We start from the raw sequence: 125728 nt of genomic DNA, 5'->3' as shown, positions 1-125728 counted from the left end.
TATGCTTGAGTGAACACAATGCAACCACTACACTGTTCAATAGCCTTATTGTGATGTGGCGGGAGTTTTAAAAACACGAGCCCTGAACAAAATATGATGCACGCGCATAGTAGTGCCAGGCAAAAACAATGGCAATATGGGATTAGGCTGGAATGTCGGCTGTTTATAGTCATAATAGCGCTATTCTGAATCCGATTCTGACACAGATCAAAGCCACCGTAATACAATATGGGAGATATGGTACCAGTTTCAAATAGTTCGAAACGATACAGGTCTCATTTGTACCATCATCAATGTCATGTGTAATTACAGTGACAAATTTGAGCTCAAGGAGTTATATAACACTGCTCCACTTCACTGAATAACAGTATCGCGGAACCCTGACGGTCTGTTTACAGTGGCCATATACGGAAAGATTATACTGCAATATCCATCGATTTCGAAGGATATCTATTCCGTATAAAATGTGCGGCAATTACCGGTTTTTGTATCTTTATAGTGGCGATCAATACCGTATAATATAGACTGCACAACTTATAAGTTCCCCCTAATACTTTTTGAAATGAATCGAAAATTATTCAACGAAATGTAAAATTGTAAAAAGATATGAGTAACCTTATTTGTTTTACAAATCTGGACCAATTTGTAGTGTCACACATGATTGCGTTCGTTCACAATGGTTCATTATGTAAAAAAATAGGCAGTTTTAAAAGTTGCACCTGAGTCCATAGGAGTCAAATTTCAAACAATACAGTATGTCAGGCCTGTTCATGAGTTTGTAATGGAAATAAAACTTAACGTCTAAGAATAGAAATGTGTCCTCCTACACTGTTAACAAGTGCATTACAACATCAGCGCATGCTGTCTACGAAAGTCCGGATCCGTTGCTGGTTTCAGCCAGATTTACTATTGATATCTTCTGACCAACAGACGTGACACGTCAACGAGGTGCTCTCGGCTGATTTTTTACTTCTCCTGTCACCTGAAATTTTGTTTTCAATTTTCGAATTGCATTAGGCACAACTCCCATACGACGAGCAATATTTCTTTCACTGGTACATTAATATACAGCAAACATATTGCTCGACCGCGAAGGAAATCGGACAAATGTGGCATGATTAAAATGTGACTTTTCTTAAGTGATGAACTGGCGATGTATGGTCTTTTCTCACTGCAGTACATATCCTGCCTAATTCAGCCATTTATCATTTAAAAAGAAAAGATTTAAACAACTGCTTTGCTTTTGAAAACCAATGCAAAGATTGAGTTTTTCTTTAAAGGTGAACCTCATTGAAAATAAAGTTATATATCAATGAAAAGCTTATGATATCAGGATATTAAAAATAATTTTTTCCGATTTTTTTGATGGCCAATAAAGCTGAAAAATTAAAAAAATGAATGAATTTTTGGTCTTTTTTTTTTTTTTTTAAAAGCACCCAAATCAATCGTCTTTGACCTTGAGAATGCTCGTGACGTAAGCTCAGGGTTCGCAGTCACGTGATCCTACTCGGAAACATGTAAACAAGACTTGCTTCCTGTACTTTGCAAGCTGCCCGGCAAGTCTGATTTTCACAATAAAGCTTGAAATGAGAAGAATCTTCAAGTTGCTGATTCCTTCTATATATATTAGAAATAATAGAATTATTGTCAACACGAAAATGTTCCGTAAATTTTTGTCAAAATCAGTCATAACTGGCTGGGTATAACTGGGTAATTGAGTTTGAATTTCGCGCTGGGATCAATTCCATGCGCAAATGATTGCTGCTACCGTATACCGTTCATGTCATGGACTGAATAAACATGATCGAATAACAAATTAAACAACTTGTTTGTGACATTCCCTATTCTTGATTCATTTTAAAAATATCTGATTTTTAAAAATATCGTCTTGTAGTAATCAAAAAATTAATTAAAATACCGCCGATTTCATCAAATCCAGCCCATAAAGGTTTTCATATTATAGCGCATTGCGGTAATACATTCTCCCGGTACATTCTTTCCACACAATCACGATTGAAAGAAACAGATAGGCCCTACTTTATTATAAAATAAATACAATAAGGCTTAGTAGACCGTTATTTGATGGAATTCTGAAATCTGAATAAAATTAAAATATTGTCACTTGTGTCACGATTCTTTTAATGATACTACCATCAGTGTACTGAAAAAGTGAAACATTCATGTTTTATGGATTACCGAACACGATGCGTAAATTGCTGCTTTTATGCTGAAGAAATTACAGGCAGCCGCGCCGATCAAGGTGGGCAAACACAGCGACTCGCTTCCCCGGCTCGCTTCGTCTCTCCGGTAGCACAAGTTCAAGTTGCGCCGTGTTTCAGCAGATTTGATCAATCGTTCCCTTATATTTGGAACATCTACAGGAATAAATTTTGCTGATGAAGTAGCAATAAGTTGGAAATATCAGAATGTGAATATCAAATCGGTCATTTTGTCTGCAAGTACAGTACGTACAGTCGCGGATACGGAACACTCGGCGACTGAGTGACTTCACCCCGCCCCGTATGTATCTACGAGTTCGCCTATCATACATGACCGGTTGTAAAGTTAAGAAATAATTAAAAAATCCCGTACATGTACTTTATTCTATTCCTTCATTTTCTCATTGTGATAAGTTCATCTCAACTTGGTGTGACGATCTGAACTGGTAGCACTAGCAGTTATTTTTTGCAATCTGTTTTCATTCCGGTTCTTCGGCGAATCTTTACTGTAATATTCCCTGCATATCGTGGATGGCTTGGCCTATCCCAAATCACCCCATTTTTTAATCCACACACTTTATTCAGGAACTTCATTCTTGATTTGATCATGATGTTTCCTTCATGTTATTCTTATTTTATTGAAGATATTTTTCATGTAAAGTAAGTTGGCAATGACTGAGTTCGTGCATTGGCCCAATGCATGCCACAGTAATGCATGGACATTGTGTTTACAATCAAACCCGGAAGTAACTATGTGTCCCCGTGTTGACGTCATCATCGAAAGCGCCCAATTTGAACGATTTCGTTTTGTAATTTAGGGGGGGTGCCAATATCCAATCTTTGCATGGAGATTATGTCTATCCTGGTGCGTTAGGCAAATAAAAAATATTCTTTTCTGCTTCCTGGCATCATAAGCTTTCCATTGATATATAACTTTATTTTCAATGAGGTTCACCTTTAACAAACACATGAATATTCCTGGCCTACTGTATTGTATGAGAGTTGATTCTTATGGACTCAGATGCAACTTTTAACACTGTTAAAAACGGTCTTTTCTTTTACATAATAACCCATTGTGACTGAACGCAATGATGTGTGACGCTATAATTTGGTCCACATGTGTAAAACAAATAAGGCTACCGATACCTTTTTACATGGTTGTATTTCGTCAAGTATTTTTCGATTTATTCTAAAAAGTATGTAGGGGGAACTTATAAGTTGTGCACTCTATATGTACTTATACGCTTAATACCGGATAATCTGGTTCACTATATAAAACACGCTCATTGAGCGTGTTTATAGTGGCTGTATAGACCTTTTTCCCTCTTTCCCATCATGCACTATTCCAGGGGGGTATGAGTGTCGCAAAATACATCATCTCCCCGGGGGAGTTCAGAGTTATGTTCATTACATTCTGGAATACGGACATTTCGGCTGGTGCCTTCATCACAAATAAGGAATCCCCGATCATCACGATAATGGCGCGCGATCACTAATACCTTTCGGGGGCAAAAAACAACATTTCTATGCCTTATGGACATGGTGTCGTCGCCAAAAAAAGGTTCCTGTTATTGAAACCTAACTTTGTATACATTTTATAGACCTAATGGTGAAAAACTGATGACGGACACGCAGTGATATTTTACCGGCGTCCGTTTCACTTTTTTTTTGAAGTTGAAAATAAAACGAAAACAAAATCTCTTACACAGATGTTCTGCATCGCTCCGTAACTGCATCACTCGTGTATTCAATAATTGAATAATTAGTAACATCGATGGCCTTTACGATAATCCGCATATATGGAATCAGTATGCCCATATTAAGACAAAATAATTGCAAAGGCCTGGTAAAGACCATCGGATGCACACGATCTATGAGGTTGATGAACTACGTCATACCCCCCTGGAATAGTGCATTGGTGGATAGAGGGAAAAAGGTCAATAGGAAAGATTATACTGCAATAACAACAGATTTCCCAGTACTTAAACGCTAATATACGCTAAATACCTGATATTCCGGCTCACTATAAACACGCTCATTGGGTATCAGATTAGGCACAATTTACACAATACGCCTTTAAGGGTAGACGAGGTATTGTTGGTAGAAGCAACCTAAAAATCGATTTTCATTATCTAGATCAATATATTATTGAAAAATAACACCTTTATGTTTTGCAAAAGTTCATTCTACAAATCTTATACAAAAGTGTTGTTGTTTCAGCCCTCTTTGCAACGTAACTCAAGAACCGCAGCACGTATAAAAGTATATCTGTGATATTTTAATTCTTCTACACACTCGCTATGAATTGAGCAATACAGTTTTTGCCAAAGCTCACTATCATTCGTAAGATGCTGTGAACTACCAAATCACAACAGTTTAACTAATTTCCTTAAGGGTCGGTTTCTCGAGAATGACGCCATTTAGGGTCCAATTTGGAGGTGTGTGTACGCGGATGGGTAGCACTTATGTGTGAGAGAGACCCCCGGGTTTTGTGTATCCACAAACTCTTTCAGAGCAACCGATATGTTTTATCTTTTAAACTTACTATATGTACAAATCTGGCAAGACTGAATATTATATTGTAAAATTGTTTGATAAAATATGACACTATTTTGTAGACATTGAAAACCAATGATACATGATAGATACAATATACAAGATATTTTATTTTCCCATAATTCACATGAAATCACACAAGTATAAATTTTAAAAAACAAAGGCAATATCAAACAAACAAATTATGGAGGGGATGACCAGAAGGCCAGTAAGGCCAGAGGAAGTCACCCCCTTTAACAAAGAAATGATACCATCAAAAGAAGTAAAAACAAAACAAAGCATAACAAACGAGAAACACAATGCTCAAGAATTAATCATATTTTGAGATCAAGTCACGTTTATATATTTTACGGAAATGTTTCAATGAATTTGCCGTTTTTATTGAGTTCGGCAATGAATTTCATAATATTGGACCAGCAGTACGAATGGCATGGTCAGTAAATGTTTTGTTGTTCTTCATTAAGTTGAATTTACCTGCGTTTCTCGTTTCATAGTGCAGTTACGTCCACGGCAAATTCACCGTGACCTTTCCAGCCATAAACCCGCTTATTGAAGATTAAACCGATATATGCAGTACTAAACCATTATATTGTCCAATGCAAATTTATTACCACCTGATAATATTAATCCAATGAGCGACCGAATTGTCCGCTACGGACGACTAATCCAATCGATAATGACGCTATTGACATGTACGAGCGGAGCTCCACTGACCGAGTTTTGGGGGTATTTTTCACTGGTTTGCAGCTGTTTGCTGTGATTTACTCATCAAGGCGGACCACCGTTATTATAAGGACTATGCCAATTATTTAAAGATTGACATGTAGAGAATAAGCCATACTTGATTGACAGAAAGTATTAAATTTGTACCTATGACGGTTTTATGACACCAATATTCCAAATACGACCAAGCCATGGCTGCCCGGTGAAGCAAAATGTGCATTGGAATAACACGGCGAGTTTGGATAGATGGTAGGATTTCTTTTTTTTTAAATGTATGTTCCCCCGTTATTAAAGCTTGTACCGGGTTGAAGATGCAGATATTTGGAAAAGTACTAAAATCATAGCTTTTATACTTTTTGATATATGATGCTAACTAGTTCATCCCCTATAGCTACAACACAGCGCTACCAGTAGGGTTCAATTGCCTATTGTGAGTGCCCCTGTGTTGTGTGCATACATGTAGTTAACAATAACTGCATGATGTGGTAATTATGAATATTGGAACGTAGTGTAAAGAAGTCATCAAATACGCCCGGTAATTCATTATTACTGTACTTGTACATAAATACCCCCAATTCAAGTTTGTAGGTGTCTGCAAGAGTTAAAATATTGTATTTGGCAAATACAATACGAAGTTGAAAATGTATTACATATACATTGGCAAATACAATGGCGAAGTTGAAAATGTATTATGTATATAGGCCGTCACCACATGGTCATTTCATAAGCTAGTACAAAATTGCGCTGCCAAGTGCTTGGTCGTCTCCTGTTGAACCCTCATAATTCAGCTGCAAGTTTGCCAAATCCAAAACCTGTGAAATAAGCCAGGAATAAGAATTTTAACACTTAAGATAAATTATTCAATTCTACTTGCAAAAAAGACACCAATAAGTGAAGTTGATCAGACTGGGAATCGAAACCGGTACCCCGGCATTCCAAAAACTATTTATTACCACTAGACTACCGACTGATGAGCTGGATCATGGACAGATTGCGGTATAAAGCTTTAAGGAATAAATCGCATTAAGTTATCTTTATTCTAGAAACACCGATTTTGACTTCATATTGAATTGTGAAGACCACCCATATGAGATCATTAGGTTATACCATGTATGTAGCGGTGAAGAGCATTGGGCTATTCCACATCAATCCACACACCCCCTATTGAAGACATGCTTTAATATCCACACAAGGGGTGTATATTTCATGGAGTCACCCATTCAGTTAATATGCCACAGCGGAAGATTAAGCCACCGAATGAAACTCCAGATGTGAAAAGTTGTGGTCTAAACTTGCCATTTAGTCCTACTATGTAGCCTATTGTAAGGTGAAATAGGTGGCCTAGGGGGAAATCAGACCATAATTGTAAGACTATTAAACCATGTGCTCAAGGTGACAATTTATAGTCTTCATGTTATCCTCTTGACATCTTCCTGGGAAACAATAAATAGCAATATGTGGCTTTAACGTCACGTCTTCTATAGGGGCAAATGAATTCAAACTGGAATAGCCATTCCATGTCATTATGAAAAACTATTTTCATCACAAATGTCCACATACATAAATGATATAACAGCCTGTAAACAAATGTAATTGCGCATTTTCAACTAGTAGTCTTGGGCACAGACTGCATGTTGGTATCGTCAATTGACGTGGTTTCGGTTTCTTATGCAATGGCTTTCTGGAATTACCGAAATGTTCCACTAATCAGAGGATATATCCTTACCGTTGTTCGCTATGGGTTTGTATCATATCTCTGTTTGGTCATTGGGGAGAAATAAAAGCAGCACTGACATGCCAGGAGAAGACTAAGTATAGCCACCAGGCCAGCCACTGCGATAGCACCTATTTCTCCTGCAGAAAGGGTCCCATCTGAAAACAAGAAAGCATCATCCATTTCAATTCTTATTATTGGTAAATCAAAATGAGACTTCAAAGCATTTTTTAAACAAAACGTCTTTTAATTTGCAACTTAAACCTTGCTCAGTGATGTTCAAATCCATCTACACTAATACTAATTTATAATTTGAATAATTTAATTGCATATTTAATTACTTATTCATAACCTCATGAATATGCATGATGCGTGTGATCCAATCATATTTTATTATTTGTGAAAACGCGAACGCAGTTTGGAGTCATTAATATCTCACAATTGACCTCAAAGTGCGTATCACACGCTTATAAAAGACCTCCGCGTGTGACGTATTTGTTGACAGCACATTGCTACATGCATTTGCTCAGTTAATTGGGGCCCGAACATGGATAATATTTGGCGAATCTTGACAGCGGTAAATACAAAATGGCGATCGCCTTCAGAAAACAAAAACAAACGATAGCGAAACCCAAATACACACAAAATGTACTCAAATAAGGGTCCTTTCACAAAAATAACATTAGCCATGTCTCCAATTTGAAACAGATATTCTTTGAATGATCGAGTCATACATGTAGTCAGTATTTTGTTTACATAGTCTGCGCTGAGCAGCACGTATGCGATATTCGCGCATATACACGTACACAAGCATGACCTGGCAATATCTCACACCTGATACACAACCATTTGTAAAAATTGTTATTGTACACAACCATTTGTTATTGTACAAATGTATCTTTCAATCATACTTCGGGCAGGGGTTCACTTTCAAAGGAATTTCCTCAATCAGTATCAGCATAGATCATCTAAAATGGTATCAGTATAATATAATCACGCTGATCTTTTTTTTTTTTATTTTTACTGATATTGTGGTAAAAACACCAGAACACATTATTGCATGTTCGTGCATTTATAAAAAATAATACCACTACCAGCAACCATCATAAAAAATAGGAATAAAAAACACAGAAACATAAAAAAAAATAGCACGCTGTAAATTAATTATTATCTTCAGAAGACGGTCATGATTTAATATAGGGGGGTGTCATAGAATTTTTACACCAAAATATGGGATCGTATTTTTGTAATTGATATACACAGAAAGGGGGCTCGTACAAATTTTCCACACAACAGAGTGAGAGGGTACAATAATTTCAGTCCACAATAGGGGGTTCAAAATAATTGACATCGATATTCACGACCATCCAAAGAAAATGCGAGCAACAACATGAACAACAACAACAGAACAACAACAACAACAACATTATTGCGTGCTATCTGTTTTATAGAGGTTATTGTGTGAAATCGGAGGGGTTTGTTTTGGGCCCGGGGGGTGGGCAGTGACGGTATGTGCCTGTCAATAGGCCCTCTCTCATGTCTCTACAATTTAAATTGTAATTTGCATTTTTAATGAAACATGGTTTAATATTGTCATGATGGTAGATAGTAGATTATACTCTGCAGTGCATGTATAGTTAAAACGTCAGTCAAATATCAATTTTGTATTGGCAGAAATAAGCCTGAACAATTTAGCATGACTGAGTTAATTTTAAAAGTAATTTGCTTGGTTACCTTTATATTTTCCACAATGACTTTGTTTTAGTCCTAGCCTACATGCCTGGTTTAAATTTGAAGTTATTTATATTTGAAAATGTTACATGGAATATTGAGGAGCATGATAGCTCGTGATTGATTGGAGATATCATCGAGATCTTTTGTCATGGTCAGTCAGTGGCAGTGACATACACTCATACAGTCATGTTTTCGACATGACTTGAACTTGAAGCTTGAACTTTACATGACTTACCTTTTGCACTTGCAGCTTCATGATCCCGTTCATGATGCATGATCATGATGATGTGAATGATGAAAATACATAGAAACTTCGCATTGATGATATACATGTACTTACCGTGAAGATATCAATTAATTGAATATTCCACTGGCCATCTCAAGTTATGTGCACATGTTTACTTGCAGTAATAATCCGAGGTTAGAAACATTCGAACTCAAACATCAACATTGCAAAGTATGTTTACATTCCAAGTATAAATCATAATTTCCTGTGTGTTGACCTTAGCATGTAAATACTGTATTCCATGCACGTGTGCATGATTAAAACTTCGTATTTTTCTCCACAAAATAGTGATCAGACACTTGTATATATCCATCCCAGAGTCTCTCAGCATGGTCAGTAATTCTTATAATGATATTCCATTGATATTCCATTAGCATGATTACAAAGAAGAGTGAAAAAATGGTTACATCAGCTCAATTTTTACACAAACCCCAGCACAAACTTCTGTCAACGACATGCGATCCACTGATCCCCTCCAACCAGTTAAATTGGCCCCTGAACATGAATTTCAAATCATGAATAATTATGCAAATTTTAACCAGCTCTTGCAACACATCGTCAAATCCCGTGTTCTAATTGGTCAAAGGTTGTTGTTGAGCTGATGACGTACAATTCCAAGGGAAATTCCCAAAGGCTGATCCATTTTGTAAGGGGGTGATTTAAATACAAAGGAGTGATGTTTAACTTTTTTATTTATTTTATATCGCATAAATCGTAATATTTGACTTTTTTTCTTACAAATACGGTAATGAATGACAATAATAACTTTGTGCTATCTGTTTATAGGTTATTGTGTGAAAAATCGTCAGGGGTTTGTTTTGGGCCTCGATATTTTTCCTCGGGGGCTGACGCCCCCTCGGAAAAATATCTCGGCCCAAAACAAACCCCTCCGATTTCACACAATAACCTATAAACAGATAGCACGCAGTTATTATTGTCTAAATAATGTATATCTATATTAGTTTGTGAATATTGAGCGCGCTATTTATTGCAAAAGCAGACAATGGTGGTCGGTTGTAAAACATGACTTCAAATGCGGCAACAGCCAATTATGCAAGAGAGCCGAGATGCGTTTTTGTTCATTTTTTGCCCCGTTACAGAAAATATATTTCTCTGTGCTCGGGCTCCATCTTGTAACGCGAACATGTCAACCATAATACATGTAGTTTGATCAGCCCACAATAGGCGGGATATGTTAGGCTTTTACCACTACGCCCGCCAAAAAGTAGACCCACGTTAAGAGTGCTGTTAGCCCGGCTATTACCTGCCTGGTCTCAATTTTGTGTGTTAAAGCAAGTAGACAAAGTATAGGACTTAATAATTCGTGATGCTTCTAGCGATATGTCACAAGAAAATACTTTGATATTAATCCGCGATGTTATAAGGCCCGCTGATTTTGAGCTAATAAAAGTTTAAACCAACCGTTGTAAATACGCGAAGTGTATATTATAACATATCGTAGTCACACACGAAAAGTAGTGAAAAGAAAGTAATCTTGCGCCTTTTAGCTCCAGTTACACCGATTAATGGATTCTCAGCAAACCTGAGTGAGGGCGTCACAGACTAATATTTTTTTTTTTTTTTCCATGGAGGGCGTCTCGTATCGTTACCAAATTATATATGCTAAACAAAGCAGGCAAGCACATTGAGGCAAGTAGTTTGCCAGTATTCATACAACTATAACGAGGCTATGGCGTATCGTATTATTAACAGATTATTTTGTTAGAATTATTGTCAGAACACGGAGATAAAAATAGCATTGAAATAGAAATAGATGGATCAAGGACCAATGCGAATTATAGAAACAGTTCAAACAATAAAATAACTACACCTTTATCTTGACACTTCCTCATTTGCTCGCCCTATTCCTTTTTAAAGGAATGTTTATTCCAAGATGGCGCACATCTACTGCCAATTATTCGGACCCTTTCCAGCAAAAATACAGCTTATTTAGCCAAAGTCAACATGGGGTCATCGCAGATAATATTTTCCTAGCATATTGAGCTAACTCCTCAGCTACTTGGTTTTTCACAATATGATAGTAATGGAAAGAAATGACCAAATGTTCGACGTTTTTCGCCATTTTTTTTAAACGATGACATAAACATGCATCACTTCTTCCACAGGTAATACACTCCTACACAGGGCATGCCATCACATGTATCGCGCATTGGCTGTGTGACAGACCGCATTTGCGCAAACGTGTGGCTTATTCTATAGTATGTTATTACTTGAGAATCCTTGATGTTCTCATTAACCAAACACCGGTGCCATAAATGCAAGCAATGGTCAATGGTCAATGGTTTACCTCTAGTATTTGGATTGTCATACACGTCACAAATTTGTCCAGAATAACCAATAGCACATCTGAAAGATTCACACAGTTAGTAATCATTCATTAATACTTGCGCACTTGGTTTACGACACAGGATGTATTAAGCTGAATTGATACTCAGTCGCTTTTGCTGTTTTCCGAAATCTCACGAGTGCTCAGTGTTTACTTTCGTTTTCAGAGCATCAAGCCGATCAAATATACGAATCACCAAGGCAAAAATGATGTCGCTTTTGAAAGTTGAAGAAATCTCAACTTTCGAGTGATATCGTTCTTGACACGTTAATGCATCAACCAATCATTTCGTATCAACTGGATCTATTATTTTGCTAATTAATTTACCTTACTCGATTATTAACTTTCGTTGATGAATTAATTCAAAACATAATAATTATTGACAGCAATGGATGCTCTAAAAATGTATTTTGTGGTATTTAGAATATTTTACTTGTCGTCTGCAATCGTCTGCAGCCGTGATGAGTATAAATGCAAAAGCTGCGAGCGATATATAAATTCAGCTATATTATAGGGGCAAGGAATCCAATTACTTCACTGAAATTTTAGTGATTCAAGAGAGTGGTTCATTGTCTTATCATAAATAACGTACCGCTTGTCTTGAGTCACGGAAATTCCAGTGTAGTAATTGAATATATGAATACAAAAGCCACCTAAGTCCATACTTTGGCCAAATTGAGTTAAGCATGGGAAATTGTTGCTATACATAGGCCTGTCATATGCATGAAAGAACAACTCAAATTCATTCTCTGTGTCTATTGGGCATGTGAAAAATAGCATGTATGAAAGAATCACCCAATTCCATGATTTGAGTCTTGTAACACATTGATTGAAATCCAGTATGTATAAAAGTCCACTTGTAACACATTCATTGCTAGAGAATGACTTTTGAACAAAAAATGGGTTTAATAAAGGAAAGTGTGTGGTTTATATTACATGGCAGAATGCTTATCAACATTATACATACCTGTGTGCTTTATTTTGTATTATCTTACTAGTGGTAATCTCATTCTAACATTGTTGTCTTTGTATATGATTCAAACAACCACCTAAGTCCAAAATTTAAAATGAACCCCACGACGTCCCTGAAATGCTAATCATCATACCTAATACAGGTTAATCCACTCATTTGCACGTAAAACTTACCATATTGACCAGGTAAATCTAACTGAAGGAATTAAAATGATACACGGGTTTTTCTCTCAAAAAACTTCGCATGGACTTAGGTGGCTTTTGTATTCATGTATTCAATTGGATTCCTTGCCCCTATAATATACGTAACTTTTGTTACCAGTGTGTTATCATTTTTTGAGAAAAATGCAAAAATAGTCACAGATTTATCAAGGGGTGTAGTACCACCTTAACATTTTATCTTCTATTTCAGCCAAATAGATGTTAGTTTAAGGAGTCGGTCACCCACCTTCGCACGGTATTTTTGTGGGGCCTGAAAGCGCATCAGACATACAAAATTGGGTTCTGAATACGAGGAATATCCTTCTGATATCAAATAATTTTGAATTTTGAAATTCGCGATATAATACACAGTTTATGGCAAAATTTTAAAATTGATCTTTATAAATCTAAAGTTATGTACTTAAAGTGTATGTGGCTGGGAGGAAAAGTCGTCCATCATATGAAAAATTTGACCATTCGTATTGAATATATCCCAATATCTTCAATACGAAAGGTCAAAAATTTCAAATAATGGACGGCTTTTCATCCCAGCTACCAATTTACTTCGAGGATTATTAACTATCAACAAATATAATTTTTAATTATTTGTTAATAAATTTGATATTTCTCGTATTCAGAATGCAACTTGATGTGTCTGATGTGCTCTAAGATCCCATAAAAATACTGTGCAAACGTCGCTATCGGAGCCCTTAAAATAAATCATTTGGTTAAACTGTAGCATACCCCAAAATAAGTAAGACTGTCAATTTTGACAACTAAATACATAATAACTAACTTTTATAGGAACTTCATGACTGCAAGTGTGGTTATCTTTGACGTTGATATAAGACCACATGAAGACCCGGCCTAAATTAACAACAACCTGTTTCTGTGTCAACGTAATTTGACAGGCAAGTTGTGAAATAAAAATATGACCTGTCCTATATGGACACGGGGAACAACCTGTTTTTGTGTCTACCTAATTCACAGGTAGAATACTACAAGGTGGTGAACTCAAAATGTGAAGTGAAAATACAAGCTTTCAATAAGGCAGAGGTACCGTAATGGCTAACTCAATTAAATCTATAGAGGAGCAATTACGGTAATAGTACACAAATATATGTCGGTTCTTCAACGGAAATTGAAACTAGAGACGATGTCCAAGTTTGGGAGACATTTTTTGACACTATATTGGGAAACTGTTCAAAGTCCAGTTTTACAAACGAAAGGGAGAACTTTTTCACAAAATGTAATTATACTTACACGCAGGAATATCCAGAGGTTGTTGAAGCAACACAGACACCACCATTGAGACAATAATCAAGAGGACAACCATCATCTATTAGAAATGGTGTAAATTATTAGGTTATTAATGAAGACTGCACAAAAAGTAACGCAGCTGCTATAGATACGCCTATAACATCAGAACTAATGGTAGTGTAGCCCGTCTACCAGGTTTCTGTTTTCATGCTTTGGTCAAATTTGGTGCCCAATGGATCCGCTTAGATACATGCTCAATTCTTGTGTACATGTATGCTTCAAATCCATAGGTTAATACTGATTCAACTGTAGCAGCAAATAATCGGAACTTGAATTTCCATGGGAGAGTTGACCTCCAGATTTTTTAAGCTGTTACATACCCTCCATGCAGCTTCTTTTTACGTCTTTTGGGTGTTTGCCATCCATGCACCTAGATACTTGAAGTCGCTCACTTCTTCTAGTTTGGTGCCATTGTTTGTTTTGAGAGATATATTTTGCTAATCGAAAGACATGAACTTTGTTTTCAAAACATTCATTTTGATATAATGATGTATATTCATACGTAGCGGTAAACGTAAATAGAAAGCAAATTTATACTTCTACGCTACTCAAATTTGGTACACTCACCGGAGCGCTTTCACCGGGCACACCGTCATCATCCCTATATCTTCGTGTTAAAAATTGCCGTGGTAGTACGATAAATCCTCACGTTTTTCAACAACTACGCATGGTGATTTTGTTCGAGATAGGCCGTGCGACTCAGGCTATGCATACAATTTGAGATTTTGAGAGCCGGCCATACTGTTTCTATTCTATGTTTTACGATTTTCGCATGATCAGTATATGGCTGGCCGTAACCGCCACAACGTGGAGCTGCTACGCGTAGCTTACTTTTCGCTTCGCGGAGCTAAATTGACCAATCATGTTAGATCTTTTCATTACGCGGAGCCAGTTGATGCATCATCGTTCCAGAGAGAGAAAACTCTTGCCAAAATTAATGTTTACTATGTGGATTTTAAATGAATCGAATGTAAATAAACCACCAACAGTTGTACAGGATCAATACCATTGTTTGATTAGTGTATAGTCAATGTTACCTTGCATGCATGTGCCATGTGTGTGGCGTGTTTGTTTGTTTGTCTACTGTGTCAGGCCAGGATCACTGACACCCACGGTACTGATACTGTCATACTATCACGATGATCATATTGTTGAATGTTGTTGACTTTAAAATAATCATGATGCAGTCATGTCTACAGTAGAATTCACCACGACCTTTGAAGGACTTAAACCCCATTAAAAGCTATTAAACCAAGATAACACTCAATGAAAACAGCTCAACTATGTTACATCAGATCTTCTCTGGTTAAAGACACACTGCACTTGTGTCTGTTTTACCTGTGCAATGAACAATGAGCTGGTATTATAGTTTCAGTTGGGTGAATGATTATAAAGCGAACGCAAGGTAACAATACTGTCTGGGCTTTTGTTTACGAAATGAGACAATAGTCTGCTTATTGTTAACCAGTGTTCTTGAAAATGAGAAGCATAATGGTTTACAGACTTAACACGGTTTAGAAATAATTTGTTCATATTTTTTGGTGTTATCTGTCGTTTACATATCCTTCCTAAAACACAAAAGTACCAATATTTCCAAACACCTAAATTAGCTAAAAATTTAGGAAATGTTACAAAACTATATTTTCTAGAATTTCAGAGAATACTTTAAATATTGACTGGTTATTTTTTACACAGTGACGTCATATAGGCAATGGCATAATACTTCTAACATACACTAGGTCACGCGTCAATGGTGAGCGCACTGAGTATTGTGTATAGGAAAACGGGCAGTACCGTAACTACAGTATGTATGGCCTACTACTAGTATATAAAGTAAATCCGAACTGGTTTGCTGAAGGTCGAATTCCGCAGACCACGCCGCGCAAGATGTACAAATCAGCTCCCGGCGATACACTGCAGATCGCAGAATTGTGTGCATGGTTTACCACCACTCTGCCTCGCTATATAGTTGTGTACAATACTGTATGAGTTTCTTGTGAGTGCATGTCCATCTGAATAATAAGTCGGTTCGTACTTTTCATAAATTACTTTTTGAATCATAACTATCGTGACCGAGGATATCTTGCAACTACGTGAAGCTCGTCTGGCAAATTCTTAATGACTAAATTCGCTTCACGTAATGAGTAAGTCGTACTTGATTGGTCAGTTTTACCTCCGAGTAATGAAAAACTCTAACATGATTGGTCAATTTGGCTCCACGGAACAAAAAGTCAGCTACGCGTAGCAGCTCCACGTTGTGGCGGTTGCGGCCTACCATATCAGTATCCCATATGATATTTCTATTGTAAGAACATTTTATTTGTTGTCACGTAAATCACAGGTTTCGTTTAAATGTACTAACTGGAAATTAAATGTACTAATTAGTGAGGACCGGTATTTTGCTGTGGATATGTTTAACTGCAATTTTGATGTAAAACATTTGAAATCCTGAGTAAAAATTTTGATAATATTTAACTCTTTGAGAAAATTATTTTATAAAGGAATGCTGGTAAAACCAGGTGCAATACAATGTACATTATTGACACACTATCACGCTCTTTATCTTCGTCAATAATAGAATAATCGATTTCAATCGAATTGAATGCATGAGTTTGTAGTTGACTACTGAGCGACCTAAGCGATCGATTGCTAGCCAATCAGATAGAACTCCTTTTCTTGCGTTCAGTGAAATACCACTCGCCTGTCGCTCACTACCACTCGCCCGTCGCTCACCAACGGAGTATTAAATTTATATTTATCGTATAGGACGTCGACGGTGTGCCGGGTCAACCGGCGTCTTCAGCGGATGTTATTGCTCTGAAGATTGTTGTTGCTAGTGATGTAGTACTAGGACACCTCCGATGACGTCACAGATGTTGATGACGTCAAACTTGAAGATGTTGTGCCGCCCCCTCGGTTCCGGGGGGTCAGGACGTTTGACGTCATCAACATCTGTGACGTAGAAGTATAAATTTGCTTTCTATTCATTTTGATGTTAACTCTTTCAACAGATGACTTTAATTGCATTAGAGCACTTCAGGTCCTTCTCAATACCGCCACAAAGAGGGTAAGGAGGTCTCACTTGCATAGTGTGTATAAACAGCTCAGTTTCTCCATCCGGTGAAACTACTTTTGCCTGGTTATTTTCACACACTGATCCGTATACGGGTTTGCGCTACAGCGCTTACGATGCTTACGGTCACAGATAAGCGTCTATGATCACGATACAAAATAGTATGAGATTGCAAATTTTCCCATGAACCCAATGTGTATCAACTTTTTTGAACCTTTTAGTATGAAACGGAAAATACGCAGATATATAGGTGAAATAGGGCCGAATTTTTCTGCCCCAACACACCCAAAAAGGTCACGTGTATGGTCCACTTTTGAAGACTGTTGGCAAGACTAACATCGCTACCGGAAGTGACATAACTTCCTGCCAGTCATCAGCTGTTGGATCAGCACAACAACACTAAGCTTTGATAAAGTCAGTGGCTCACTGACCAGCTGACGAAACTGTCAGCAAGAAAAACTAGTAAGTTTTCTTCAAATTGGTTTTGACAAAAGAAAAACTCTCTTAATTCGTTAAGGGGGTACTACACTATTTTTGCATTTTTCTCAAAAACTAATAACACACTGGTAACAAAAGTTATGTATATTATTGGGGCAAGGAATCCAATTACTCAAGACAAGCGGATCAGTATATATGGTATCTTATTTCTTATCATAAATAACGAACCGCTTGTCTTGGGTCACTGAAATTTCAGTGTAGTAACTGGATTCCTTGCCCCTATAATATACATAACTTTTGTTACCACTGTGTTATTAGTTTTTGAGAAAAATGCAAAAATAGACACAAATTTATCCAGGGGTGTAGTACCCCCTTAATTACCAAACCTGATGAATTTGTTTCAAGAACCAAATAATGCAATATGAGTTATTATTTGAGTCCTATTATGTAATCAGTTTGACCTTGAAGTCCACAATGTCAGCCAATGACTATTAATACCTACTCCCTATTGCAGAATAATACAGCACTAATTTTTTGGGATAAAAAAATATTATCGTGTTTTGCCAAATGAACATAGCTAAATCATAATCCTTTAGTTAGTCCTAACTGACAATAAAACTTAAGTTTTAATATTTGGCCAATTTTTGGAAATAAGGGCCAAAAACATTCGTTTTAGGGTGTTTTTCGTATGCTGTGACAATCAAGCCTTTGGCTAAGACTAATATCAGGTTATGCATTCTAGTTTTTGAAAAAGACCTTTCATTTTTATAACCAATTATCTAATTACCAAAAAGTGGAAATTAGAGCAAAATTGGGGCATCTACTCAAGATTTTGAATACTTAGACTTGTTCCAAGTCTTTGATTTTTGTGACTTAGGCTAGATCCGTGGGACTTAGACTAGATCCTCAAGTAGAGTTAGACGCTGCATTCTTAAATTCCCGTTAGCATTAAATTTGTATTGCCCAGCGGCTCCGCGCAATGTAAAAACCTGAATTTATTGCATAAGAAGAAATAAAAATTTTAAAAAAGGATTCCAGCTGTGTAAACATTAAATGGGTGTAGAAATTGTTCTCCAATATTAATAAATTTAAACAAACATACGGGATATAATGAACCTTTGACATGACGCCATGATTTTATTAGTCGTTTAATATACCACCTATACCGTATGTAATAATATCAATTTGTAATTATATTTTGCATCTTAAGGGCTGGGGTATGAACGTTTGGACGGTATTTATTTGGGGACATTAGAGCACATCAGACATATCGAATTGCATTCTAAATACGAAGAATGTCATTCTGATATCAAATAATTTTGATTTTTGAAATTCGCAATTTAATACACATTTTATGGCAAATCATTAAAATTGATATTTTTGATATTTAATAGTACTTGAAGTGAACTTTATAAATCTGATGATTTATACTTAAAGTGTATGTAGGTGGGATGAAAAGCCGACGATCAATTGAAAATTTTGACCTTTCGTATTGAAGATATGGATTTTTTTCCCAAAACACCAAAAAAATTAGGTCTTTTTGGGAAAAAAATCCATATCTTCAATATGAAAGGTCAAAATTTTCAATTGACCGTCGGCTTTTCCTCCTGCTACATATACTTTAAGAATATATCATTAGATTTATATAATTCACTTCGAGGACTGTTATATATCAAAAATTTGAAAAATATCAAATTTTTATAATTTGTCATAAAATTTGTATTATATTGTGATTTTCAAAACATGAAAATTATTTGATATCAGAAAGACATGCTTCGTATTCAGAATGCAATTCGATAGGTCTGAGGTGCTCTCATGTCGCACAAAAAATACTGTCGAAACGCAATAAACGCTCATTTTAGATCCCTTAAATGCGCAATAAATATGCACAAACAAATACTAATCTTCAAGATATAAAGCTTTAGAAAACCTCAATTCGTGTTCACACGGTCGGACATAAGTGAGTTATTACCGGTAATAGGCGACTTATGATTTCACACCACCAAATAGTATATATGGTTGTGCGCCCTTGAATTTCACTTCTCAGACAATTTTAAGCATTAAAATGAGCAGAAATTTGCATAATTTTAGCCAAATTTGGATTGGTCATGATTAGTAATATTAATTCCTGCAAGTGTACCACAGATCGGAGAGATCGAATAACTTTTAATGATTTTAAGCAGCCTTTTCTTTACAGAAACACCGGCATGGTTTTGCCTGAAAAATAGGTAATTCCCAGACATCGTAGACTTTGAGGGCCAGTCGTAAAAAATAATGACGGTCAACCTATATTTTTTCCCAGCCAGAGGGATCAGGCAAGGGCTGATTTCAACCATCATAGCTGTCGCTTAAAACTGAGTCGCTCCTGTGAAGAAAAAATGACGTTTTCTTAAGGCAAATTTAGCACATATCTCTATGGGACTCTGATTTGGTGGTGTGAGATCTGAATGGAGCTGTGTGTGAGTCTCAACTTTTGATTGAGCAAGTTAGCCCTGTGCCTAATTCGTGTTTGGATTCACCGAAGAAGTGCATTGACTGAATTTATGTAATTAAAGGCTAAAATTGAAGAGAACTGCAACATTTGCTACTAATATACCAGTGCTAAGGTGCGTTTATGACCCAAAATGTGTGTTTGAGTGAAAGATTCCATTTCGTAGAGTGACTTAGGCCCATGCAATGTAATCATAATATTTTGTAAGCTTACATCATCAATGGCATGCACTGACTGAGTGCCAGATAGAGAAGACATTGCAGTATGGTGCTAGGGTACTGGTCGGAACTCATGAAATAGGCGCCTGGATCAGGTAAGCTTACGGTTTGTGTGTTGGTGGGGGGGTAGGCTAAGCTTATGATTCCACTGCTGGTAACCCAGGTAATGTTTACAATCATGATGGTATGCAATGACTCAGTGCCAGATGTAGAAGACATCAGTATATGGTGGCACGTGGGCTAGGGCACTGGTTGGAGATCATAAAATGTATCCATGGATCAGGAAAGCTTATGGGGGGGGGTAGACTTAAGATTTCACTAATAGGCCATATAATTCAACACTTATAATTCAGACATTGTGGTCATGTTTTTCTTTGTTTTTGTGTGTCTGACTGGTTACTTGTCCCTCTTGACTGTAAATTGCTGAAAGCCTAAGTCTTGGTGAATTTTTAACATGGTAATCACAATGCTATCTTCAGTAGATAGCAGATGTCACAGACACAATGATTCTGCTTGAAAAAAATTAACCAGCTTCTTGCTCAAATTATGCTAAAAATAAGTTAATTAGATTAAAATAGTCTGAAATTAAGGATAATCAGAAACATGTTGCATCATTCAGATTTCACACCACCAAATAGTATATATGGTTGTGCGCCCTTGAATTTCACTTCTCAGAAAAACCCATTGATTCTGAATTTAAGCATTAAATGAGTAGAAATTTGCATAATTTTAGCCAAATTTGGATTGGTCATGATTAGTAATATTAATTCCTGCAAGTGTACCACAGATGGGAGAGATCGAATAACTTTTAATGATTTTAAGCAGCCTTTTCTTTACAGAAACACCGGCATGGTTTTGCCTGAAAAATAGGAAATTCCCAGACATCGTAGACTTTGAGGGCCAGTCGTAAAAAATAATGACGGTCAACCTATATTTTTTTCCCAGCCAGAGGGATCAGGCAAGGGCTGATTTCAACCATTATAGCTGTCGATTAAAAGTGAGTCGCTCCTGTGAAGCAAGAATGACGTTTTCTTAAGGCAAATTTAGCACATATCTCTATGGGACTCTGATTTGGTGGTGTGAGATCTTATAACCGATAATAGGGACTTATTACCGGTATTAAGTGACTTAAGTCCGACCGTGTGAACACGACTTCAAATAACATGTCACTAAGCAGATCATAGGTGCTGGTTTTGTCCTATTGTATTTGTTCATTTGTGTATGAAGAGATTCTTTTAATGGGGCACAACTCCGTCGGTTTCAGGGCGTAGTTCATTGAACTCAGCGGGCTCCTATATTTGAAGTGCTTTTATACTATTTCAAAACGGATCGTGGCGATTGCATTGAACGTGTTTATAGTGAGCCAGATTATCCGGTATTAAGAGTATATTAGCGTATAGACGAATCCAATTTCACGCATTCCAACACCTCATTGGCAGCCAAAGCTGGGTCCCCGTCGGCTCCATCACACCTAAAATGTGAAATGATGCGGCCTTGGAGGGTATTTTAAACTGCATTCTATCACCCGTGTTACAACGTAGACAAAAGAATGATGACAGTTTACAACACAATAGAATCTAACATCGGATTTTAAGCGGGTTTAATCCACCCAATTGGGCAGTCACAACACCAGTTTGGTGCTGCGGGTACCCAATAATGGCCGACCAAATCCTGACCATGACTTCGTCTATAAGTACTGCGAAATCAACTGTTATTGCAATATAATCTTTCCGTATACAGCCACTATAAACACGCTCATTGAAAACCTAATAAATAATTTCAATATTCGCAAACCACCGAGATTCGATATCGGTTTGCGTTGTAAATGAACACGTAAATAAGAGTGGCAGGGGGTTGAGGGTATCCTGAACAACCATGGTAACAGTTGAAGGTGCCGCTAAAGCCTTTGCGAATGAAACTGACGCTACGTCATTGTTGATGCGCACTTAGATACTGCGCACACAGTGCACGCTAGACGTAAAGGTGGTGATCTGAGCATCGACGGTGACGTAGTCCCGGTTTCTTTTCAAAACATTTTGGGAATGACAAAAAACATGAACACCTACCTATACAAGTACCTCCAGTTAGTTGAAATCTCGGATCTGTACATTCGCAGTGGTAACTTCCGTTAGTATTTACGCAGGTAAGTAGCGGGTCCGCGCAAACATTAGGGAGGGTGCATTCGTCAACGTCTAATAATCAAAAGTAGTAAAAAGAGATGACTAGAGAAAAATCAGCCACTATAAGTGAATATATAAATAAATAAGTATAAGAAAAGCCTTGCAATTACACGCAATACCTTTACAGTGTAGTTAAAGCAGCACTTCTATTTAATCTAAATTCGTGATCATTTCATTTCACTTCGCGATTTACAGCCTCATCTTCCCAACGTTCTACAATAAAGTTGAGATTTTCATATCATCAAAAATATAACACTCCGTGTATAGAATGTTAAGGTCATGCCTTCCATAGGGGGTGTATGGATTTCAACTGAAATAGCCCGATGTGTAAGCAATTACCTCTATAGAGCCGTACAACATGTCAATATCTTACCATTCTCACAATTGGTGCCAGTGAACTGTTTTGGGCATGAACATTCGTCACGATTAATACATATTCCACCATTCTGACACGGTCTGTCACATTGAGCTGTAAAGGAAAACCAAGGAGGGCAGAAAACAAAAACAAATAAGGCTAATAAAAAGTCTGAAAAGCGTTAACTGATCATGATGTGTAACTCGAAAAAAATCTATAAAAAATACATTGATGGATAAAGTAAAATATATTGCGTTAAATGTTAGAGGTATTAGAGATAAAACAAAAACATAGGCCGTTTTTAAATGGATAAATAACCATAAACCAAACACCTGTTTCTTGTCCGAAACATATATCATTCGTGATAATGTTAATACGGATTGGACTGGTTTCTGTTACCATTTTTTACGGAATTCAACATGCTAAGGGCGCAAGTCGTGGCGTCTCTATCCTAGTAAAAAACAATATACCGTTCACACTTCTAGACGAAATAATGAGTCAAGATGGAAGAAAACTAATTGTTAATTGTGACATAGGTGGAAATACATTTTCACCGATTTCAATATATGCACCAATAGTAAAAACGAGAGGGTAAATTTTTTTGCTGATGTTAAACGTTGTCTTAATAATATTGAATTGTATAATATAATAATGGATGGAGACTTTAACACAGTGGTTGACAAACATCTTGATAAAAAAAATAGTCAGGTTGCAGATGATACCACCATTTTTATAAAAGACGCTAATTCGACCTAAGAAGCTATCCGTTTTTCTAAAGTTTCTGGGCTTAAATTAAATTTGACAAAAGCTGATATCTTGTTGAAGGAAGATCCAATTCAAACAGAAATGGTGCAACTCCCTTGTTGTATACTTTGGACTTGACAGCTGGATATTCAAAAACTAAATTAGGAATCAAAGCTACAATGCTGGCCATAAGTGTTGGGACGGTTTGATAGGGTAATGTAAATAAGCCCCCCACTCCCCCCGATCAATGTTGAATCCTACTTTTTTGGTCACACGCGCCTAGTGGCACCCAACATTGATTGGTGTGGAAGGGGGAGGATTGGGGTGTTAGGAAAGGCTTTAGGCTTGTCACCAAAGAAACCTCCATTTTATCACGTTAACAATAACGGAAATAAGGCCATAATATAGTGTACGTTTTCCGTAAGTGTCCCAACACATTTTGGCCATGGTTGTATTTGAAAAGTTGAAAAAAATCATCTAATTTCAGTTTTTTGCTTATAACTCAAAAAGTAATTATGATATTGACACCAAATTTGGAGCAGTAAGAGATCCTATAATTATGCTTGACCACAAAAAATATAAATGGCTACATTTTAAATTTAGGGACTGGTCACTTAAAAAGTCTTAAAGCCATATTTTTGGCCATGTTGAAGTTCACTATTCGTCACTTTAACTGTCAAAAAGTTAGGTTTTAAAATGACAAATTATTGTTTCCACCAATTAAAATCTTATATTAAAGTTATAGAAGAAAATAAAAGTTATCACAACATCTCGTGATCAAAAAACAAATAAAGGAATCGAACCCATGCACACTTGTTTTTCCAATTTAATGCTGTCTACCTCAATTGAAGTAACGGAGCAAATCAACTTGTTAGCATTAATTTAGACTACATACAATAATGGATGAACAAGTACAGTGTGTTAGCTCAGTTGATGCTCTGCTTTTATTTGTGATCTTATTTATGAAAAAAATCCTACACATTTTCATTTCAACAGAAATTCAGTGATAGGAGAAATTATTTATTTTAAAAAAAAAAAAAAAAAAAAATAAAAAATTAAATAGTTAGGAATTGAACTCGGACTTTTTGAGTACAAGACAGACAACTTATCAACTGAGCTAACATGTTCAAGTGACTCGTAAACTGAATCAAGAGATAGTAGTGATTCTCTTTTATTATAGTACATACCGTGACATGAACTCAAGCATGTCCGCATTCAGTCTCGTTCCTAAAGTAAGACTAATCATGAAATTTAAATATATCGTATGGACTTTGTATTAAGGATGCGACGGTAAACCAACGAAACACCATCATGACCATACACACATGAATGCATCCCATCGATAAACCATTGCTATAAAGTCTGATCATAGTCAATTGCTTTTATTCTAAGAATACGGTGGTATATCGTGGATTCATGGCGTTATGTTTTACAAATCGACACAATATTTTCACAACAATATGGATTACCGATATGATCATTTCAGAAATTCAACTTATTTAGCACAATATTGTCAATTTAAATATCATGATTAATTTGACACTTGTCAATAAACAAAACCATACGAACACCAGTGGTCTCCGATAGCTCAATTGGTTAGCGCGCTGGTCATCTCCAATAGACAGCGCGGGTTCGACTCCATCCAATTTTTTTTTTTTTTTTTTTGTTATAATTATTTCGTGACAATTTTCTTTCAAATTACTTTGCAGACGAACAAACTCCTTTTTCAAATAAAATGCAAAATGTCACTATTATGGGCATTTATTGTGGCTTCTTAGTATTATATACTGCGTTTGTTGTGTTATATAGGTAATGTTGTATCATGAAGATCATTCACCTTTTGTTGTAACTTATCTCTAAATCATGAACTATTATATTTACTAGTATTCATCCTTAAAATCGCCATGACCTATGCTGAATCCATGAATCACGGATACCAAAAATAATGTATATGCTTTGACCTGCTAATTTGCATCAAACAAAATGACCACAAAAATAATTAGAGTTTTACATACTAATTTAATGATTTTGGTGGTTATTTTGTTTTTATGCAAATTAGAATGTCAAAACATTACAATTATTTATGGTATCCATGATTGTTGGATTCAGCATACTCAAATTGACTTTAAAAACATAGATACCGTTTTTAACTAAAAAATGCACCTAAGACTTCTATTTCTCAGCAGGAAGTCGACTAGTCTAATAGGATATGAAGGTGAATAGTCAATGATGTTTGCTATCTTCTGAAGATGAAATTCTGATTTAGGAATTATGTGTAATGGTATAATAATTACTCTTTTTATGTGCTATGTTATTTTTCAAACGTAAGTTTCTTTGAAAGCGCTTTAATAGATTTCAGTCATAAAACGTAATTTAAGCCCACTCCTGCCGACTATAATTATATTTACACGATATACTTGTTGCAAATACCACATACGTTTTTGATGCAAACGATGACAATTATTAAAGTTTGTTATTTAGTCTAAAAATTAGCTTTTTTTAATTTAAGTATTATTTTTTGTCCAAAGTCACTCTTTTAAAAGACTTCAATCAATTCCTGTCAACAAATATTATGTATTTCTGGCGACTAAATCACTACTCTTTCAAAATAAAACGTCATTTTATTCAAAATACGTAGTTCACGTAGGCTAATAATGTACAGCACGCCCTGTAAAATACATGATATTGCATATAAAAAGTGACCGTATTGTTATATCACGTGAGGAAAATCCAATAGTTTTTATATAAGTGAAAAAATAAACAGTTTCTCCATTTTCATGTAAAATTTGATGAAAATCCAAGCTATGGTTGAGGAGATATGGGCCAAAACACACACATTTAAAATTGGATTTTTGTAGCTTAGAGACAATGCTGGCCATAAGTGTTGGGACGGTTTGATAGGGTAATGTAAATAAGCCCCCCACTCCCCCCGATCAATGTTGAATCCTACTTTTTTGGTCACACGCGCCTAGTGGCACCCAACATTGATTGGTGGGGAAGGGGGGGATTGGGGTGTTAGGAAAGGCTTTAGGCTTGTCACCAAAGAAACCTCCATTTTATCACGTTAACAATAACGGAAATAAGGCCATAATATAGTGTACGTTTTCCGTAAGTGTCCCAACACATTTTGGCCATGGTTGTATTTGAAAAGTTGAAAAAAAATCATCTAATTTCAGTTTTTTGCTTATAACTCAAAAAGTAATTATGATATTGACACCAAATTTGGAGCAGTAAGAGATCCTATAATTATGCTTGACCACAAAAAATATAAATGGCTACATTTTAAATTTAGGGACTGGTCACTTAAAAAAGCTTAAAGCCATATTTTTGGCCATGTTGAAGTTCACTATTCGTCACTTTAACTGTCAAAAGTTAGGTTTTAAAATGACAAATTATTGTTTCCACCAATTAAAATCTTATATTAAAGTTATAGAAGAAAATAAAAGTTATCACAACATCTCGTGATCAAAAACAAATAAAGGAATCGAACCCATGCACACTTGTTTTTCCAATTTAATGCTGTCTACCTCAATTGAAGTAACGGAGCAAATCAACTTGTTAGCATTAATTTAGACTACATACAATAATGGATGAACAAGTACAGTGTGTTAGCTCAGTTGATGCTCTGCTTTTATTTGTGATCTTATTTATGAAAAAAATCCTACACATTTTCATTTCAACAGAAATTCAGTGATATGAGAAATTATTTATTTTAAAAAGAAAGCAAAAAAAATAAAAAATTAAATAGTTAGGAATTGAACTCGGACTTTTTGAGTACAAGACAGACAACTTATCAACTGAGCTAACATGTTCAAGTGACTCGTAAACTGAATCAAGAGATAGTAGTGATTCTCTTTTATTATAGTACATACCGTGACATGAACTCAAGCATGTCCGCATTCAGTCTCGTTCCTAAAGTAAGACTAATCATGAAATTTAAATATATCGTATGGACTTTGTATTAAGGATGCGACGGTAAACCAACGAAACACCATCATGACCATACACACATGAATGCATCCCATCGATAAACCATTGCTATAAAGTCTGATCATAGTCAATTGCTTTTATTCTAAGAATACGGTGGTATATCGTGGATTCATGGCGTTATGTTTTACAAATCGACACAATATTTTCACAACAATATGGATTACCGATATGATCATTTCAGAAATTCAACTTATTTAGCACAATATTGTCAATTTAAATATCATGATTAATTTGACACTTGTCAATAAACAAAACCATACGAACACCAGTGGTCTCCGATAGCTCAATTGGTTAGCGCGCTGGTCATCTCCAATAGACAGCGCGGGTTCGACTCCATCCAATTTTTTTTTTTTTTTTGTTATAATTATTTCGTGACAATTTTCTTTCAAATTACTTTGCAGACGAACAAACTCCTTTTTTCAAATAAAATGCAAAATGTCACTATTATGGGCATTTATTGTGGCTTCTTAGTATTATATACTGCGTTTGTTGTGTTATATAGGTAATGTTGTATCATGAAGATCATTCACCTTTTGTTGTAACTTATCTCTAAATCATGAACTATTATATTTACTAGTATTCATCCTTAAAATCGGCATGACCTATGCTGAATCCATGAATCACGGATACCAAAAATAATGTATATGCTTTTACCTGCTAATTTGCATCAAACAAAATGACCACAAAAATAATTAGAGTTTTACATACTAATTTAATGATTTTGGTGGTTATTTTGTTTTTATGCAAATTAGAATGTCAAAACATTACAATTATTTATGGTATCCATGATTGTTGGATTCAGCATACTCAAATTGACTTTAAAAACATAGATACCGTTTTAAACTAAAAAAATGCACCTAAGACTTCTATTTCTCAGCAGGAAGTCGACTAGTCTAATAGGATATGAAGGTGAATAGTCAATGATGTTTGCTATCTTCTGAAGATGAAATTCTGATTTAGGAATTATGTGTAATGGTATAATAATTACTCTTTTTATGTGCTATGTTATTTTTCAAACGTAAGTTTCTTTGAAAGCGCTTTAATAGATTTCAGTCATAAAACGTAATTTAAGCCCACTCCTGCCGACTATAATTATATTTACACGATATACTTGTTGCAAATACCACATACGTTTTTGATGCAAACGATGACAATTATTAAAGTTTGTTATTTAGTCTAAAAATTAGCTTTTTTAATTTAAGTATTATTTTTTGTCCAAAGTCACTCTTTTAAAAGACTTCAATCAATTCCTGTCAACAAATATTATGTATTTCTGGCGACTAAATCACTACTCTTTCAAAATAAAACGTCATTTTATTCAAAATACGTAGTTCACGTAGGCTAATAATGTACAGCACGCCCTGTAAAATACATGATATTGCATATAAAAAGTGACCGTATTGTTATATCACGTGAGGAAAATCCAATAGTTTTTATATAAGTGAAAAATAAACAGTTTCTCCATTTTCATGTAAAATTTGATGAAAATCCAAGCTATGGTTGAGGAGATATGGGCCAAAACACACATTTTAAAATTGGATTTTTGTAGCTTAGAGACAATGCTGGCCATAAGTGTTGGGACGGTTTGATAGGGTAATGTAAATAAGCCCCCACTCCCCCGATCAATGTTGAATCCTACTTTTTTGGTCACACGCGCCTAGTGGCACCCAACATTGATTGGTGGGGAAGGGGAAGGATTGGGGTGTTAGGAAAGGCTTTAGGCTTGTCACCAAAGAAACCTCCATTTTATCACGTTAACAATAACGGAAATAAGGCCATAATATAGTGTACGTTTTCCGTAAGTGTCCCAACACATTTTGGCCATGGTTGTATTTGAAAAGTTGAAAAAAATCATCTAATTTCAGTTTTTGCTTATAACTCAAAAAAGTAATTATGATATTAACACCAAATTTGGAGCAGTAAGAGATCCTATAATTATGCTTGACCACAAAAAATATAAATGGCTACATTTTAAATTTAGGGACTGGTCACTTAAAAAAGTCTTAAAGCCATATTTTTGGCCATGTTGAAGTTCACTATTCGTCACTTTAACTGTCAAAAGTTAGGTTTTAAAATGACAAATTATTGTTTCCACCAATTAAAATCTTATATTAAAGTTATAGAAGAAAATAAAAGTTATCACAACATCTCGTGATCAAAAACAAATAAAGGAATCGAACCCATGCACACTTGTTTTTCCAATTTAATGCTGTCTACCTCAATTGAAGTAACGGAGCAAATCAACTTGTTAGCATTAATTTAGACTACATACAATAATGGATGAACAAGTACAGTGTGTTAGCTCAGTTGATGCTCTGCTTTTATTTGTGATCTTATTTATGAAAAAAATCCTACACATTTTCATTTCAACAGAAATTCAGTGATATGAGAAATTATTTATTTTAAAAAGAAAGCAAAAAAAATAAAAAATTAAATAGTTAGGAATTGAACTCGGACTCTTTGAGTACAAGACAGACAACTTATCAACTGAGCTAACATGTTCAAGTGACTCGTAAACTGAATCAAGAGATAGTAGTGATTCTCTTTATTATAGTACATACCGTGACATGAACTCAAGCATGTCCGCATTCAGTCTCGTTCCTAAAGTAAGACTAATCATGAAATTTAAATATATCGTATGGACTTTGTATTAAGGATGCGACGGTAAACCAACGAAACACCATCATGACCATACACACATGAATGCATCCCATCGATAAACCATTGCTATAAAGTCTGATCATAGTCAATTGCTTTTATTCTAAGAATACGGTGGTATATCGTGGATTCATGGCGTTATGTTTTACAAATCGACACAATATTTTCACAACAATATGGATTACCGATATGATCATTTCAGAAATTCAACTTATTTAGCACAATATTGTCAATTTAAATATCATGATTAATTTGACACTTGTCAATAAACAAAACCATACGAACACCAGTGGTCTCCGATAGCTCAATTGGTTAGCGCGCTGGTCATCTCCAATAGACAGCGCGGGTTCGACTCCATCCAATTTTTTTTTTTTTTTTTTTTTGTTATAATTATTTCGTGACAATTTTCTTTCAAATTACTTTGCAGACGAACAAACTCCTTTTTTCAAATAAAATGCAAAATGTCACTATTATGGGCATTTATTGTGGCTTCTTAGTATTATATACTGCGTTTGTTGTGTTATATAGGTAATGTTGTATCATGAAGATCATTCACCTTTTGTTGTAACTTATCTCTAAATCATGAACTATTATATTTACTAGTATTCATCCTTAAAATCGGCATGACCTATGCTGAATCCATGAATCACGGATACCAAAAATAATGTATATGCTTTGACCTGCTAATTTGCATCAAACAAAATGACCACAAAAATAATTAGAGTTTTACATACTAATTTAATGATTTTGGTGGTTATTTTGTTTTTATGCAAATTAGAATGTCAAAACATTACAATTATTTATGGTATCCATGATTGTTGGATTCAGCATACTCAAATTGACTTTAAAAACATAGATACCGTTTTAAACTAAAAAATGCACCTAAGACTTCTATTTCTCAGCAGGAAGTCGACTAGTCTAATAGGATATGAAGGTGAATAGTCAATGATGTTTGCTATCTTCTGAAGATGAAATTCTGATTTAGGAATTATGTGTAATGGTATAATAATTACTCTTTTTATGTGCTATGTTATTTTTCAAACGTAAGTTTCTTTGAAAGCGCTTTAATAGATTTCAGTCATAAAACGTAATTTAAGCCCACTCCTGCCGACTATAATTATATTTACACGATATACTTGTTGCAAATACCACATACGTTTTTGATGCAAACGATGACAATTATTAAAGTTTGTTATTTAGTCTAAAAATTAGCTTTTTTTAATTTAAGTATTATTTTTTTGTCCAAAGTCACTCTTTTAAAGACTTCAATCAATTCCTGTCAACAAATATTATGTATTTCTGGCGACTAAATCACTACTCTTTCAAAATAAAACGTCATTTTATTCAAAATACGTAGTTCACGTAGGCTAATAATGTACAGCACGCCCTGTAAAATACATGATATTGCATATAAAAAGTGACCGTATTGTTATATCACGTGAGGAAAATCCAATAGTTTTTATATAAGTGAAAAAATAAACAGTTTCTCCATTTTCATGTAAAATTTGATGAAAATCCAAGCTATGGTTGAGGAGATATGGGCCAAAACACACATTTTAAAATTGGATTTTTGTAGCTTAGAGACAATGCTGGCCATAAGTGTTGGGACGGTTTGATAGGGTAATGTAAATAAGCCCCCACTCCCCCGATCAATGTTGAATCCTACTTTTTTGGTCACACGCGCCTAGTGGCACCCAACATTGATTGGTGGGGAAGGGGAGGATTGGGGTGTTAGGAAAGGCTTTAGGCTTGTCACCAAAGAAACCTCCATTTTATCACGTTAACAATAACGGAAATAAGGCCATAATATAGTGTACGTTTTCCGTAAGTGTCCCAACACATTTTGGCCATGGTTGTATTTGAAAAAAAGAAAAAAAATCATCTAATTTCAGTTTTTTGCTTATAACTCAAAAAGTAATTATGATATTGACACCAAATTTGGAGCAGTAAGAGATCCTATAATTATGCTTGACCACAAAAAATATAAATGGCTACATTTTAAATTTAGGGACTGGTCACTTAAAAAGTCTTAAAGCCATATTTTGGCCATGTTGAAGTTCACTATTCGTCACTTTAACTGTCAAAAAGTTAGGTTTTAAAATGACAAATTATTGTTTCCACCAATTAAAATCTTATATTAAAGTTATAGAAGAAAATAAAAGTTATCACAACATCTCGTGATCAAAAAACAAATAAAGGAATCGAACCCATGCACACTTGTTTTTCCAATTTAATGCTGTCTACCTCAATTGAAGTAACGGAGCAAATCAACTTGTTAGCATTAATTTAGACTACATACAATAATGGATGAACAAGTACAGTGTGTTAGCTCAGTTGATGCTCTGCTTTTATTTGTGATCTTATTTATGAAAAAAATCCTACACATTTTCATTTCAACAGAAATTCAGTGATATGAGAAATTATTTATTTTAAAAAGAAAGCAAAAAAAAAAAATAAAAAATTAAATAGTTAGGAATTGAACTCGGACTTTTTGAGTACAAGACAGACAACTTATCAACTGAGCTAACATGTTCAAGTGACTCGTAAACTGAATCAAGAGATAGTAGTGATTCTCTTTTATTATAGTACATACCGTGACATGAACTCAAGCATGTCCGCATTCAGTCTCGTTCCTAAAGTAAGACTAATCATGAAATTTAAATATATCGTATGGACTTTGTATTAAGGATGCGACGGTAAACCAACGAAACACCATCATGACCATACACACATGAATGCATCCCATCGATAAACCATTGCTATAAAGTCTGATCATAGTCAATTGCTTTTATTCTAAGAATACGGTGGTATATCGTGGATTCATGGCGTTATGTTTTACAAATCGACACAATATTTTCACAACAATATGGATTACCGATATGATCATTTCAGAAATTCAACTTATTTAGCACAATATTGTCAATTTAAATATCATGATTAATTTGACACTTGTCAATAAACAAAACCATACGAACACCAGTGGTCTCCGATAGCTCAATTGGTTAGCGCGCTGGTCATCTCCAATAGACAGCGCGGGTTCGACTCCATCCAATTTTTTTTTTTTTTTTTTTGTTATAATTATTTCGTGACAATTTTCTTTCAAATTACTTTGCAGACGAACAAACTCCTTTTTTCAAATAAAATGCAAAATGTCACTATTATGGGCATTTATTGTGGCTTCTTAGTATTATATACTGCGTTTGTTGTGTTATATAGGTAATGTTGTATCATGAAGATCATTCACCTTTTGTTGTAACTTATCTCTAAATCATGAACTATTATATTTACTAGTATTCATCCTTAAAATCGGCATGACCTATGCTGAATCCATGAATCACGGATACCAAAAATAATGTATATGCTTTGACCTGCTAATTTGCATCAAACAAAATGACCACAAAAATAATTAGAGTTTTACATACTAATTTAATGATTTTGGTGGTTATTTTGTTTTTATGCAAATTAGAATGTCAAAACATTACAATTATTTATGGTATCCATGATTGTTGGATTCAGCATACTCAAATTGACTTTAAAAACATAGATACCGTTTTAAACTAAAAATGCACCTAAGACTTCTATTTCTCAGCAGGAAGTCGACTAGTCTAATAGGATATGAAGGTGAATAGTCAATGATGTTTGCTATCTTCTGAAGATGAAATTCTGATTTAGGAATTATGTGTAATGGTATAATAATTACTCTTTTTATGTGCTATGTTATTTTTCAAACGTAAGTTTCTTTGAAAGCGCTTTAATAGATTTCAGTCATAAAACGTAATTTAAGCCCACTCCTGCCGACTATAATTATATTTACACGATATACTTGTTGCAAATACCACATACGTTTTTGATGCAAACGATGACAATTATTAAAGTTTGTTATTTAGTCTAAAAATTAGCTTTTTTAATTTAAGTATTATTTTTTGTCCAAAGTCACTCTTTTAAAAGACTTCAATCAATTCCTGTCAACAAATATTATGTATTTCTGGCGACTAAATCACTACTCTTTCAAAATAAAACGTCATTTTATTCAAAATACGTAGTTCACGTAGGCTAATAATGTACAGCACGCCCTGTAAAATACATGATATTGCATATAAAAAGTGACCGTATTGTTATATCACGTGAGGAAAATCCAATAGTTTTTATATAAGTGAAAAAATAAACAGTTTCTCCATTTTCATGTAAAATTTGATGAAAATCCAAGCTATGGTTGAGGAGATATGGGCCAAAACACACATTTTAAAATTGGATTTTTTTTAGCTTAGAGACAATGCTGGCCATAAGTGTTGGGACGGTTTGATAGGGTAATGTAAATAAGCCCCCACTCCCCCGATCAATGTTGAATCCTACTTTTTTGGTCACACGCGCCTAGTGGCACCCAACATTGATTGGTGGGGAAGGGGAGGATTGGGGTGTTAGGAAAGGCTTTAGGCTTGTCACCAAAGAAACCTCCATTTTATCACGTTAACAATAACGGAAATAAGGCCATAATATAGTGTACGTTTTCCGTAAGTGTCCCAACACATTTTGGCCATGGTTGTATTTGAAAAGTTGAAAAAAAATCATCTAATTTCAGTTTTTTGCTTATAACTCAAAAAGTAATTATGATATTGACACCAAATTTGGAGCAGTAAGAGATCCTATAATTATGCTTGACCACAAAAAATATAAATGGCTACATTTTAAATTTAGGGACTGGTCACTTAAAAAGTCTTAAAGCCATATTTTTGGCCATGTTGAAGTTCACTATTCGTCACTTTAACTGTCAAAAAGTTAGGTTTTAAAATGACAAATTATTGTTTCCACCAATTAAAATCTTATATTAAAGTTATAGAAGAAAATAAAAGTTATCACAACATCTCGTGATCAAAAAACAAATAAAGGAATCGAACCCATGCACACTTGTTTTTCCAATTTAATGCTGTCTACCTCAATTGAAGTAACGGAGCAAATCAACTTGTTAGCATTAATTTAGACTACATACAATAATGGATGAACAAGTACAGTGTGTTAGCTCAGTTGATGCTCTGCTTTTATTTGTGATCTTATTTATGAAAAAAAATCCTACACATTTTCATTTCAACAGAAATTCAGTGATATGAGAAATTATTTATTTTAAAAAGAAAGCAAAAAAAATAAAAATTAAATAGTTAGGAATTGAACTCGGACTTTTTGAGTACAAGACAGACAACTTATCAACTGAGCTAACATGTTCAAGTGACTCGTAAACTGAATCAAGAGATAGTAGTGATTCTCTTTTATTATAGTACATACCGTGACATGAACTCAAGCATGTCCGCATTCAGTCTCGTTCCTAAAGTAAGACTAATCATGAAATTTAAATATATCGTATGGACTTTGTATTAAGGATGCGACGGTAAACCAACGAAACACCATCATGACCATACACACATGAATGCATCCCATCGATAAACCATTGCTATAAAGTCTGATCATAGTCAATTGCTTTTATTCTAAGAATACGGTGGTATATCGTGGATTCATGGCGTTATGTTTTACAAATCGACACAATATTTTCACAACAATATGGATTACCGATATGATCATTTCAGAAATTCAACTTATTTAGCACAATATTGTCAATTTAAATATCATGATTAATTTGACACTTGTCAATAAACAAAACCATACGAACACCAGTGGTCTCCGATAGCTCAATTGGTTAGCGCGCTGGTCATCTCCAATAGACAGCGCGGGTTCGACTCCATCCAATTTTTTTTTTTTTTTTTTTTTGTTATAATTATTTCGTGACAATTTTCTTTCAAATTACTTTGCAGACGAACAAACTCCTTTTTTCAAATAAAATGCAAAATGTCACTATTATGGGCATTTATTGTGGCTTCTTAGTATTATATACTGCGTTTGTTGTGTTATATAGGTAATGTTGTATCATGAAGATCATTCACCTTTTGTTGTAACTTATCTCTAAATCATGAACTATTATATTTACTAGTATTCATCCTTAAAATCGGCATGACCTATGCTGAATCCATGAATCACGGATACCAAAAATAATGTATATGCTTTGACCTGCTAATTTGCATCAAACAAAATGACCACAAAAATAATTAGAGTTTTACATACTAATTTAATGATTTTGGTGGTTATTTTGTTTTTATGCAAATTAGAATGTCAAAACATTACAATTATTTATGGTATCCATGATTGTTGGATTCAGCATACTCAAATTGACTTTAAAACATAGATACCGTTTTAAACTAAAAAATGCACCTAAGACTTCTATTTCTCAGCAGGAAGTCGACTAGTCTAATAGGATATGAAGGTGAATAGTCAATGATGTTTGCTATCTTCTGAAGATGAAATTCTGATTTAGGAATTATGTGTAATGGTATAATAATTACTCTTTTTATGTGCTATGTTATTTTTCAAACGTAAGTTTCTTTGAAAGCGCTTTAATAGATTTCAGTCATAAAACGTAATTTAAGCCCACTCCTGCCGACTATAATTATATTTACACGATATACTTGTTGCAAATACCACATACGTTTTTGATGCAAACGATGACAATTATTAAAGTTTGTTATTTAGTCTAAAAATTAGCTTTTTTTAATTTAAGTATTATTTTTTGTCCAAAGTCACTCTTTTAAAAGACTTCAATCAATTCCTGTCAACAAATATTATGTATTTCTGGCGACTAAATCACTACTCTTTCAAAATAAAACGTCATTTTATTCAAAATACGTAGTTCACGTAGGCTAATAATGTACAGCACGCCCTGTAAAATACATGATATTGCATATAAAAAGTGACCGTATTGTTATATCACGTGAGGAAAATCCAATAGTTTTTATATAAGTGAAAAAATAAACAGTTTCTCCATTTTCATGTAAAATTTGATGAAAATCCAAGCTATGGTTGAGGAGATATGGGCCAAAACACACATTTTAAAATTGGATTTTTTGTAGCTTAGAGACAATGCTGGCCATAAGTGTTGGGACGGTTTGATAGGGTAATGTAAATAAGCCCCCACTCCCCCCGATCAATGTTGAATCCTACTTTTTTGGTCACACGCGCCTAGTGGCACCCAACATTGATTGGTGGGGAAGGGGGAGGATTGGGGTGTTAGGAAAGGCTTTAGGCTTGTCACCAAAGAAACCTCCATTTTATCACGTTAACAATAACGGAAATAAGGCCATAATATAGTGTACGTTTTCCGTAAGTGTCCCAACACATTTTGGCCATGGTTGTATTTGAAAAGTTGAAAAAAAATCATCTAATTTCAGTTTTTTGCTTATAACTCAAAAAGTAATTATGATATTGACACCAAATTTGGAGCAGTAAGAGATCCTATAATTATGCTTGACCACAAAAAATATAAATGGCTACATTTTAAATTTAGGGACTGGTCACTTAAAAAGTCTTAAAGCCATATTTTTGGCCATGTTGAAGTTCACTATTCGTCACTTTAACTGTCAAAAAGTTAAGTTTTAAAATGACAAATTATTGTTTCCACCAATTAAAATCTTATATTAAAGTTATAGAAGAAAATAAAAGTTATCACAACATCTCGTGATCAAAAAACAAATAAAGGAATCGAACCCATGCACACTTGTTTTTCCAATTTAATGCTGTCTACCTCAATTGAAGTAACGGAGCAAATCAACTTGTTAGCATTAATTTAGACTACATACAATAATGGATGAACAAGTACAGTGTGTTAGCTCAGTTGATGCTCTGCTTTATTTGTGATCTTATTTATGAAAAAAAATCCTACACATTTTCATTTCAACAGAAATTCAGAGATATGAGAAATAATATATTTTAAAAAGAAAGCAAAAAAAAAAAAAAATTAAATAGTTAGGAATTGAACTCGGACTTTTTGAGTACAAGACAGACAACTTATCAACTGAGCTAACATGTTCAAGTGACTCGTAAACTGAATCAAGAGATAGTAGTGATTCTCTTTTATTATAGTACATACCGTGACATGAACTCAAGCATGTCCGCATTCAGTCTCGTTCCTAAAGTAAGACTAATCATGAAATTTAAATATATCGTATGGACTTTGTATTAAGGATGCGACGGTAAACCAACGAAACACCATCATGACCATACACACATGAATGCATCCCATCGATAAACCATTGCTATAAAGTCTGATCATAGTCAATTGCTTTTATTCTAAGAATACGGTGGTATATCGTGGATTCATGGCGTTATGTTTTACAAATCGACACAATATTTTCACAACAATATGGATTACCGATATGATCATTTCAGAAATTCAACTTATTTAGCACAATATTGTCAATTTAAATATCATGATTAATTTGACACTTGTCAATAAACAAAACCATACGAACACCAGTGGTCTCCGATAGCTCAATTGGTTAGCGCGCTGGTCATCTCCAATAGACAGCGCGGGTTCGACTCCATCCAATTTTTTTTTTTTTTTTTTGTTATAATTATTTCGTGACAATTTTCTTTCAAATTACTTTGCAGACGAACAAACTCCTTTTTCAAATAAAATGCAAAATGTCACTATTATGGGCATTTATTGTGGCTTCTTAGTATTATATACTGCGTTTGTTGTGTTATATAGGTAATGTTGTATCATGAAGATCATTCACCTTTTGTTGTAACTTATCTCTAAATCATGAACTATTATATTTACTAGTATTCATCCTTAAAATCGGCATGACCTATGCTGAATCCATGAATCACGGATACCAAAAATAATGTATATGCTTTGACCTGCTAATTTGCATCAAACAAAATGACCACAAAAATAATTAGAGTTTTACATACTAATTTAATGATTTTGGTGGTTATTTTGTTTTATGCAAATTAGAATGTCAAACATTACAATTATTTATGGTATCCATGATTGTTGATTCAGCATACTCAAATTGACTTTAAAAACATAGATACTGATTTAAACTCGAAAGTGCAGCTAAGACTTCTATTTCTCAGCAGGAAGTCGACTAGTCTAATAGGATATGAAGGTGAATAGTCAATGATGTTTGCTATCTTCTGAAGATGAAATTCTGATTTAGGAATTATGTGTAATGGTATAATAATTACTCTTTTTGTGTGCTATGTTATTTTTCAAACGTAAGTTTCTTTGAAAGCGCTTTAATAGATTTCAGTCATAAAACGTAATTTAAGCCCACTCCTGCCGACTATAATTATATTTACACGATATACTTGTTGCAAATACCACATACGTTTTTGATGCAAACGATGACAATTATTAAAGTTTGTTATTTAGTCTAAAAATTAGCTTTTTTAATTTAAGTATTATTTTTTGTCCAAAGTCACTCTTTTAAAAGACTTCAATCAATTCCTGTCAACAAATATTATGTATTTCTGGCGACTAAATCACTACTCTTTCAAAATAAAACGTCATTTTATTCAAAATACGTAGTTCACGTAGGCTAATAATGTACAGCACGCCCTGTAAAATACATGATATTGCATATAAAAAGTGACCGTATTGTTATATCACGTGAGGAAAATCCAATAGTTTTTATATAAGTGAAAAAATAAACAGTTTCTCCATTTTCATGTAAAATTTGATGAAAATCCAAGCTATGGTTGAGGAGATATGGGCCAAAACACACATTTTAAAATTGGATTGTTTGTAGCTTAGAGACAATGCTGGCCATAAGTGTTGGGACGGTTTGATAGGGTAATGTAAATAAGCCCCCACTCCCCCGATCAATGTTGAATCCTACTTTTTGGTCACACGCGCCTAGTGGCACCCAACATTGATTGGTGGGGAAGGGGAGGATTGGGTGTTAGGAAAGGCTTTAGGCTTGTCACCAAAGAAACCTCCATTTTATCACGTTAACAATAACGGAAATAAGGCCATAATATAGTGTACGTTTTCCGTAAGTGTCCCAACACATTTTGGCCATGGTTGTATTTGAAAAGTTGAAAAAAAATCATCTAATTTCAGTTTTTTGCTTATAACTCAAAAAGTAATTATGATATTGACACCAAATTTGGAGCAGTAAGAGATCCTATAATTATGCTTGACCACAAAAAATATAAATGGCTACATTTTAAATTTAGGGACTGGTCACTTAAAAAGTCTTAAAGCCATATTTTTGGCCATGTTGAAGTTCACTATTCGTCACTTTAACTGTCAAAAGTTAGGTTTTAAAATGACAAATTATTGTTTCCACCAATTAAAATCTTATATTAAAGTTATAGAAGAAAATAAAAGTTATCACAACATCTCGTGATCAAAAAACAAATAAAGGAATCGAACCCATGCACACTTGTTTTTCCAATTTAATGCTGTCTACCTCAATTGAAGTAACGGAGCAAATCAACTTGTTAGCATTAATTTAGACTACATACAATAATGGATGAACAAGTACAGTGTGTTAGCTCAGTTGATGCTCTGCTTTTATTTGTGATCTTATTTATGAAAAAAAATCCTACACATTTTCATTTCAACAGAAATTCAGTGATATGAGAAATTATTTATTTTAAAAAGAAAGCAAAAAAAAATAAAAAATTAAATAGTTAGGAATTGAACTCGGACTTTTTGAGTACAAGACAGACAACTTATCAACTGAGCTAACATGTTCAAGTGACTCGTAAACTGAATCAAGAGATAGTAGTGATTCTCTTTTATTATAGTACATACCGTGACATGAACTCAAGCATGTCCGCATTCAGTCTCGTTCCTAAAGTAAGACTAATCATGAAATTTAAATATATCGTATGGACTTTGTATTAAGGATGCGACGGTAAACCAACGAAACACCATCATGACCATACACACATGAATGCATCCCATCGATAAACCATTGCTATAAAGTCTGATCATAGTCAATTGCTTTTATTCTAAGAATACGGTGGTATATCGTGGATTCATGGCGTTATGTTTTACAAATCGACACAATATTTTCACAACAATATGGATTACCGATATGATCATTTCAGAAATTCAACTTATTTAGCACAATATTGTCAATTTAAATATCATGATTAATTTGACACTTGTCAATAAACAAAACCATACGAACACCAGTGGTCTCCGATAGCTCAATTGGTTAGCGCGCTGGTCATCTCCAATAGACAGCGCGGGTTCGACTCCATCCAATTTTTTTTTTTTTTTTTTGTTATAATTATTTCGTGACAATTTTCTTTCAAATTACTTTGCAGACGAACAAACTCCTTTTTTCAAATAAAATGCAAAATGTCACTATTATGGGCATTTATTGTGGCTTCTTAGTATTATATACTGCGTTTGTTGTGTTATATAGGTAATGTTGTATCATGAAGATCATTCACCTTTTGTTGTAACTTATCTCTAAATCATGAACTATTATATTTACTAGTATTCATCCTTAAAATCGGCATGACCTATGCTGAATCCATGAATCACGGATACCAAAAATAATGTATATGCTTTGACCTGCTAATTTGCATCAAACAAAATGACCACAAAAATAATTAGAGTTTTACATACTAATTTAATGATTTTGGTGGTTATTTTGTTTTTATGCAAATTAGAATGTCAAAACATTACAATTATTTATGGTATCCATGATTGTTGGATTCAGCATACTCAAATTGACTTTAAAAACATAGATACCGTTTTAACTAAAAATGCACCTAAGACTTCTATTTCTCAGCAGGAAGTCGACTAGTCTAATAGGATATGAAGGTGAATAGTCAATGATGTTTGCTATCTTCTGAAGATGAAATTCTGATTTAGGAATTATGTGTAATGGTATAATAATTACTCTTTTTATGTGCTATGTTATTTTTCAAACGTAAGTTTCTTTGAAAGCGCTTTAATAGATTTCAGTCATAAAACGTAATTTAAGCCCACTCCTGCCGACTATAATTATATTTACACGATATACTTGTTGCAAATACCACATACGTTTTTGATGCAAACGATGACAATTATTAAAGTTTGTTATTTAGTCTAAAAATTATCTTTTTTTAATTTAAGTATTATTTTTTGTCCAAAGTCACTCTTTTAAAAGACTTCAATCAATTCCTGTCAACAAATATTATGTATTTCTGGCGACTAAATCACTACTCTTTCAAAATAAAACGTCATTTTATTCAAAATACGTAGTTCACGTAGGCTAATAATGTACAGCACGCCCTGTAAAATACATGATATTGCATATAAAAAGTGACCGTATTGTTATATCACGTGAGGAAAATCCAATAGTTTTTATATAAGTGAAAAAATAAACAGTTTCTCCATTTTCATGTAAAATTTGATGAAAATCCAAGCTATGGTTGAGGAGATATGGGCCAAAACACACATTTTAAAATTGGATTTTTTGTAGCTTAGAGACAATGCTGGCCATAAGTGTTGGGACGGTTTGATAGGGTAATGTAAATAAGCCCCCACTCCCCCGATCAATGTTGAATCCTACTTTTTTGGTCACACGCGCCTAGTGGCACCCAACATTGATTGGTGGGGAAGGGGAGGATTGGGGTGTTAGGAAAGGCTTTAGGCTTGTCACCAAAGAAACCTCCATTTTATCACGTTAACAATAACGGAAATAAGGCCATAATATAGTGTACGTTTTCCGTAAGTGTCCCAACACATTTTGGCCATGGTTGTAGATAAATTGTTGCTCTCAGTGTGGAGGTAAAGAGACCTGGCGTTATGGTAAATCAGATCAGTTGCTTTATTGAAACCATACTATAATAATTATGAATGTGATTGTAACACCTGATTATATAATAAAGAAAGTTGAATGTAATGGTAAGAAAGATAAGATAAAAAGAACATGTACGATTGGTGACTATGCTGAGGGAGGTTTGAGAAAAACCCGATATAAGATCACAACACGAAGTACTATATTGTAATTGGGTTAAACGACTTACCGACAGTGAATACGCGAAATGAAAAATTATTACATCAATCATTTTGGAAATGGATTGTTGATTTTTAAAATGAACTTTGAGACCTCATCTCTATTTCCTATTTTGTAGTCGAAACATATCTCAGAATAAAAACGTAGTTGAATATTGGCATCAATCACACACTGATTATACTCAACCAACTTCTGTAGAAGACATCAAAAGGGAAACTATTTGGGGCAATAAATATATAGTAATGTGACAGGTTTTGTCTATTTATTAAACACTGGATAGATAGTAGAATTGTGTTCATTTATAATATTTGTAATTCAAAAGGTCTCTTAACATGGATAGTCTTGCAAATATTGGCTAACTTTCCCCTAGGCCATCCAATAAGCTATGAATTAGTAGGACTACAATTGGTATCTACTGGTCAGTTTATACTCTTATTTCCACATCTGTTATTTTTATATGGGCCTTTAAGACGGGTGGAAATAGAAATGTAGCCATTGATAATGCAAATTGGAATGCAAACTGGTATTCATGTCAAAATATTAAAGAGCTATCTTGTAAGATATAATTCCCGTCGATCATGCCACTGTTTTTCCGTGTTGTGAAAAAAACGTTTGTATTAATTTTCAGAACAGCACATTAGTCCGAAGATGGTTAAGGTAAGAATTTAGGGCATTTTAGGTTCAGTATAATGTATAATATAATTACTGCAGTAAATTACTTTATTTTTACTTTCTTTCTTTATCCTTCCTTCTCTCCCTCCCCTTTCCCTCTCAGAAACACAACAAAACATTTCAACCTACCATCATCACTGATGATCGTGACAACGGCCAGGCTCGGAACAGAAAGTTCATCTACAACCGAACTTGTCAAAAGTACATTGAAATGTTCAGTTAGTTCATAGTTCCCGTCGTCAGTGACGGTGACGTCAACTGTTGCTGCAGCTTGGTCGATACTGAAGTACACGGTGAGCGATCCGATATTGGTGAAGTCCTGACCGGAGAGGGCAGTATCACTCTCTGTTGTAAACTCTGAAAAGTGAACGGTCATTTTTGGTTATGATTTGGTTCCGGGATTAGGTAATAGCGAGGTAGCGGGTTAGGGGAAGCTGCTTATCTCTCATGTCGTACAGACTTATATTGCCATTAAAAGATGGGGAGGGGCAAGTAAAGATTCGTAGAATGTTGATGATTAGAAAATGCCACTCATCTAGATATGTTCTACATACGTCTAGAAATAGGAAAATCTTTGTAAATTTTGGAGATGCTGCAGAGGGTGGCCATCTTGGATTTCAAAATGACCGCCATTTTTACAATATTTTGCACTATAAAAGTCTCGGCTTTTGAGCAACATACAAGGGTTAAAATTGGTGACAATGCCCATGTTTGTGATAACCAAGGAGTCCATAAAAGCCATTAACTTAGTTGTAAGTAGTTTCGTTTGGCAGGCATCTTGAATTTCAAAATGGCCGACATGTTACATATTTTCACTTATATCTCGGCTTGTACGCAACAGACACGGTTAAAAATGGTGGCAATACCCATATTTGTGATACCAAGGATTACAACAAAGTCATTAACACAGTTGTAAGTAGCTTCGTTAGGCGGCGATATTGAATTTCAAAGTGGCCGATATGTTTAACATACTTTCACCTATATCTCAGCTTGTGAGCAACATAACAATTAATGGTGGCAATGCCCATGTTTGTGATACCAGGGATTCCATAAACGCCATTAAATTAGTTGTAAGTAGTTTCGTTTGGCGGTCATCTTAAATTAATATCAAACCTATCATTAATATACTTTCACCTATACCTCATCTTGTGAGCAACATGGCTAAAAATGGTGACAATACCTATGCTTATGATATTAGTAGGAGTTTCAAAGACTAGCTGTACTTTATTGTTATTATACTTCTCCCAGAAACGTTCAATAAAGTAACATGCCAATTCTGAGCATGTTATCACCCACTTTCGTTTGTCCAGTGCCTGTAAATCAGCCATACCATCCCGGGGACAAATGTCACACGTTGACATCTGTTGGGTACAGCAGCAGGACTAGTATCCATATCCTCATACAAATTATTTACAGGAACAGTAAAGGATGCGTCAATTACTGGGTCCTCGGGCAAGGAAGGATCAGACAAAGTATTAGGTGAACTATCCATGGCCTCATGGAATCATGGTAGTGATTCAAGGAGGTACATCAGTTAATATTGGAGAAGTGATCCACCTGGTGCAAAGAGAGTTCTGAGTACTACAGAGAACATCCCGATATTGTTTTTAAGATCAATATATCGAGCTTTGGATACGACTAAAAGTCGTGCAAATAATACATTGCCTTTTCTCAGCTCTCCCAATTTACTTCCATCCTTGACTTTCACTGCTATAGCACTTGATGACCACGTGTTAAGTTTCACTTCCTTCATGGGTAACTTGTTTTGTGCTCAGTCAAGAAGTTGCGTCAGGAGCGGGTGTTCAGGAGATGCTCAGAACTGGCCTGTCAATTTATTGAACGTTTCTGGGAGAAGTAAAATACTTAAGGTGGAGTGCAACTACTCTTTGATCGCTATGACTTTAGACGTCTTGGTCCAAACACAGACGTCTTGGTCCTGGTTATAAGACACTATCCAAACCTTGCAGCTGACACAAGAGCTCACAAGTATGGTAACAGGTACGGGAGTCAGTCATAAGAATAACTAAACTAGGACCAATCTACAATGCTTTAAGGCTAAGAGTAAAATTGAACAATTTTGTATGGGAGTGGCATTCTCTCCTTTATCATTTTCCTTGCTATTTTCTTCTATTTCTTGCTTTGTTTATCAAAGCTATCTAGGCCAGCATGTATTTTATTTGCATACACTGGCCATGCTGGCTTGTGCTTTTTTTTGTATGAGCTTGGAACGGTCCGTGGATTTCCCTTGGATTAGCATGTGTCCCTCACGGACCAACATGGGTAAACAAAGGCTATCAAAAGCAGCAGCTCTGTCTGGGTTTCATGCCTATCTGGGGCCAACATTGCTGAAACGTTCGCCAGCAAAGGTAGAACATTATGCTGGAAGGTCTTGATTTGGATGCCAACCATGGCATCATTATAGCATTGTCCCAGATTGGAGTGACAGAAACTGTTCCCGATTCAACATCTTTTGCTGTGAAAGCTTATGTCTGTGAGATATATCTTAATGGAACCAAAATAGAAGATATCGCAGATGTAAGACGGTAGCTGTTGAAACACAAACAAGCCCAATAGGGTATAATGGTATATTGATATTGTTGAATTCCATAAAAACCATCCCTGTAGAACTATGGATGGAACTTGGTAAAAGGACTTTTCACACCAGTAATGACACATCCAGATGCCGTGACACATTTAGTGAAATGCGAATGTGGTCAGATGTGGTGTACCAGTTCATGCCAGTGAACGATGCAAGTGTAAAATAAATGGACGGTTTTGCTTCCAAGACTTCTGTACATGCTGTGATGAGGAAAACCTATGTGACAATACTCCTTCTCATACAGAAAATGACTGACAGTGAAGAGGACATTGATGGCGATGATGTCACAACTTGCAATGACATTATGTAAATTTACGTTATTCTTATGGAAAGCAGTATTACCTATGGAAGTGGCCCTGCCTTTGTAGCCCTTCCTTATCACCTCAATTGTAACCTTTCTTTCTTCTTCCACGACTGTGTACGCAGACTCGGCAAAACAATAAGTTACTGTAATGAAGAAGAACACTAAATGTGTTAATTTATATCATTACAATAAAACTCTGTTTTTCGTATTTGTTTTGTACAAGCTGTTAAAGACTCTTTAAGAAGGAAAACTATGCAGACGCAAGCGCCTACGGTTGCACAGTATTTTTGTGGGACCTGAGAGCACATCAGGTACACCAAAATGTATTCTGAATACGAGATATGGCCTGCTAATATCTATTTAAAAATATCAAAAATATTTAAAAAAATATCTTTTTTTTTATCATTTGCAACAAAAATAATTATATTGCGAATCTAAATTACTTGATATCAGAAGGCCATATCTCGTATTCAGAATACATTTTGGTGTACCTGATGTGCTCTCAGGTTCCACAAAAATACTGTGCAACCGTTGCTACCCGATTCCTAAATAACTGCACATATATTTCCATGTCTTGTGGTTCCAGAGTTAAGGCCAATAACATACCAAAACGAAAGTTTTGAGCTTTTTCACACTCCCGAGAAAAAATATGCACCTAGGGCGGAAAAGACTCTCCTTGTATCAAACCTTGGAATCTCCTTTATGAGGACCCATGTTATCTTCCTCTTGTGTGTCAGCTTTATTTGCCTCGATATTGAGTGCAAACCAAGGTCTCTCCGACCCACTTTAAAGCAAAATTCACCGTCCTCATTCTCAATCAACACAACAGCAGTGGCTGGGTAGCCTATCTGACCACCAAGCATATTTGAAATCCTGATTTCAAACCTCGCCGTCCTCATTCTCAACCAGCACAAAAGCAGTTGAATGATAGCCTTTCTGACCACCAAGCATATTGAAAACCTGATTTCAAAACTCACCGTCCTCATTCTCAATCAACACAACAGCAGTGGCTGGGTAGCCTATCTGACCACCAAGCATGTTTGAGAACCTGATTTCAAAACTCTCCGTTTGCTCTACGATGTCATCATTACGAATAGGTACTTCGAAAGTGACTGATGTTTCTCCAACACCAAAGACAATAGTATGTGTTACGTCAGTAAAGTCCACATTTTCTTCTGCACTTAAACCTACAGTTGTAACCTCTGTTGACAAAACATTTTATAGAAAATATTTAAATGTCGGGTTATATAAAGCGTATATAGGCCTATAGGGAATAAAACGTTTTAATAAATATACCGGTACTCAATTTTTGTTTTGGAAAACTTGCTTAAAGGGGCATTTCGTGATCCACAGCCTCATCCCCCCACTTTTCTCAAAAAAAAGTTGAGATTTTTATATCACTGGAAACCTCTGGCTACATAATGTTTATGTACAAAATATTTCTTGCAGATTAATTCGTTTTGCAAAGATATCGTGAAATTTGAATTTCGTTCTGGTGCACCAGAACGAAATTACAACGCATTGTCTATGGAGCAGTGTAATACACTAAATCATGCATAACTCGCAAACGCAAAATCGGATTCAACTGAAATTTTGGGAATAGGCTTTTTTCGTGGATATCTACTGAAAAATGTCATAAAAAGAGATTGCTAGGATCACGAAATACTCCTTTAAGTACATTCTAACAAAAAGTTAGTTTCAATAAAATTATAACGTTAACATTAGCAGGACCAAATTTTTCGATCGTATTAAAATTCAGGTCTGAAATATATGGTATGAGAAAGACTGGTGAACCTCATGATAATGATTTAATGGGCGGTTGTCCTTAAAAATTTGACCTCAACATTACCGAATAAAATTATGGGTTAAGTAAAGACGTGATGGAACTATTATAGTTTGAAATAGCAATCGGTGGGTTTGGAATTTAGAAATGGTTGAACCCGGGACTTCCAATTGTACTTCGAAGAACTTGTATTATTGACCGTCTATGCAGAAAGGGAGAAGAAATGGTAGCTTTCTTCATTAAAGGAAATAATGATATCTGTACTTAATTAGCATTGGGTTAGAATTATTAGATCTTATGCCACCATCCCTAATTCTTTTGGATAATGTGGTCTTATAATACAGACAGTAATTTTCACCCCTAATATCCTAAACAAAGACAGATGCAGCCAATACTGCCCCACCACGACAAAAGGGCATAACTGACATATTGATCTTTTCGAGATAATTGATTTAAACTGTGCTCAGCTTGCATTGACGTGTGCATGTTAACCCATCCTATAAATTTGTTTCATACACTCCTAGATAGTGGGAACCAATCAGATCAAACGTTAGTAAATTACTAGCCGTGCATAAATTAGGGGTTCATTCATAGGATTGAGGGCATGATCGCTGTTTATGCCCGAGGCGTGAGCCGAGGGTATAAATCAACGATCATGCCCGAAATCCTATGAATGAACCCCGTCATACATACCAACATTCTGAACATTGTTAGCAATCCAAAACAAATGAAAATAATAAGGCTTACAAGTTTAAATAACATTTTCATACCGTTTTCCTTCAAAAATTGGGAGAAAATGAGTAGGCCTACTTGCAGGAAGCAGCTCGTGAGGTCAACGGCCGGGAGTCAACGCGTTCATCTCTCGCGTGTACGCAACACTAGCAAATCGTGTATCGCGTTAATTGTTTATGCCCTGCGTACTGGTCATAAACGGTATTTATGACCAGCAAAAAAGGGCGCAAATCCAATCAGAAACGTCGTTATATCGTGAGTATGTATGAATATTGTATAAGGCACGGGCGCGCACTCCGCGTAGTACACGCAATCCTTTTGGACGCGTTCATTTTTCTTGCGGATGGATGCATTTATATTTGCTTGCATTTTTCAACATTTTTAGTGACAATTTTGTTTATAAAAATATCAAAAATCACGGGATTTTTTACGTGTATGAAATAGGTTAATAAATGCGTATCACTTGTTGCTCCAGAGATTGTATCAAATAATGCACTTGTATTGAGATTTTGATGCGTCTAATGCACCCCCCGGGCTCGTACATTAGACGCATTCAACATCTCAGTACGCGTGCATTATTTTGTACAATTTCACTCTCAACAAGTGATACGCATTTATTAACCTATAATTATCTATCAGTGTTTGTAGGATAGAATAGAAGTGTTTTACCCTTTTAAATGGTAGATACCCATTGACCTTCCTGAGATGATAATCCCATTTCTCAAAAAATGTCAATGTTTAAATGCCCTTTTATCAGCCGCATCTTTCAGTTTAAATTAAAACCTCATTCGTTGAAATCGGTCAAGAATAGAAGAGTTGATTTCCGTATGAGCTAGACAAAAATGGAACCCCAATGTTGGTGCTTGCTAGTGACTCTAAACATCCTCCTGAATAACATATCCAAAAAGGGCAAGGGCACAGTGCAAAAATGTTAATTTGCATATTTCCAAAATGGAAGGTAATGTAGGCCTCAAATTTTATAATTGGGGGAATATGGATAAAAATCATGTAATTAAGATACCAACTAAGAAAATTAGAACCATTTTACTGATTATGGACATTAGTAGCTCACTAAACTGAGGGAACCAATTTTGCCAATTAGTTACAGTATAGCTTTATAGTAACCATGATTGGTGGATACAGACATCGACTAATTTAAAAGTTCAACTTCATTTCTTCAGCCATTATTTTCCACCTGAGACCAGGAGAGTTGAGATATCTCAACTTTCCTGCTGCCACAGACAGTAAAATTGAACCTAGCAGCCTTATCCAGCTATTACTTAGTGCAAATTCTATTGTCCTCCCCTACTATGCATGCACACACATTTTGTGTAGATGAAACACTGACAAAACGTTTTACCATTATTTCCTTCTGTTTTATGTGAGCTATTGCCAGTCATTTTTTTGCTGAATACATGTCCTCTACAAATATTAATTTATCATTGGAGGTAAAATATCTATAAAAAAAAGGTGCTTAAAAAAACCGGAAGTCTCTGAAATTGCAGCTAGTTTTATATACAGTTCAATGGAAACTGCTGGAAAGTCAGGAACTCAATATTTTGGTGAAAATGAAACAGAGGTTTCCATGTGAAACAGAGGTGCTGATTGGAAGTTAAAAATTACGGTAATCAATTTCAACTGTTCAGCATAAGACAAGGTAATCAGAGGTCTTTCTGTAATTTTCATAGCTTATGTGGTTGCGAAGTTATGAACTGTGCAGTGCAAAATTACATAAATAGCAGTGTGACATGTCATCATACTGCTCTGTTTTACTTTTTTCATGAATTAATTCACGGTTTTTATTTATTTTATAAAAATATGATTTATATATGATGAATTAAAGCAAAATCTAAGCTTTTTAAAGTTCTGTAACCAGAATATGTTACTCCAACGCTGATCGATGGAAGAAAAAAATTGCTCTTTTTGGCCTATCTCTCATTACACAACTTTGATGCATTCAGCCTTGCGGAGTAACTTGATGCTTATGTGGACTCAAGAAATTCGTATAGTACAAGGACCCTAAAATTAGTAGGACAAATTGGTTTATCATTCATACGCAACTAATTTTTGACAATAGCTTAACTAATTTTGATTAGTATAGAAAACTAGTAGAGCAAATTTATTTAGTAGAAAAAAGTTTTTTTAGTTCCGGTAACAAACAGAAAATAACAACATACCCAAGGCACAGTACATATTTTATGCCTACGTGTGAATTGGGTGCTTTATTGAAGATAGGCCTACACAGGAGGTGAACATACCTGGTGCCTTTCATTCTTTTGCTGCATGTAATATAATTATCCTATATCTTGAGTTTTATTTTTGGCGTCAAAACTAAATGTAGCGAGTGAGACATGCACGAAGAAAAGGCAAATTCACATCTCTACAATACTTACCAATTTGTGCGTCTTTCTCGATGTAGGCACCCCTCTTGACAGTTATCATGGCCATTTCTGTATCTTCAAGCACATGATAGATGTCATCTCCAAAAGATATTAAAGCTGCAAAAAAGTAATACTCTGCTTTAGATAAACATTATTTAGGTAAACAACTAAACGGCACAGCTGTTTAACACGAATATCTATGCCTGTGACCCACCTCCCTTACTCACTCAGGGCCCCCGGGTCAGGGCCACATGAAGCTGTTTTATTCGCTGGGTTTTGGCCTTTTGTTTTAAAATTAAAGGGCCTTTAATTTCAATGATATTCATTCTATTACCCACACATCCCCTTATTCAAATTCGCGCACTGTGATTTGTTAAAACACATCACGTGAGAGCCCTTTATTTTGCAATAATCACCGAGCACCACTAATAATGGGTCAAGCGCCGTAGCACATTTCACATTTTACGCATATCATTATGCTTATTTATGTGTACCAATATTGCAACTATACCTGCTGTCACTTACGCGTATGCGCTACACTTTGAAGTTAACAACTAAACTATTTGATAAAAGTGATATGTTTTGTGGTAATAGAATAGAAATAATGGGTGTAGGATTATCCTTAACACCCAAATAATGTGTCCTGAACAGATAATAGGTTCGGCTGCGCCTCGCCCATTTTTAACATTTATACTGCATTGGACACATTATGTGGGTGTAAATGATACCGCATTACCCTTAATTTCTTAACTAGAGGTTTATGACTTTGCACCAGTTATTTTTCGGGTATTGTGAAATATCTAAACATTGTGCTTTGGACCTCGGAATATCCTTCGGGGCGTATTCATAACCGTCACTTTTGTAATATAATTAACGTCACATTTTCTTCTTTTAAATTTGAAAACAAAATACAATTTTAACTGTAAGTTTCGTTTTCCCTGTAAAAAAATCGAATAGCCGGGTAAGGAAATACCGCTAGCAACCAATCACACTAGTGCGCAATCATGCGATGACCAAATACGGCGGCCAACGTCCGCGCAAATTGTTCCAATGCATAACACGTCACGTAACGCTGTCACTGTAAAGCGTAATTCTAGCTACGTCACGAGACACGGTCATTATTATATTATTATTTATATCAGGCTTTTGAGCGATACAACAAAACTATGTATTGTATAGTTTTTGCAAAATACCCGGATGCAATACAATATTGTGTTTGATATTGTACGTGTATCGCGTACGCCACCGCGAGTCACCGTATGGTCACGGCACCTGACAGCCTCAACACGCATCACAATACAACAACACAACAACACGGCCACCGTACCGGCTCACAGGAGATTTTATAAACAAGTAAAAACCATAAACTTAGTTTGCGGCAAATCTGGATGATGAATAACCTAGGACATATAATCCACATCTACAAATAAACCTGTATATTTTTTCGAATTTGTCTTTGGGGAAGAAAAGAGCAGAAAACAAGAAGGTCAAAAGGTAAGCTCACATTAATTACAACAGGCCTACAAATTGGTTAGGCCCGGTCATGCCGGTGGCTAGGTAAACTTAAATTTTCATTTTGCCGCAGAGAGAAAGCCTGATATAAATAATAATAATAATAATATTGAATGGCTTATTATCGTGTGATACAAATACATATTGCACTCGATAGAAAAATATATTTAGGAAATGTTTAGGAAATCACCTCAAACCCCAATAAATTTGATAATAAAAGAACAATGTTGCATAAAGTCCGAAATGTTGTTCACCACAAAGCTCAAACTCACGCCTCCTTAAATTCCCCCCCCCCCCCCCGCCCATTTTAGGCAAATGCACTGCATTATGAGAACCATAATGTGAACTCATGGAAAGCACATTTTCTGTCAAACAGTTATTTTACACCATCTCCCGAAACACCCCAATTAATATTTAGCCCGTGCGGTTTATGCAGACCCCTTCCAGACTAGTCTAATAGTCTTGGCAGTTCGTGAAGAAATATTCCATACTTAATGTCTAGCCTGAATATTATATCATATTGTATTATGTTATGCTATAATTATTATATTATATTATATTATATTATATTAATTTATTTTATATTATATTATCAACCTTTTGCCATTGTTCTATGTAATCTCACATTCCTGCAAAATGGCGCATGTTGTTCAGACTTTAAGTACAAGGTGTCCCATAAAAGGTTACATGTAGAAAATGAACCGCATTTTGTGATGGTACAACAAAATAGTGTCATTTTTCAGATATTATTTATTCATCTTTCTCGTAACTGTTTGCAAAGTTTAAATTCCGTATCTTAAAAACAACTTAACTTATGAGCGCAAGATGACATGGGTGTCACGAGTGGCTAACCATCCAAATATCGCACAACGAAAGTTGAACACAATAACGCTTTTGTTTTCAAATATTTTTCTTATTATTTTTTATGTTTCTCTTATTTTTCATTGTTGAACTTAGTGCACAAAAGGAACATAAAGGAACAATAAATATTGTACAATGAAAATGAATCGGTTTTACAGCTTCTTGACTCATGGTGGTAACAAATAAAGGAAAATGGTCATTAGAGAAGAACACGTTGGTGAGAGCAGTTCTGCATGCTGTATCTCTTGTTATCAACAAAGGGAAAACACTATTTTGCTTTTATAGGGCTTGCTTTTGTTGACTTGAAATCGCTGCTGTTTGTTTTTACATTTCTGACTGAACTCTTGAAATAAAACCGAACAAGTTTTATTATTTATTTATGTCATGAAAAAGGATATATATATATATTTAACATTAACTTAGATTATTTTTAAAAATCTACATGCAACCTTTTTTGGGACACCCGGTACATACAATTGAATCGTAACGTCACTCTCCCGTCCCATTATTTCTATTCCCTGATTCAACTTACAATCATCATCCTTAATATTAACTCTGGCACATCTGATTACACCTAACTCTCCTTGTGTAGGATTGCTGAGACTGAAACGAAACCACTCGTTATCCTCCACGATCTTATCATTCAGTATGCCGAGAGTGACTGGTTGAGACTTATCACCCGCGGCAAAGGAAACCAATGTATTTGTTTGTGTGGTGTAGTCTAGACCGCTAACTGCACAGACATCACTGGTGCTCAGCTCTGTAATAACAACATAATAATTATTTGATAGGGGCTACATGTGTTTGGCTTTTTGACTGAAGTTGAAGGTAAATGAAATAGTTCCATTACATTCCATTACATTCATGATTTTTCAGGGATTATTGGTGGATCTTTGTGATTTTGGCCACCATCTTGGATTTAAGGACAAAATTGAGGTAGCTCCTGGGCTAATTTCACTTCTTTCGTCATGTAACATACATGCCAAGTATGGTTTTGGTATGAAAAGGCAATAGTTTTTTCTTGGTATAGACTTCACAGCCTACATTAAAGACCCATTCAGTGATTTGCTCATCCGGACGATCGTAAAAATCATCAAAATCAGATTTTGGTAGATGCGCTAACATAGCCTGCTAGTAGCCACAGCCGAAAGGCATGTATTTAAGTCTAAATCAGACATTAACATGAATCTGTAATTTATATACTGACAGCATGCTGACAGTATATAAATTAGCTACATGTATTTGAATGGGGCTTCAACCTCATCAATACTGCTGATGTCTTCGTTGTATGCCAAATATTTAATTTCAAAAATAATAATTGACAATTTGAATGACTTATCCTTCACTTTTAAGCAATTTATAAACAATTTCAATTTTTTCACACTTGCGCTGAGATCACTGAGTGGGACTTAAACCAATTTTATTTTAAAAGATCGTACATGGCTTTAACTACAAAGCTTTGCTGCATGGGGTACAGCAATACTTACGAACAGTTCCAGCTCGGCCAGTATATCCAAAACGTAATATATTGCTTGTGATGTTTAGAGTTGATTCTGTCGAAAAATAGATAGCCTTCTCTATCGAATAGTATGCTGTAAAATATGATGAAGTACATTGAAGTAGAAAAGTAATTATTTCAGAATAATCCATCTACTTTCTTCACTCTCTTCACTTTTCTCACCTTTTCTGTATAAACCACCTAGGATCTGAACAAGACTTACTTTAATTATCTTCGCGTCGACTTTCCTGGACCTTTCTCACCCTACCCAGACTTTTCTCGCATAAAATGGGTACTTTCTGGATTTTGTGGGTTTATATTGTAACCATATTATTATGATTCATAATAGTTTTGTGTAATAAAAACTTTCCACGTATAAACAAAATACTTCAAATAAACAAAAACAGAAAATAGATGTGGACTGATTTGTCTTCATGTGTAAGTAAAGACGTAAGAGTTTCAAAGAGCGATGGGGGGGGGGGGAGATGGTTGGGAACTCTGAATTGTATTGTATTGTACCTTTATATAGTCAAGTTTAATGTTTCAGGGACATTTGCTTGGATTGGATGGCTTACGATTCTGGGTTATATCATGGGTCATCAATAGGCAGCCTACGGGCCAGATTCATCCCGCGGACCAATGGTGTTTGGCCCTCGTGCAGTCCTGAAACATATATACAGTAAACAAAGAAACACAATGTGTATTTGGCCCTCAGACACAGATCTTTGAAATCAGCTTGACCATCTTGACCCTCCATAGCCCGCAAGCAAATAACTGAATTCTTACGTCCCTTATAGTTTTATAAAAGCATCCACAGTGATACACTCACCATCATCGTCAAAAATCATAGCAGTTGCTTTATAGAGATCTCCAAGTGCTTCGCCCGTAGCAGGACTACTAAGTATCATCACCAAAATCTCTTCCTCTTCTACGATATCATCTGGTAGGATGGTCAGGGGTACATTAACCATCTCCATCCCAGCGCCAAAAGCCACGGTCATAGTAGTGAGGGCTGTATAATCGCTGTCTGCTTTGGCGGTTCTATCTTGAGTCGAGATTACTAGATGTGATTGCAAAGGTTTTGTTGCGTTAATAAAAGTTGTTGCCGACAAAAATGGACACTGTTCTACTGATGTTATAATATTCCCTCGTGTGTGGGACTGGAATAATTGGGACGAGCTACATTAAAATTTAAAAAGCTATAACTTTTGTACTATAATATCCAAAATTTTACATGAAATCTGGGATGCGTCATCGAAAAACAAAAACATTGAAAGCCTCAATTTGCATTGAATTCCTGTTTAAAATCTGGATGATCCCCACAGAAATCCTGTGAAATAATATTGAAGTTGACTAATTCAGACACCAATTTGACATACAAATGAGTGAGGTCATAATCGCATAATCGCACGCTACTATCCTACATGTACATCAAAAGAACAACGAAAGCGCAGCGCAGTTTAATTCAGCACTTTGATTATACTCCACTAACAGCTCCCTTACAACTGGGTTGGTTCAAGCCCTTACACAAGTCAGCTCTGCAAAGATTTGAACCCATAACCTTGAGCCATACCTCGCAATTATGAGTTGAATCATTAACTTTTCTTTGATTACAAGACTATTTAAAAAATATATACATGTAGTTTGCTATCTTTACCCACGCTTCCTGCCAACGTGACGTCGCCAAACCGTCGTATGGCGATATTGACACTTGTCGCGTCCTCCCATACGGTATATTTTGCACAGTCAAAGTTGTACCAGGTAGCTACATAAAGGATATAAAAATGGGTGAAGACATAAGCAATAACCAGCTGAAGTTGTTGTGAGTTTTTCAACACTTAACATTCGGCTGATTATTATTACAAACTATACCGACCAGCACCCGCCTATTGTTACAATGCACTTAGGAAATTTTACCTATCTACTTGTGGCTTTGCCTTCGCCTTCCATTACTAATAAATATATTACTTCCTAGTACTCCAACTGAACAACACGTGACAGACATAACAAGGACCTCATGCAAAACGAGGACCTGGACACTTGTATTATAAAGTTCTCGGGAAACGTCGAACATGTCGAAAAACGAGGTCCTCTACCATATTGCCCATGATTAATGTCCTCCGAGTGTTTAATAATGCCGTGATGTGAGGACGTGTTCGGTATTACCGATTGTTTGAAGACTTGAAAGACTAAAATCAAGAGACTTACGATCGCGAATAATGACGGTAGAGACACTTGGAGAGTGAACTGTCCCCGTAGTAGAGGACCCTGCATCAACTGTTATAGCAAAATCGAAATCCTCCCTATGTTCAATAGTGTTACTGTTATCAATGGTAAATCTTTTCGTGGACGTAACGTCTAATGCATTGAATGTAATCGTAGTACCGTCGGCAGGGGGATCATAGTCGTTGGCTTCTGTTGCTCGACCATCAGTAGTTGTGAGGGCTGTGAAGAATGGAAATACAAATTGTTTAGGCCTAAACATTAAAAAAAAAAAATCTCTCACACTATTAAAAGGGCATTTCGTGATCCACAGCCTCATCCCCCCCACTTTTCTCAAAAAATGTGTATACCACTGGAAGCCTCTGGCTACATAATGTTTATGAACAAAATCATTCTTGCAGATTAATTCATTTAGCAAAAATATCATCAAATTGGATTACGTTCTGGTGTACCAAAACGAAATCAGTGGCCTATGGAGCAGTGTAATACACATAATCATGCATAGCTTTCAAACGCAAAACCGGAATAGCTCAGAATCAACTGAAATTTTGAGAATAAGCTTTTTTCGTAGATATCTACTGAAAAATGTCATAAAAAGAGGATGCTAGGATTACGAAATAATCCTTTAAGAGCTATCTTAAGAACAACTTAACTAATACATGGCTTGTTTGCAGTCGTTTTAAATGTATTATTCTCGTTGAAATTTTTTAAACGAAACTTGACTTGGAAGAGCAGTTATATGACCCATCCAGATGGGGGAATTCCTTACATCTGATAACATTGTTCAGCCCAGCGTTCCAGAAAGTGACCGTCGCTTGATCAAATACTAACTGTAGCTAGGTAACAGTCGTCAGTTGTGCTGGAAGTATTTTGGTCGGAATATGGTTGAATGAGATTTACCATTTTCAAATATTGGTAAAAAATATACATATTGTTTAAAGGGGTTTGCGTAGTTATGCAAAGTAATGAGTAGCTCATGAGATATCAATGTAACTTACTGAGTGTGTCTACCCGTCCAAGAAAACCACCTCGGTGGAAGATAACATCAAGAAAATCGCCTTCATCAATTATATACTGCCTCTCTTCAATCCAGAAGTAAGCTGTTTAAAAAAACGGTGTTTAATATCAAAGAAGCAAAGATGCCCACTATACAAATGCTAGACGGGAAGATAGCGCCACTGCCTTTGCACCCCAGGACTAAACCAACCCAACTTTTTTAAGTTCCTTAGACCTTCGATGGTCCCAAAGTACATTCAAGACGTTCCCAAAATTGAAAAGTCACCGTAAGCGCAGTAGTGGTAAATAAAGGTCAACACACGTTTGAGTTCGACGAAGTTCGATATTCAATCACTCCACACACAGATTCTAGGCTCCACGTGACTATGATCACGCCTAATGAATATTTAGTACTAGCCGATTACGTATTGAAAGCTTGTTACAAGTCATGCTTGATGACGTGGCTGATATGATGTGATGGGGAAGATTTTAGCCAATCAAAATGAAGCTAAAAGGGCTTGTAATGTTATCATTGGCAGACGGGTGGAGAGCGAGCGGAATCAAATTGATGGCGGAGGAGACGATACAAAACCTTGATTTGAATAATTATAAAAAAAAAAAGACAGAAGAGACTGACCTGTGCGATCCAATATAAATACAGTGGATGGGTCGGGGTCTATAACCACACCACACATGGCAGTGGTCCCAGTCAGGGTTAGACTTAATGTAAAGTCCTCGGTATCTTCTATTACTGCATCCGCCTCGATTACAATAGGATTGCTGTCACCGGAAGTAGCTAAAGCGGCAAAGGTTATGGTCGCGTCGACTGGTAAATCGTAGTCGGCAGGATCAGTGGCGGGGGATAATCCAGTACCATCTGCAGCAATTAAAGCTAACAAAACAGAAAACGATTATCATAAACATGATAAACATGAGCTAAATCATCAGCCTATAATGCATCCAACATAAGAAATACGCACATACATTTAAAGCCATATTGTTATAGTAAGGATGACCATCAAAATTTCATGTTGCCCCTATTGCTACTTTTCGAATTATGAATTTTCAAAGTTTCCCATTCTGACCGGTCATTGGAACGAAATAAAATGACAAAGTCCAAAAACAGCAATGGGAGCAAAATTGGTATAAGCATATATTTACCTTTTTATATTTCTTTATTTTAATATATATGCAAACATGAAACAAGCATATTGTGAAAGTATCAAAGGGGTTTCTTATGAAATGGCACTATACTATACATCAATAGTATACAAATATATACTGCCATGAGAGGTTCTGGTTAAAACTATGGGCCCGAGGTGAGATCAATTAATACTATTGATAATACTATACAACCAAAAGTTTCAATGTTATTGGGTTTAATATGCATCAAATAATAAAAATTAATCCGCAGTCATGGGTGCAGAATTCTACAACTTTTAAAAAAAATCACCAAAATCCATACTAAGCTGTAAAAACTTCAACAATTTATATCATATTGCGTATGTTTCAGGCTGCATAATATTTTACAACTAACATTATATAAAATATCCAGTATTTTCATCGTAATTCAAATACCAAGGGTGTAGAATTCGGCAACCTTGTCTGCGAAAATCATTAAATTCCCAAAAAAAATAAAACTGGCATATTAATGTGACTGAATTGCATAAATATGCATGATATGCATATTAAGCCTGAATGAAATATTAAAATCCAATTTTATAGTGTTTAATGTTCCTACATTATTGAGCTTTATTAAAGCATCAAAAATCAAAAAACAGAATTGAAATCGGTCAATGTAGTGTCAATTTAAAGATGCTCGTAGATGGAATGAAATCCTGCCACAAATGGCTGTAATGACAAAATTGGCACATTTCGAGATTTCAAAAAGGTTTATTTGGACGCTTGCTTGAAAAAGGAGCGTTAATTTAAATATCACATGTTAAATGCCTATCTTTCCTGACTTCGTTAAAGAAAACAAAATTTAAAAATCTATCATTGAATAATTGGAATAAATTAACCAAATATACTATTTTAGCAATTTCGGCCAATCTGAAGACAGATTAAATCTCAAAAATGACTAAGTTCAGCTAATTAATATGCAAAATTGATGCCAATAGAAAACCGTACATGATATAAAGGTGCGGGTTTTTTTGGCACACATATGTATACAAAGTTCTTTCAATTGAAAACAAAAAATACACAAAAAGTAATTAATTATGCAAATTAAGTAATTACAGCTAATTATGTATTCATGATATTATTATGCAAATTAGGCATGAGTAATTTTTTTTTTCAATATTTAATGCACGTCTGTTCATTCATCATAAATGTTTTAAGTATGATCCTGTTATGAGGTTGAATAAAAGAACTGCAGTTAATTATTTAAAAACAATACACAAAAATAAAAATTTTGACGGTGTCATTTTTACTGTAAACATGGTATGTGTCACCATTACTCAAAGCCAAGTCCGAAAAGTAAAAATAAAAATTCAGTTGCAATGAGACTTTAAATTAACATTTTGTTATCTGGAATAACATGGGAGGACAATCGGTAAAAGGAACAGCCATTCTACTGTACCGCGTATACAAAAAAAAAATAGTATGGCCTTGGACACACACAGTGGCTTAGAGCTATTGTGGTTTGGAAAATTACTCCCTAAAAATATCTTTGATTAATGTTTTGCTTCAACTAGTTTTAGGCAAGTGTTTCATTCGTTGTCGACGGAAATAATTTACATGCTAAGAAAGATTAGTATTTCAGCTAAATGGTGGTAGGTGCCTTTATTTCAATAGGCCTATATTTACTGATTTATGAGCGATCTTCAAAAATCCATAAAAACAGGCAGTAGCTCTTAAACAAAACAATTTTTAATTTTGAGGACCCGATGTTAGCCTCGGAAAGGCTTCACACACCATATATTAAAAATTTAAACAATTTGGATAAATGAAGCATATGAGGAAATTCATTTATCGACATGGATGTTTTCTAAAATTGGCCAAATATGAAGCGCGCGCTTTTCAATTCACTGTTATGCTTGCATGTCTTTTAAATTTAAAAGCTATATAATTCATGAACAATACACACTAAACAAAAAAAATACTACTACAAGGGATTTTCAACATAGGAATCCAAACAATCAAGTACCAACATGCACAGCTTTGTCCTTATATCACTTTTGGGTATTTAACAAAATGTTATTAAACCTCTACTGTGATTGGCAGCTGCATAAAGTATCGCTTTGATAGCTTATAATGCCCAGCCATTCAGCAAGTGGCTAATAACTGACCTTGATAGGCTTGAATGAACACTGTCATCTGCTACAATACCATCACACTCTAGGACCTGGTCACTCCATAATGCTACAGGGAGCACAGTACTTTAACAATGGAGTGAAAGACTCATTATTGATTAGGCGCGTATTTTAAAAGTACAGCTTCTGTGCGTGTATAGCAGCAAGTCAGTGTAGATGGTATAAATATAAGAAAAGGTTTAGGGTTGGGATCAGGTGAAAAATACATCAAATGAGCACGAAACTTCACAAGGTGTCTATTTAACATGATTCGAAAGGCGTATGGAAATTCGAAAGGGAAGCTGGGGATTTAATTTGTACCTCGAGATCTACTTGTCTATTTTTAAACCTTTTTACAGAGGGTATGATAGAGGTAATAATGGCAACTCTGCCAAATTACAGCTCAGTAGGTCAAGGTTTTCACCTGATCTTATTGATCTGAATAGTTTGTGCCATTCTGAGCAGTGCTGTACTTGGCCACTGGCAATTAAGCGCACTGTGGCGATGGACCAATTTTGACTCACACTTACAGGAAAACCAAATAAGTTATGTTGCTGTAATTTGCAGGATAGTTACAAAACATAATTGGCATTAACATCCCAATTTTTACATGAAAAATAAAAGAATGAGCTCAATTTGGAAATGTCTGTGCCAGCAGTGCACAGTTGAGCTCCCTGCATGTCTATGGCCCGGGTCTATGTGAGTGTTCTAATCAAGTTAATTCCAGCCCCTAATGCGTGTCATTCCGTCGGTCGTGCAGAAGTCGGTCCTTTGATGTGTTATGACCATCCCATACGACATGATGTACGTAAAGTGTATGAATGTTATGAACATCGCGTGTATGCGTTCAACTAAAAATATTTCGATTGTGTTATTAAAAATGTCGGATTTTGTCACAAATACAGCATCTATATATAAAGGCATGATCGATTTTTGCAGGTTATGTTAATATTTATTAATGTACATTACTATCATGCTTAGCAAACTTGAGGGTGTCCTACTCAGCAAATATTACAATATGGCTTTAAAACAAAGGCACACATTTTAGGAACTGAAACAATTTTGGCACAAACAAGACACCCCCACTTAATCAACTCACTCCACACCCACACCCTACCCACCCTACTCCCTGGCATCACACACACACTTCCAGTAACTTACTGACAACATCCATTGCATCAATATATCCCTTCCTATGGGCGGTAACAACCAAATTATTCCCCTCGTGGGCTATGTATTGGCCTTCTAACCAAAAGATGGCTGTAAAGAAATAAAGGATATTGAAAAACGTATTACTTATGAACAATATAACTAAGTAGAACATAAGAATAAACATGCGCGCGTGTGTGTGTGTGGGGGGGGGGCTTGTGGGCGCGAGCCCCCGGGATAAAAGCTGGTGGGCGGCAAAAAAGAAGGGGTGGTAGAAGAAGGTGCTGCAAAGTGATTATTAAAGAAAAAGGGGCGGACACATTGTGAAAAATGTTTTTAAAATTGTGAAACCAATGGAACTATACATCCATATTGCGTGCTGTTAGGTCGCTAGCGCCTATAATCTTGCCTTAATTGATAAGGGACGCATTATTAGACTTTACAGTGGGGGTTAGGAAGTTTTGAAAAAAAAACCTTCCCCCACTACATGAGGCCATGTGTCCTGAACTCGCCACCCTTAGCGTTACATCACAAATATTATGAATTTTTACATCAATCGAGTTTCTAATTAGATCATCTCGACAATCATCAACCCTAAACTAGCAAAAGTATATATTTATGGAATGCTGAAGGCATAAGCAATTCAAATATACACATTTCAACTCATTATACGGGGTGACCTACAAGTTATACAGGGTGGAATAAAAAATATTTGGATAAAAAATGAGTCACTTAATGCATTGCTTATTACCAACTTACAGTAATATACTGGAAGTAAACAACATTCATTTGGTTAGAGGATATGGAGAGCCAACTGACTTTGATTAGAAACCAAAATCACAGCTGTTTGGTAATCTCGGAATACAGGGTGTCCCAAAGTATGTTAGATTTTTTTACAGTTCAACATATTTTTAACTGAAACATTTTGCCCCTAACCCATACAGAAAAAAATAAGTTCATATTTAGATTCCTCATCACATTTCCCTTCAGAAAATCTATACTTTGACTATGATAGGACAAGTAATTAAAATTTTACAGTCACTTTTAGATTTTGAAGACATCTGCATTACTTACTACAGTGTTTAATATGATAACTGCTAAATCAACAAAAAATTCTCACCCGTCTCATCCACAATAAACACTGTCGATACACCTGGCACGCTGATGAATCCACCCACAGGTGTTCCTAGAGTGATGGTAAAGAACTCCAAGTCTTCAATGACAGTATCCTTCTCGATGTTGAAATCAACATCGACGCATTTAACACCCGCAGTGAAGGCAACAGTTTTGCCAACTGGGTCCGTCTTGTCGTAGTCAGTCCCGCCTCCAGTAGCCGTGTCCGTAGCGTCATCAAAGGCTATATCTAAAACAGAGAATGAAAAGTGCAACAAAAATGCAGTAAGATTTCGTGAAGCAAGAGCTGTATTGAAACGTTATCAAGAAAAAGAGTGACAAATGGCAAGGAAATTACATTTCATGATAAAAAAACTTTATATCATGAAATGTGAAGAATAACTTACCATAAAAAAGCAGAAAAAGATGAATAAATTATCTTTAAAATAGCTCAAATATATGTGTATATTCGTGTGATAGCTGCAGTTGGTATTGTCCAGAATTGGAACATTATATATAAATAGAGGTTATCCACTTCACTCATGTGTGACTTCTAACAAAAGGAGCTGGATCCCGTAGTATTCCTCATTCAAACCAATTCAATGCATGACCTCGGAGTTACCTGCATGACTTTGGCGGGCTATTTTGAAACAATCATGGTTACACATGCAGGTACTTCTTTTGAAAGCACTAAACAAGCTATATCAGTCGCTGATAGGATATGCAACTTATAGAACACGGATAACCTCTATTTAATATATAGATGACCACATCAAACAACGGTGAAACTTGATCTTTTTGATTGAATGTTCATCCGGACAATTTAAGAGAGTAACCCCCCTACCATGTCCTATTCAACAAACAAACACTTACCGACTGAGCCCACGTCCCATATACATCCATCTCTACACACTCGTGTAATCAAAGTCGCAGCTCGTTCTCCAACGATGTAGGTTTGCTCTTGAAAGTAATACCAAACTATTTGGAACAATAATACAGCGGAATTATTATTTTGTTCTGACTGTAGACTGATTCTGGAACCTAAAATACCATGTGCTAAATATTACCGAAAATTATTGCCACTAATAATTGGAAGCGATCAAATGAATGTAGGGCCCACTGAACTGAAGACAATCCATGTCCGTAGCTAGGTATACCAATGGTGTTGATACAGAAACAAGTTGCTCTTTCGAAGAAAAGGGGATTAATCCCCTGGGGATTATTGGGTGTAACATAATGACAAAATAGGTGTCATTGGGTATACAATTTAGAAAATTGAGCAAAATTCTATTTTTTTTCTCTAATTTTTGCCCAATTTACACTACACTTTTCATTCCAGTTGAAATCCACTCACCTCCTATAGGTGACATTTGAAATTCACCCTCCCTGTAAGGAAAGATTTGCTGTGCGTTGTGATGCGAGAAGAAGATAAAGTTCGTTGCCCTGGCCACTTTATTGCTAATTAATGGTCTTTCACGTGATGCGTTTCAACAAATCACAGTGCGCGAATTTGAATAATGGGTCGTGGGGGTAATAGAATATCTGGTATTCATCAGTAGGCAGAAATCTATTTTTTGGTCGTTATACATGTTATATGACTGTCACTTGAATGATAACAAGATATGTGACGTGTCATGTCAAAAGGAGACACTTTTGGGCAGGTTATCAATTTTGAGGTTTTTACATATCTTAGATATAGAGATATTTTGCTCCACAGTGCCGTTTTCCCCAATGAAATCGGACATTCCTAAGCGAAGATATTGAGTTCGTAAGTTATGGTATCATAAAGCATATTATTGACAATGTTGAGAGTAGGAATTACCTTGAAAATGTCTCAAAAATACAAGATGCCAGTTATATTCCGGTCTGAAACTATCAGACAATATTTAAAACATTAATAACATCACAATTTCGCAACAAACCCAAATTGTGAAAAAAATCGCCCCGGGCAGATTTTTGGCTATTTCTCCATTTATGATCCTGCCCAAAAGTGTCTCCTTTTGATATGACACGTCACATATGTCTTTAAAAAAAGACAACGCCATGGATGAAGTCATATTTCATAATTTGACATTGACAAGTACTTGGAATGCTAGTAATTTTGTGTGTGTGGCACCTGCACAACTAAACGGATGGGAAATATCGCTACCACCAATGACATACTACATGTAGGAAATTCTCAAGAATTTTCATGTTTAAAGCTAAATTGAAAAATGTGTGCTAAATAGGTCTACATTTAATTCATACTTGTGACAAATGGATCAATGGAAATAATATCCACCGAGTTTCACAACAATCCAACAATCTATATTCAGACGACCTTAAGAATGTTTGCTGCCCAAGGGTGATCATAACCAATTCATTACAATCCAAATATCTGTTATCAGTAACTATAAGGATTCTATATATATATATATATATATATATATATATATATATTTTGGTCAGAACTTATACAATTTGAATATGTTGGGTGTCAATCTGGTCTGAAATGACCCATTTGCCAGATTTCGTTGATTACAGCAAATTTCATCCATACACAAAAAACTTATACAGCACATTTCATATCTACCTTAACTCTTGAACAACCAACCTCATCCTTTTTTTTTTATCTTTTGACATTGTATGTCAGGCAAAATGCCTTTATTTACTTAAATACACTACAAATATTACAAAGAAAATATTGCACAGCACAAAATCCATAAATATATTAGATATTATTACACAAATTTACATATATAATAAGAAAATCAAACAAATAATTTAAGCAAAATGACAGAGCCAAGAACTAACACAAAACCTCATCCTTTTTGCATACTCGTAGCCCAATCTCGTAAATTTGGTTTATGGTTTCGAAATATTGCAATTAAGCATTAGATCTTTCAAATATGAAACGCTAAACTCTAATCTAGAACAATCAATCATTATATTTATAAATATATAGCAAACTTTCCATTGTAGAGATTGGACCTACCTAAATTAAGTGTCAATTTACGGTTAACCCCGCCATGGCGGGAAAAAGCCATCGACGGAAAGAAAGCCATGTACTTGGAAAAAGGGTCACAAAATTTGGTCTAGAATGGTCACGCGCCACGCGCATTGTTTTCCCAAATCAAATGTACATGTACGCCACCCCCACAGCGTGATAGTCACCTTTCCAGGCTTCCCGAATAAGCAGTAATTAATGGCAACCACTGCAGTGCTGACCTTATTGTTTACTACGAATTAATAAATTCGATATAAAGGACTGATAAACCTACCTGATTGGTCTTCGATGTATATCGTGGTGGACATACGGGCATCTAGCGATGTATAAGTACCAGATGGGTTGTCAAGTGTCACAATGATAGTTTCAGTATCTTCCAATACTCCATCATTCTTAATAGTGTACGTCACGTCCAAGTAGTCCTCAAATTCATTCTTAGTAAATGATATAGGTTAGCGTCGGGGCAGACTGAGCATAGTCGGTACCACTGCCAGTTCCCATGGTTGCAGTCCCGGTATACAGGAAGTCTGTAGGTAAAAAGTAAATGTTTTATATAAATATATGGATCTCTTAATAAAACGACAATAAAATTGTAAAAAAGTACAGAAAAGAGACATTGCATAAAGCATGCATAAAGGTAAACTCTGATTTTATTGAAATAAAAATGATAGCACTATGCAACTGTTCATGATTATACTCGATACAAGTTATTTCATATCCATCGTATGATAGAAAGTACCGACTGAGGGAAGGGGTCAAGTTGCCTCCAGGTTTGGAATACCGGGCCAAAATTGACCAATTTTGACCATTTTAGTCTTAAAATTACACATTTCCGTGCTTCACGAGCATTTGTGCTGGTAAAGTAATTTGTAGTAGTGGGACAATTTGTACATTTTGACCCATTTGGCTCGGTTGCCCCACTATGCTCCTGGAAAGAGTCATCTATAACTATCAGAGCACCAATATAGCACAATAGGACTACGCAAGTCTACTACAGCTGTATTCTAGGGTACCGAGTTACCGCATGCATTACCTACAGTGCATCTCTCATATTATAGCTGGCCTACTCACCAACGGTAAGGTCAGCGTCGTCCCAAATATAGCCATCTCGTCTAACTCTAATGGTAACGCTCCCATCTTTTTCACGCACAAAGTACTGAGATTCCTCTATACACAACCACGCTGAAATAAACAACAATGATTATACAGCCTATAATTTATTATTTATGGACAAAGACTCACAAAGTTTTAAACGATTGTGATGGGCATGCAGAGTCGTGCTATATCCCTGCCCACCGGCCCAGGGGCAGCGACCGTTGTCTCCCTCCCCCCGCGCATCGCCGTCGGTACATCTAAGACCGTCGGTACATGAATGGTGTTGGTTAAAAAATGGGTTAACAGTAGAAAATAATACAATATTGGATGTGACGCTTCCCTTTTGGCCTGCAGCCGTTTTGAAATTTTTTGATCTAACACTCCATCCACAACCACCACCACCCCCACCACACCCCCACCCCTCCCCACACACATAATTTTAAGATTCTTGAGCGCCGCACTGGACAAAAAGAAATTGGTTCAACAGTTCAAAACTTCCATCGGCAATGAGAAAATATTTTCGTCGGTATATTTACAAGTTGTGCATCCCCCCACCGGTTCCAAAACCTGCCCACGTTTGTGAGTACATTCCGAGAAGGAATATTCCAAAGTAACGGGATTGTGTGAGCAGCGATTCAAAACCGTTCGATAAGAGATTTGATGCCAAAAAATCATAGCGCCATTGTGTGAGAAGCTCCTGAATATTTGAGCTACATGATTCAGTCAGTGCCATAATACAAGATTTGTCTAAATTAAATAGAATTTCGAAATCAATTTGGGGGAAATTATGGTCACACTACGTACATGGACAGTGCATTAATACGTTGAAGCATAAAACAAGAAATTAAAAACGACATGGATGAAGTTCACGTTTCATAATTTACATTGACAAGTACTTGGAATGCCAGTAATTCTTTGTGTGTGGCACCTGCACAATTAACCGGGTGGTTACCACCAATGATATACTGGAAATTCTCAAATATTTTCATGTTGAAAGCTAAATTGAAAAATGTGTGCTAAATAGGTCTACATTTAATTCATACTTAGAGATCAATGGAAATCACATTCACCGAGTTTGACAACAATCCAACAATCTATATTCAGACGACCTTAACAATGTTTGCTGCCCAAGGGTGATCATAACCAATCCATGACAATCCAAATATCTATTATGACTTTGATGGTTTTGATACTTAATTGTGATTACGTTTTACGACATTGAACATTCTGACAATCCAACAATATATACTCGACCTCGGATGACCTTAAAGAATTTTGGCGCAGAACTGTGATCAACAATCTGACAATCTATACTTAATTCACCTCGGATGACTTTGACCTGAACTTAAACATTTTCGCGCTCACACCCATCATGTCCATAACAATTTAACTCTTACAATTTCCTGACAACTCTCTAATTTTGTTTGCCTTTTCTGTCTTTTACCATTTAGTACACTACAGGTTTTTTTTTAATTAAATGGCTAAAACTGAAAAAATATGGCTCCTGCAGACATGCAATCCCTTAAAAGCATGGCATTTTATTTAATATATATTGTTCCCAATGTTAGTTACAAGCACATTATAATCAAAAAGACTGATTACTCAATCGCCTGTTTTTTGTGTTGATTGCTAGGACTATACTTCTGCAAAATTATTGTGCAAAAGTCGCGTTTAATGTCAAATATTATAGGTGCTATTTTGTTGACGGATTTTCATCGTTGACAAAACAAAATGTATGTTTTATATATTAATTATTTAAATTATAGCATCATTTTTCCTAGTTTTCATCCATATTAAAATAATCACAGCGTATTATGTGTTTACAAAATAAGCGTTTGGTGTTTGAATTCAATTAGTCTATAGATATTGCCTGGACAAAAACATTGTATTGTAACCTAGCTCATATGTAATAGTAAAAACAGATACTTTGAACAGTACGGCCCAGCCTGCATGTGGCTCAATCGCAAACATACACGACAGAAACTGGCTGTGAAGGAGACTATGTGCACTAGATAACTTTCTTATTATGAAATCCGTTTCTGAGTATATGTAACTCAGATATAGGGATGGTTATGTGGTATAACTAACTATAATATTTAGTGAACTTTGGCCACTGGGAATTTCTTTGCCATTTGGTAAATATGGGAAACACAATTGGATAAGTGTTAACTCAAAGGAAAATATCGATCCTATTTTGGTCAAAATTTAACCAATTTGAATATGTCAATCTGGACTGAAAATGAGCCATTCGCAAGATACCGTTGATTACGGCAATTTTCATCCATAAACAAAAACTTATACAGCACATTTCATATATACCTAAAGTCTTGAACAACCTGATCATTTTTCTGAAAATAGCCACATTTTGAAGGTCATCACAAGAAAGTCATGCATGCAAAATAAAGCAAAATCCTATTGCTAACTTGGTAAAATGTATACTCGTAGCCCAATATCGTACATCATAGCACCCAGTTTTGGTTTGTGGTTTCGATATATTTCAATTAAATATTAGTTCTTTCAAAATATGAAACGCTAAAACCCAAATCTAGAACAATCAATCGTTATATTTATAAAGATATAGCAAACTTTCCAGGGTAGAGATTGGACCCAAGATAAATTACAGCTAAATTAAGTGTCAATTCAGGGCTAACCCCGCCATGACAGGGAAAATGTCTTTGGTTGAGTACATACCAGATTCGTCTACAATGAACACAGTTGCCACTGACGGCTTATGAATAATTCCTCCCGTTGCTGAGCCAAGCGTAATGGTGAAATATTCCAAAGATTCTCGAATGTCATCCGTATTGATGGTAAACTCTTTCTCGATGGTATGTTCGCCAGCGTTGAAGGTGACCGTCGAACTATCGTCACTTGTGTAATCGTTCTCTGCACCTATAGTTGCTGTGACGTCGCCGGTGGCAAAATCTTCCGGGGAAATAGAACAAAATTAATACATATCAGTGATTTCATGTGTTTTTTTACTTATTTTACGCGAGTGTCAGTTCGAGATCGTTTAAGAAGGAAATAAAGTTATATACTTTCATAGTGACGGCACCAGGATTTGTTCTGTGCATGGTCGATCCAAAGGGCAGAGGAAAAATACTGGCGGAAATGGTACAACTGTATAAAACGGCTTCCAATTAACTAATTGTCTCAACCAATACCAATTTTACGTCAAATTTACACAAACGCTTTACTTTAATCCTAGTGAATGTACATCTAATAAATCTAGGCCTTTAAAGTTTCTAAACGATAAACAGTGTACTTCTGTTATATTTATAAATGCGCTTTTATAAATACGCACGTGACCACCTCCGCGCTGCCATCAGCTTGTAGATAGTAAGTCTCGAAATGACCTTCTACATAGCGGGTGGTCTTCCTATACATTTGAATGCAAATACGGAACAACACGAGACTACTGTGCAGCAAAATTGTCTATTTTGTTCAACTTTGTGATTATATTGTAAACGTTTCCGTCATTGAATTTTTTTTTTTCCGTCGTCAAATACTTTCAAAATGTTGTTTTTGATAATATATTACAAATTCGGAATTGCAAAATGTGTAATAATTTCCAATTCAATTAATAAATAATTACATTTGATATTATTTATCTACAGAGTTCCTGTCCTTTTCTGCATGAGGATTTGGTCACGCTTGCTGATCTTGGTATGTCGTGCCCATGAGTCACGAGCGTATTTATAAAAGCGCATTTATAAATATAACCGAAGTACACTGGGGCATAATAGGAGTAGCATAATCATGATAATGGTGTCTTGTAATGTTGTGAGAATGGAACATGTTTCTGCTTTAATTGGATTTTAACCAAAGGCATTATTATTCCCATTTGGTTCCGGTTACTTACTAACAGTTGTTGTATCCGACCTGTATCCCCCTCGTTTAAAGCGCACCTTTATGGTTCCCGCCCTCTCGCCGAAAATATACTTGGATTCTTCGATATAAATGTAGGCTGTAAAAGAAGGAAAGTATAAAATTTAGTACAAAAATTGCTATCTAGGGTTTTAGAAACATGTCACGGCAAAATTTTCACGGCATGGGTCGTGTACATCAATCATGGTCAAACTCGCACAGTGTCATCGCCCCGAATCTTCATGGCAGAAATTGCCATGGTAGGTTGAATCCACAGCCACGCATGGCCATTTTGTTCCGACCTGTTTAATAGTTTTGAGACGCATAATGAGCCGAGGGACATTCGACTAAGGCTATTGACAATAGCCTGGTGACTGACCTCTGTAGATGTCAGTGAGCACAGTATACGCCATGAGGTCATCTGCTTTTAGACTGCCTCCACCAGTGGCCGACGCTGCACTATAGTTCAGCACATAATTATTATAAAATCAAACTTTTTGTCAGTTTTTGAGCTCAATACGCACGGTTCTTTCTCAATACGCAAGTTAACGACTATCATATCCTTTCAACACATATATTCAAGTGCAAGCATCGAAATATGGCTTCTTTAGAAAAAAAATTATAGGAGATATTCATCATTTTCTACCCCGGTATCCAAAGATTTATCGTCTGACTATCAAATCGCGAATAGCACATTCACGTGTATCGATACGGATATTGATTTTAGTGTCTCTGCTGTACAATGTAATCATTAACCAGGCGATGTCGGTGTGACTCGGGGACGTCAATTCAACAAGGAAGTACTCAACGAATAATAGTAACAAGTAACGTCAAGTTAGCTCAATCGATAAGTTAGCTCAGTCGATAAGGCGTTCGACTATGGTGCGAGAGGTTGCGGGTTCGAACCCTGGCGGTGCCTAGTACGCTCTCGTGGAAAAAATGAAATTCCCCTAGACAAGGAACTTACTGCTAATTTGTCTCGTTGTAACCCGTACGAAACTCGGGGAGCTGATCCTGGTTGCGATGGTTATTTGTGGAATGTCTAGGGTGTGCGCTCTTGAAGCAGCAAAGTCCCTGAATTGTTGTTTAATGGTTTATGGAATGATGTGGGGCCGTGGTGGTCAGCGACAACCTGTAAAGTGTGCTGAGGCTTGTGGATCAACGTCTAGGAGTTGTGCCTGTGCGTAGCGCACTATAAATTACTGCGTTTATTTTAACGATTCGTTGTCGAAGTGATGTAATAATCGGATTAAGTACCATAGCATATAGGTTCAAACCATTTTTGATTACATTTTTTAATTTTACTTCAATCATACATGTATTCATAATGTCCCTTCATTATCAAGTTCAATGGTCATGACCTGTAATGATATTTAAGGGATTGGCTGAAAAGGCAGGTGGGTCAGGGGTAAAAAAAAACATTGTTACCTTTTTGACCACAGCACACGTGTATGTATGATGTGACATACAGAAACTAACAAAATGATACTTTAATGTTTCTTGTCATAAACACAATTTTCCACAAGTTAAAACTGTTTGTACCGGGCATGCCTGTAAGTCGATAGACACAAGTAGTGGTGCGTAGCGCACTATAAATTACTGGCACGGTGGCTCAGTGGTTACGGCCTTGGACTCATAATCTGAGAGCTTGCTTGACGTGCGTGGGTTCGAGTCCCCGTCCCGCCACCGTCTTGCGCCCTTGGGCAAGGCGCTTGTCACGCTTGCCTCACCCCACCCAGGTGCAATGGGAAGCTGTTAGGGGTAGTCACAGTCGTTGTACTGATGAACCCTGCGCCATTTGTAGGCAGCAAACGTGGTTCCGACATATTCTAATAACGGCGGAATAAATGTAAAGCGCTTTGAGGCTGTTTACGGCATAAAGCGCTATATAAGTATCTACATTTATTTATTTATTTTATTTACAAGTAACAACCTTGAATAATGATACAGAATTGTGACGTAACGTTCCGTATAGAGGGTATTTAATACGACGTCTCTCATGTCAGAGTCAGCCAATTCGCATGATAATACAATAAAACAGATGATACGTATGGATGGTCGTGGAATCGATTAAGAGACATGTCTCTCTGTCATCTTAAGCTAAAGGGTGTCCCGGAATGATCCATACCGGGAAAGTTGAATTTTGTTATCAGTCGTATTGTATTGAATTCTAAATATCACATATATTTAGATTTCTTAGGAATCAAATCGAATGTTTCTAAAAGAAGTTCCAGAATCATGCATAAAAATGGCGAAGTTTAAGTTCATTTTGACAAAACAACCTATTTTGAAAATATGTTAAATTAATAACCGTTCAGCACAAAGTTATTTGGAAAAAGTTTTGCAGCTATGTTTGTTATCTATCTATTACTTAGGATGTTAAGAAGCAATCCTTGCATGCATAGTATAAAGGATTTGTTAAGCTTGGGTGACCTTTAAATACTATTTCTTCTTTTGCGGCAGTTTTGAAAAATAATTATTGCGGTGTGTGAGTTTCATCATTTGAAATGCCGGCAGAGATTGATTTGTTGTAAAAAAAAATTATAGAGACGATTCGTCCTAGTGCCACAGCATGTATTTATGTCCATATTGGCAAACCCATAGCTAGGTAAAGGTGAAGATTAAATTTGCAGCAAGGTTTCTTTGAGCAAGTTATATCCTCCGTAAGAATATCATTTTGGGGGTAAAAATTATAGCAAAACAGTATGTTTTCAGCAAAAATATCGGGACTTATATTGAAAAAACATTTCACTTAATCCAATATCAAGAATTATTCACTGTTTCAAGCTTTACGTCTATACCAAATTTGGTGTATTGCCTGTGACAAATGTATGATTTCTACAATTATATTGCAAAGTACGGCTGGGCGATAGTGATAAAGCAGCAATGTCTTATGCCCTGTAAATTACACATATGCAGTTTTTGTCCAGTTTCAACAATATCAATATAACGCCAAAACGAATCGAGTTTTTTTTTCAATGAAAGTAGCACAATATGTAGGTGACATGTTTATGCCATTGTATTTCACGTATTAAAATTAAATACACTGTTGATTATTTTTATTATTATTATTATTATTATATTTTCAAACATGGCATAGATCATTCTGGGACACGCTGTATCTTAGAACTGTCCTTCAACACGGCTGGCATTTCAATTGTTATACCGTTGCGTATAGTTTATTGCATACACAATATTGCTTCAACCCATGAAGACAAAGTCATCCTCATTAAATCAATTCTGGCCTCCGTAAGGTAGCAGGGACCAATTCGCATGAAAATACAATAAAACAGGAGATCCGTTTGAATGGTTGTGGAATCGAACTTGTCACCTTAGAAATGTCCTATATGCAATAAACCAACCGGAACGGTTTCACGACTTGTAGCTTCGTCAAAGTTTTACAGATTTTATTGTGTTGCCAGCGGTGTAGTGCTGGTATTAACTTTGAGCAACCTAGGTTTGTTAATACCTCTGCAAAGGGATTGATAAAATGCATCGCTACGAGTACAAGCCTATTCAAAGAATTTTCTATCTGCTAACAAAATTGAGCATGCTAAAATATTTATCTAAAGACTTCCCTCCTTAATTTCACACCATAAATTTTGCACCTGTGATAAATATTTCTAGGCAAAAACTCATAGTAAATATGGCAGATTCCTTGCATTTTTCCTTCCTCATATTTCTTCAAACTGACCAGACCCCTTAAAGAAAATTATAATACCCACCTGTCTGATCTAAGATGTACACTGTCGCAGTATCCGGACTCTTCAATGCACCACCCGTCATTGCGGTTATTCTAACGGCGAACTTCTCTGTGTCTTCAATTAAATCGTCCGTTTTGATATTGAAATCCTTACATATGTAGGTATCCATTGGTTGAAAGGTGTAGACAAGATCGACTGGTTCGTCGAAGTCTTCGTCTCCATCTTCTGCACTTAAATTTGGAATCATCGCTACTGCTGGGGTGCTGTCCACATCATAAACAGTGAGTGCTATTTATGATCAACCAATCAACATACAAAAAAGACAGAAGAAATTGAAAGCAGTGTAACATTATGCCTAATTGCTGGACCATATGGCATGTATTTAAGAAGAACGGATTTTGTTACTCATTCCCTATTGGGTCAAATAGAGCCCCTGGCTATTTATTACAAACAGCTACATACTGTGTGTTACCATTGAAAGCCCATTGTTGTGGTGAACATAGCAAATATTGAAAGGAGAGGACTAGGGGCTGTAATCGTATGTTACTCATTCCCTTTGGATCATCTATAGTGCCCCTAACTATATTACACATTCATCTGGTTGCATGATTGGTAACTTTAAAGATAAACTTTTGATGAGAGCCATCTTAGTTGAGTAGGTAATAAACCTTCGGATAAATTATTTTTCTAAACAATTACCATTAGGAGTAATGGCCGACATTATCGGACCACGACCCTTCGGACTAAAATCTTTCGGGGTTTATGATCTTCCATAGAAAAGAATGTTCGGACAAGGCGACCCTTCTAAATAAAATTCGTCCTACGATAGAGAGTTCCCGTGTTTTGGGTTACCCACCATCTTGAAGGGAAACCTAAACTCCGTTTACAATTTTCAGAATACCAACACTCGCGCAATAATTAGCAAATGTTATTTTGTAGAATGTAGCACCAATAGGGTCATTGACCAAATCAAAGGAATGAGGAATATGGCGGTGCGAATCACGTTATAAACACTATTGTAGTCCGTTCCGCTTGAAAACACGGGAACTCTCTATTGTTTCTGATCGTTAATGATTTTGCTTTCTTACTTGCGCTGACCGTGCCGGTGTCTGAGACATAGCCTCTCCTAGTCACACATACAGAAAGTGTTGCACAGCGTTCACCAACAACATACACTGATTGCTCTAGAGCAAACCAAGCTGAAACAAATCAAACAAGAAACGTCTTTAAAACATTATTAACCAATATCATATAATAAGATCGTACATTGTGGCTTTTTATAATTATTGTTAATATGAGTTATTTTCGCGGAATTTTGTATAGAGTCTTATTTGATTTGTCGCAGAAAATTGCATTGTGTAACAACACAAGGGCGCCTAAGTTTCTTTCTTTCTTCCTTTCTTCCTTCCTTCCTTCCTTTTGTTGAAATTGATGTTGTCTTTATCTTATTTCTTATCTTACCAGTTTGATCGATGATGTATATGGTTGCCATGTTCGGTTTACCCACAGTGCTACCCATTGTGTAACCAGGAGTTGCTATAGTAATGGTTATGGTCTCTAAGTCTTCACAGAGATCATCTGTCTTGATCGTGATGGGAATATCAAAACAATAGTCGCCTGCATCAAATGAGGCCATCGTTACACCTGGGTCGGTATAATCATCGGTGACGGTGGCAGTCCCTGCAGCAATTGTCACAGCTGAGGAGAACAGTTATCAGAGATTAGAGAGTCACATTGCAACGCTTTGTAAACACATGAACGTGTTTATTAATAACTGAAAATAGTTAGTATCCACATAATCAAGAAATTACCGGTAGTTTCAGAAACTCCTGCATATTACAAATACAAAATATAATCTAACACTTTCATTCCTTTTTCAAATAATCTTAAGTTTATACTTTCTTTAACACACCAAATTGTTATAAACGGTTATAAACACTAACGATAAACACTTCGTTAAACACCTGGTTTAAATTTAAAGTATTTTAGTGCTTAAGGTTAACACTTATAGATTGGTTGGAATGACATATATGTGAGTAGGCAAACCTAACTGATGTTTTTAAAGCCAAGTCATCGACACCCAAAGCCAATATCTCTCAGAAATGTTGTCCAAGAACATATTTTCAACATACCTGAAGTTGATGGTGGGGCAAAATGTCTGACATTGGTTTTCAGGGGGGGTCAAAATGTACAAAAAATGTACAATTGTACAGTTTTGCATGGGCAATATCTCAGCTAAAAGTATTCTAATAGGCTAAATATGGGATAAGAGTAATGTCCTACCAAAGGGCTCTGACTGACCAAAAAAATGGACAGTAAAATTATTTTTACTTTTGGAGTTCTGACCCCCCGAAGTTGGTCCTGGATGGACGAAGTTGAATTTTGAGGGTACTATATCTTTTAAAGTAAAGGAGTCACAAGTTTTCGGATGCCAGATTTTAATTCTACACAAAAATGTACCCCAGGATACATACTTTTCAAAGTTGTTGGGGGTTCCCTTTATACATTTTGGACCTCCAAACATCGTCTTTCGCGTTGCGACACATTTTTTACGCTAACCCCCCTAAATTTCAAATTGATACCACGGGAAAACAAAATGGAGTATGAAGCTCAAATTTTCAGGATTTTACTTTCTCATCAATATCTACCACCACACAGAAAAAGACAAAATTGAAGAGGTGCTGCGGTGCACATCCCTGGAGTTGACATGGAATGGCTCCGTTATATTTGACACTAATGTATAGTTATGGGTCTCCTCTATCCAGTGATACCAAAATCACTAGAAACATTCCCCACATAATGTCGCTATGATGTCATAATATGAGCGTCCACATGCAAAATTAGGAGATTCTGGCTCAAAAGTATAGGCAAACTTGATTTTTGCCTAATTTCTCCAAAATATAAACATGATAAAAGGACACGACTATTTCAAACTCGCAAACAAGTAAGAAACATATGGCGGACCTCACCCCCTCCCGCTATTTGGTCATCTTTGAAGGTCGGTAAATTGTAGCACTAAAGTGAGCGATGGATGGATCTACGAATAGCTTAAGTCGTTTGGGCGTAAAGACTACAACTTACAACGGATGAAACCCCTTGGGGTATTACAGCCCCTCCTAGTAATTCTATGGCATGCTTAGAGCATTTCCTAATTTTCAGAAAATGGTTCAGATCCCACCTTAACTAGCAACATCTAATAAATGAATAAATAATTTCCCTAATTATTGGGCACAAAAAGTTAACCTTACCGACCCAGTAAAGTATTCAATGGCCAAAGCCACACCTTCGCGACCTATACAAAAATGTTTAGGACGCGAGTTATGGTAGGGGTACCCTTTGTAAAAAAATAGATGATAATAAATTATTGTTTAAATTTCAGGAGACTTACCAACAGCAATGGGATCATTTCCATTTTCGTTATTGAGATACTCTGATCTTCGGATTTTGACAGTTACTGTACTGTCTCTTTCTCCGACAACGTATTGGTATTGCTCGATCCAAAAAACAGCTATTGAATATTGAAAGGAAAAATAAAAAATAATACAGAATATAAATTGAAAACCAAACGTTTGGGCAAGTACTCAACTTGTACATAGTCATGAAATAACCTCGACCTTTTCAAAAACGAAATGACTTGAATCAGATTTTGCAACTTTTGCCTAAAATAAAGAAAACGCAGTGACTCGAGACTCGATTCGACTCCAATGATTCGGTAAATCTCGGAAGCTTTTGCGATTGGCCCCCTACATACGCCTCTCCGATGTGCATCGTTTACAGTACATCTGGTCACGTGCGCATTTATAAAAGCGCATTTATAAATATACCCGAAGTACACTGTCAATGCTGCTGATTTCTTTGTTGTTTTTTTGGCCAAATTATTCATTTCAAAAATATCTTCAATTTGAATGACTTATTCTTCACTTTTAGGCAATTTATAAACATTTTTTTTTTACATTAACGCTGGGATCACTGAATGAGCATTTTAAACGATGTGCTCAAATACAATAGAGGTTATCCGTGTTCTATAAGCTGCATATCCTACCAGCGACTCCTATAACTTGTTTAGGACTTTCAAAAGAAGTACCTGCATATGCAACCATGACTATTCAAAATAGCCCGCCAAAGTCATGCAGGTAACTCCGAGGTCGTGCATTGAATTAGTTTGAATGAGGAATACTACGGGAACCAGTGCCTTTTGTTAGAAATCACGCATGAGTAAAGTGGATAACCTCTATTACAGTGTAACATACATACATGTTTCATCGACGATAAAGACAGTCGCTACACTTGGTTCACAAATAGCGGCTTGAGTAGCAGGCATCGGATTAGATAGGGTGATGGTAAAATCTTCTAACTCCTCGATGACGGCATCAGGATGAATTGTAATGCTTATCTCTTTCCAGTATTCATCTTTGGCAAAGTTGACAGTCGTGTCTAGAAAATAGAGTCATAGTTTCCTTAATAGTATCGAAATATTTTCCTTCTTTTGGTGTTTGTTTGCAATATCAGATTACAATTAGGCTATACCGTACTCATGGTACTTCATAATCGCCTTTTCCAGCAAAAATCACTTGTAATAATTAATTCAATCAATGCAACCAGTAACCGATGTATAGTTTCATAAGCTCGTATTCGGCGGGCTCTATAATATCGCGGATTAATAGCAATGTATTTTTATTTTAAGCATTGTCTTGAGACATCTCGCCCGAAAAATCACGAATCATTAATTGAAGTCCTATGCTTTGTCTACTTTTTTTAACACGAAAAATATCAACCATTACAGATTAACTATATCACTTAACGTTGGTCTAGTTTTCGGTGTAGTGGTAAATAACTAACAATTAAGAGCAGCTCATTCCCGATGTAGTGAGACTGTAAACATTGGGCTATTTCAGTTGAAATCCATACATCCCCATATGGTCTCAAAATTTGAGGCCAATTTTTATTTTTGACCCATGTGTAGGCAAAAAACTAAAACCTTCCCCCCGAGCTTTGATTGGAGAATGTACATTAAACCCATATACTTGACGATATCATGCTTTCGAGCCGTAATGAAAGCAATTGACCGCCCTATGGGCGTCACATTTTCATCATCATCATCATCGTCGTCGTCACCATAACCACTTCATTAGTATCATAATATCGTACATCATCATAATCACCATTCTCAACAACAACAACAACAACAACAACAACAACAACAACAACAACAACAACAACAACCGTGGTTTGATCAGGAGGGTGAAAGTTCATAAGTGATCGTCATTTATAGCTTTCATATGAAAAGGTTTGACTACAAAATCGATTCTCTTATAAATGCATCTACGCACAGTTTCCACCTCGATACATACGAATACACAGATATGTCCAAGCACAGCGAGTCTAGCCTCTACGCAGTCTGTATTTATACTACACGGTTGAGTGCATAAAATCATAAAAGCTGTGTGAGATCTAGAGGAAAATATGCCTCTGTGATTGGTTTTTGTCAAAACCTCAAGTGTTCCCTTCATTCAATCAGACGGTCTAATTCAATCAAGCATATTACAATTCCTCAACAATCACCGCCATATTCAATCGATTTACGCCAATGACTTATAAACTAAATTTTATTAACTAATGTATGTTTGTGCTAGGTATTACGACACGAACAACATGTACTAACCATGCTAAAAATGGTTGCTAATAGCGCTTATTGTCTACACCTAGGATACATCATAGGGTGAGAGTTTAATGTTCGACCTATACATATAACATATTTCGCCATTTTGTAGTTATTAACGTATGGTCCTTGTTTCTTAAGGTTTGCACCGGAAAGAATAATCGACGTACATATTCTAGATGAATCATGACAACGTTTAAATGTGATGCATAGATATCTCAAAAGTCACAGTCATATTTGATAGATTTACCAAAGAATAGTTTGTAAAGTACTATACTTATATTTAGTAATGGGGCTATTCCAGAAAATAAGTGCACATCCCCTATAGAGGAGTAACTTTTCAATCAAAGAGATGTCTGGATTTCCAAGTCTGCTTTCTGAAAACGATTGGAATTCCAGTTGCTAATGTCACTTGAAAAGTCTGGAAATCCAAATTAAATGAAGGGAAAATCACGAAAATGTGCTCGCCAATTGAGGATTTCTGATTTTGACCTATTTTTCTGCTGGATTTTTTTGCTTTTGGACACTTTAAAAGTCTGGATTTTCAACAATCACAACTGGACAAAAAGTCCGAAAATCCGAAATCCTCTATAGGGGTGTGCATCTATTTTCTGGAATAGCTCAATTGGGAATCGAGAAATTTTAGCAAATCAATGTTTTTACTTACAGGTATTACAAAACGTGATTAATAATTAGCATGATTAGAGACGGTGCCTGGGTGACCTAATCTACTCAACCTTTAACGTTTGCCCTATGAACTCTAACCTTCCTGCAATTATGGCGCCTATTGTCTAAACAAAGGATACATGTTCTTGATCGTTACATAATTCCAGTTGTCCATCCCACAATCCAAAGTTCCCTGGTGTCACTCACCTGTGTATGAGAAATCAATGCCGCCACCTGTTGCTGTTCCCTTATTATCACCTGACCCCTCCACCGTTACATCTGACATAAAAAGAAACCAAATACAAATGAGCTGGAAAGCCAACCACAACACAATTTTAGACACAAAATATTGATTTTATGGAAAACTGATGTACGAATGTCACTTGTAATATCAATACAGCAATTCAAGCGTTTTCCAAAATTATATAAAAGAGCTTTTGTAATTGTACACAAAATTGTATTTGTAGGTAAAATAACAACGCATATTTTGCATTTTGATTCGGCCATTATACTTTTATTTGTATCATAAATCTAATATTTCGCCAAGATTTGCGAATAGATGCACATGTTCTTTTTTTCTATTATGTTTCATTACAAATATCTTTTTCTTTCTTTATTTTTTATTCTTTTTCCACTTTATTCAATTTCTGAAACAAACATTTTAAATCAATCCTCATAACATTCGCCTATTGTACTATGATGTTCTAGACAGGCCTACGTAATATTGAATTTTGGTATGCAACTACATCCGCAGATATTATGATACAATCATGAAATACTCGGACTAAAATCCAGAATCACAGTGCATGTATTTGTTGCTGTTATTGCTTTAGGTTGGTATGAACCCTGGAATTGTGGACACTCATTAACCATTACTACTAAATTGTTGGTCTAACGTATAAAAAAAAGTATAGAAAAACTTGGTCGAATCAGATTTATGTAGAAATGCTCAGTTTTTGAGAAAATTGTTTATAAAATAACATAATACAGATATTCACATTATACTGTCTGTGAGTTCACAAGCTTCGAAGCGAACAGCTACGTGAAACACATAGGGGTACTGAAATATTTTTGGTAGGTAAATAGTGACGCCTAGATTTCAAAAATGTGGGCTGCGGATCGGAGTTTTAGGACCTGATACGGGATAACCAGACCTAAAATGGGGCTTTACTTTACCCTAGCGAATTTTCAAACATTTCTCACAAAATAAGTGCTTAACAGTGGAGCTCAAATGATAATTTGGGGGACATTTAGCAAAAAGTCTTTGGAAACTTCATATGAATTTCCAATGAATGGATGAAGAGCTTAATAGAGTCTCTTCAGAACGGAAAAAGAGTATGAAAAACGGGGGTATTGCGGGCGGGCGGAAGTACCCCCTCTCGGAAATACCTACCCACACTTCCTGCAACATCAGCATAACCGTCCTTCTGATCCGTATGGTCAAGGTCAGTTCTTCTTCACTAACCCAATATTGAGCCTCTTCGATGAAATACCAGGCTAATGGTACATAAAAGACAGAAACTGAGCAATGAAACAAGAACTAATTAAGCATAATCGTCAAAGAAAGAGGCGCATCTATCAATTCCCCGCAGATGTAGTGATCTACCATAGCGATAGGTGAAAACAAATTTGAATGTATTGCCCTGCCATATAAGTAAGCTGCATTCATCACCGGTCATGTCTGTCTATGTGTGCTATCATAGATTGAATACAATACTGCTCTTTTCAAAGACACTAACCGTCGGTCCGAGTAAAACGTACACGGACTCTGCATAATGTAACATTTCCATAGACACCATGATAGAATTACGATCCAGGACTTTTGCCTATTCTTTGATAATCAATGGTGTGATAGGGCAATACATTCAACAATTGTTTTCAAATATCGCTATGGTAATTAATCCTGTTACATAACTACTTTAAAGGTGGATTGACAAATAAAAGAGAGAAACCGGGTTTTTCGCCACTAAACCTCGTTAATCGAAAAACCTAATTTCTCAATTTATTGAAAACCGGGTACAAAACAAACACCTAAAAGCAAAAACACGTTTTTCAACGTGGGGTCTCTGGTTTCTCGAATTCCCCCCCCCCCCCATGGGTTTTTTGAACAACTATACTCTCTAAACGTACACAGAGTGTAAAGAGTTGAAAAAGGGGTGAGAGAGTGAAATGGAGGACAACCACTTTTTGAGTGGAAAAAACTACAAAAAGTAGTCTGCCTGGAAAAAAATGTACTTTCTTTCGTTTTAGAGTGTTTTCCACTCATAAACAGGTTGTCCCTCTTCTTAGATTTAGAGAGTAAAAACGCTTGTGTGAAAGAACACCTTTATAACTATATAGGCTAAACAAAACGATTTAAGGTTTGATTGGGTTGTTAGTGGGCTATGTATATTCCAGTTGAATCCAGAATCCCCAGACATGACATTAATTTGTCACACAAGGTGTGTGATTTTCAAATGGGGTTACCTAAATGGGTGTCTCTATTTGAAATCTTGTGTGGGAGATCAATGTGGTCTCTTCTATTAGGGTGTAGGGATTTCAACAGGAAACCCCAATGTATGCTTAAGAAATTATTATACAAACTATTGAATGTTTATTCGGTGAAATATTCTTACCAATGAACTCATAAACCGCAATGAGGCCTTTTTTGACCATTTTCATTCTGTCCCCTGAAAGCACCTCTCCCGCGCCGTATATAAAAAAAAACACATACCTGACTCGTCTAGTATGCATACTATTGCGCAGCCCCTGTCAATTCCACCAGGATCATCACGAGAGGGTGTCCCGAGAGCAACACCTCCAGAAGCGCCGGTAATACACAGTTCGAATGTTTCTACATCTTCACGTTCGTTATCTGCGTTAATTTGCACGGTGCAATCCGCCCAATCTTCTCCTTGGTTGAAGGTGACCGTTTGTGTGGTAATGGCAACGTAATCATTTGCACCAGCCGTCGCTGTAACATCGCTCGATGTAATCACTTTGAAGACAGAAATAAGACATTAACTACTAGCAGTCTGACATGACATTGCTGTCGCAGGGCTGTGGTTTCAATCTCTTTGAAAACATAATACAATATTTTTTACCATAATCAACTATATGAATCTATGTCCATTGTCTTGCCTACGGCAGGGCCTACCGGTTAAAAAAAAAAAAAAAAATTCCTCCCACTCCAAATATGGACCCATCGCTATTTTTTTTTTAAAAACCCACAATAACAAGGCCTTTAACCACTGGCATGGTATATGCCTGCAAACAAGGCCTTTAACCACTGGCATGGTATAGGCCTGCAACTTACCGACTGTAATTTCGCCGTCATCGTGCTGTTGAAAACCACCACGTCTGAGGCGTATATTAAGACCAGTTGCAGCTTGTTCTCCCCAAATATATTTAGGTTCTTCGATGTATACCCATGCTAAGTAAAGAAGAAATGATAATTATGAAAAGTATAATAAATACATACCATTGGTAATACGTATTGTGAAGAAACCGTATACATATGCTGGGTGGAATACCCCCGGAGAAATATACCAGGAGTGTAAAACTGAGGGCCACCGAGCCTGGTTCAAATTTCCATTGAAACAGCATATTTCCCAATTTTGAGTTGTATTGCTATGCTCACGCTGTTTTGATATGAAAAGCAAAACGTGTATAGCAATTCCACTTAGGATAATGTGGTTACCACAATTCACCATTCTATTTTTATTTACATCATCTAAACATAAACACCGAATCTGAAAAAGTAGTGCGAAAGTGATTCGCAGCTGGGGCTGTAGTAGTGTTCAAAATCCTGGATATCAGTATTATTTTCCAATAATTTTGGCTATGAAATACCGAGTGAAATAAAGCCCGGGGGGCACTCCAACTTTGGAGGTGACGCGTATGTAGAGCTGTTAAGACCCCCTTTTTCAGCATCGCTGTCACCCAAAGACCCCACATTTTTACATACACATGCTCTGTCACCCGAAGACCCCCTATTTTTCCATTTGATCTGTCACCCAAAGACCCTTGCCAGTTCAATTTAAACAGCAACTTTCATTTTTCACTGATTTTGCTACTTATTTAGAAAAAAAAACAATGAAATTTGAAGCCATTTAGAACTAGAAATTTGATTTTCGAGGTTTTCGTGGCGCTGTTTCGGCTTTCACCCAAAGATTCCATTTTTAAAAAAGTCATGTTCTCACCCAATGACCCCATATTTTTTACATTTTGATCTCACCGAATGCCAAAAATCATGCTCTCACCCAATGACCCCATATTTTTTATATTTTGCTCTCACCGAATGCCCCTTAGTGCGAAAGCGCTAGCCCTACACCTATATCCATATCATATTGAAGTGCCCCCCGGAATAAAGCAAGAATGTTTGTTTATTATCACACAATGATTGACTGTTGGATTGTTGTCACTAATGAGTTGTTAAAATATTAAGCTGCTTGGGGCAGTAAATAATATTTAGCATGGTTTTAGATAATTATCATTATATTTTGTGCCCAGCGAAAAATCATAGAACAATAGAACTCACGTATTTTAGTATTTCGTGTAATAGTCTCGCGGAGCATCTGTTTTGTCTCCTTTGTCAGTCGTTTATTTTTGAAACTTGGTGGTCACGGCTGACTCTAATATATACATTATGTATTATCTACATTTATTTCAGGTAAGTTACATAAGACATTAAAGATTCTGGGCAATACAGACATCTTTGCATTTCATTTGAAAATGATTATTACAATTGCATTTAACTTGATATGCAAATTTGAGTAACCCACCTGTCTTAATAATATCAATTAAAATGATTTTAATGAATAATAAAAATGGCCAAAAATATGCAAAATAACCTTTGCTGTGGAAATATAAGTAAATATGACCAATAGCTATGCATCTAATCATTTATTTTCAATATTGGGGCCTACTTGACATTCAGACCTTCCGAATTCAGCACCTGTGCAGTACATGCGATCACAATAAAATGGATAACATTGAGCTTGTCGTTTTATGGCAACCTATAAAATTACTGGGACTTTGCAAAGCTGCAATAAAAGTTATAAACTGGGTAAATTTGTTAGCCAAATCCAACATTTATTACTAACGGAAATAAGCTTTCGTCATCTTGTCTGATGGCTTGATCACAGATGAACTGGTCCACTGCTTTTCCCGCAAAACTTGGTTGTTAACGACGCATCCTCTTACCCATTACACATCTTTCTGATTTGGATTGCCTCCCTGAGCCTCCTTGTAAAGGCATTTGAGTTTTGTCCTTTTCCAGCCTATCTATGATATCACGTGACTTGTCATGGGAATTGAAGATGTCATTTTCTTTTATCAGTACACAAGGTCACGCCTTCACAAAGAGAGTCAGGGAGGCAATCCAAATCAGAAGGAAAGGAAAGAACTCACTCAACCGTGACGATGGTGCATACCTTTTGTTATCATGTATAAGGCCCACTGCTGAAATCAACATCACTTCCGAGGATACGTCGTTAGCAACCAAGTTTCGCGGGAAAAGCAGTGGACCATGACATCTGTGATCAAGTCATCAGACGTGTCTGACACGATGGCAAAAGCTCAGTTCCGTGAGTAATACATTTAGATTTGGCTAACAAAATTACCCAGTTTATGATGTCAACAATCCTACCAAATGAATCTCTTTGCTGAGAGGGTTATAAAAGATATGTTTTATAAATTTTGAAAGGTGGACCACATTAACTCTGGGCCCCGAAAAATTCGTGAGGGCGCTGTTCAAATTTTAAATGACTTGTGACCTAAATTTTCTATATATGCATTATAGTTGTCCTATAATTGGTAATCGTAACTACAAAAACAATTAAAATAAATCTGGCAAGAAATGTGAATTTAGGGGGGTCTAAACTTTTAAAAATCACATAATTAATGACCCCGTGACACGACGCGCAATCACGGACATTTTCAATTTTTACTTTTTTATTCTAGTTTTAGCCTTATTTGTAGTTTTGAAAGTTTTATTATAAAAAGTAACTTACGTGTACGGTCAATTACACAAACTTCGGCCTGGATAACATCGTCTGCCAGATCCATACCATCAGCTGTCACACACGTGGTTTCATCTATCTGAAACAAGTAGCATTCTACACCTTCCCATGCGATATTATCTGGAGTGCCGGAAATAGTACTTGTTTCTGTGAGTTCGTCCTCGGCAAAATCAAAATCGTCGCCAAATGAAGCATCAACGTTTGCACCGGCGTCTACCCATTCAAATGCTATGAGGAAAATTCAGTAAGAGCAATAATTGCAATATTCAGTTATTCAAAATATTAACGCCATGTTTATTTATTTTTTAATTGGGCATTCACCTGTCGTAATGGAGTATTGATTATGTCTTTAAAGGTTGGTCTTAACCTTGCAATTATGGAAACTTTTGAGCATCATAATTGTTAAATTGTTGGTCTAAAGTATATGAAAGTATACATATTTAGAATGGCAAAGAATTGATCAATTCATCTATGACGTCAAATTTTGGCAAAAAGTTTTGAGAAAATAAAACAACGGGTTTTTTGGCCCAATTTTTTTCGGACCATGTAACAAAAAAATGTTATTAAACTTTAAAAACTAGATCAAAATATCTAGGACGCGTTCTTGAATTTTGACCAACTTTTGCACCAAAAATGGTCAAAAAATGCTAAATTTTGGCCAAAAATCATAAAAAAAGCCTGATTTTTGCCCAAATGTCAAATATTTTTGGTGAAGTTGATCAAAATTCAGAAAAATAAAAAACGGGTCCTAGATATCTGTTTCTACTTTTTAAAAATTAATTTAAAAAAAGTTTGACTCAAGAATATCTTTGTTTCTTTGGTTTTTTTTTCTTTCTTTCCTTCTTTTCTACTTTCCTTCCTTCCTTCCCTTACCTGCATCATCGCATGTGTCCGTTACATCTCGTAACATGGTGATGGTTACGGTATCCCCTTCAGGTACAAAATACTGCTCGTCATGAATCCAGTAACCTGTGGAAAAATTAATTATCAATGTCTATTGTTATAGGCTACATTTTAGAATTTTTCTTCGTTTTAAATAATATGGGTCAAAAATGATAAAATTATACCTTTTTCAATTTTGACCAAAATATTGGATATTTTTAGGTCTTAATTCAAATATTTGAAAAAACATTATCTAGTTTTGTATCTTTAGAACATAAATATGCAGTTTTCATCGATTTGATGATTTAAGGTAAATTGTTGTGGTGGACAAAGAAAAATGGCATGGAAAATAAAATTTGGCGATTTTCTCATCTGCTGTGCTAGTTGGATTCTTTGCATCATTTCCGTTCTAAAACGATCTTATCATCTTTGAATAGAAACTTTTCAAATTTGATAAGGGAAACTATTCAGATGGGGATATAATCGATTTCTCTTCAATGTGAACAGATTTCTTTTCAAAATGAATCGGATATTCTCATCAAAAATCTGTTGCTTCATTTAAGCAACAAGTTTTGGAGTTTTACAAGTCCAAATTTGCTTGCACCTTTGATGCAACTTGTGTTTGCACTTGGACCTCTTTTTGTAATTGTCCAAATTGCAGGCAAACGTAACTTAACCTGCATTTTCCCCCTCTAATTTATTTTCCCTTCCCTTCTTTTTTGGATTTGGTGGGGTGGTCTTAGAGATGCTTGGCACCTGTTCGCTCCAGACATTCACTTGACCTTTTAAAACCAATTTTATTCCTTTCATGATATTGTGTAATTTTTGATGTAACTTGTGTGCAATATTATATATTTTTTGTAATTCTGTGCCAGTGATAAAGTGTAATAAATAAATAAATAAAAATAAAAATAATTTGAAAAGTTACTTGTTAAAATAAAACGGAATCTATTCATTTTGATAAGAATGTCGGTTCAAAGTGATAGTATACCTAATAAAAAATGAAGAGTATATCTCATCAAAACGAATAGTTACGGGATCAAAAATAAATGAATAGGGATTCTATTTAAAAATTAGAATAGTGTGAACCTAGAGTGAAACTAGAGTGTAGATCTCGGATTTGTATTCTTATATCTCCGTTACCGTAAGTCGTAGATAGTAGAAACTATACATTTTTTTAAAATCCTTGTGACAAAGACTGATAGCTTGACATGCATTTTACAGTAATCTAAGCGTTTTTCATTTTGACCTCTGTATTATGGATTTATCCCCTCCTGGAATTAGCTCACACTTTTGGAGGATATAGGGGCTCATTTACAGGATGTACTTATACAGAATAACACTTGCATATCGAGCTGAGTAGGAGAGATACACCAACGGTATCGATAAATATCGGGCCTCATTTGTAGGTGACATTCCAACGTAAAAGCTTGCGATGAATGTATCATTTACAGAACCAAAGGTTATAAACACGGAAGTAGAACTTACTGAATGACCCTCGTATCTGTTGAAATATTAATATTATGGGGTTGTCTTTAAGGCGAGTGGATCTTTCTAAAATCGCAGTCTGTGTACTTCTTAAGGGGGTACTACACCCCTGGCCAATTTTGTGCCTATTTTTGCATTTTTCTCAAAAATTATAGCGCATAAGTGACAAGTAAGATATGTATATTAATATAGGGGCAAGGACTACAAATACCGCACTGAAAATTCAGCAACTCAAGGCAAGTAGTTATTGATTTATTTTTCAAATATTGGTTTTCCTCATTTTTGACTGTAACTCCACAACTGTTGTCTGTGCTGAAATAAAATTTTCAGTGCAGTATTTGTAGTCCTTGCCCCAATAATATACATATCTTACTAGTCACCAATGCGCTATAATTTTTGAGAAAAATGCAAAAATAGGCACAAATGGTTCCCAGATTGTGAGTTTTGTTAATTGTTGATAATGACTTAATCAGTAGGCGCACGTCTTTTTATACATTTTTCATACATTTGGCTATCAATTCATTTACCTCGGCAAGAGAGTTCATCACTACCATCCATACAATCGTCAACACCATCACACGCTTCAGTTACTGAATTGTAACATGCCAAGCCGTCTGCGCAGATTACCTCAGGAAGAGTACAACCTGTGCATATATCATCAAGAAAACATACAGCCATTACGTTATATTATGTCCCTAAAAAGTGTAGAGATCGCCCATTGTTACGCACATGCTATTATTTCTTTAGCTTTCTTTGGAACAGTTTCAGGGGCGCAACACTAAATAAGCGTCCCATAGGATAACGTGTGATTTTGGCCTACTTCGAGCGCCATTCCTGGCGTCCCTGCAATACTTGACAAAATAAATTTGGTATCAAATTAAAGCTCTGTTTCTGTAGATTCCAAAACTTTTGTCGGCATATATCGATGACCGTTGACTTTTTTCGCTATTTCGCGGTGCAAAAAATATGGCCTAAAAATATACTAAATTCACCACTCACATTTCAAAATCGGAAGTTGTCTTCATCCGCCACAGAGAATTGCTTTTGAGATAAAATGTCCGGTTTTTTCTGCATGTTATCATTGAAGACACTTGTCGAATTCATATGAGCTGATATTGAGTGATTTAAAGTGAACATGTCGGTAGATATGGTCGCTACAATCTCATACTCACTATGGACTATATTAGCCGAATTTCGTTCTTACATAAAATGCGTAGTGATTTAGTGTTGCGCCCCTTATAAGGATTTAAAAGTTTTCAAAATCCACATTTGTCACTTATTAATTAAATTAGAGACAATTTGTAGCTCAACACCGAAAATTTCATGTCTCTGCGACATTTCGTTCAAGAGAAATGTTGTTTTAAAGATCAGTGCCGAAACGCGGAAAATCGCATATTTCGACTTTTCCTCCAATATGCGAGAGTTTGCACAAAACTCACTAAAACTAGTGACAGACAACAATTTAAGCACGTCTTTGAACCAAGTTTAATTTCTTTTCTAGATTATCTGTCTTGCCATTTTGTTTTGGAAAGCACTTGTTAATGAGTGTGAAGTACAAACACCCCCCCCTGTTTCAGTAGTAACAATTATGGTCTTTTTGCATAGGCCTACTGAATATGCAGCAAAACGGCTTCATGCAGATTAACAATGCCTATTAACTTAAAAACCCATTTTGAGCCTTTTTGAAGATTTTTGGATACAATTTCTAGACTTTGCAGGCGCCTGCTCGGCCAATAAAGCATTTTTCCCAATAATAATTCATCAGGGTGACTTTTCGTAATCCTTGTTTATCATCATGATTGAAATAGAACACATTTCATGACGCGCATTTCTTATTTTACGCGAAGAATGTAAAAAGAACGCGTTCATAGCGACGGCCGTTATAAGGATTTAAAAGTTTTCAAAATCCACATTTGTCACTTATTAATTAAATTAGAGACAATTTGTAGCTCAACACCGAAAATTTCATGTCTCTGCGACATTTCGTTCAAGAGAAATGTTGTTTTAAAGATCAGTGCCGAAAAATATAAATATGGCCTAAAAATATACTAAATTCACCACTCACATTTCAAAATCGGAAGTTGTCTTCATCCGCCACAGAGAATTGCCTGCATGTTATCATTGAAGACACTTGTCGAATTCATATGAGCTGATATTGAATGATTTAAAGTGAACATGTCGGTAGATATGGTCGCTACAATCTCATACTCACTATGGACTATATTAGCCGAATTTCGTTCTTACATAAAATGCGTAGTGATTTAGTGTTGCGCCCCTTATAAGGATTTAAAAGTTTTCAAAATCCACATATCTCACTTCTTAATTAAATTAGAGACAATTTGTAGCTCAACACCGAAAATTTCATGTCTCTGCGACATTTCGTTCAAGAGAAATGTTGTTTTAAAGATCAGTGCCGAAACGCGGAAAATCGCATATTTCGACTTTTCCTCCAATATGCGAGAGTTTGCACAAAACTCACTAAAACTAGTGACAGACAACAATTTAAGCACGTCTTTGAACCAAGTTTAATTTCTTTTCTAGATTATCTGTCTTGCCATTTTGTTTTGGAAAGCACTTGTTAATGAGTGTGAAGTACAAACACCCCCTGTTTCAGTAGTAACAATTATGGTCTTTTTTCATTTTCCTTTTGAATATGCAGCAAAACGGCTTCATGCAGATTAACAATGCCTATTAACTTAAAAACCCATTTTTGAGCCTTTTTGAAGATTTTTGGATACAATTTCTAGACTTTGCAGGCGCCTGCTCGGCCAATAAAGCATTTTTCCCAATAATAATTCATCAGGGTGACTTTTCGTAATCCTTGTTTATCATCATGATTGAAATAGAACACATTTCATGACGCGCATTTCTTATTTTACGCGAAGAATGTAAAAGAACGCGTTCATAGCGACGGCCGTTATAAGGATTTAAAAGTTTTCAAAATCCACATTTGTCACTTATTAATTAAATTAGAGACAATTTGTAGCTCAACACCGAAAATTTCATGTCTCTGCGACATTTCGTTCAAGAGAAATGTTGTTTTAAAGATCAGTGCCAAAAAATATAAATATGGAGTAAAAATTACTTTCACCACTCACATTTCAAAATCGGAAGTTGTCTTCATCCGCCACAGAGAATTGCCTGCATGTTATCATTGAAGACACTTGTCGAATTCATATGAGCTGATATTGAGTGATTTAAAGTGAACATGTCGGTAGATATGGTCGCTACAATCTCATACTCACTATGGACTATATTAGCCGAATTTCGTTCTTACATAAAATGCGTAGTGATTTAGTGTTGCGCCCCTTATAAGGATTTAAAAGTTTTTAAAATCCACATTTGTCACTTATTAATTAAATTAGAGACAATTTGTAGCTCAACACCGAAAATTTCATGTCTCTGCGACATTTCGTTCAAGAGAAATGTTGTTTTAAAGATCAGTGCCGAAACGCGGAAAATCGCATATTTCGACTTTTCCTCCAATATGCGAGAGTTTGCACAAAACTCACTAAAACTAGTGACAGACAACAATTTAAGCACGTCTTTGAACCAAGTTTAATTTCTTTTCTAGATTATCTGTCTTGCCATTTTGTTTTGGAAAGCACTTGTTAATGAGTGTGAAGTACAAACACCCCCCTGTTTCAGTAGTAACAATTATGGTCTTTTTGTTTTTTTTTACTGAATATGCAGCAAAACGGCTTCATGCAGATTAACAATGCCTATTAACTTAAAAACCCATTTTTTAGCCTTTTTGAAGATTTTTGGATACAATTTCTAGACTTTGCAGGCGCCTGCTCGGCCAATAAAGCATTTTTCCCAATAATAATTCATCAGGGTGACTTTTCGTAATCCTTGTTTATCATCATGATTGAAATAGAACACATTTCATGACGCGCATTTCTTATTTTACGCGAAGAATGTAAAAAGAACGCGTTCATAGCGACGGCCGTTACAAGGGGCGCAACACTAAATAAGCGTCCCATAGGATAACGTGTGATTTTGGCCTACTTCGAGCGCCATTCCTGGCGTCCCTGCAATACTTGACAAAATAAATTTGGTATCAAATTAAAGCTCTGGTTCTGTAGATTCCAAAACTTTTGTCGGCATATATCGATGACCGTTGACTTTTTTCGCTATTTCGCGGTGCAAAAAATATGGCCTAAAAATATACTAAATTCACCACTCACATTTCAAAATCGGAAGTTGTCTTCATCCGCCACAGAGAATTGCTTTTGAGATAAAATGTCCGGTTTTTCTGCATGTTATCATTGAAGACACTTGTCGAATTCATATGAGCTGATATTGAGTGATTTAAAGTGAACATGTCGGTAGATATGGTCGCTACAATCTCATACTCACTATGGACTATATTAGCCGAATTTCGTTCTTACATAAAATGCGTAGTGATTTAGTGTTGCGCCCCCTTCAGACCAAAATTAACCTCAGTTTGGTCTATCTGGGGATTAGAATTTGCCTTTTCGGTAAATCCCATAATTCTTTGCGGTTAGACCTGAGCTGACCTGAGATATCGTCACGTCGATGCGCACATCGTTACTTCGCAGTGCGCACTTGATGGCTTTCAAATGCGCAGTAGCGATGTCCGCTAAACGATGTGCACATCGGCGTGACGTCAAGGGTGCATACCACTAAATCCGCCTGTGAAGCGGTTTCCGGCAAAAGTTTATCACGCCTATTATTGTCTCAACTTTGCATAAAATTTTGAAAGAAAACGCGGAAATTTGAATGATGTTTACGATTATGTGGGCATGAACATACGAGGCCAAAACGCGGTTAGCAGTCGGATGTAAACACGGGAAAATCTGGCCTTTTTATATAGCGCTAATTTTCTCAAAAGTAGACTGGAAATGTGGAGTCATTTTCAGATATGTTATGCAGAATTCTGTTCTGATTAAGATGATATCAAATATATATTTCAAAGTTCAAGGTAACTCGACTTATGGCCTAAAACACGACCCCTATTTACCACGTGAAGTCTATGGAAAGCTATTTTGTGATCTGTACACTCAAAAAACGGCATCTCATGTCTAAACGCAAAGAAATTACGGAAAAGATGTCGCCCGCTTTGTGTGCATTTGTCTTAATCAAGTAATTTTAAGTACAAGTCACCGGGACAACATTATTTTTGTTTCGTTTTTCAACATTTTGAAATAATAATAATAATAATAATAATAATAATAATAATAATAATGAATAAAATAATAATATATATAATAATAATACTAACAATGATAATAATAATTACCTACTTTAAGGGGGTACTACACCCCTGTGGTAAATTTGTGACTATTTTTGCATTTTTATCAAAAAATAATAACCCACTGGTAACAAAAGTTATGTATATTATTGGGGCAAGGAATCCAATTACTTCACTGAAATTTCAGTGATTCAAGACAAGTGGTTCAGTAAATATTATAGGATATGAGGTACATCCTTGCTGTACCTCTTTTCTTGTCATAAATAATGAACCGCTTGTCTTGGGTCACTGAAATTCCAGTTTAGTAATTGGATTCCTTGCCCCTATAATACAGATAACTTTTGTTACCACTGTGTTATTAGTTTGAGAAAAATGCAAAAATAGACAAAAAATTTATGGAGGGGTGTAGTACCCCCTTAATGATAATAATAATGATGATGACAACGTACATAAAATCTCAGAAAAGGCATAATCCCATTAAAATACGTATTTATTGGCGCACAAGTAGTGATGTAGCGGGAATAATTAACATAGATATGTTTCTAAGCAAACCTTTAAGGGCTCTGGTAGTAACGTTTGGACAGTATTTTTTGTGGGATATAAGAGCACATCAGACATATCGAATTGCATTCTGAATACGAAGAATGCCTTCTGATATCAAATAATTCTGATCTTTTTGAAATTCGCGATATAATACACATTTTATGGCAAATTATTAAAAATTAAAAACTTTGTAAATCTAATGATACATTTAAAAATAGACTTGGTGATTTATTATAGCATTATTTACAAAGTTGTTTCATGCAGGCCAGCCAAAGCTGACCTACACTCATCAGAATATGATATTCACTGGAAACTGATTATAATGCCCCGATTTCTAGCGCAAAGCGCTCATGTCGTGAAGCGCCTGCGACGGCAAGCGCGAAGCGCGTGGAGCCAGTGCTAGATATATATACAGTTCAAAAATGGTTACATAACATTATATAAGCAGGCAATTGAATTGAACTGTCTAAATTTAAAGTCTATTTTATATGCATTCCAGCTCCCTTCTTGGTTGAGCACTTTACTGTGGATGATTTACCTTACTTGGATTTATTTAAATCTAATGATATGTACTTAAAGTGTCTAGCTGGGATGAAAAGCCAACTATCCCAGCAAACATTGTAGTACTGGGCCAATACTCGGCCAATAAAGTCCAAAACTGGACACCGGCATTGGGCCGATAAATGTTTACACACCGGCGTTGAATTGGGGCAGTACTGGTGCTAAGCTGGACAAATTGATATTTTCTGGCTGAACATGCCAGTGTGTGGGTAAGAGAAGCTTAAGAGAGTGGAAGTCATGAAAGAGTAAGAAAGAAAGGGAAAAAAGAGAGAGCAAGCTTCAAATGGTAATTTTTCAATACTGGCCAAATCCGGCGCCGGTGTGCAAACATGAATTGTCTTTTTGGGAAAGATTTTATTTCATCCCAGCTACATACACTTTAACTTAAGTACCTATCATTAGATTTATAAAGTTTACTTCGAGGATCGTTAAATATCAAAAAAAAAATTAAAAACTTGATATCAGAAGGACATTCCCCGTATTCAGAATTCAATTCGATATGCCTGGTATACTGTCAGCTCCCACAAAAGATACTATGCAAACGTTAATATCCGATTCCTTAAGTTCATCTTATGCGTGAAAGTGTTTGAAAAATAAAGATGTATTGTGATGACGTAATTACTCTGGTTGCATCTAGATGTGCAGAGGATAAAACCAATACCATGTGTTGATAAGAAAAAAAAAAAAAGTGAAAGAACAATGAAAATCAACATCAACAAGATCAAGAGCAAGAACATCATCTACTTACATTGTCCTGTTGGTGGTGCTGCTTCGTCGCTCATGTCTGCACAGTCATCTGTTCCATCACATGCTTCAGTTGTTGAATCATAACATGATAATCCGTCTGCGCAGAGAACATCTGGCATAAAACAACCTGGGAACGTATATCATTAAAGCCATATTATAACATTTTCATACAAAATGAGCCGAATAACTCAGACAAAGCAATGAAAATTGGAATTTACTACCAGCAGCGCCGATGTCGCCAATACGTATCACTCCTTCGGACGTGTTATGGTACGATCCTTTGTTGTGTAGATCACCGCTCCGCCGTATCATTAAAAAAAAAATTAGCTTGTGTTATGAACATCGTGTATGCGCAGGGCTGTATGCGTTCGACTAATAATTCCATCGTAATAATAAAACGACGGTTCCTGCGTTTTATTCAAAATCTCGGATTTTGACTAAACTACAGCACCTAGAGTCTTGATTTTTGCAGGGTATGTTGATTTTATAAAGTCAAATATTATCGTGTAATAAAAAGAATTTTGAACAATATTGAGGGCGTCCTCCTTAGCAAATGTTATAATATGCCTTTAAGAAAACATACAGCCACACTCTGAGAAAAAAGGCTCCAAGTACAACCTTAAAGGAACTGGATTGACCTTAGTAAGGGCTGGTATGTAGTGCATAGAACTACAATGGTTTGACATCAGTTTATTTTTCTGCATGGGCATTTAAAATGTCCCCGAAAATGTCCTGTCTTAAAGAACTAAAAAGGTTCTGCAATGGATGAAAGAACCATTTGAGGTTCTTACCATTCCCTAGAACCTATTCTTCAGTGAGCTGTCCTGTATGTAGATCTTGAGACTGCACTTTCTTATATGCATGCTTCTACGCACACACCAATACCGTCAAAATTCGCCTAATGACGCTATATATGGGCTCACTTGACATAAGTGTAATTTTAACGGTAAAATTCCCACCAGCAAATAAGGGCACGAAACCTTAATTCTTTTTGGGATTTCAGAAGAGGGGTCTCTATTTGCACATGACTTTACCCTAAGACAACGCAGCCCAAGTGCGCCATTATGTAAATCAAATTATAAATAATTTATACCAATCGATATTTTTGTTGTTGAAATTATTCATTTTTGGTCAGAAATGTGATCAGAATCGAAAATAAACTAAAAACCCTGGAATAACAAATAACAATAGAATCATAGAACATGAATAACAATAATAACATCTACTTACATGTTCCTGTCGGTGGGGCTGCTTCATCACTCATATCTGTACAGTCATTAGTGCCATCACACGCCTCTATATCAGTATAGCATCCCATGCCATCAGCACAAGCATTCTCACCCGCAGGACAACCTTAAACAAATGATATTATGACATGACTTTATAATCAGAAGATGGTTTATATAATCGCTCCTCAAGCGATCAACAACGGTACTACCAAAATAGGCTAATTTGATCATTAAGCTGAATTTATACTCCAATGGAGTCGCCATCGCTGAGCGACGAGCGATTGGTAATGATCAATGAGGTATTGAGGTAAGTCAAATATTATCGTGTAATAAAAAAGAATTTTGAACAATATTGAGGGCGTCCTCCTCAGCAAATGTTATAATATACCTTTAAGAAAGCATACAGCCACACTCTTAGAAAAAGGCTCCAAGTACAACCTTGAAGGAATCGTGAGAATTTGAATTTCGTTCTGGTGCACCAGAACGAAATTACAACGCATTGTCTCTGGAGCAGTGTAATCCACATAATCATGCATAACTCGCGAACGCAAAGTCGGAATCAACTGAAATTTTGGGAATAGGTTTTTTTCGTGGATATCTAATGAAAAATGACATAAATAGAGGATGCTAGGATTACGAAATACTCCTTTAAGAGAGTGGAAGTCATGAAAGAGTAAGAAAGAGCAAGCTTCAAATGGTAATTTTTCAATACTGCCCAAGTCCGACGCCGGTGTGCAAACATGAATTGTCTTTTTTTTTTTTTTTATATTTTCATCCCAGCTACATACACTTTAACTTAAGTATAAAGTTTACTTCGAGGATCGTTAAATATAAAAAAAAAAAAAAAAATTTAAAAACTTGATATCAGAAGGACATTCCTCGTATTCAGAATTCAATTCGATATGCCTGGTACACTGTCAGCTCCCACAAAAGATACTATGCAAACGTTAATATCCGATTCCTTAAGTTCATCTTATGCGTGAAAGTGTTTGAAAAATAAAGATGTATTGTGATGACGTAATTACTCTGGTTGCATCTAGATGTGCAGAGGATAAAAACCAATACCATGTGTTGATAAGATTCGCAAAAAAAGTGAAAGAACAATGAAAATCAACATCAACAAGATCAAGAGCAAGAACATCATCTACTTACATTGTCCTGTTGGTGGTGCTGCTTCGTCGCTCATGTCTGCACAGTCATCTGTTCCATCACATGCTTCAGTTGTTGAATCATAACATGATAATCCGTCTGCGCAGAGAACATCTGGCATAAAACAACCTGGGAACGTATATCATTAAAGCCATATTATAACATTTTCATACAAAATAGATTAGTATTTCTCTTTTACTGTCAGATATATCACCTTTTATTTTTGAGCCGAATAATTCAGGCAAATCAATGAAAATTGGAATTTACTACCAAGTACCAACGATCCTTTGTTGTGTAGATCACTGCTCCGCACACCGTGTACGGTACTCTGTTAGCCTGTGTTATGAACGTCGTGTATGCGCAGGGCTGTATGCGTTCGACTAATAATTCCATCGTACTAATAAAACGACGGTTCCTGCGTTTTATTCAAAATCTCGGATTTTGACTAAACTACAGCACCTAGAGTCTTGATTTTTGCAGGGTATGTTGGTTTTATAAAGTCAAATATTATCGTGTAATAGAAAAGAATTTTGAACAATATTGAGGGCGTCCTCCTCAGCAAATGTTATAATATATCTTTAAGAAAACATACAGCCACACTCTTAGAAAAAAGGCTCCAAGTACAACCTTAAAGGAATCGTGAATTTGAATTTCGTTCGGGTGCACCAGAACGAAATTACAACGCATTGTCTATGCAGCAGTGTAATACACATAATCATGCATAACTCGCGAACGCAAAGTCGGAATCAACTGAAATTTTGGGAATAGGTTTTTATCGTGGATATCTAATGAAAAATGACATAAATAGAGGATGCTAGGATCACGAAATACTCCTTTAAGAGAGTGGAAGTCATGAAAGAGTAAGAAAGAAAGGGAAAAAGAGAGAGCAAGCTTCAAATGGTAATTTTTCAATACTGGCCAAGTCCGACGCCGGTGTGCAAATATGAATTGTCTTTTTGGGAAAAAAAATTATTTTCATCCCAGCTGCATACACTTTAACTTAAGTATAAAGTTTACTTCGAGGATCGTTAAATATCAAAAAAAAAATTTTAAAAATTGATATCAGAAGGACATTCCTCGTATTCAGAATTCAATTCGATATGCCTGGTATACTGTCAGCTCCCACAAAAGATACTATGCAAACGTTAATATCCGATTCCTTAAGTTCATCTTATGCGTGAAAGTGTTTGAAAAATAAATATGTATTGTGATGACGTAATTACTCTGGTTGCATCTGAATGTGCAGAGGATAAAAACCAATACCATGGGTTGATAAGATTCGCAAAAAAAAAAGTGCACGAACAATAAAATCAACATCAACACGATCAAGAGCAAGAACATCATCTACTTACATTGTCCTGTTGGTGGTGCTGCTTCGTCGCTCATGTCTGCACAGTCATCTGTTCCATCACATGCTTCAGTTGTTGAATCATAACATGATAATCCGTCTGCGCAGAGAACATCTGGCATAAAACAACCTGGGAACGTTTATCATTAAAGCCATATTATAACATTTTCATACAAAATAGATTAGTATTTCTCTTTTACTGCCAGATATATCGCCTTTTATTTTTGAGCCGAATAACTCAGACAAAGCAATGAAAATTGGAATTTACTACCAGCAGCGCCGATGTCGCCAATACGTATCACTCCTTCGGACGTGTTATGGTACGATCCTTTGTTGTGTAGATCACCGCTCCGCACACCGTGTACGGTACTGTGTTAGCTTGTGTTATGAACATCGTGTATGCGCAGGGCTGTATGCGTTCGACTAATAATTCCATCGTAATAATAAAACGACGGTTCCTGCGTTTTATTCAAAATCTCGGATTTTGACTAAACTACAGCACCTAGAGTCTTGATTTTTGCAGGGTATGTTGGTTTTATAAAGTCAAATATTATCGTGTAATAAAAAATATTGAGGGCGTCCTCCTCAGCAAATGTTATAATATACCTTTAAGAAAACATAAAGCCACACTCTTAGAAAAAAGGCTCCAAGTACAACTTTAAAGGAACTGGATTGACCTTAGTAAGGGCTGGTATGTAGTGCATAGAACTACAATGGTTTGACTTCAGTTTATTTTTCTCCCCGAAAATGTCCTGTCTTAAAGAACTAAAAAGGTTCTGCAAAGGATGAAAGAACCATTTGAGGTTCTTACCATTCCCTAGAACCTATTCTTCAGTGAGCTGTCCTGTATGTAGATCTTGAGACTGCACTTTCTTATATGCATGCTTCTACGCACACACCAATACCGTCAAAATTCGCCTAATGACGCTGCATATGGGCTCACTTGACATAAGTGTAATTTTAACGGTAAAATTCCCACCAGCAAATAAGGGCATTTGGGATTTCAGAAGAGGGGTCTCTATTTGCACATGACTTTACCCTAAGACAACGCAGCCCAAGTGCGCCATTATGTAAATCAAATTATAAATAATTTATACCAATCGATATTTTTGTTGTTGAAATTATTCATTTTTGGTCAGAAATGTGATGAGAATCGAAAATAAACTAAAAACCCTGGAATAACAAATAACAATAGAATCATAGAACATGAATAACAATAATAATATCTACTTACATGTTCCTGTCGGTGGGGCTGCTTCATCACTCATATCTGTACAGTCATTAGTGCCATCACACGCCTCTATATCAGTATAGCATCCCATGCCATCAGCACAAGCATTCTCACCCGCAGGACAACCTTAAACAAATGATATTATGACATGACTTTATAATCAGAAGATGGTTTATGAAATCGCTCCTCAAGCGATCAACAATGGTACTACCAAAATAGGCTAATTTGATCATAAAGCTAAATTTATACTCCAATGGAGTCGCCATCGCTGAGCGACGAGCGATTGGTAATGATCAATGAGGTATTGAGGTAAGTCACTTTTCCCAATGCAGCCAACATCGCGCTACCTCATTGGCTACAATCCAATCTCTCGTCGCTTAGCTACGGAATATAAATTCAGCTTAAATGTCGTGATATTTGTATAATGCCGAACAATAGATTACTATAAACCATGATAAACCGTCACTTTCTAACACGTAAGTAGTTTATAAGATCAGTTAATAGGAGAGATTGTGATTTTTACGTGAAACATGACACCGCCCAGAACGGCAACTGCATGTTACACTAGTCCAAAATAAGCCCTTTAGATTGTGAAATCCATTGCGAATTGGTCAATCGTAGAATTCACTTACGGCGGTCGCATTGCGGTTGGTGGTAGACTACGCCATAGTCGATTTTTGATAAATAAAAGCATGTTATTAATGTTAATCATGATGAAAGCATTCAGTTGAACTCGAAATTATACTGATATTTATTACATCAAAATACTAGTATAAAATTGTTATGAAAAAGTTTATATAAATTATATTAGTGACAGTAAAAGTAAAGTTTACGTAGGCTTATATAATTGAATGCAACATATCATAATGTCATAATTGTATTGGCACTGCAATACTGAACAATAATTCTGATTTTAGAATCTGCCAGTTTATTAATCGCGAAATTCCAGGTTAAAAATCGACTATGGACTTTCAATTTTAAAAAACGAGGATTTTGAACGGGCAAAGTCCCTAACACTCACACTGTCAATCATACTTGTTTATCAATCAAATTTAACCGCAAGCAAAATAAGACGCGCTCATGCACTCATTGACGCGTTCTTGCAATTACACAACACAAAGGCCGCATACTTGTGTACCATGCAGTTATTAATGGTAATGACAGGTACCCGGAGGATTTAAACCATAACGAGATCAGGGCGACCAATCACAAGCCAGATCCATTTAAAGATGCATTACATCATGGCCAATTTTAGTAGGCCAGATTTCCGACAATCTCATCCATAGAAGCTCATAGACAGCCGTGTTAAGCATGTAAACCGCAATCCAAAGTCAGTAGTCCACTTTGGGAAGCTAACAAACAGAGGAAGCAAGGTGACTGAAAAGATCAGATGTGAAAATCTATCAATTGTGCACACATTAATTAAATCAGAGTTTTAAGCTTAAATATAATATCCAGAGTATGCACAATGGGCAAGTGGACTACGGGGTAGTCTAGGTTGGTGGCAAATCATGACAAAATAAGCATCAGAAAATGCAGAAATGGAGAGTCCGACATGTAATAAAATCCATTTGATTTATTAAAATTTGACCTGGTATAGATGAAATGAGGTGAATAGATTTTCAACGCGAATTCGAACGGACAGATTGTCGAATCATTTGTGTGTGGAGGATGCCGTTTTTTGAAAAGCAGTTTTGAAAAGGTGCTTTAGGCAAGATCATGTCGTACGGCATGGTCATAGGCGTAGATCCTGGGGGTGGGGGGGGGGGATAAATCCCCCAATATTTTACCAGGGGGATGGTCCATACAATCATCCCCCCCAATGTTGACACTTGAATATGGTTTCTGACCAAAGTAACCTCATATTTGCCCATTTTAGCCCCTAAAGTGTAAATTTTCGCGCGCTTTCTCGTGCATTTATTCCACTTTTGCACCATAGGTCAGTTTAGCTACAAAATAGCAAAATTTTTCACGCGCTTGACACGCATTTGTATCATAAACTTAATGCTGGACTTTTTTTTCCAACCTCACCCCCCCATGTCAAAAAGACATCTATGCCACTGGGCATGGTGCAGTATAAACTGTCTGTTTTGGACGGGTAACAGTAGTTCGTGTAACGTCGATAAACACCATTGCTATTTCGGTGCGTCAAGGTTTACTATTTTATACTGTTGCGATTTGGTAGTTCACAGCGTCTTGCGAATGGTAGTGAGCTTTAGCAAAAATTGCATTGATCATTTCATAGCGAGTGTGTAGAAGAATTCAAATTGTAGGTCGTGTGGTTCTTGCGTTATGTTGTAAAGAGGGCTGAAACAACAATATTTGTGTAAAACGTACATAACTCATTAACAACAATAAATCAAGTGTCATTTTTCAATCATATATTGATTTACCCAGCAAACACAAAAACGTTTTAAAAACATTTTAAATAAGTTATATTTTGGCTTTTGGTTTAGGTAAAAACGTTTTAATAACATTAAAATGTCGGGTTATGTAAAGGTCATGATAACGTTTTAAAACGTTTTGTATGAAAACACACTACAACAATATTCTTAAATGTTTTCAAAAATGTTATTGTAAACTATTTTTGCAAACATTTTTGCCAAATATTGTGTCAATACTTAAATAACATTATGTTAAAATATTTGAACCCAGCAAACACAGAAATGTTCTTAAAATGGTTTTTTCAAAACCTTTTAATAACATTTAAATGTCGGGTTATATAAAGGTCATGAAAACGTTTTTAAAACGTTATTGAAAATATTTTGGGCAAACATTGTTCGCAAAATATTTTTTCAACCTCAAAATAACATTCTGTTTAGAATGTTTTGTATCAAGTTTTCAAGAATGTTTTTGGAATGTTATTAAAACATTTTTATACCCTTTATATAACCCGACATTTAAACGTTTTCTGTAAAACATATTTGTTTGCTGAGCAGTAGATGTTTTTTAAGGTTATAAAAGCGTTTTATACTCTAAATATACCCTTTATATAACCCGACATTTAAACGTTTTCTGACAACCTTTTATAACCTTTTGCGAATTATGTCGAAAACGTTTTGTGTTTGCTGGGTAGATAATGAAAATCGATCTAGCAGACACCACAATGTTTTTAAAACCTGATCGTGTGTTTTGGTTTTAGTTAAAACATTTTGATAACATATGAATATCGGGTTATAGAAAACATTTTATACTGAACAAACTAATACAATAACATTTAAAAACAAAAACTCGAAATCTGATTGTGATATTGTTTGGCAAACATTTTTGCGAAATATTTTGTATTTTGCATTTCCTGAATAGAGGTTGATATAACAACACTTTTTGTACTTAATGTTTTGCAGCAAATTTTGAACAAAATGTTTTTTGAACGTTATTATAACATTATATACCCTTCATATACTCTTTAAAACGATAATTAACGTTTTCTGTTAAATATTTATGTTTGCTGGGTAGGCATATTAAATTATCTATTTTCATTTTGTTTTAAAAAGTAAACAGTCAACAGTGTACTACTAGTATTTACATGATAATGGGTTTTAAATATTGTTGTTCGAATAATTATATATTCCACGATGAATCCTTCCAAAGCTTTAATGGGCCATCCAACACCAAACTCTGTTTAGGTTATTTAGACAAATGGCATACACGTGTTAACAATACTCATTTTCAAATAGCTCGCACTACTCAAAAGTCCTGTTCACACGGTCGGACATAAGTGAGTTATTACCGGTGATAAGCGACTTAAGTCCGATCGTGTGAACACGACTAAATATCGCTAAACTGGACTGAATGCTAAAGCGCAATTCGCCATCGAAGTGACGTAGTTAATCGGATTAACTACCATAGCAATGGCTGAATACAAAGTGGGCGGTTTTTCGATGAAATATTGTTTGTGTAAAAACTGAAGCATCCTATGTTTAAAAGAATATATACGGCCATGGCCGCACCACTTTTCACCATAAAAAACATTTTGTTGGTGTATATTACTTTGATGGAAGACTCTAAGAAAACAGAACATGAACAAATCGGATCACGCCTCTTTAAGGGTGTTATATTGTATAGATAACTTTATAACTTCAGTGATTTTTAAACGGCTGATTTACATTTTATAAGTCTGAACTTGAGGTGTGACTTACGAATTCAGTATCATGTGTACTGCAATCGATTCTTATCATGAATCATGATCATTTCATTTTGAATGTCCTAGTTTTCAAAAGTGAATGGACCACCATGAGGGGCTCTGCCTCTTCAAACCCCGCTGGGGGGTTTTACCCCCAGACCCCCAAAATGGGCCGTACCACTTTGAATTTGCTTCAGACAGTTTTTGTCGTTTAGCAGACGGAGAATTTTATTTCAATTTTATATACGCCAAAATATTTAATTATTGAATTTGGTGAAAATAAAGGCTGAATAGGTTGTGAAAAATCTATGTAAAAGTTACATAGAACCCCGATAAAGATTACTGTTTCGTTTTTATGGTAATCTAATCTTCCATTTTCTTAAATTAACTTGGGGGGTTCTATGCGCAAATCTTATTAAAAGGGGAAACCCAACGTCTACCTGAGGTCAAGAAATATAATTTGCTCGGACCATAACATGCACGTGAAGTCAAATTCGATATATTGTGCATAGTACACGTATTGTAGTATTAGATTCACGCGGTAGACGTGACCAGCAAGTTTTAGAAATAAACGACTGATAAAGAAGACTTAAGAGATGTTCCCGCGAGACTATAATTTACACGTAACATTAAAGTCTTAAATTTTTAGATGTTCCTTGTTTTCTTCCAAAATGATAATATGCAATCATTATGAAAGTTCCCAATATATTTGGACGCGAAAAACATTGGAAATTTGCAAAGAAACAACATCGTTAACTTCACCTCTATCACTCGAAATATCTCGCACTTTTTGGATTACGACGGCGAGTGCGGCCTCAGAGTTAGTCTCCTACGCAGCCAGTTTGGTTATGCTCCCTCCACATGTGTGGAGGGAGTGTAACCAAACTTCGTAGGAGATTAAAGATTTGCGATCGTTCTGACATATTGTAAACATTCGCCTTAGGGCGCTATGGATTTCTTAGAAAATCTCAACAGCATTAAGGATACGTGTATGTTAAAGCGAGCAACCTCGACATAATGCCTAAAAAAACACTTTCGACAGGATCAAACACTTTGGTCACTAGGTTAGTAACTAATAGGCTACTAGAGCAGCAAATGTTTTTTGGGGTTTTTTTCAGGTATTCTTTCTCAAAGTGCCATTGGCCTTTATTTGTGAATCGATTCATACATTATACCTTTGGTAAATTTTTCTAACATTGTAATTTCTTCATATTTTGTGAATATTCATTCTCCTGTTCAAAATTACACCGTTCTGCTGTCTTACCCGATAGTTCAGTCGGCAGAGCGTGCGCTTTGAATGATGAAGGGTACTGGTTCGATACAATCACCCCCCCCCCCCCCATGTTGACACTTGAATATGGGTTTCTGACCAAATTAACCTCAAATTTGCCCATATTAGCCCCTAAAGTGTAAATTTTCTCGCGCTTTCTCGCGCATTTATTCCACTTTTGCACCATAGGTCAGTTTAGCTACAAAATAGCTATTTGTACCATAAAGGTGCTGCTTCACTCTACTTCAAGACTTTTTTTCAACCTCACCCCCCCACCCCCAATTTCAAAAAGAAATCTACGCCACTGGGCATGGTGCAGTATCAAATTGTGTAACTACATTACTTTATTCATTCATGCATTATAAATGATCAGCTGGTTTTTTTTTATTAAAAGGATCGAACCCAAGTTGATCAGACTATACCCATCAGACCATAAAGTGGTTACGTAACTCATTGGTATCGGAATCAAGCACCCTTTGTATGACCACAGCGGCATTCGCCATTTTAATTATTGCATTTTCTAGGGAAGTCTGATTATCTTTATAAAATAGCCGAGTGGGCGGGTTTTCGCTGAATTATTTTGTGTGTAAAAACTGAAGCATCCTATGTATAAAGGAATATGTGAATACTAACTGCATAACATCTAGAACGATTCGTGATACCCAATTGTGGTACAGTTGGTGTTGTTTAGGAGGAGTCGAATTTTATTTCAATTTTATATACGTCAAAATATTTTTGAATTTAGTGAAAATAAACGCTCAAAATGATGAAAAATCTATGTAATTTTTACATAGAACCCCGATAAAGATTACTGTATCGTTTCCGTTTTCTAAAAACATCTTGGGGGCACGATGCAATCAAAATCGATATTATGTATTGTGCGCAGCACAATACACGTATTGTTGTATTTCTATTCTATACCCGATAAATGTTGGAGTTGCCTATAACCTATGTTTAAAATTCAATCTGGCTACCAACAACTCATGTGGTCCAATGGATTAGCGCGCTGGACTTGGGGATTCTGTAGGTAGCTGCGGCGTGGGTTCGAGGCCCACCTCTGCCAAACTGAAATTCACGTTGTTTTTTAAATTTCATATTTGGGAAATATGACTGGGCGAATTTATGTATGGCGAAAGGAGGAGTGTTGTATGATGATCATTATGATCCAGGTTCAGAACTCAATGCGTGATATAAGTCGTGTTCACACTGTCGGATATAAGTGAGTTATTACCGGTATTAAGTGGCTTAAATCCAAACGTGTGAACACGACTTTAGTCCACATAAGTCGTGTTCACACAGTCGGATTTAAGTCACTTATACCAGCAATAAGTCACTAATACCGGTTATAAGTCGCTTATTACCGGTAATAACTCACTTATATCAGACTGTGTGAACACGACTATATTAATGATAATCGCATTACACGTAATAGTTGTTGAGTGCACATTATACGCTGGCGAAGTGATGTAATAATCGAATTAACTACCATAGCAATGGGTGAAAACAATTTTGAACACATCGAGCTGCAATACAAGCAGGTTGCACTCATCACCTGTGTATGTCTGCAATCATAGATTGAATACAATACCGGTCTTTTCAAAGATACCAATCTTACCGGTGCGAGTGATCAGCATGATATGGTTCAGTGCAGAGGCACCGCATGAACATACTAGTGCAGCGCGGTATAGTCAAAAATTGTTTTCACCTATTGCTATGGTAGTTAATCCGATTATTACATCACTTCGGCATCGTATATGGAAAGCCATTGGGTTGTTGTGTGCTTTCCAAAACGCCTTATAACATTTCTCATTGTGTTCACTATGGACCACAAGAGCCTTTTCCAATGACATAGTCCAATAACCTCAATTACATAATCATAGTGCAAAATTTGAACTCAAGTTGCAGAGTATGAGGTCATTCAATGAATGTACAAATGTATTGGGGTTTAAGAACAATTATTCCCCTGATAGATGAGCATGTTGTGGATCCAGTATAGAGGTTATCCGTGTTCTATAAGCTGCATATCCTATCAGCGACTGCTATGCCTTGTTTAGGATTTTCAAAAGAAGTACCTGCATGTGCAACTATGCCTGTTTCAAAATAGCCCGCAAAAGCCATGCAAGTAACTCCGAGGTCGTGCATTGAATTGGTTTGAATGAGGAATACTACAGGAACCAGCGCCTTTTGTTAGAAGTCACGCATGAGTAAAGTGGATAACCTCTATTCAATAATAGTCAGTCATTTATCTATTGGTCATTGTATGACTTTATATCATTCTGAAGACTGAAGTCGTGTCCACACAGTCGGATATAAGTGAGTTATTACCGGTAATAATCGACTTATAACCGGTAATAGTGACTTATTACCGGTATTAAGTGACTTTTGTGTATTAAGTCCGACCGTGTGAACACGACTTGAGCCTATTATGATACATCTTCCGTGGAGCAGTTTCAGACAATAGCTTGGGATTATTGGGGCAGAGGTTATCTGTTGAATCCTCTTATGACCACTGAAGCATAGGCAAAGACACTTTTATATATTAAACTTCCGGGAATAACCCTTTATACCATAGTAGTTAATCTATATTGAGTGTAAAATACAAGAGAAGCAACGAAAAATGAAAAGCCTGACGATAAAACCAATAGAAAAACAAAGAATCATGAAAAAAGGCACTTAAAAGATAAAATAACAAAAATACATAAAAAATATTACAAAATTAAGAATAATATTTTCCCAAATCAGAAAAAAAATTGCCAGATATTCTAAAGCAAATCTGTCAGAAATTTCTGTATGAGATTCGAACCATCAATCCACTCCACAAGTTCCATAGTACACTTATGTCCACGGCAAATTCACCGTGACCTTTCCAGCCATAAACCCGCTTAGTGAAGATTAAACCGAGATATGCAGTACTAAACCATTATAGTAATCGATTGTCCAACGCAAATTTATTACCACGTGATAATATTAATCCAATGAGCGATCGAATTGTTCGCTACGGTCGACTAATCCAATTGATAATGACGCTATTGACATGTGGGGGCAGAGCTCCACTGACTGAGTTTTGGGGTATTTTCACTGGTTTGCTGTCATTTACTCATCAAGGCGGTCCACCTAAGGACTATGCTAATGATTTTAAGATTGTCATGTAGAGAATAAACCATACTTGATTGACAGAAAGTACTAAATTTGTACCTACGGTTTCGTGACACCCCTCTTACAAATGTGTCCAAGCCCGGTGAAACTAGCAAAATGTGCATTGGAATAACACGGGAGTTTGGATATAGATGGTATATTTCTTTTTCATACAAATGTATGGTCCCCCGTTATTAAAGCATGTACCGGGTTGAAAATTCAGATGTTTTGAAAAGAATAAGTAATTTAAACATAGTGAAAGTACTAAATTCATAGCTTTTATACTTTTTCATATATGACGCTAACTAGTTCATCTCGTATATCTACAACACAGCGCTACCAGTAGGGTTCAATTGCCTATTGTGAGTGTCCCTGTGTTGTGTGCATACATGTAGTTAACAATAACTGCATGATGCTCTTTATCTTCACACTACAGTCTGATGCTCTGCTCGATGGGCCACAACGTATAGGTGAATGATTACCGCATTATCATGAATAAGTTTTTTGATCTCAATGTGTCGATAGGTTTCACTTCTTTTGCTATACTTGTTATTACTTATGTTTTTCTCGGTTATTTTATGCCTTTTTCTTTTATTATGTTTCTTACTTTCTTACTTTATTGTTTCATGCTTTTTTTTATTGACAACATAAGTCATTTCTCTTTTTGGAATAAAAAGTAGCCCTGAAAAGGGCTGTTTAGTTTGTCTTTGGTTCTTTTGAAGTGAGTTTACTGTGCTGCTCTGCCCTCTACCTCTATTGCATCAATTGCGTTGCGTACCAACTTTTTACGTCGGAAACTTGCGAATATAGCAGTAATACGTTTGCAAAGATCTTTGATTTTGCCACAAATGAAGAAATCAAGTGGTGTGAGGTCTGGTGATCTTGCAGGTCACTCCACAGCATGACCCATCCCAACCACTCTGTTTGCTATCCGTGGACAGAGTGAAAAACGGGTACTTGTCTTTAAAAGGCCATATCTTCAAAAGTTGTTAGCCGATTGAAATAATTGTTTTGGTTTATTAAAGCTAACAATTAAAGGTTTCTTGACATACCAAAATATATTTGATCAACTTTTCAGAAGTAGGCGAAAAAGAGGGCGCAATGAGGGGCCCCTTTTTTTGAGGGGGGGGCACCCTGTACGTATTGGTGGTAGTAGCTTCAATTTGGATTAAAATTGAAGTGGGATAGCGAGTGGCAGAAAATTGAGAAATAATGCAAGAAACCAACTATACAAGATTCGCCGAAATGTTCCCAAAATGGGCTTTTAAAATTTAATCGATATTGTATTTGGTTATAATAAATGGTGACATTATTTCTTTGATTAGTTTGTAGCTTAATTGGGATTCCAGGTAAAAACCACATGTGCCTGCTCACGGTCAAAAAATTTTTATTGCATGAGGCGAAGGGGCTTTGGTAGTAGGTTACAAAAAGTCACATCAAAAATTCCTCCGGAGCTTGTTGCCATAGCAACGGCAGATTTTATGATTTTAGCGGTTTTTGCTTATTTTGGGGTGAAAATAAGAGAAAATATACACTTTTCTGAATTGCTCTTGACTTAAAATTTGAGGTCAAATTAAAAACGCAACCTTATCACCATAAAGTACCATCTTTGCACTTTTCGCAGGTGTAAAAAATATTTCAATAATATTTCCCCATGTGCAATTTTAGGGATGGGCAACATTGACATTTTAGCACTTTTGAAAAAATGACATTTTTACCCTACCTTTGAAGTCAAAAAACTAATTTTGCTTGAGCACCCAGAATTATTTTCTCTTTTGTGGTACTTGAGCAGACATTGCCCCTTTCAAATCTGGTAAAAAAACTCTGGGGCTATTTGTCCTGTAAAGCCAGTGTTGCCAGAAAGTTTGCCAATTTTCAAAAAAATGCATTTTTCGAAATAATGCATTTTCTACATATTTTCTCATATAAATTTTTATACTACCAACTTAATTGAAATATTGACCCTTTGCGTACAAGATTTGACACACAACTGCTTCCGGAAGCAACACTTCAGAAGAGTCGTGTTCTGCAAAAACTGGTATTGCCAGAAAATCCGACTTTTTATATCTATAGATATTTCCAATAAGCGCATTTACTACAGCCTCTAGGGAGGAGTTCGTGTACATAACTCTTTCAGAAATTTACCTTGCATTTTCATGTTATATAAATTATGCAAAGACCTTCAAAATTTTGAGTAAGAAAATCAGATCAAGTGCAATCAAAAATGGCGTCCAAAATGGCCGCCAAATAGGGATTTTCCATTAAAACACTATAGCAACATACAAATGATCTAATGATGAAAAAATATTGATACAATATGTTTCTAATCAAAGGAAATACATATATGCCCATTTTGTTTCATTCGGATTTTAAAATTCAAAATGGCGTCCAAAATGGCCGCCGGAATAGCCTATTTCCATTGAAATACACTAGAGCAACATGAAGTTGATATAATAATAAAGTATTTTCAGTGGAATTAATTTTTATAACCAAAGGAATTAAATATGCACACAATTTGTTTCATTGGTATCTCTCAAATTCCAGTGTTGCCAGAAAGTTTCCCAATTTTTTAAACTGCATTTTTTCAAAATAATGCATTTTCTACATATTTACTCATATAACTTTTTACACGACCAATTTAATTGGAATATTTACCCTTTGCATACAAGATTTGACACACAACTGCATCCGGAAGCAACACTTAAATGCTGCAGAAGAGTCGTATTCTGCAAAATCCGGTATTGCCAGAAAATTTGACTTTTTAAATCTATATTTCCAATATGTGCATTTTACATAATTAAATTTATTTAATTATTTTAACTGTTACCGTTATTTTATCTAGCTTTATCTGTACATATGCTAGCACGAGCTCATACAGGTTTTGAAACTTGGGCTTGGTGTTGCCAGATAGTATGAAAAACTGCTGTCACCCAAAGACCCCTTAATTTTCCTTTCAATCTGTCACCCAAATACCCTTATATATATCCATTTGAACAGCTACCCAGCAAACACAAAAACGTTTTAAAAACGTTGTAAATAAGTTATGTTTTGGCTTTTGGTTTAGGTAAAAACGTTTTAATAACATTAAAATGTCGGGTTATATAAAGGTCATGATAATGTTTTAAAACGTTTTGTATGAAAACACACCACAACAATATTTTTTAATGTTTTCAAAAAATGTTATTGTAAACTATTTTTGCAAACATTTTCTGCCAAATATTGTGTCAATACTTAGATAACATTATGTTAAAATATTTGAACCCAGCAAACACAGAAATGTTCTTAAAATGTTTTTTCAAAACCTTTTAATAACATTTAAATGTCGGGTTATATAAAGGTCATGAAAACGTTTTTAAAACGTTATTGAAAATATTTTGGGCAAACATTTTCGCAAAATATTTTTCAACCCCAAAATAACATTTCTGTTTAGAATGTTTTGTATCAAGTTTTCAAGAATGTTTTTGGAATGTTATTAAAACGTTTTATACCCTTTATATAACCCGACATTTAAACGTTTTCTGTAAAACATTTTTGTTTGCTGAGCAGTAGATTATCAAAAATATTTTTTAAGGTTATGCAAACGTGTTATACTTTTAATATACCCTTTATATAACCCGACATTTTAACGTTTTCTGACAACCTTTTATAACCTTTTGCGAATGATGTCGAAAACGTTATGTGTTTGCTGGGTAGCAACCAGTCACCTATCACTGATTTTGTTACTTCTTTTGAAATAACAAAGCCGTCAAAACCATTTGAAGCCATTTAGAACTAGGTTTTTACATTTAATTTGACTTTTTCTTTTGTCTTTCAGTTCTGTGAAAAGTATGGAGAGTGCAGAGTATAAAGTTCCTATATAGCTTTTCCCTAGTTAACTTTCGAAAAAAAACCCGATAGCCCAGTTAACCTTTTCAACATAGCTGTAGCCTATGAAACTTTTGTAACGTAACTGTAGCCGAGTCCACTTTCCTAACATATTAATACTAGTAGTACTTACAATCGTTTTGCAAGGATGGATTATGTATTACTAATAAAGCCATGACCATGCATGTTACCAAGAAGCATGTTACCAAGAAGCTGGTTGATGAGGATACATTAATCATGTGACTAATCAATGTCATAAGAAGTATACCATGAAATCCATTCTTGAAATAATATCAAAACGGAATCCTAAGACTCAAGACCAAAAAGAATCTCAGTAGAACAACATAGATGTTACAAAAGTTACAGTTATCCGGCATCCGCCTAGAACAGTTTCATTGTCTCAAAGACCCGCCATCTCCAAATTCCGGTTCAGTGGAGCATACCGACCCCGGGAGGGGGGCACTTTATCTCATCAAGCGAAACATCGTGGGAAGTGGGATAGCTTTATTAGCCAGAATCCATCCTTGCAACCAGATTTTAGGTACTAGCACTCAGAAAATTGACTCTGCTACATACTAGCTACGTTACGAAAGTTGAATAGGCTACAGTTATATTGAGACATTGCTAGAATGGATTTTAGGCTATTATTTCTGATAACATTGATTAGTCACATGATAAAATAAATAGCCTTGGCCTCTTGGTAACATGGTCATTATGTATTTCACCGACTCTCGCATTCTTTTACCATTGCTGGTACTTGTACCATTGCTGGTACTTAGTGTTATCACCAGTTATCCGAAAAAAAACACCCTGTATTTGGACATAGACCCTATAAACTCATATCTAGGGTCTATGGTGTGGACCGCGCAGCTCCAAAAAACACATGCATTTTACGAAAGTAGAGTTCTGAGAGACTCCTGATTTTTATAATTTCAGCTGTAAAAGACTCTAAATTGGTCATTCCTTACATTATCTAGGTTATTCCAGACGATTTTCAACCACAGAGTTAAGAAAGACCCTTGATTCTAACCGTTTGCAGGTCCGAAAGGCCCCCTTTTACCGGTTCGACGTCAGCTCCCAAAGACCCACCATCTCCAAATTCCGGTTCAGTGGAGCATACCGACCCCGGAGGGGGGGCACTTTATCTCATCAAGCGAAACATCGTGGGAAGTGGGATAGCTTTATTAGCCAGAATCCATCCTTGCAACCAGATTTTAGGTACTAGCACTCAGAAGTTAGGAAAATTGACTCTGCTACATACTAGCTACGTTACGAAAGTTGAATAGGCTACAGTTATGTTGAGAAAAGTTAACTGGGCTATAGCTATATTAAGATAGTTAACTATATGCTACAGCTATAAATAGGAACGTTGACTAGACTACAACTACTAAAGTTCACTATGCTACAGCTTTGTACTCTCCAAATAAGTAATCATGGCATCACACTGCTTATTCCATTTGGCTCACGGATCGGAAATATGAATTCTATTTGTATTTAATTATTACTAGGACATTAACTGGAAATATCCTAATTTGGCGGCCATTTTGGATTCCATCTTGAATTGCAGAGATTGAAATGAAACAAATTGTGTGCATATTTTTTTTCTTTTAGTTATAAAAATTAACTCCATTGAAAACACTTTATTATTATATCAATTTCATGTTGCTCTAGCGTATTTCAATGGAAATATGATATTCTGGCGGCCATTTTGGACGCCATTTTGAATTTTGGACGCCGAATGAAACAAAATGGGCACATATTTATTTCCGTTGATTAGAAACATCAATTGTATCGATAATTTTTCATTAGATCATTTGCATGTTGCTATAGTGTGTTTTAATAGAAACCCCTATTTGGCGGCCATTTTTGACGCCATCTTTAATTGCACTTGATCTGATCTTCTTACCCAAACTTTTTTTGAAGGTCTTTGCATATATAACATGAAAATTCAAGGTAAATTTCTGAAAGAGTCATGTACACAAACTCCCCCCTAGAGCCTGTAGTAAATGCGCTTATTGGAAATATAGATTTTAAAAGTCAGATTTTCTGGCAATACCGGTTTTTGCAGAGCACGACTCTTCTGCAGCCTTTCAGTGTTGCTTCCGGAAGCAGTTGTGTGTCAAATCTTGTACGCAAAGGGTCAATATTTCAATTAAGTTGGCCGTATAAAAAGTTATATGAGTAAATATGTAGAAAATGCATTATTTCGAAAAATGCATTTTTGAAAATTAGTAAACTTTCTGGCAACACTGGCTTTACAGGACAAATAGCCCCAGAGTTTTTTCACCAGATTTGGAAGGGGCAATGTCTGCTCAAGTACCACCAACGAGAAAATAATTCTGAGTGCTCAAGCAAAATTAGTTTTTTGACTTCAAAGATAGGGTAAAAATGTCATTTTTTCAAAAGTGCTAAATTGTCAATGTTGCCCATCCCTAAAATTGCACATGGGGAAATATTTTTGAAATATTTTTTGCCTCTGGGAAAAATTGCAAAGATGGTACTTTATGGTGATAAGGTTGCTTTTTTTTTAAGTCAAATTTTAAGTCAAGAGCAATTCAGAAAAGTGTATATTTTCTCTTATTTTCACCCCAAAATAAGCAAAAACCGCTAAAATCATAAAATCTGCCGTTGCTATGGCAACAAGCTCCGGAGGAATTTTTGATGTGACTTTTTGTAACCTACTACCAAAGCCCTTTTGCCTCATGCAATAAAAATGTTTTGACCGTGAGCAGACACATGTGGTTTTTACCTGGAATCCCAATTAATACACGCAAGAAGAAAGCATTATTTTAGGGGCACACATTTGAAACAAAAACTGTGAACTCGTTTTTGAACTCATGAACACGGTGCGTAAAATAAATAAAATCCTTTAAAAAAGGAATCGGGCGCCCAATGGGAGCTTTGATGTGATATGCTGATATCCGGGGGGCACTCCCACTTTGGAGGTGTCGCGTATGTAGGGCTGTTAAGACCGCAGAAAGCAGAATCAGCAGGCTATCAGCGATCAAGTTACCCCGATAGCTTTTATTCCGTGCAGGTTTTCCCACCCAAAGACCCCATTACTAGCACCAGACCTAGATCCATATATTTCCATCTGAACAGCAACGAGCCTCGTCTATCACTGATTTTCTTAATTCTTTTGAAATAACAAAGCCATTTGAAGTCATTTAGAACTAGAAATTCAATTTCCAGGCTTCTTTCGGCTCTCACACAAAGACCCCGTTAAAAAAGTCATACTCTCACCCAATACCCCCCCATAATTTAGATCCAAACGGATCTACTCTCTCACCAATGACCCCTGTCGGTTGTAATACCTAGCCCTGACAATAATGCATACCTGGTTATTGATTTAACCGAAAGTCGCCGCGGATATCAGGTTTTAAGAGCATTTGAACTTGTTTAACATGTTTAAGCGACACACAAAAGTCACAGCGTATTGGGTGTTTTTATTAAGCCAATAATTTTGTATTTCAAACGAATGACATACGCACGGGATTTTTTAAAGGTAAATGTTTTAAATAACACAACAAATGACAATTGCAACTACCCCGCTAGAGTTTCCAGGGATAAGAGACCACCCATCCCCCTTTTTTTCCTTTTTTTTTTTTTAAATAAGAAACCATGTTTATCGATGGAATTCCTGGCTCCTTGATCGACAAACCATCTTTTTTTTTTATCAATGACGCATCAAATCATGCCGCTCATCACCTGGATCATACTCTGCGATCGTAATAGCGCCATCTCTAAAGCGTTTTTGGGAGACCGAAAGGCATTTTGTTAATTTCGTATTTCAAGCGTTTTTACTTTCATTCAATGCATATTAGTAAACAGTAATAAAAGCAAAATCCAAACCAAGCAAGTTGTGTTTAATTTCTAAGCTGGGCATACTTTGAAGCAAAACAGTTGCGAAGTAAATCTAGCAAGACCGAAACAAGTGCATGATTAATGCATGACCTCGTAAATAGGCCAATTAGGGCATTCTTCTTTGACCTCAGGTAACATGCTCTTGTATATCTGTACATGTGAAGTTCTCATGCACGCGTGATTAATGTATTCAAACATAACAAACGCTGGTTGCCATAAAATGGAATCCATTCCGGCATCACTACATGAATTACGAAAGCAAATCAATGTGATTACAAACACATACGTAGTTTCGATGGCATTTACGTCGATTTTGGTCTTCAGTGTTTTAAAATATGACAATACAGAACATGTATAATTGGTATGTCCTGTTGTTTGCCTACAGTTTGTCGCCAAATTGGGCCACCATATTGCAAGTTTGCCAATTACGACTATATGGATTTTATGGTAATTAACAAACAAAGGCCATCGGTTTAAGAGGCGTTTCATTGCCTTGTTGATCTTGTGGTCAAATGTCACCGTCAATCAGGCGGTAAACTGGTTTAAGCAATACAAAGGTCTCGGTTTATTAGGTGTTTTTATGAGTCCATTAATTTTGTATTTTAAACAAAGAATATACGCACAAAATTTCCTCCCGTGCATATTAGTAAACAATAATAAAAACAAATCCAAGCATCTAAGCTGGGCATACCTTAAGGGAAGGGGTATGAACGTTTGGACAGTATTTATTGTGGGACATTAGAGCACATCAGGCATATCGAATTGTATTCTGAATACGAAGAATGTCCTTCTGATATCAAATAATTTTGATTTTTGAAATTCGCAATGTAATACACATTTTATGGCAAATCATTAAAATTGATATTTTTGATATTTAACAGTACTTGAAGTAAACTTTATAAATCTGATGATTTATACTTAAAGTGTATGCAGGTGGGATGAAAAGCCGACGATCAATTGAAAATTTTGACCTTTCGTATTGAAGATATGGATTTTTTTCCCAAAACACCAAAAAAAATAGGTCTTTTGGGAAAAAAATCCATATCTTCAATATAAAAGGTAAAAATTTTCTATTGACCGTCTGCATTTCCTCTCTGCTACATACACTTTAAGAATCTGACATTAGCTTTTTATAATTTATTTCGAGGAATGTTATATATCAAAAATTTGAAAAATATCAAATTTTAATAATTTGTCATAAAATTTGTATTATATCGTGAATTTCAAAAAATGAAAATTATTTGATATCAGAAAGATATGCTTCGTATTCAGAATGTAATTCGATACGTCTGAGGTGCTCTCATGTCCCACAAAAAATACTGTCGAATCGCCATAAACGCTCATTCTAGATCCCTTAAGCAAAACAATTGCGAAGTAAATCTAGCAACAGTGAAAGTAGAAGCTTTTTACAAAGTCATGTCTAATAAGGGGCCCAGCCGTAGCTGGCGCCCCAAAAAGGCTGCAAATGAAGCATATTCAAGGTTTTAGGCAATAAGCTTATACGTCTTTTATATAGGGTCCACAACTTATAAGTTCCCCCCTAAATATTATTTTAAATAAATCGAAAAATATTTGACGACATGCAAACGTGTAAAAAGGTATGGGTAGCCTTATTTGTTTTACACATATGGCCCAAATTATAGCGTCACACGTCATTGTGTTCAGTCACAATGGTTCATTATGTCAAAAAAGATACCGTTTTAAACAGTGTTAAAAGTTACATCTGAGTCCATAGGAGTCAGCTCTCAAACATTACAATAGGCCAGGTCTATTCATGTGTTTGTTAAAGAAAACCTGATTGCTATGGACTCAGGTGCAACTTTTAAAACGGCCTCTTTTCTTACACAATTAACCGTTGCGACTGAACGCATAAATTGGTCCACATGTGTAAAACAAATAAGGCTATACATCCCTTTTTACATTTTGCAAAATTCAGTCGGACTTATTTTAAAAAGTATTAGGGGAACTTATAAGTTGTGGACCCTATATATGAAGAGATTATTTCCAAACCGTGTTAAGTCCACAAACACATGTTTCTGTTACATCTGAGTCCATAGGAGTCAGCTCTCAAACATTACAATAGGCCAGGTCTATTCATGTGTTTGTTAAAGAAAACCTGATTGCTATGGACTCAGGTGCAACTTTTAAAACGGCCTCTTTTCTTACACAATTAACCGTTGCGACTGAACGCATAAATTGGTCCACATGTGTAAAACAAATAAGGCTATACATCCCTTTTTACATTTTGCAAAATTCAGTCGGACTTATTTTAAAAAGTATTAGGGGAACTTATAAGTTGTGGACCCTATATATGAAGAGATTATTTCCAAACCGTGTTAAGTCCACAAACACATGTTTCTGATTTACCTGTGCGATATTGTAATGGCTTGAGATATATGAGCTAATTTACATACAATTTGCATAAAAATAAACATTGCATGTGAGGTATTATAATTTCAGTTGGATGCACCCATTACAAAGCAAAGCAAACAGTGGATGGATGTACAGTAATAATATTAAATGAGGCCTTTGATTCCCAAATGAGAACAATGCATATTGTAAACCAGCATTTTTGTGCTAAATGATGGCTTGTTGATGGTACAACTCATTGTTGCTCCAACTTGTCAAAGTAATTGTGATTGTATCACACAAGCAAATGAGAAACATGTGGTTATGGACATAATACGGTTTGGAAATAAGCTCTTCATATACGTTTCTTTAAGTAACCTTAAGTCAATGATTTACCTGATTTTTCACAGAAATAACCGTAATCTGTACTGGTACAACTTATATCATTCCAAAGCCCACGAACATAGCTACCAAAGTAGTTCTCTGTAGTCATCGTGATGCAATCTTCATTGCCAGCCTGGTTCGGCTCGCCTGTTTGCCAATTACTGAAACAAATAAGTATAGAGAAACCAAACCATTTACATGTATCCGAACCTATTACTAACCATTGCCTAGTCTCACTAATTAACACACTGTCTATGCAGATGGCATTTTATTTATTTATTATTTATTTTATTTATTTACTTTATTTATTTAAACAAATTAATGCTTCTTCAAGGGTTAATACTAAATCAGTATGTGAAGCGCCTTCGGCCAACAAACATCATATACATAGTGCCAACTATGCATAAACCATGGGCATAGTTATAGCTAGGAATAAATACCAGACTCATTTCAAGTGGAGGTCACTTCAATTCGTCCCCAAGTCACATGCTTAAGCAAATGGTCTCTGTATTCCTAAACCATGTGACTTGGGGATGATTTGAAGTGACCTCCACTTGAGATGAGTCTGGTATTTGTTCCTAGCTGTTATGTGAAATGCGACACATGTAGCAGGCGACAAGTGCGTCGTAGCAATAGCATTGAAAATCGTGGTTTAATAGATCTCGAGTGAAGTTTATAGCTATGCGGGAGCGAACTTAAGGGATGTGGCTATAGGAATAAAGACCAAACAAACATATTCTTGTTTATGCCGTAATATTGTAATCTTTCAACCCTTTCACAACTTCAGCTGTGCAACTTACAAAAATTCCCGCTGAAAAGTGGTTCTTTTAATTTTAGAAAATAAATGAAAAATCGCTCTGGACTTTTAGTACTGATTATACTGTAGACGATCACAGACTATTTTGTACTGATCATACTATAGACTATTGTGACGTCATTGCCAGACAATTTGTCTGTATTAGGGCAATTGTTCCTTGTCTGGAAATATGTTCGGGCTTTATGTTATGTTCAGGGGCCGTGTTTTTAAAAGTCCCGCCTCATCACAATAAGGCATAGGACAGTGTACTGATCGCATTGAGTTCAGTCAAGCATATTCCAGACCAATCCCTTTTCGCCTCATTAAATATGTGTCACATTAGGTCAGGGACGCTATTTATAATGGTTTGAATCCTTTTATTTGAGGTCAATAGATAAAAGAGAGGCATTGAATTGAATCAACACAGATGTTGCTCTAGATATCATCATCAAATCTCCTATAGCAGATTTCACACAGGAGGCGGCTCTTGCTCATTCATAGCTGCGCTCAAAATTCCATATTATAATAATATTGGTGATGATGTTACAATCTAACAGCGGATAGGTGTGCGCCGTGTTCGGCTGCAACCGGCCTAGTTGATTCATAGCGCTATATAAATCTAACATGAATTTAATTTTGTATATATATTTTCAGGGCCGGATTTACCTTTTTTGGGGCCCTGGGCCAGGCCAAAATTGGGAGGCTCCCAAACTCACCGTGGGGAAGGCATGTGCACTCAAGTGACCAAGTTTTGGTTTACAAATAAGGGGCCTACAATAAGATGGGTTTTACTAAGACATTTGCGCAAGAAGCGCGAGAAACATTTCGATTTCAGACAATTTTAGCCCAAAATTAAGGTGAATTTTCTTATAATTATAAAAGGCCAGTGAAATTTGCATATTTTGGTGGAAAATATGGTGTATTCGGGCTAAAAAGAAACATGCACATGCCAAATTGGGGGCCCCCAGCTTCGGGGGCCCTGGGCCCTGGTCCATCTGACCCAATGGTAAATCCGGCCCTGCATATTTTATAAATATTTTTTGTTAACATAATCTAATGTGGTGCTTAGGACTACTACATGTGGAACCGATGCGGAAGGTCGGGTCTGCAAAATAATGATCAGTGCATGATGGCTGTAGAGATTTAGCTTCATCATGTCCATGTTCAGTGTAATCAAATGAAATACTAGGCCTATATACCTGGATATCATAAAATCGTGGAAAATGGTATCGCCTATCGCAAACCACCAAATCTGTCGTAGGTTTGAATTGCTAATAGAAAAACCGTGAATTTAGTGTCACACATCTACGTCTTGGTTTGAAATAAGGCGAGCCTGACGCCATTAACAGTTTTGGGAATATAGCACACCGTTCGGTGTGCAAACTTGTGCTAAAATGTAATTAAATAACTAAAATCGGATTACTGGAATAATAGCAAACAGCAACGGACATTGAGTAAGGACTACGTGAGAAGTTTGGGGTAAGTAAAACATCTCCTTGTTTTAAAAAACAGCCAAAAAGCTGTCCAAAATTGCACTTTTCATCACAAGGCGATATATCTCGAAACTAAGTTTTGAGAGGGCCTACGCTGATTCTTTTAGTTCTAGTTTAAATCTATTCGTCACCTGCAGTCTGATATGGTATCTATGGTTTCATCCAATTCTTGGGAACTAATGTGGAAGGTATTTTGGTTAGAAAACCCGATACTGTTAAAAATATCGGTATTTATGCAAGCGACATTTCTATCGTGTAAAATGCATTGAAAATTGTCGGCTAAAGAGTGCATAAATAAAAATCGCGAACAGTAATATCAACAATAACTATCTATACATTCCAAGCGGAAACGCTTTTCAAAAACATATAACCTTTTTTCGGGCAATCGCTGAAACCGAAATATGCAATTCTAGGCCATCTGTAAAAAAGTGCGTGAGAGTTTGTGACTATGAACTTGGGTCACCGAAACAAATGTTTATATTGGTGTCAGGCCTTTCAAATTGATACAATAATTAGCCCCCCAATAATGGCTTTCATTTTAACCGTTATTTGTTAAACTGCGATTTTTACTTTTTAGAAATCAAAGAACGTATCAAAAAACTTTTTGTAGATCGCTTAAAAATGGCCCCATCCCTTAAGAAACCATTGCACCGGCAACGGTCGCACAACATCAAAATTTAACCATTAAAATTGGAAAAAAAAACACTTTGAGGTTTATCGCAATCATTTCTACAAAAATTTACATGGGCACATTATGACATTTAACGGAATTTGCATCAAATTATTATATATAAAAAGTGAAAATATTTGGTTATTACAGGAACAGTAAATATATAATATATGCTATATATAATAGTTGATAGCTGAATCAACATCTTGTCCTCCCACAACTGCACAATATATGGCGTGTGATTAATAGGGACTCAGTGGCTATTTTTGTGAACTTTCTTTACACTAATATTTACAGTCTTAGTCTTCCTACGTGGCCACCAGGGCATGATCACCATTCCTAGTATGCAGATATCAGCTCTCTTCAACGTGGCACTAACGCCACGTCTTATGAGAGATCTGTCCTGCCTGGATGTCAAACCCGAGTTAAAAGCCTTAAATTTGTTTAAATATCGACCCGATTGACAGCCATATCAAAATTTGGCATCAGAAAAAAATGCACGGGCAGGTATCCCACGTGATGCGATTGCGTCATCATGCGAACAGTCATATGGCCACGGAAAGCTTGGCCTGCCAGGCTAGACCCCAGTGGCAAGGTAGGCACGTGCACGTGTCTGGCACCCGACGGTCGCTGGTTCAAAACCACACCCGAGAAAAAAGGTTTTCTCTTTTTCTTCTTTCTTTCTTCCTTCCTTCTTTCCTGCCCCCTCGCCCAAAAGAAACTGGGCGTTAGGGTTAATAAGTAAACTTTTTAGGCATAATTTATGTATAATTTCCAACTGCTGAAATAACTAGAAAGATAATAATATTTTTCAAACTGACGGGCTTCCACGCATGGAAGATAGAAAACATGATCTCGAATTTGAAATTGTCTTCTGGACCATGTATAACATTTTGGTGGAAAACGGACTTCTTGCCCCTTTGCCTTCAGGATTTTCTTTCCTTTTTTGTCATATTAAGGGGCACTTTTCTGCCACACTTTTTGCCAGGGCACCTTTCACTTACTCTTTTGTTAGGGGGACTGGCTGCGCTACTGTTCTGAGCTCTTGGCTCGTAGGTTTACTTAAAAATACTAGACGTGTTTGTTGACATTCGTTTAAGGATACGATACATGATTTACCGACAAGTGACTCATTTCGGAATGCGATCATGAATTTTGAAGAAGAAAAAAGTTTCCACAGGCTTCGTTGGGATTCGAACCAGCGATTCGAAACTTCCTT

General features: G+C 35.9%; 4 protein-coding genes across 4 annotated transcripts; all 4 read right to left on the bottom strand.

Annotated features, from left to right (window-relative positions):
• Positions 1 to 4865: 4865 nt before the first annotated feature.
• Positions 4866 to 47532, bottom strand: LOC140136114 (uncharacterized). Its single transcript, XM_072157820.1, has 9 exons — positions 47448 to 47532; positions 46684 to 46788; positions 43872 to 44099; positions 22846 to 22941; positions 22359 to 22484; positions 14016 to 14091; positions 11541 to 11599; positions 7225 to 7370; positions 4866 to 6310 (listed from the first exon to the last, which is right to left on the bottom strand). Exons 1-8 carry the CDS (start codon positions 47506 to 47508, stop codon positions 7234 to 7236), a joined length of 888 nt encoding a protein of 295 aa, XP_072013921.1. The 5' UTR covers positions 47509 to 47532; the 3' UTR covers positions 4866 to 6310; positions 7225 to 7233.
• Positions 47533 to 47611: 79 nt separating this feature from the next.
• LOC140172715 (FRAS1-related extracellular matrix protein 2-like) lies at positions 47612 to 67617 on the bottom strand. Its single transcript, XM_072195847.1, has 13 exons — positions 67447 to 67617; positions 65060 to 65164; positions 64194 to 64436; positions 63086 to 63184; positions 59269 to 59523; positions 58634 to 58735; positions 57621 to 57857; positions 57070 to 57177; positions 56242 to 56472; positions 55402 to 55506; positions 54447 to 54674; positions 51554 to 51658; positions 47612 to 47847 (listed from the first exon to the last, which is right to left on the bottom strand). Exons 1-13 carry the CDS (start codon positions 67478 to 67480, stop codon positions 47612 to 47614), a joined length of 2088 nt encoding a protein of 695 aa, XP_072051948.1. The 5' UTR covers positions 67481 to 67617.
• A 4504-nt stretch (positions 67618 to 72121) lies between these two features.
• LOC140172714 (adhesion G-protein coupled receptor V1-like) lies at positions 72122 to 83656 on the bottom strand. The gene is made up of 8 exons (XM_072195846.1): positions 83557 to 83656; positions 82371 to 82442; positions 80093 to 80272; positions 79227 to 79346; positions 77300 to 77536; positions 76927 to 77037; positions 75860 to 76126; positions 72122 to 72234 (listed from the first exon to the last, which is right to left on the bottom strand). The coding sequence occupies exons 3-8, from the start codon at positions 80157 to 80159 to the stop codon at positions 72122 to 72124; spliced, it is 915 nt and encodes a 304-aa protein (XP_072051947.1). The 5' UTR covers positions 80160 to 80272; positions 82371 to 82442; positions 83557 to 83656.
• Positions 82363 to 91213, bottom strand: LOC140172713 (uncharacterized). The gene is made up of 7 exons (XM_072195845.1): positions 91063 to 91213; positions 89039 to 89134; positions 88157 to 88393; positions 85459 to 85575; positions 84877 to 85140; positions 83553 to 83660; positions 82363 to 82442 (listed from the first exon to the last, which is right to left on the bottom strand). Exons 1-7 carry the CDS (start codon positions 91211 to 91213, stop codon positions 82363 to 82365), a joined length of 1053 nt encoding a protein of 350 aa, XP_072051946.1.
• Positions 91214 to 125728: the final 34515 nt, after the last annotated feature.

The sequence above is a fragment of the Amphiura filiformis genome, chromosome 16 (assembly GCF_039555335.1).
Source record: "Amphiura filiformis chromosome 16, Afil_fr2py, whole genome shotgun sequence".
In the NCBI taxonomy this organism is placed as follows: domain Eukaryota; kingdom Metazoa; phylum Echinodermata; class Ophiuroidea; order Amphilepidida; family Amphiuridae; genus Amphiura; species Amphiura filiformis.
The sequence above is the reverse complement of the archived record's forward strand: the minus strand, read 5'-3'. Positions and strand labels throughout refer to the sequence as shown.

Bases quoted from the DNA above. Each gene is read 5' to 3' on its own strand.
- LOC140136114 (XM_072157820.1), bottom strand. From the start codon at position 47,508: ATGCTTGGTGGTCAGATAGGCTACCCAGCCACTGCTGTTGTGTTGATT. The intron at 46,789-47,447 runs GTGAATTTTGCT...TCTTCATTACAG, and splicing joins GTTGATTGAGAATGAGGACG to TAACTTATTGTTTTGCCGAG. The intron at 22,942-43,871 runs GTAGGTTGAAAT...TTTCCTTTACAG, and splicing joins CACGATCATCAGTGATGATG to CTCAATGTGACAGACCGTGT.
- LOC140172715 (XM_072195847.1), bottom strand. From the start codon at position 67,480: ATGTCCACCACGATATACATCGAAGACCAATCAG. The intron at 64,437-65,059 runs GTAAGTGTTTGT...TCTCTGTTTTAG, and splicing joins ATGGGACGTGGGCTCAGTCG to ATATAGCCTTTGATGACGCT. The intron at 58,736-59,268 runs GTCAGTCTCTTC...TTTTTTAAACAG, and splicing joins ATTTATATTGGATCGCACAG to CTTACTTCTGGATTGAAGAG.
- LOC140172714 (XM_072195846.1), bottom strand. From the start codon at position 80,159: ATGCCTGCTACTCAAGCCGCTATTTGTGAACCAAGTGTAGCGACTGTC. The intron at 79,347-80,092 runs GTATGTATGTTA...AATATTCAATAG, and splicing joins CTTTATCGTCGATGAAACAT to CTGTTTTTTGGATCGAGCAA. The intron at 76,127-76,926 runs GTAAGAAAGCAA...GATCATAAATAG, and splicing joins CACCGGCACGGTCAGCGCAA to CACTCACTGTTTATGATGTG.
- LOC140172713 (XM_072195845.1), bottom strand. From the start codon at position 91,213: ATGGCTGTATGTTTTCTTGATGATATATGCACAGGTTGTACTCTTCCT. The intron at 88,394-89,038 runs GTAAGGGAAGGA...TTTTCCTCATAG, and splicing joins GGACACATGCGATGATGCAG to CATTTGAATGGGTAGACGCC. The intron at 85,576-88,156 runs GTAAGTTACTTT...TTCTTTACTTAG, and splicing joins TTGTGTAATTGACCGTACAC to CATGGGTATACATCGAAGAA.